General features: G+C 38.3%; 10 protein-coding genes, 6 long non-coding RNA genes and 4 other non-coding genes across 45 annotated transcripts; 6 read left to right on the forward strand and 14 right to left on the reverse strand.

Moving 5' to 3' along the window:
* Positions 1-9,944: 9,944 nt before the first annotated feature.
* CASP5 (casparian strip membrane protein 3) lies at positions 9,945-12,261 on the reverse strand. The gene is made up of 4 exons (XM_086593389.1): positions 12,161-12,261; positions 10,890-11,194; positions 10,668-10,791; positions 9,945-10,334 (listed from the first exon to the last, which is right to left on the reverse strand). The coding sequence occupies exons 2-4, from the start codon at positions 11,111-11,113 to the stop codon at positions 10,119-10,121; spliced, it is 564 nt and encodes a 187-aa protein (XP_086449515.1). The 5' UTR covers positions 11,114-11,194; positions 12,161-12,261; the 3' UTR covers positions 9,945-10,118.
* LOC147522425 (glycerol-3-phosphate acyltransferase 9-like) lies at positions 11,792-26,270 on the reverse strand. 8 transcript variants are annotated; one of them, XM_086593369.1, is made up of 14 exons: positions 25,570-25,829; positions 25,416-25,473; positions 24,153-24,271; positions 23,050-23,205; positions 22,597-22,696; positions 17,252-17,347; positions 17,052-17,148; positions 15,803-15,890; positions 15,629-15,725; positions 14,393-14,478; positions 13,593-13,712; positions 13,299-13,397; positions 12,505-12,573; positions 11,792-12,261 (listed from the first exon to the last, which is right to left on the reverse strand). In XM_086593369.1, exons 1-13 carry the CDS (start codon positions 25,743-25,745, stop codon positions 12,528-12,530), a joined length of 1,338 nt encoding a protein of 445 aa, XP_086449495.1. In that variant the 5' UTR covers positions 25,746-25,829; the 3' UTR covers positions 11,792-12,261; positions 12,505-12,527. The 8 variants fall into 8 exon arrangements, with proteins under 8 accessions (XP_086449495.1, XP_086449511.1, XP_086449492.1 ...); XM_086593373.1 differs by lacking the exons at positions 11,792-12,261; positions 12,505-12,573 and adding an exon at positions 12,585-13,080 and having other exon boundaries at positions 25,570-25,690; positions 25,765-26,270; XM_086593385.1 differs by lacking the exons at positions 11,792-12,261; positions 23,050-23,205 and having other exon boundaries at positions 12,348-12,573; positions 25,570-25,690; positions 25,765-26,212.
* Positions 26,271-45,711: 19,441 nt separating this feature from the next.
* On the forward strand, positions 45,712-47,607 carry LOC147522426 (thioredoxin-like 1-2, chloroplastic). The gene is made up of 4 exons (XM_086593395.1): positions 45,712-46,466; positions 46,553-46,735; positions 46,824-46,988; positions 47,091-47,607. Exons 1-4 carry the CDS (start codon positions 46,239-46,241, stop codon positions 47,349-47,351), a joined length of 837 nt encoding a protein of 278 aa, XP_086449521.1. The 5' UTR covers positions 45,712-46,238; the 3' UTR covers positions 47,352-47,607.
* Positions 47,608-49,178: 1,571 nt separating this feature from the next.
* LOC147522427 (uncharacterized) lies at positions 49,179-50,822 on the forward strand. Its single transcript, XR_015195255.1, has 3 exons — positions 49,179-49,722; positions 50,268-50,360; positions 50,499-50,822. It is a non-coding gene; the product is annotated as an uncharacterized LOC147522427 (long non-coding RNA).
* A 927-nt stretch (positions 50,823-51,749) lies between these two features.
* Positions 51,750-57,562, reverse strand: LOC147522428 (Pentatricopeptide repeat (PPR) superfamily protein). Its single transcript, XM_086567734.1, has 4 exons — positions 53,520-57,562; positions 53,031-53,313; positions 52,312-52,393; positions 51,750-52,162 (listed from the first exon to the last, which is right to left on the reverse strand). Exon 1 carries the CDS (start codon positions 57,560-57,562, stop codon positions 53,714-53,716), a length of 3,849 nt encoding a protein of 1,282 aa, XP_086423860.1. The 3' UTR covers positions 51,750-52,162; positions 52,312-52,393; positions 53,031-53,313; positions 53,520-53,713.
* A 246-nt stretch (positions 57,563-57,808) lies between these two features.
* Positions 57,809-58,242, forward strand: LOC147522429 (uncharacterized). Its single transcript, XM_086560140.1, has one exon. It carries the CDS (start codon positions 57,953-57,955, stop codon positions 58,112-58,114), a length of 162 nt encoding a protein of 53 aa, XP_086416266.1. The 5' UTR covers positions 57,809-57,952; the 3' UTR covers positions 58,115-58,242.
* A 5,258-nt stretch (positions 58,243-63,500) lies between these two features.
* LOC147522430 (uncharacterized) lies at positions 63,501-64,604 on the forward strand. The gene is made up of 2 exons (XM_086567740.1): positions 63,501-64,120; positions 64,247-64,604. Exons 1-2 carry the CDS (start codon positions 63,501-63,503, stop codon positions 64,602-64,604), a joined length of 978 nt encoding a protein of 325 aa, XP_086423866.1.
* Positions 64,605-72,997: 8,393 nt separating this feature from the next.
* On the forward strand, positions 72,998-76,675 carry LOC147522431 (uncharacterized). Its single transcript, XR_015213044.1, has 2 exons — positions 72,998-73,994; positions 74,067-76,675. It is a non-coding gene; the product is annotated as an uncharacterized LOC147522431 (long non-coding RNA).
* On the reverse strand, positions 75,546-75,700 carry LOC147522432 (small nucleolar RNA snoR145). Its single transcript, XR_015206431.1, has one exon. It is a non-coding gene; the product is annotated as a small nucleolar RNA snoR145 (small nucleolar RNA).
* Positions 76,248-76,323, reverse strand: LOC147522433 (small nucleolar RNA snoR122). The gene has a single exon (XR_015206426.1). It is a non-coding gene; the product is annotated as a small nucleolar RNA snoR122 (small nucleolar RNA).
* LOC147522434 (small nucleolar RNA Z267) lies at positions 76,387-76,458 on the reverse strand. Its single transcript, XR_015206300.1, has one exon. It is a non-coding gene; the product is annotated as a small nucleolar RNA Z267 (small nucleolar RNA).
* LOC147522435 (small nucleolar RNA R44/J54/Z268 family) lies at positions 76,511-76,595 on the reverse strand. Its single transcript, XR_015206393.1, has one exon. It is a non-coding gene; the product is annotated as a small nucleolar RNA R44/J54/Z268 family (small nucleolar RNA).
* A 4,444-nt stretch (positions 76,676-81,119) lies between the features above and the next one.
* LOC147522436 (uncharacterized) lies at positions 81,120-82,259 on the reverse strand. Its single transcript, XR_015195267.1, has 3 exons — positions 82,197-82,259; positions 81,309-82,079; positions 81,120-81,185 (listed from the first exon to the last, which is right to left on the reverse strand). It is a non-coding gene; the product is annotated as an uncharacterized LOC147522436 (long non-coding RNA).
* Positions 82,260-83,255: 996 nt separating this feature from the next.
* On the reverse strand, positions 83,256-85,735 carry LOC147522437 (uncharacterized). 3 transcript variants are annotated; one of them, XR_015195271.1, is made up of 5 exons: positions 85,607-85,735; positions 85,353-85,404; positions 84,845-84,940; positions 83,381-83,461; positions 83,256-83,299 (listed from the first exon to the last, which is right to left on the reverse strand). It is a non-coding gene; the product is annotated as an uncharacterized LOC147522437 (long non-coding RNA). The 3 variants fall into 3 exon arrangements; XR_015195270.1 differs by having other exon boundaries at positions 83,369-83,461; positions 85,607-85,734; XR_015195272.1 differs by lacking the exons at positions 83,256-83,299; positions 83,381-83,461 and adding an exon at positions 83,469-84,109 and having other exon boundaries at positions 85,607-85,731.
* Positions 85,736-87,218: 1,483 nt separating this feature from the next.
* Positions 87,219-89,110, reverse strand: LOC147522438 (uncharacterized). Its single transcript, XR_015195280.1, has 3 exons — positions 88,458-89,110; positions 88,278-88,364; positions 87,219-87,310 (listed from the first exon to the last, which is right to left on the reverse strand). It is a non-coding gene; the product is annotated as an uncharacterized LOC147522438 (long non-coding RNA).
* Positions 89,111-89,278: 168 nt separating this feature from the next.
* Positions 89,279-92,330, forward strand: LOC147522439 (uncharacterized). Its single transcript, XM_086593402.1, has 7 exons — positions 89,279-89,466; positions 90,721-90,877; positions 91,083-91,145; positions 91,228-91,275; positions 91,410-91,475; positions 91,922-91,985; positions 92,082-92,330. Exons 2-7 carry the CDS (start codon positions 90,728-90,730, stop codon positions 92,117-92,119), a joined length of 429 nt encoding a protein of 142 aa, XP_086449528.1. The 5' UTR covers positions 89,279-89,466; positions 90,721-90,727; the 3' UTR covers positions 92,120-92,330.
* Positions 92,331-114,768: 22,438 nt separating this feature from the next.
* On the reverse strand, positions 114,769-116,534 carry LOC147522440 (uncharacterized). The gene is made up of 4 exons (XR_015195283.1): positions 116,253-116,534; positions 116,041-116,174; positions 115,581-115,640; positions 114,769-114,900 (listed from the first exon to the last, which is right to left on the reverse strand). It is a non-coding gene; the product is annotated as an uncharacterized LOC147522440 (long non-coding RNA).
* A 3,755-nt stretch (positions 116,535-120,289) lies between these two features.
* Positions 120,290-120,897, reverse strand: LOC147522441 (uncharacterized). The gene is made up of 2 exons (XM_086567746.1): positions 120,607-120,897; positions 120,290-120,529 (listed from the first exon to the last, which is right to left on the reverse strand). The coding sequence occupies exons 1-2, from the start codon at positions 120,895-120,897 to the stop codon at positions 120,290-120,292; spliced, it is 531 nt and encodes a 176-aa protein (XP_086423872.1).
* An 86-nt stretch (positions 120,898-120,983) lies between these two features.
* Positions 120,984-122,595, reverse strand: LOC147522442 (uncharacterized). The gene is made up of 4 exons (XM_086567753.1): positions 122,008-122,595; positions 121,746-121,913; positions 121,581-121,657; positions 120,984-121,530 (listed from the first exon to the last, which is right to left on the reverse strand). Exons 1-4 carry the CDS (start codon positions 122,593-122,595, stop codon positions 120,984-120,986), a joined length of 1,380 nt encoding a protein of 459 aa, XP_086423879.1.
* Positions 122,596-125,428: 2,833 nt separating this feature from the next.
* Positions 125,429-130,810, reverse strand: LOC147522443 (RNA-binding KH domain-containing protein). Of its 17 annotated transcripts, none has more exons than XR_015213048.1 (10): positions 130,570-130,706; positions 129,805-130,395; positions 129,206-129,619; positions 128,854-129,111; positions 128,488-128,760; positions 128,255-128,313; positions 127,978-128,049; positions 126,601-126,711; positions 126,473-126,517; positions 125,429-125,903 (listed from the first exon to the last, which is right to left on the reverse strand). XR_015213048.1 is itself a non-coding variant. In XM_086593436.1 (8 exons), the coding sequence occupies exons 2-7, from the start codon at positions 130,384-130,386 to the stop codon at positions 126,693-126,695; spliced, it is 1,605 nt and encodes a 534-aa protein (XP_086449562.1). In that variant the 5' UTR covers positions 130,387-130,395; positions 130,570-130,706; the 3' UTR covers positions 125,865-125,903; positions 126,644-126,692. The 17 variants fall into 17 exon arrangements, 5 of the variants coding, with proteins under 5 accessions (XP_086449548.1, XP_086449562.1, XP_086449559.1 ...); XR_015213046.1 differs by having other exon boundaries at positions 126,469-126,517; XR_015213049.1 differs by having other exon boundaries at positions 125,865-125,903; positions 126,644-126,711.
* Positions 130,811-143,103: the final 12,293 nt, after the last annotated feature.

Raw genomic sequence — 143,103 nt, forward strand, 5'->3', positions numbered from 1 at the left:
AAAGATCTTGCGTAAGGGATACTCAGTATAAACTCTGACCAACCTCCCCTGGAAGTATGGTTTTAACCGACGAGCGGCATGAACCAATGCAAGTGCAATTTTTTCCATCTTTGAATAACGACTCAGCTCCGGGTTAACGCCTTACCGATAAAAAGACGGTCTACCATCATCGATGAAAAGAACGAAGACTAACGGACTTGAGTTGTAGCCGCTAGGTATATGCCAATAGGTTGACCCGTTGAAGGACTTGTCAATATAGGAGGATCGACCAAGTATTTCTTCGCTTGTTGCAATGTCATCTCACAATCAACGCTCCAAGTTGCTGCCCCTTTAAAGTCCGGAAGAAGGGATGACAACGATCGAATATTTAGAAATAAATCTATGAAGAGCGGCAAGCCGACCAGTAAGCCGTTGAATTTCCTTCTTATTTTTTGGTGATGGCATATCAATAACGGCACGTATCTGATCAGGATTAGCCTCAATACCTCTACGAGTCATGAGGTATCCCAGAAATTTTCCAAGAGAGGCCAAAAGAACATTTGGCGGATTGAGTCTCATGTTATACTTGTTAAGCCTATCAAAAACAAGTTGAAGATCGGAAAGATGATCACCAATAAGCTTCGATTTAACGACTATATCATCAATATAAGCCTCCATTATTATCCCCAGCAGATCGGAAAAATTGTATTGACAAGCTTTTGGTAGGTTGCACCGGCATTTTTCGACCAAAAGGCATAACAAAGATTGCAGCGTAAAATGCCTTGGTCGGTAATGAAAGCGGTGAACTCTTGGTCATCAACATTCAAAGAGATCCGGTAGTACCCCAAGAAGCATCCATGAAAGATAGGCATTGGAATCCCGGTGGCATCCACTAGTTCGAAATTCGTGGCAATGGATACGGATGAATCGGACAAGCCGCGTTAAGGTTTGTAAAGTCAATACAAATTCTGATTTGTCCGTTCTTTTTGGCAATCCGCTGGACGACATTAGCAAGCCATTTTGGGTAAGTAACTCGTCGGATAAAGTTAACCGCAAGTAGCTTATCAATCTCCTCTTTAACTTTGAGCTTCCGATCAGGTGCCATTCTTCTTGGTTTTGGCGAACCGGCCCTCGAACTTGATCAATGTCAAGTTTATGACAGCAAATGTATGGGTCTATTCCCGCATTTCCTCAATTTTCCAAGCGAAGATACGCTTTATTTATTTCGGGCCAGTAAAAAGGGAAACCAACTCTTGTTGTTCTATGCACGAAAGTTCAATGGAAATAAAAGTGGTTTCTTCTCAATGAATCTCCTACTTGTACTTCCAAAAGTCGATCCATCAGAAGCGCCCTTGCACATGAGCCTCAATATTATAGATGGAGGGCATGCCGCTTGGTAACTGTAACTTAGGCGGGCACTTGCAAGGATCGTATTACCTCGAACTTCAGATTTTTATAGTCATCCATTGCTTTGTCATGACAGAATGGGCGATACCGGTCACTACTTAACCTTGCAAATATGCCCGAGAAATGGGAACTTGACACACCGATGAAATGTGGAGACTACAGCCCCCATGGAATGTATCCAATCTCGCCCAAAATTGCGTTATAGTGGGATCGACAAATCCATCAATAAGAAATCGAGCTCAACTTCTTTGTTCATTAATTTGATTGGTAAGGTAATTCTTCCAACCAATAAGATGTTGTCCCATCAAAACCGATGATAGGATTGTCTTCGGCGATGATCATACCCTCGCCGTTGCATCCGAGAATAACATCCACTGAAAATGACACTGGAGGTGGCCCTTGTGTCGATCATTACCCATTGAACACGAGAAGCACCTATAGACACAAAAATTATAACTGCGTCATAGTGAGGGTGATATACACCAAGGAGATCATCATCAGTGAATCGGAGGGGCTCTTCTTCAGAAGTCTCGGTCTGGATTCCTTTGACAAAATTGACTTTGTTGATACGGTTAAATTCACCAACATAACTAACTTTCAAACGCTTTTGATTCTTACTCTGACTTTTGGAAAGAGACTCAACATGAGAATGGGAGACATTAATGACATGTTCATAAGTTGCAGCAACTGCCTGTTGAGAGTTTTTAATAATATATTCATTTAAAAGTCCTTTCTCCACTAATTTCTGAATCCGACCCCGAGAGAGCTTACAAAAGTTCTCGTCTCATGGCCATAGTCATTATGGAATTTACACCACAAAGCTTTGTCCCTTTGTCGCTTTGGTATCTTCCTCGAAAAGTGGATAAGGCGGGGAAAGAAGATTCCCACTTTTCAACTTCTCATATATAACAGAGTACTTGGCATTGAGCGGGGTCAGTTTTAGCTCAGGTAGAGTTTTTCCATCACGATTGAAATTGACTTGCTTCTGATTGTCATTCTTTCCATCGTTATGTTGTTGATCTGACTGTCCTTGCTTTGGCTTAAAATTCTTGCTATCAGAAAAATCTTTACTCCGAATATCTTTGTCCCTTGCTGCTTTCGCCGATAGGTTCTCCTCGATACGGATGTGTTGTTCAACCCTAACATACAGATCGTATCGAGTTTTAGGGACATCTTTAATTAGAGAGTGGTAAATATCCCTTACAATGAAGTTTGAACTTCTGTCTCTTTCATAATATAATGCTTCTTTAAAGGCAAAAAGAAGCATCCCATCGAAACTTCGAACATCTGGCCGCTGCCTTTCGAACCTAGTAACAAAAAGTACATAACTTCGCCACGTTGTTGCTTGATGTTCGTAGAAGTGAGTCGACATCCTTTGGCGCCTTGCAATTGTGGCGGAACGATTAACAAACTGATTTTCTAGTTCATTGAATTGGTGAATTGATCTTGAAGGCAACTCACTAAACCAACGTAGTGCTTCTCCCTTTAGAGTCGATGGAAAGAGCTTACATATGAGCGGATCATCTCCACCCCATAACACCAACTTATTTTTGAACGATAGAACATGCAAGCCAGGATCTCCTTCCAACTCATCATAAAGTTCAAAATCGGGTTGTTTGAAGTCGGGATGGTGGTAAGCTTCTTGAATGTCGACCGAAAACTTATCAAGTACGCCATCATTGACTGTCAAGTTTTTCATTCTTACATCCCTTGACTCTCTATCGTTAAGTTCTTTTGCAATCAACTCTTTCAGCTATTGTTCTGTTAGAGTTAAAGTATTGGCTCGAACAACTGGACACCCCCGGTCATGCCCATGTGGAGAAGGATACCTTCCATTATCTCTTATTGGAGTTAGAGATCTTTGGCGGTATGCACGATCAGCTCTCCGACCGGTGATTGTCTTTGTCTATCCCCTCAGAACCAGCCGTTTAGGCGCCTGTAGTCACCCTTGGCCGGGTGGTCGGAATAATTATACCACTTCTCCATATTTTGTTGCTCTTGTCTGGGATGCCCGCCTTCCTAGTCATGTCGGACATATTTCGGATGGCGGTCTTCCCTGAAATTGCTTCTCAGAGGTAAATCTTCCCTTTGAGATCGGACATGTCTAGGGTAGTAGTTATCCCTGCCAATCCGATTCTCCCCATAAGTACGGGTAATAGGGTCATTACTCCTAGAGCGTGCAATCGGTTGATTGTGGCGAGAAATAGCACGCTGTCGAGGACGACGAAGGCGATCATCAAGACGGTCCCATACACTGGAATGGCTTGCGTCCCTTCGTGGTCGCCTTGATGTTGTTGAATTTGCAACATCGTCCACCGGCCTTTGCCTCTTTGCCAGCTTCCTTCTCAAGTTCCTATTTAAATTTTTGACTCGTCGTAACTCCCGCTCAACCGTATTAGGGGTGAATTGGCTGTTACTATCACCTTTTCCGCTAGTTGGCGTGAGAGTAATGTCCACGTCCATATCCATGTCAACTGAAGGATCGACATGGACAGACGGCGGACCGCATGGAGGATTACTGACTTGTCGATTTTCTTGTTGCAAGGCTGTTAGGGTTGGTGCCGGCGGTTGTACGGCCTTTTGCGATGGCGGAGGCGATGGCGGTTGCGCTACTACAGTCGGATGTTGAGAATTGATCCTACCACTAGGATCAACTTGATTGTTCAATGGTTCTCGCATTGGCCGATTTGAATTTCGAGGGTTGCGAGTATTATTAGCAGGAGGAATATGTCGACTATTTGGTCCGATTCTTGTGCTTACCATCTTGATTGTTTCACGGATAATGAATTCTAAATTCCCCGACGGCGCCAATTATGTTTCGCAATAAACCGCTTCAACACAACGAGCAATGGTAAAGGACACACTAAGAAACAGAGGAATTTGATGTTGGGGAGATGAAACCAACCAAATAATGGCTGCCCTACGCACCCAAGATCTGTTCTCTAGGGATCAAGTTTCCACGTAGTTCCTTATGAAAAATAATGTGGTATTTATATAGGTAGAGTAGAGAGTCCTTGTAGCTCAAGTAATCTTGTTGCTTGAGTAATTGTGATAGAATATAACTCTTAACTGATAATTATCTATTTGATAAGAAATGAATCTGGACATAAATCAATGTACATTAGTGGCAAGCCATGTGGCTAAGGTTAAGTTCAGCCTTAGCCATATGAGTTAATGGGCATGTACATTGATCCATGATATTGCGAATTGGGCTTTAGCCATGTACATTAATTTTCTTGTTAGCTAGGGCTTCAATTGTATCATTCTCATGTATATATGAGATTTTTTAGATTGACTTTTTGTTTCATTATCATATGTATATATAGAGCACCAATGCAAATATATTTCTAATTAGTTTGTAATTCCAGTTGCCAAACGCAATCTAAAACAACTGTCAGCCTAAGGAATAATAATTAAACTAAATTCCAATCCCATCCCAGTATATTTTAGCAGTGAATCAAAGTCAAAACAAGGCAATCTTAGCGATATATATAGCTTGCAGTTGTTGGGAGATTTCATTAGGAAATCACATCTCAACCTAGTTACTTTCAATCCCAAATGACTTCAACTTGGAGATCACACCAGGAAAGTCGCTCACCCAAGACTTTGGTAGTTATCACAACAGACTCAACAAAGCAAAACCACTCATTTATCATCACAATTCATAGCAAACAATAAATATGGAAGTAAATGCAAAGAGATACAAAGATTTAAGGTGGTTTATTAAATGTTACCTATGTCCACACAAGAGCCGAGTTTCCTTTATAGTAAAGATTGGAGAGTTTACTTTATAATAAAGATTGGAGAGTTTGCAAGAGGTAACTAGAATCAAGAACAAGCAACCTTACTCAAACTCTAGCTCAATAGAGCTCCCACAATTCCCATGAAATGAATCTCTCAAAAGTTGTCTTAAAACCCTAATCTATTTCCTTTATATAGATACACATAAAAAAGGGTGAGAAAATGGGCTTTGGGCTGAAATATCGACAAACTGTCAAAATTCCAGAAAGGTGGAGCACGGGCGCGCCTTGGGCAAGGCAAAGGAAAGCATGTGCGTGCCTTCTTTGTTTCCAACTTCCAGTAATATGAGCACGTGCGCCCCTTGGGTCTAGCTGTAAAGAAGCGCGGGTGCGCCCTCTTCTCAAAATGAAAACATGCTAAAGATCGACAACATGGTCGGACACCGGAGCAAAGCTCGACGGTTCCATAACCTAACAATCTCCCACTTGGAACCTTCGAGATTCTACATGCCTATCACATCTTAATTGTAATAACTCAATCCAAATTCAATTTACTAATGAAACACTCGGCTCATCCATCATGGTCTTCAAGCAAGAAGACCCGACGAAGTTGAACACTTCAACTTCATCTTCACAACACCCCTACCATGACATAGACATGTCTCCGTGGTACTCCATGAATAACACAATATCCATTTCACCGCTTCCCAATGATGTTTGCCAAGGTTAGCCATAAACCTCCAAGCAACTCCTACTGCATGGGATATATCCGGGTGCGTGCAAACCATGTACCACCGCCTAGGAATTTGTTGGGAACCATGCAAGCTCTTTCTCAGTTTGCACACCATATTCTCTCTATCCTTCCATAGGAAACTCAACAATTGTCGCGTGTAAATCTCCTCAACATGGTCACAATGGAGGTGAGCAGTTTTCAAGTCTAACTGCTTAAGATTTAAACATTCCGCTACAACAATACTAAACACTGACTGAAAAGTATTTTGGGAGAATATCATTGCCAAATATTTCTTGGAACCATCATGTTCCTTCTTGACTCGATACACACATTTGCTTTGTAGAGTCATGTCCTTAGGTACTTTGGCCAACTCCCAAGTGACACTAAAGACAAGGGACTTCGTCTCATCATGCATAACAAGCTCCCACTCGCTAGCATCACCAACCTCCAATGCCGCATCATAGCAATGAGGTTCACCATCATCAGTAAATAAATAGGTGGAGGGAGGATACTTTATGCTCGGTACAATTTGCCTCGATAACCTTCTTAGTGTACGAGGTGGAGATGGACTTGGTGGCGTAGTCTCTTCACCCGAGTCACTACTATCATCATCTGACTGTGGAACTTCTACAACACCACGACTCATATCAGAGCCTTCCAACTCAACATACTCAGTGCCACTATCTGTAACCAACTCCACGGGTTGTGCTTTTTTTCTGTCCCTGTACAAAACTGTCTCTCTGAACAAGGCATCTTTGCTTCAAATAATTTTCCGGTTTTGGTCATCCCAAAAACGATAACCAAGATCATCAAGCTTACTCCTAGCTTGGTCACTAGTGTGCACATAGGACTCACACCCAAACACTCTCAAATGAGAAAGGTTCACATCCTTCCTGCTCCACATTTCCTCTGGAATCTTAAAATCCAAAGGTACTGATGGTCCTCGGTTGATCAGGTAAGTTGTTGTGCTAACACTCTCTGCCCAGAATTGCTCAGGCAAGCCTGCTAGTGTACGCATACACGTAGCCCTATATGTCAGTGTTATAATCATCCGCTTTGTGACCCCATTCTCCTAAAGTGTCCCTCGCAAAGTCTTTTCCATCTTGATGCCACTATTAGCACAATACTTCTCAAGACCTGGATCAACATACTCTCCACAATTATCGGATCTCAGCTTCTTCACTTTAAAGCATGTCTCATTCTCAACCATGGTCTTCCACGTCTTGAACACTTCCAATACCTCAGACTTGTGTCTCAAGAAATAGACTCACACCTTCCTAATATGGTCATCAATGAAAGTCACAAAATGTAACTTTCCGCCAAGTGAAGAGACATTAGCTGGCCCCCAGACATCTGTATGAATCAACTCAAGCTTCTTAGCTTTTAGAGTTCGACCCATCTCCTAAAAACTCACCCTTCTCTACTTTTCAAACATACAATTCTCGCAGAAGTCAAAGTCCGTCGACTCTAATGGGAGTTTACCAGTGGAGTGAAGGATTTGCATTCCTTTCCCACTCATGTGACCAAGTCTGTGATGCCAAACATTCGAATCCTCTTTGCCATTTGCCATAGCATTCCACACTCATGTGCGGTCATGTAGAGAGTACCATTCTTGTCGCCTTTAGCGACTATTAGAGAACCCTTAGAAACTTTCCAAGTATCCCTCGTGAAGATTATAACAAATCTTTCACTTGCCAATTGCCACACAAAAATCAAATTCTTACTCAAATCCGGAACGTCTCGAACATCCCTCAATAACCATGTCTTATCTGTCAACATGATACGGACATCACCTTTGCCAACAATGGCACAAGATTGGTCATCACCAAGAAAGACCTTTCTAAGGTCACCTTTGGTATAGTTCTCAAAGAACTCTCGATTTGAGGTCACATGGAATGATGCACCGGAATCTAAAACCCAAGACTCCTTATTATTCTCCATCGAACATATCAAAGCATCATCTTCCACTTCAACTACATTAGCTTCTTGATTCTTCTTGTAATTGTCATTCCTTGGTACTTGGCATTGGTTATTATAGTAGTCAGGAAAACCATAATTGTAACATATAATGATATTATCATCTCTAGGCTCATCTCTCGGGGCATGAGAGTTCATTCTCCCCCTTCTATTTCTCGGTCTACCACGACCCTTGTGCATATGCATCCCTTCGCTCTCGATACTCAAAGCCGAACCCAATGTCGAGGCTCCATCCGAACTCCTTCGAATTTCCTCCGCTAGTATCATACTAACCACATCATCGAATTTCAACTTATTTATTCCCGCCGAGCCACTAATAGCCACAACCGTATCCTTCCAACTTGGTGGCGTTTGTCCTATTATCGCCAACGCTCTCACTTCATCACTAAATGTAATCTCAACCGACTCCAATTGGTCTTTCGTTTGGTTGAATTTATTTAAGTGGTCCTTGAAGAAATCATTCTCCGACATTCTCATAGAGAAGAGCTTGGTAATCAAATTGATCTTGTTCGCGACCGAAGGTTGCTCATACATGCACATGAGAGACGTCGTCGTCTTCTCATTTTTAATATTGAAGGCAACCGACTTTGAGAGACTCAATCGAATTATCGTCAATGCTTTTCTATCTAGCAAATCCCATTTACTTTGATTGTAACTTGTTTGCTTCTCTTCCATCAAAGGTTCATACAAATCCTTTTGATAGAGTATACATTCAATTTGCATCTTCTAATAGCCGAAGTTTGTATCATCAAACTTCTCTATCTTGTAGTTTTCTTTATCAGTCGTCATGACTTCCAATAAACCAAAACAACGATGGAGAACCTCTCAAAAGAATTTCTACAAACACCTAGATTTCAATGCTAAAGGTGTAGTCTTTTCTTCAAACATCTTGTATCTATGATTCAACCTAACGCTCTGATACCACTTGTTGGGAGATTTCACTAAAAAGTCACACCTCAACCTAGTTACTTTCAATCCCAAATGACTTCAACTTGAAGATCACTCCAAGAAAGTCACTCACCCAAGACTTTGGTAGTTATCACAACAAACTCAATAAAGCAAAACCACTAATTTATCATTACAATTCATAGCAAACAATAAATATGGAAGTAAATGCAAACATACACAAAGATTTAAGGTGGTTCGGTAAATGTTACATACGTCCACACAAAAGCCAAGTTTTCTTTATAGTAAAGATTGAAGAGTTTACAAGAGATAACTAGAATCAAGAACAAGCAACCTCACTCAAACCCTAGCTCAATAAAGCTCCCACAATTCCCATGAAATTAGTCTCTCAAAAGTTGTCTCAAAACCCTAATCTATTTCCTTTATATAGATACACATAGAAAAGAGTGAGAAAATGGGCTTTGGGCCGAAATATCGACAAACTGTCAAAATTCCAAAAAGGTGGAGCCTTGGTTTGTAAGGCAAAGGAAAAGGAAAGCGGCGCGACCTTCTTCGCTTTCCAACTTCCAAGAAACATGAGCGTCGCCCGGAATTGGGTCCGTTTGAGAAGCGCTGCCTCTTCTTCGAAATGAAAACATGCTGAAGATCGACAACATGGTCGGACACCGGATCAAAACTCAACGGTTCCATAACCTAACAGCAGTAACAAATGTGCGAATATATACCTTGAGTCTCTCATTTTTGTTGATTATATATATAAGCATCGGCTTGAAACGCTGATGATGCTGTTCGAGTTGGAAGTCGTCGAGTAATTAGATGACGAGTAAGGGCTGTCCATGCCGCCATTGTTATAAGTAAGGCTTCGAGAGGAGACTTATAAATAAATTCATTCAGCATCCTAATCTTCTTTCCAATTATACCCTCAAGTCATATGTGAAACCAATTTTAACAAAAAAATTCCTAGAGGATGTTTTAGCCATTTCACTTATTATTATACTACCAAGTTTTTGGCGTCTTATTTATACCCCTAATTACTCTTCACCTTTAGCTTATAATCTCATTGATACTCGAGAAGTTTACTTTACACCCTAATCAATATCAGTAATTTTAACACAGAGGTCAACCAGAAGATCCATATATCTGCTTCTAGAACTGATCTTGAGTAGTAATTAAGATAATTTAACATATTGGATTGATGAGTAATAAAGATCGGAACAAATTCATTATGTAGAAGAATGGTCATAGAATATAGAATATTACAAAATATAAAGGTGCACACACGCAATAAAAATCACTAACACTTGCACACAAACACACAGATGCACTGCATCAACTTAAACACACATGATATGAAATACACAATCTGTCTCAGCAAATCAACGCCTAGAGATAGACACAGCTGATAACAAGACCAGGAGTATGATAATGACAATTCCAATAAAGGATCCAATCAATGAGCCAGAGATACGCTCGCAGAAGGAGTTGAACTGTTGGCAGATTGCAAACCAGTTAGCGCGAACATTCCCCTTGTGCGCTAGGTACACAATTGCGGCTGCTGCAGAAGCCCCAGCAGTGAGGAGAGCAAGCATTGCCTTCAACAGTAAATACACTTTGTAAGATCATTATTTAAATTTAACCAATTTTATTTTCGCCGTATCAACATAAAAGCTGTCCGTAAATACGACATGTAAGAGTGGAAAGTCCTTTGCAAAATCTCTTCTATATTCCAATCTGATAGATCCAAAGCAACTATAAACATTCAAAAGAATTTTCATACAGCATCTTTATTTGGAACTTAATATACATGAAGATATATGTATATTTTTTAGTCTGACTAGCCTAAACTCATATTCAAAATAACAAAATAAAGATGTTGAGAGCAAAATAGTTTGTCATTCATTGAATTACAAGTTAAACTACTCTACCGTGTCGAAGAAGATCAAGACCACCCTAGTGTTTCTTGATCCAGTCCTGACAATGTGATAGATGGATAAGAGAAGGGACAGAACAAGGTACGCGCTTACAACTGAATTTGCTACAACAAAGAACCTGTGAACAGAAAATAGAACAAATTAAATTGTTATAAAAATAGATAGCCTTGCATCTTATAATGATCGGATATACGAAGGGAAAATTAAACAACTTACGTGAAGGTAGGGAGGTCATTATATTCAGCCTTGAATCTAATGAACTGTGTGAAGAAGGGAAGGGTTTCATCAGTTGTTCCCATGGCAATAGCACTTCCTAACGTGCCCACAAGTGCACCCAGCCTTAGAATGAAGTCTAGTATAGATGCCCCTTTGTTCATGCCTCTTCTGTGGGATGAAACCTTTGAAGCCTCTCCAAGTTCCATTGCTCCTGCTGCCTTCATTTTCTTCTCGAAAAAATGGTATAGATGAACTTTGGAGCTTTTGGAGTTGTAAGTGAAGTATGTTTACGAAGAGCACTTGAGCTGATTGTGTGATTTAGAGTTCAGGTAAGACATGTATTTATACAAGTTCTGAATGAATAAGCAAATTTGGTTCTTATGAACATTGCATGTTCTTCGACAACCAATCACATTCCATATTAGGTTTGAAAATTGAAAGTCACTAGTAGGGTAGGACCCAAACCTATACATTAAGGCACTTATCATGATACATTGATACGTGCTGATCCTATGATAGTACTAACTACAGCTTGACTCCCGATGATATTTCTTTAGTTCCACCTGCTCTTACTTGCTCTTCTTCTTTTGTTTCTTTTAACCAAATATGCGCTTCCAACTCCAACTTGACTTTTCCGTAATTGGGTATAAGATTGTCTCTCTTCCCACTCCAACAGACTATAACTCCATTCCTACTACTAAAACTTCCATATTTAGAAACGATGGTCTTTAGTTGGCTAAGTACCTAAACTCAGTAATTGTAATAATGTTCTGGCCGGTTAACGCGGTTCCAGTTGGCACCTATCATATTTTATTACTGCGTTCGGGTTCTGGAATTCTATTGCCAAAGTAATAAGATAGGCTTGTATCCAAAGCCAGACCGTTATCAGTAAGACAATTATAGATAAACAAAACTTCCATCTACTTGAATCTGCTTCACTTCTACAGTTCTGCCACCAACCATCAGAGAAGATGGTTTTTCATGCCTTTGCTGAGACTTAAACAGAATATATATATTCAGTAATTAATACAAATATCATTTATTAGTTTGTTGCCTCTGAATTCCGGGCAAAATTACTTTTCAACGCAATTTCGTTTTCATTTTTGTGTAACCGGATTTCTGAAATTTTAGCCAGAATTTCATAGGTTTGGTCGGGGATTCTGACTTGTCAACGAATAAACCTACCCTGAAACTGGGGCAGACCAACTCACAACTCATTGGGGGTATCAACCAGTTAATATATTAGCAGTTCTAGAGTACGCAGGCTGCACCTGTATGCAAGTATGAGGGACCTTGATTGCAGTACTTCTTGGGGCAATACACACGCACCCCTGCCTGATGAGTAGCCTAGATTCTCGCGCACACCTCTCTCCTGTGCACAGTAAATTTTCTCTTAATTTAATACTTTTTTGGGATATTCATCATTACAGCCTACATTTTCCTAATACGTACACAGCATTGTACAAAAAAACAAAAACAAGAAGGAGACCAATTAAATAATACCTTGTCTCTTTTTTCTTAGTTTTGTATGTAATATACACTTTCGTATAGGGTGCTCTTCAAAAGTGATAAATTGAAATACACAAAAAATGAAAGAAAAATCTAAAGAACATACAAAGGCTAAAACCTATATATTCTTTAATCCTCCAGACGTCGAAGCACCAACTCAGCAAAGATCTGTTGCCTGAAAAGTACACAGCAAAACTGAATGTAGGGCTATGGTCCTAAATTAGGCAATTTTGAAGTTTCTAAATATGAAATAATACAAGGCTTTCATCACTCTGCCCCCCATCCTCCGAAAAACAAAAAATACTTTTCGTGACACAAATCACAAGCTGGATCAACTTGCATGGCTGAGACAGGCGAAGCAGGCAGAGTAATATAAAGATGTACAGCGTTATTTGCACATAACTAATTGGCATATAAGAACATCCTTGGTAAGCTTGACAAGAAATCAACCATTTATTAAATTAGTAAAACTAAGCATCACAAACTGACCAAGTGAACAAGAGTGTCCAAACAGAGAACAAGTTAGCAAAAAAAAAATGAAAAGGAATAAAGAAAAACCATGTTAAGATGCTAGAGTGAGACACAAGTACGTAACCCATACCCGCATTGCAAATTTCACTCTTTTAACAAGCAAAACGTCACACTCCTTGGTAAGCTTGACAAGAATATAAACCGTAATACCCTTAGGGAAAAGAAAAGGGAACTAATCAATAGGTGAGACCTCTCAAAAATTGCCCAAAAAGTCTAGACTCTAGAGGGGGACACATCTGATTCAAGCATTGCAAAACTCACTTTTTCACAAGTAAAAGATCACATGAAAGTAATCTACTGATCACTAGACAATAATGTTTTGGACGTGACCTAAATCAAAAACAAAAGTAGAGGTATTGTAGAGCTTACTTCTGCTCAGTATGCTTTGGACTAGGGCGGGAGTGTTTCAGATAACCGTCCCATGGAACCATCTTCAGACCTGCCCGAGCAGAAATCAAGCCCCTAACTCTGCAAAGCAAGCAGCCAATCATGTGTAAGCTCATCCCACTTATTTTCTTTCTATCAATATAAGACTCGTCCAGTTATTCATGTGTTGTCTCGATTTTTCTTTTCATTTTTTCTTTTAGCTTTTCCAGATATCCCCAAGTTATAAATACTAACAAAAAAAAATCAATAATTACATGCCAATAACACAAATCATACCTCTCTGCAAATTCTATAGGTGTTTCTCCAGGTGTCAGATTTTGTGGTTCCAAGTACCATACATCACAAACAACAGCCCATGATGTCATGAGGCGCAATAAATGCTTTGCAAATGATTGTCTGCAAAACAAGAAATTTTTTGTTAAAGGAGTGCACAAAAGAAAATAAAGTGTGACCTACACACAACAAAAGAGTACAAACAAAAACAACATAAGACAACATTACATCAGCAAATGTACTACAATTGCCCACCAACGTCCATCTGAATACAAAGGTCCCAAAATGTGTGTTCCTAAATTCCTCCCAAATCACCGCCCAATGAGAAACAAGTCCCTTATTTGAGGTTACTACCTCCTCAATGAACAAGTCTCTAATCTCAAAAATCCTCTAGTTTCTCCCCAACAACAAGCCCCATATGGAAATCAATACAATGCTCCATGGTTGCAACCCTTGGGAGAATGGACCCTGAACGCCCAGGATGCTAGAAGTTCTTTCACATACCAAATGACCGTAGACTGCTGGACAAAAGTAACACCAAACATACCAACAATACACACAGTGCCTATTTCCAAACTTTCTAACTTCAAAGTCACGTGAAAAGACTAAATCGATTTACATATAATGCAAAAAGTAAAAAGTGGTGACTAAATATAAGACACCCTCTTACTCAAATGTGTATGTAAGTACCACTCAAGCTAACAGAGAAGTGACAATAGGCTTATAGTAAATAAATTAAAATATAAACTTATAAAACAAATATAAAAAGATGGTGTCCTCCAACTCTTTAAGTAGATAATTACTGCCTACTGTTCCAGAAAGCATCCACGAAAATCTTGTTATACTTTATTGCAATTGGGCAAACTGGGCAGCCAAGTTCAAACGCTCCCTGAACAAAGAAAAGATAAAACAAAAGTTGAAGGATGGAAATAAGCAATTCATTTTATTGATAAAAAAAATAGAATAAAAACAGGGGTGGAAATATGCAATTACTGGGGGAGAATCAAAATAAATCGCATAATGAGCAGACATGATAAGTCCAGGAATTGTTCATGACCTAACAAATTTTACTATCTAAGACTTTTGACAGGCACGAGTAGTTATATGAAACTAAAATAATAAATTACGAAAATGAAAATGAAAAAGAAAAAATGAAAATTGTACTATTATACAGAGACAACTGATTTGGCTACAGAGCAACTTCGCTGATTTTTAATGATGATAGTTAAGTCTTCTTCTTTTTCCTTTTTTCTTATCGGAAAAATTCACTAAGTATTTATAATAGAAAAAAGAATACAAGATTACAATCGTTAAGGGTATAAGTAGCAAGAAACTACTCGGCCACACTCAAGCTCCTCAAAGACCCAAGTTACAATAGATCCCTCATCTTACAAGCTCACCCAATTGCACATAAAATCCCAACCTTTACACCCTTAAAGAACAGACTAGCACATGATGATAATGTCATTAAACTAAAGGTTTTAAAAATAGTCTCGGGCGGATGTTCAAAGGATAAGTAAACTATTTTCAACAATTTCTAACCACATTACCTATGCAGTTAAAGGCAAAGGTGATAACTAGGCGCTGGAGGTGAGCCTAGGCGATCGGCCTAGCCTCCCTAGGCACTTCTAGGAATGAGCCTAGAGCCCATCAATGGACCTAGACGGGGCTAGGCAAGCCTTTGACTGCACAGCACATTACAGAGTCAGTTTCAATAAATGGAGGTCCCAATATAAACTGATCTTTGTAGTGGCAATCACCCCCTCCCCCCTCATGCAGTGTGGTCACTAAAGGTGTTGAATGCTAAATGTTTCAAGTAGGAGATAGAGATAGCAGTCTCTCCTAACCATTAAGAACTTTGTAACACAGTATGACTAGGTAGGGAACAACACATTCAATCGAAGCCCAGTGTCGGGAAAGAATTGGAATTTCTTCTTCCATATAGAGATACGAATGGGAACAATTCCAAAGCTCAAGTGCCTACACGCTCTCTTCGAAAACAAAATTCTTAAACAAAGAAAAAGACAAAAGAGAGAAACCTTCTTGAACATGACTGTATAGTGGTTATTTACGCAAGTTCCTTCTGGGAATATAAGAAGGGGATTGTTGTCAGCTCCTTGAATGTGTTCTCTTAACCTGCAAAATATAAAGTTGATTTATTAACAACATGCAACTTAGTACATCATTGAATACTCAAAGAACACATTCCTCACTTTCTTGCTAAATTTTCGCGGTCCATTGCATCTGAGCGGTTGAACCAAAAACCACCAACACTCTCCAAAATTATATTTTGCAGTAGTCCTGCAGATTGTATTGACAAAAAAAAAAGACATAAAAAAAAAAAAAATGAATTGTTTCTTGTGTTTCATATGTCAATATCCTACTAAGCCTCAACCTAAGGTTTGTTATGGAGCCAAATCCATATGCAATCTTGGTGCTATGAGGCAACATGGAAAATTTGGTAAACATTGACCATAAATTATTATTTCTTTGATTCCCTTTTGGCCACAATCCTGTATACTTTGAGAAAAGATAGGTAGTGCATTATAGTGATAGGTGCCAAACCCCTTTGGTCCCCTTCAAAAACCCCTAATTTTGAGAATCCCCTAATTTTGGTTATCTATTGATGCTCGTCCGATGGAAGAAATGAACCACATATGTTGCACTCTTTAGGAGTCATCCAAGACATCTGATGTATTCGTCGGCAGAAGCAACAACGATAATAAACACCAATTAGATTTAATAAATCAAACACCTAAAACTAGGGCTTAAACCTTCAAATTGAAGAACAATTCTCTTAGAATAAATATTCAATAAAAACTATCTAACAATTAACAATGCAGCCTAGATTCCTTTAAGTAATAAATCATATTCCTAATTCTATTTGGATTCCAAAATAGAAACTACTAAATAACCTAGTTCTAAAACAAATAGGAAACTCTAATAACCTATTACTAACTTCATTAAAATACTAGTTAAATAATCTTCCATGCTCCTTCATCAAAATTATTGTTGCTTTAAGTGAACGATATTTATTTGGTCTTCAACTTCTTCGTCTAGGAGAGGAAGAACTTTATATATATACAGTCACTCTCTAAAAAGTAGCTACTTAAGTTAACTTAAAATAAGTATGTAAGTAAAACTTCACCTAGAAAATGAATTCAAATCTATTTTTTTGTGGATATAATATACTCAACATTAAGATCATCTCTACAAAATTTCAGCTCATTTGGAAACCTCTAATATTGGCAAAAAATAATTGCAAAAGCTCGACATTTTTAGACCGTTAGATTTCTTTTCAAAAATGATAACAATTTTTATCTATGTTAGAAATTTCTAAATGAGTTGAAATTTTGTAGAGATGATATATATAAAGTTGGGCTCCAAAGTTTTATCCCTCTTCGGTTTCCTTATTCATAATGGGGAGAAAAAAAACGTAGGCCATGACGTTGGATAGCTTACCAACCAATCCAGGATGCTTTTGCATTATAACAGCAAAAGCAGTCATTTGTTCCAAGACAATAAAATCAATCATAGACGTGTGATTGGCCACAAAAACCTGTTTAGATTTGGACAAAACAATTAAAAGAATAAGGAATGTCAAGAGTTTTGTGCTGATAGATAAATCTCATAAAAAAATAAATGAATTATGGTTTAGAGACCTGCTTGGGTCGCATGCTAGGGCGAGGTCCATGATATTTGACAACCCCAGTCCACGAGGCAACAAAGAAGCTGCATATTAACTCCCCCAAGTATCTCTAAAAAAAACATAACACAACAAAGAGGTTATACATTTCCTCAAAAAAGTGTTAAAGGTTAACAAAAGTAAGAAAGTAAATGTTATTTCATGCTTTCATGATGCGTAACCCACCAGGTATAGCGGTTTTGCTCGACGCTACTTTTCTTCACTTAATCTCAATGACGATAATTAAAAAGTTTACAAATACATTTTATGTAGTTCGACACACATGGTTTAGACTTTAGATACAGAGTAATATATTGAGACTATAGAATAACAAAAATATATCTTGCAAGCAGGGGCGGACCCAAGAGAGGGCTACACCAAGCTTTAGCCCGGGGTTTGTTTGGGTAAAAAAAAAATTAATATGTATCTAAATCTAAAGCCCAACCCAGTTGCCCAAAAGTTTCTCTTGAAGTCTAACAACTAAGCGATAAACAAAAGAACCCGGTGATCTATTGAACAAAAATACAGACGATAAACAAAAAAACAACCCGGCGATATCTCTTGAAGTCTTGATTCTTCATTCCTCACTAACAACTCTAATTGCCTAATTCTAATCCACGTTCTTCACTCATTCTACTATTCATTCTCCTCGGGTAATTTATTATATATGTTAGTTTTTTTTCTTTTCTTTTCCTTTGTTCTTTAAAATATGAAATGTTGATGGTTAATAGGTTTTTCTTTTCCTTTGTTTTTTATTTTAATGTTTCAGACGTCTAAAATGTCAAAAGGAGTGACGAAAGATAGATTCATTCTTTAAACCAAAAGAAACCGAGACATCCAATGTTACTAGAACTATTGAAAAGGATGATCAAGGCCGTTCAAAGCTCCAAAGAGTTGAGCCCATTGAACAATTTCATCCCAATCCTTAAGGGATTGAACCCATTAAACAAGTTTGTCCCAACTTTCAAGGGAATGAATCTAGCAAAACCGGTGTTACTAGTCCTTTGGTACGTGATCCGGGGTTACGCCGTCAAATAAGTGAATATCCTATTAATCAGGGTGACGAGATCCGACGAGCTTATGTCACATTGGGGCCAATTCATTCTAGACTCGACGAATATCCGCCCACCATTAATGGAAAACAAAACCGGTATTTTAATAGTCATTGGTTTAACGATTTTCCTTGGCTAGAATATTCTGAAGAAAAAGATGGTGTTTTCTGTTTTCCTTGCTTTGTCTTTAGTTCTAGACATTATAATTTTGTTGTTAATGGATTTCAAAGTTGGAAAAGAGTTCATTGTGGAGTTAAGTGTGCATTTTTGCAACATGTTGGAGGCCCTTGTTCCGCTCATATGTCTACTATAGCTGCTTGTGAGGATCTAGTGAATTCATCTCCGCATATTGGTAATCTTTTAAATGCCCAATACAAACAGGAGATAGTGAAGAATAGGTTTATGTTGAAAACTATTTTACGGACTCTCTGATGGCTTGTATTACAAGGTTGTGCACTTAGAGGACATGATGAATCAATCAAATCAAGTAATCATAGAAACTTTCTTCAATTTATTGAGTTCTTAGCTGAATTAGATCCTGATATTGATCGTGTTTTAGATAATGCTTCCAAAAACCACATATACTTCTCCGAATATTCAAAAAGAGCTTTTGAATATTATTAGTGATCATGTGAGGGGTAAGATTCGCGAGGTTAGAGATACTAAGTTTTGCATTCTTGTTGATGAATCACAAGATATTTCAAATAAAGAACAAATGGCTCTTGTATTAAGATTTGTCGACTATGATGGTTTTGTACGTGAACGGTTTTTAGATGTTGTCTGCATTGATGACACTTGTTTACAAATTCTCAAGAATGAAATATGTGATATTCTTGTTCGGAACAATCTCTTAATCTCTTTGTGGATGATATGAGGGGTCAAGGGTATGATGGTGCAAGCAACATGCGGGGTGTTTAGAATGGATTGCAAGCTTTATTTCTTAGGGAGTGCTCTAGTGCGTATTACGTGCATTGTTTCTCTCATCGTTTACAATTAGCATTGGTTGCAGCTGCTAAAGATATATAAGATATTTTGTTGTTTTTTTCAAAGTTGGCCACAATTGTCAATTATTTTAAGGCTTCTCCTAAGCGCCAAACTGAGTTATTAGTTGTTCAAGTCGAAGAAATTCAAAAATTAATTGATTGTGATGAACTGGAGACAGGAAGGGGGGAGAACCGATTACGACATTGCAGAGAGCTAGGTCTACTAGTTGGAGCTCCCGTTTTCAATCTGTAAAAAGTTTGATAGTTCATTTAGTGCACTTTCTCGTGTTCTTGAGAACAACACAAAAAACGGATCAACTAATTCTAATCGGGGGGGAGCTAAGGGTGCTCTTATTGCACTTAGATCGTTTGAGTTTATTTTCATGTTACATTTGCTACGTAAGACTATGGGAATCACTGACATATTTTGCAAAGCTTTGTAAGATTAATCTCAAAACATTATTAATATTATGCATCTAGTCTCCACCACAAAAGTACTCCTTCAAAACCTGAGAGACGATGGTTAAAGCACTTTTTTTTGTAAAGTTGACTTGTTTTGCAAGAAGAATAACATTGATATGCCTGATATGGATACACGCTATACGATGGGCACGGGTCGTTCTTGTCAGCAACATAATTGCATAACGTTTGAGCATCGGTATCGCGTTGATATATATAACAGTGTCATAGATTTTCAATTAATAGAGTTGAAAAGTAAATTCACAGAGGAAACAATAGAGTTTTTTACTCTTAGCTTTGCTTTGACCCCTAAAGATGCTTTCAAATCATTTAGGATTGATGATATTTGCAGTCTTGCTGAGAGATTTTACTTTCAAGATTTCAATGATCAAGAGATACTTATATTGATAACTCAACTGCAGCATTATGAGATTGATGTTTGTCGTAATTTGGTTTTCTATAATATGTCCACAATGTCTGAGCTATGTAGAAGATTAGTTGAAACTAGAAAGTCGAAGTCCTACCACTTGATTGATAGATTGGTTCATCTTGTACTTACTCTTCCCATATCTACAGCAACTACAAAAATGGCATTCTCAACCATGAAAATTATCAAAACACAGCTTCGAAACAAGATGGAGGATGAGTTTCTTGCAGATTCAATGGTCATCTACATTGAAAGAGATTTTGCTAATAATAATGATCTAGATTTGGTAATAGATGATTTTGATGCCCGCAAGACCCATAAAATACCGTTTAAGTAGTTTTGCTTTTTAAATAGATTTGTAGTCGAACTTGACCAGATATTTTGATCTATGATACACAGATACATCACTTTTGTCATAATACCGGATTGACACCGGTACGATACCGATGCGGGTACGGAATACAGCACTGATACGGCTAAGTTAACTGAAATCTTTAAAAAAAAAGGCGGAGGAAAGAAGAGGAAGAAGATTAGAAGATGTTCTCAAGAAGAGGAAGAAGATCTGCAAAGAAGAGATCTAGATCTAAGAAGTGACCTAGATCTGTTGCTTTTACTTACCTTTTTTGTTTCTGTCAATGGTGGAGAGATCTAGATCTAAGCCGATAATGGGAGAGAGACTATTGACTATTTCGTGGTCTACCAAAAGATCACGTGATCTAGATCTGTACATTTCGTGACTATTGACTATTTCGTGATCTAGATCTGTACATGCGTGTTGCACACATCATTCTTCTTAATAAACACGTGACTACATACATAATGGCATATGAGCCACTTGTTTTAGTCAACCCTTGAAGCCCATTACAAATAACTAAAGCCTGTACCACAAAACTAGCCCATTACAAAAAAGATCTAAGGCTTGTAACACATATGTTGCCCATTAATAATGTTTTTCACGCCCCATTTAAATGTCTTTCTATAAAAACAGATTGTCCATTATTAAAAAAGAACATATAATTGTTTTATTTTTTATTATAAAATAAAATTAATAACATAAAATAGTCGTACCCAATGTCGTCCCCGTATCCTAAAATTTTAAAAATCCCGTATCGTACCCCGTACCGGTGTCCCTGTATCAATATATGTACCCGTATCCGTGCATTATAGATTTTGATGAATTAGTATATATATTTGACTACTTGTGAATTCTGGTGTTTCAGTTGTTTCTTTGGAATGTGTCTATTATTTTTTTTGTTTAAGACTCTGACTATCGTTGTTTAGCCTGGGGAGAGTTGAAATGCTGGGTCCGCCCCTGCTTGCAAGTCTTGTTGCTTTCCTGGTGAGGTTGGATAATGTTCCTATTGTGAAACCAAGTTGAGATTGTGGACTCTGGGTTTTGAGGAGCATAGTTCCTTTTGTGATTAAGTGGAGCCTTTGGTTGGAGTGAAACCAGTGATAATGGAGAAAACAGGAACAATTTGTCACCTGTTGAGGAGGTAAATATTTCAATCAAAGACCCAATCTTTCTTTGGTCGAAGATAAAGGAGGAATGTAGAGATACACCATTTGAGAGTTTTGTATTCTGGGCATTTTGTTGGAGTTAATTGGACCAATTCAAGGCAAGGTGACACTGTGACAGAGTTTGATAAGATCTCCCTGTCAACCGAAGGATCTCTTTTTTGACTGGTCAAGTTGCGGGAAATGTTGCAACCTCCATGAATATTTTGTATTTCTTTTGGGTATCCATTGTGAATTCATATGTGGGGTGATTAACACCAGCAGTTCAACTGAGGGTTTTCCTTTTATATAATACTAATCTATGTCCATGCATTTGTAGGCCTTCTCGTCATACTTTATTTATTTGATTTTAATAAAGTGCCTACTTTCCTGTTCAAAAACATAATATATATAAGAAATATGTTGTCTTTGAAAATTACAACAAACTGAAAAGGAATTTTTTTTACCAAAAGTTGGACATATTTCAATTTTAATACTAGTTTTCATAGTTTGAAGTTTTTTGACATATTTCATGTCAGTTTCTTAGAAAAACAAACAAAAAAAAAAAAAAAAAAAATAAGAAAACAATAAAAAAAAATCTAGTCTATGCTAAGCACTATACTCTGATACTCATATCCAATACTTAAAACCCACATACAACATGAAACATGCCAATCTCATTCTAAGGAAAAAGAACAACATTATAGCTCGCAGACTTTTCGGGAGTTTTGGCATTTCAAGTACAAGCAGATCGGAAAATGTGTATCTGCATGCATGCACTCATACATTTCATCCAAATAAAGGTCCATACCAACCTACCTACCTAAACATATTGAAAGGAATCAAATAAATAAAAAATAGAAGGTGCCCAACTGGACAAATTAGAGAAATTAACAAATCATACCTCCAACTTTCTTCTCCACTTATCATTCCCTTTCAACAGGAATTGGACTAGAATAAAGAAGACAAAAAATACTATCCATCCTATTATCAGTACCAGCAACCTGCAAATTCAAAGGGCAATAAGCCAACAGTTTTAGGATCGGGTCGAAAATATCAGTATAGAATCTTCCCAGAAGCCAACATATTTCACCTATAAATATGTATCATGAAAAATATAGACAAAAATATCCAAAGTCAAGGCGAATCTAAACAAAAGGACATAATATCACTCGATATAAGGAGTATCAGTATAGAGTTCTCGATATATATACATACCACTATCAACTAACTGACCCAAACTCTAACTGATAAAAATCCACAGAAAAATTGAACAATCAACTTCACCTTCACTAGTCAGAAATTGCCAAGGGAGACTAACTACACAAGAATTTAAACAATCTAAACAATCAATTACCCTACAGCGATCAAGGAACTTTCATCAGTGGAAAATAACGAGAATATGACGAGTCCATGAACGCAACCACCAAACCAGGCACGCCACAATTTCCTGCTCACCGTTTCTAGCATACAACCCTCACCAACCAACAACTTCAGGTTACAACGTTCAGACCTGTGTATCAATTGTCATTCTTTATTTTAGGTGCCTATCTTTTCAGACAATAGATCAAAAGCCAATCCAAATAGAATGTTAATTGTGTTTTTACCTGAACCTTGTTATGTTACAAAAATGTCAGTATCATAGAACTTTATTCATGGATTTTCTTTCTCTTTTCCTTTAAGCTTCTTCTAGACTTTTCATTGAATAATCCATATAGAAGTCATCGACCCAGGATATTAATACAACAATAACAATGTTAGTCGAGTGAGTAGAGAGAACGTTTATGGGCCTAGCTTGGGTGGCCAGAATGTCACTTGAGACCAAATGTTCGTCTGACTGTCTTGGTTTTCCTCTTCACACTCTCGTCTCTTCGCCAAACTCAAAACAAACTCTCTTTCTCCTCAATAACGCCTCTCTCTCTTTCTCTCCGCTCACGCCACAGTGCTATGCAGTTATTCTCGTACTAACAACAGCATTGGTCAGGGTAGATAGCCAGCATACTCTAGTCCATTGCCTTTCTCTAAGTGGGTCTATTATTCTTTCTAACATAAGTCAGGGGCATCTTGGGAGTGTCTAGGCTCATTGAATGAGCTAAACGAGAGTTCACACCTCAAAGACAAGGAGATTGTGGAGCTTTTTTCTTTAAGTTGAATAAACTTCATTAATAAAGAAAAGTAGGATGAAGGGGTGCAAGTACAGAAATCGAAGAGAAATATAACCACACGAGCCCAATCAAGAAAGACTGACCACGTTATGTGGAGCCTTATTCCTTTTTCTATAATCTGGAAATTTAGGCTCAACAGAAAGAGGACGCTCAACAGAAAGAGGAGACCTTTTGAGGTGAAGACTTTGGATAAGGATATACAAAGTCCATAAACTTAAACAAGAATTATCTGTTTAAAAATACTCTATTCCAGGAGCGAGGCCAATTTTAGTTCCAAAAATAAATTTGATCTCACCTTGCAGGAAATAGGATTACATATCTAACCACCACGCCAAAACACCATAAGGGAAACAAGTACACATTCCAATTCCAACGTTCTGGAGGATTTGATTTGAAACAACGAGTAAAAGAATCCTGCATAATAGCAAAATAAGGATAAAGTAAAATATGAGTCTTTGGCCTTGAACAATGAACGGTTTAATAGATAACAAATTACAGAGCATGATAGAGAAACCAGGAAAATTAATTTAGAGGCAATGCATATAGTACAAATTAAGTAGGATGGATAATTGATGAAGGTGATATCTACAACAAGAAACTTCTAGGTGGCACGGAAACGGTGAAACAGAATAAGATAGTGTTAACAGGTGGATAAGGGCTTAAATGGTTTTCTGTTTTGGATCTTTCTGACTTGCATCACTATTTTCACCTTGTGCATGTCGTCATCGCCACTTCTTTTTGGAAGTTCAGTCACGAATTTTTCAAAACGTACTCATATAAAGCAATATAGGGGTGACACATAGTGATGCTAGTCAGTATTTTGTGAAGTTTCTAAACAACGAACTGTCAAAAATGGTTACTAAAACTAATTTTTCAGAAAGTGGTGATGAAACACAATCAAAGGTTAAAAGTATTATTGCTATTACAAGATCCCCTTTTTTTGGTTTAAAGAAGGATCACTTCCCAAGTATGATAGTTTTGATGTTTGTTGTGGTGATGCTGCTTCTTTATCCTCTTCTTTTCTTTCCAGATGTTATGTGGGGGGACGTCGGATAGTGTGGAACTTGGGATGAGATCTTATGTTTGGGTGAAAGGCCCCATTCTACTGAGACTTAGGTTGTGTTCCACTTTCTATTCTTCTGCTAGAAAAAGAGGTGAATGTCAGTAAGGGATGCTAGAAAGTTTCATAAGAGGTGTTTGGGAAAATGTCTAATCGGGAAAGGAACCAAGATCGAGGGGGCTATGGAAGAGGTAATGATTAATGACTACAAATTCTTAGACTTGTCTCTTTTACATACTGACACCATCTCAAAAGTCCTTCCCTTCCTTCTATCTCTATTGGAGCTTGAACCTTCTCGTTGTTCAATACATTCCATCAAAAGTGCTTGCTTACAACATTTCTCGTCATAGTATATCTCTAACGAACAAAAATATTCACTACAATGACGCAAAACCTTCAAGCAATAAACTACACTTGTTCCACAAATCAAATTCAACATCAATATTAATACTTCTAAACCCAAAAGAAGGAATAATAATGTAATTACTTCGTACTTACATCAATAATAGCACCAGCAGCCTCAGTTAATGCAGGTGAAATATCGAGCAAATCGCGCCTACACAAGTACACATGCATGCATGCATGCACACACACCTTTTTCATTATAAAAAAAATAATAATAATTTTAAAAAAAAAAAAGCTAGGAACTTACAAGAAAAGCTTCTGATGAGTCCTGTGGATAGAATCAGTAGCTAGATATTCTTCTATGTTTGGTTGATCTAATAAGTCCATATTCTCAATATTATTTTCCTGATCACTAGTCAACTTTATCACTTCACATAAATGAAAACAAATATTACTAAACATAAAACAACTTTCATCTTTCATCTTTCATCAATATATCTACCTTTTCGCGCTTCTTCTCACTTTTATTTATGCCTAAAATTGGACTTCTATTTGTTTTACAATTGGTTTCACACTTTGACTTTATGATTACCCGGAAAGGAAAAAACACGTGGCAACTTTACAGCGATATGCATTGACTTTTTGCTAATTCCAATGCCCGAAAATTACCGGCTTATTTACTAAACCGTTTTTGCTGCCAGGCGTATCGGAAACCAACAACTCTTCATCGTTGTTTATATTTCTTCTCACAAACACGTACTGGCTCGAATTGTATTGTCTATTTTATTTTTCGCACTGGTTTTGCGTTTGGGGATTATGGCTTCCTTCCATTTCAAAAACCCAATTTGGAGGAGGTCCAGTTCTTGTTGTTACGTCTTATCCAAAGGAACTCAGTATTAGACTCGTTATTTTTATTACAAACTTGAAATAAAACTAAATATGGCGAATCTAAGATTGTCACTCAAGGGACTGCAACAATTAACATACACTAGTATTTTTTTTTCGACCGAAAAATTAGGTGTGCTGCAGCACACCCGTGCCCCCTAGATTCTCCCCTGAATCCAAATAAGATTATGGCTTACTTGGTGAGCTTACTTGGTGAACCAAAATCGCCATTTAAGAAAAACAAAATGACTGTTCTAAACACTTTATATATTTTTAGTATGTGTAATATATATCTGCAACACATGTATGAAAGTATGTCCATTGTGAAGAGGAAACTAGAGATGCCATGTTGCATAATGAGTGATTTTCATGCTTTATATTTGGGGATTATGCACGTTCCATTTCAAAACCCAATTTGGAGGACTCCAGTTCTTGTGAGTCGTGAATACCAAAGGAACTCACATTACAGTTATTTTTATTACAAATCAACAGGCAACGATCAGGGATTGGCTCTGAGGGACTGCAACAATTAACATACACTAGTAGGGCCGACCGAAAAATTGGTTAAATTTTGCCCCTAGATTCTCCCCTGAATCCAAATATTATACTTGGTGATTTTATTGGTGAACCAAAATCGCCATTTAAAAAAAAACAAAATTGTTTAAACACTTCATATATTTTTTAGTATGTGTAATATATATCTGCAACATGTATGAAAGTATGTCCATTGTGAAGAAAACTAGAGATGCCATTTGCATTTTTTTTTTCATGCTAATATAGACTTATTTTAATAAATTTGCCTTGGGCCCCTCAAAGTTCAGAGCCGGCCCTGGCAACGATCTACGTTGGTCCTTACTACATATTTATTTGTCTATGTGCTCTGGCAAAAGTTATAAATTCGAAAAGGATAATAAGGGAGAAATTATATTTGAGCAAAAAAAATAATAATAATAAATTATATGAAGGGGGGACATGACTTTCCAAGGGAATAGTAGTGAAAAAATCTTATAGTGGAATGCTAATTAAGCCCAACCCATTCCATATAACGCTTGTATACTCAGTCTCCCTCTCCATCCTTGAATATGGTATCCAGATAGGGGTAGAAACATTTAAAAGCATAGTCTACACACTCTTGGGGACTCCATCCGAAATACCCCAGGTATACAGGGGTTGCATTCTCTATGCAATACTTAAACCTACCATTATAGCAGCAAAACGGTGGCAATTCATCTCTTCTGCAATGAATTGTGTAGGTGTGGCAAAATGACGTTGTTATTATAGACATAAACATCATTACTAATAACAAATTAACTGCAAATGTGTTTTCAGTCTTGACCATTTTTTTAAAAAAACCCCTTTTTTTTGTTTATTATTGTTGAGGTTTTTAATATAAGAAATCTGAGAGGCTAACAGATTTTTCTTGTTAATACATGAATCACTTCTTATTTAGGGAGATGATATCAAGACGTTTAACGCCTTCATTATTTAATTCTAAATAAATATTTATTAAATAGAATGTTATTAATATTAAAAACAATAAATAGTCTGTTTCTGTAAATAAAAAAGGGTCGTGTATTGTATTGTGCGCCACTAGAATTCAATCGGGTAGCCTCCAACCCAAGCCCAACAACAATAGCCCAATACACCCTCCCCCACCTCAACACATACCGCCTACCAATTTTTCGACCATTCTAGCCGGTATCATCTCTCTCACGAGTCTGAACCCAAAAAAGCAAAAAAAAAAAATTGCATCTTCTCGTTTTGATTGCATTCGCCCATTTTCCACTCGTGAAGCATTCCACACATAATTGCATTCGCCCGACAATTGTATTACAAATTACAATTGTGTTTGAAAAGGGATATGAAAGTGACAAAAAAAACAAAATGAATTTCTCAAATTTTTTAGTCCAAACAACTCGGCTATGTCGCCTAAGAAAATCCCCAAACGACTCAGCCATGTCGTCTTGGAGATTTTCCAAACGACCCCGCCATATCGTCTAGCTAAAAACCCAAAATTTTGTCTCAAACGACATGCGAAGACTGCTTGAGTGTATACTGAAACGACATGGTGAGACCGTTTGAGTGTACACTCAAATGATATGGCGAGACCATTTTAATATACACTCAAACGATATGGAGAAACCATTTGAATGTATACTCAAACGACATGGCGAGACCGTTTGAGTATACACTCAAAACGACCCGGGAGTTCAACATGGCAAGACCGGTTAAATTGGTTGTTGGGCTTGGGCTTTCATGGCAAACTTGTAATATTTTTTTTTTTTGGGGGTTGCCCAATGCAATTTGATGAGTGCCCAATTAAAAAATATGTGTGAATTTGATTGGATTTTGACAACCATTTATGGTATCATGATAAGAACATCTCTAGGTGGAGGCATCAAATGTAAATTTGCCCTCACCATTCAGAATAAACCACCTCTAGGTGGAGGCAAAGTTGGAGGCATCAAGTGTCTAGCCGCATCTATGGAGGTAAATTTGTAGTCTCGGATGCAAATGCGGCACGGCACTACCACTGTCGCGCAACAATGAGAGTGTCGCGCTATCACTTTTTTAGGCAAAAACACGACAATGAGAGTATTGCATGGGCTTTTTATTGCGCAACTCTCACACTTTTTTAGGCAAAACAAAAGTTTTATTAATTTAAAAAACTAACTTGGGATCTACTTTAACAAAAAATATATTCAAAATAAAAACGGATCCACTATTAACTAGATTTGCTTATACCACCTAGAGTTGGTCATTGTTTACGAAGGTTTGCTTCAAATTTAATCTCAAGCATGACACTTTTGGGCTATGTTTGATAGCAGCTGTGGCAAATGCAAATTTTGTCACCATTTGCCACTGGCAAATTTGCTATGTAACAATTACAAATAATTGTGGCAAATTTAAATTTACCACTGTTTGATGATATTGTGGTAAATATCATTTGCCCTGATTTGCAACCATTTGCTGCTGTTTGATTGTCCAAATTTGCCACGACAAATATTTCATTTTTTGTTCTTTTAAAATAATTATATAATTTTTAATATTTAAAAATTATAGCCTCTCCTTACTTCACCAAATTCAAATCTCATGTTTTGACACATGCAATCGAGACACAGCAGCGGGTGCCATGATACCAGAGGTTTGGGGCTCCAACCCCGCCAGCATCAAAGAGTTACTGATCTCATTTAAAACAGGTTTGCCAATAAATAAAAATTAAAAATAAAAATTTTAAAAAAAAAAAAAAAAATGACACAGCAGTATCACTTTCCTTCAAGTAAATACATTTGGGGTTAGTTGTTTGATAGGGAATGGAAAAGTAAACACATTTTTCTGTTGTTTGGTGGAGTGCAAAGTAAAACTTGAATTTGTGCGATATGTTCTCTGTAGAGAGAATCTGAAGATCATCAATACTTCAAGTCTTCAACGTATAAACAATCGACCTGAGTCCATTCGTAAGACTAGCAAATTGGGCACCCCCACTACGTTTCGAAATATTGCAAACCCTCTTATTATCATTTGAATATAATGAATGAAGGTGGTTATCGTGGGAAAAGAAAAAACAACAAACACACACACAAATTCGTGAACCAACTAATATTAACAATGCAAGGTACTCCAATGCACGTGACATCCCATACTCCAATAGCAAAATGACACAAGAATATAGCAAATTTGCAAACTCTCACTCAGGAAGACACAATGGCTACATACCAATACTGCTCATTGAGCCTCTATAACCATAGTACAAAATATCCCAATATATCCCGACTATCCATATTCCAGGAAAAAGAATATAAAATATCAAATGTTGATATATAAAATATCAACGATATTCTCATATTTGGGGATATTTTTGCGATATTTGGAGATATTTTGCGATATTTGGAGATATTTTGTGTATATAATAATTTTATTTAATATTTACCATTATATTTCAAATAAATATAAATAATGTATCATGATATATCATTATTTACGATATTTTTCGATATTTTAGATATATCCTATTTGCATAAACAATGTCAAATATCTATATCCACGATACATATCCAGAAATTGAATATCGATAAATACCCATATCCTGATATTTTGTACTATGTCTATAACAACTACCAGCAGGACCAAAGTACAAAACGCACTGTCATGACAATGACAAGTACAATTGTTGCAGATATAGGACACATACACAAATCCCTCCAAATGAGATTAACAAATTTTGTGTTGTATTGCCAACATACAGATCAAGCCCGCCCTTCAGGAGGTTTGGCCTTGCGAGATGATGTCCTATTAGGAACACTTGGTTGCTCTACAAAAGGAAGAGCCCAACCATGCCGCGATGCTATGGGAAGTTGCCTGCAGTAGTTGACCTTAACACTGTACCATCATGATCTCATAAAAGCATTGAGGCCTCTAGCCTGTTAACCTTTCATATTTTCAAACTGAATTTGGTGCGCTCTTATTCATACTAGTAAACTGGAATGCCACGTGTGTGGTCAGATTTTCTTTATTTCTTTTCTTTTTTTTTCGGGCAGCAAAATACAATTTTCGGTCAACTTTTTGGTCTGGACAGTACAAAAGTATAAAACCCAGGCAGTGGCAATTTTGCAAATATTTCCAAAACTGAGGACAGGTCAGTTGTTTTGGGCAGTGGCAAAACATTATAATTTTTTGCAAAATGGATGTCAATGTGCTAAAATTGAGGAGATGCGTCTGAAATTGACTGGTCAACTGCCCATTTTACCCTTCACTCAAACACGTTATTACGAACCTAACCTCTAACACACAACCGTCATTATCAAAACTTTATAGGGGTAGTATCGGAAAAAGCTACTATTCACCGAACCATTCTCTTTAAAGTAGTATAGTAAGATTCTACAATCGTACTACATCCTCATTGTCTTGTTCTTGGATCGATTTCACGTACCTAGAAATCTCATTCTCGACAATCTCCTTGTCTTAAATCCTTCTCCTAACCATGCCAACTGATTTTTCTGCAACTTTAACACACCAACGGCAACAAATAAACTTCTCACACTTTAGTGCAGTATGAATTGCATAAGAAAAACCTATAACTAGAGCATACATGGGTTGAATGGCATATGGTCCTCCACTGAACCCAAACTCATGATCAAATCTTTGCGCATACCTGAAAAAGCATTATACTGCTCATATTTCTAGCATATTTCAAGATGATAAGATAATATAGCTATGGGGAAGTCGACAAAGGCTGTTTTGAAATAAAGCCCACTATCTAAATGGTGTCAAATATGCAGTTTGCAACCTAGATAACAAAGTTCGAAAAGACTAACCCAAAAATTATTCAAAAAAAAAAAAAAAAAAAACAAAACAAAAAAAAAAACAAATAACAAACAAAGTTCGAAAATATTTACTAGGAAAGAGGCTTGGGCGTGCACTAGTATAAAACACCATGTATCATCTAGTTTCAACAACTGCCCCTAGTTAAATGTAACCCATTGCCTAGATTCACTTCCATACTAACCATCATATATGATCATTATACACTTCTATAGCTTTTAAGTTTTACTTACAATAGTTTTTGAGCTGTTGGATTTTATATTTATTTCAAGGAACAAGGATATCCAATAAATGCTACAATGGTATAGCCGTGTAGGGTCATAAGGAGATGGCTCACATGTATACGGGTAGATAGTCAAGCTCTCGCCGACTAACTATTAACTGTAATTGTATATAAGAAGCAATGTGTACCTGTCGTAACTCCAGTCATAGTCGGGATCCTTACGGTCCACGATCTCGAAAGATAGCCACCTTATTGTTTGTCTTGTACCTACCAACAGGATCATGTTCTGTCCTACCTCTACCTGATCTACTGCTACCTGTAGATGAATCATAACCCTTAGAAGTGTAGGAACCGTTATTTTCAAAACAAATATTTCTACAAACCGCGAGAACCACGCGCAGCGGAATTAATGGGTTCTCACGATTTTGGATTAGAGAACATATACCTTTTAGAATCGGCTAAAATGTAATCTCTGATAATCAAAGCTTTATCAAATCCGAAATCAACCCCTTGATCTTATGTTGTATTCCTTTAGAACAGATTGGACGTTGTGTGGGCAACGATCTACCAATCCCCTTCTTTCTCACAAAGCTAGATCCAATTTGGATCTAGCTTTCCTTACCTCTTTTTCTAATTCAGTGAATAGTGAATTTCGTCCAGAGAGAGAGTATTCTATTTATAGGTTACAACAGGGACCATGAGGAGAAATTAGGGTTGGGCCTCCTGACGGGCTTGGACTTCCCATGTTCGCCCAGAACACACGGCCGAAATCCATCAACAAATGGCTTATTCCACTAAAGGCCATTGTTGCACTACCGCCCTAATCCCAAATTACGTGTCAGTGTTTATGGGCTCCATATTATATGCTCGTTGATCTCCCCGTGTTTAAGATATCAAATGGTCATTGATTAAGTCAAGTTCGACAACTACATTAATCAACTTCTTATGTCCTTGAGTAGTACCACTCAACCTCATTGTCATGTCGGAATAAATCCACTGCGGGGTTTACATGACAATCTTTTGAGCTCCTCGAGGGGACATCATCAACCGACTTCTGGGGTCGCAGTTCCTTCTATAATCAACAACACACCTTACATACAATGTCATTACCCAATCCATCGAGTTTGTTGATTCACAAATGAATCTCACTCATTGATGATTTAAAGCAATGTACAATGCACGTAAGTGCCCGTTATTATATCCAGATTAAGAAGACAAGCATCCATAATAACAGAGGCGTTTGTTCTCTTATACAGTCAGTATAAAGAGAAATAACATCACTTGGTCCTATTCAATACACACAAAGTGTACTAGTGTAATCATATAGTCAAGATAGACTAATACCATATTATACTACAACCGTACTAATAGTTTGTCCAAATCCATCTAGGTTGTGAACGATTACTTAAACTTTATAAGGTACTGATGATATGATCTTTTGTGTGTTCACACCATATCATCTACAACATAAAGTATTATACACATGCATATAACTAATAACATATATAATATGCATAACATTTGCCCATATGATTCTCATTCAAAATATAAATAATTAGAGTTAATACAAAAGTAATGCTTTTAGTATATAACTCTATCAAGAAGGACTTTCAGGTCCTTGAACAATAAATCTCTCATCAACCCCTTTTGACCTTGGGGAGCAGGGCTGGACTACAGGCAGCACTGACACTTCATCTTTTGCTTTCACATTGGCACCTTTTGTACCATTTTCAGAGCTAAATATTCGTGCACGAGCTCTATTATATTCTTCCTTTCTTTCCTCTACACTTTTAGCATGGTTCGATTTAGAAGAACGGTTTGCATTGTTGGCTGACTCTGAAAAACTTCCAAGAAAAAAGACCATATCTCAATGTCTCTTTACAAGCCACAACAACAGCTCAGCTTTGCCATTTGAAAGCATTCCCACACTCTTCCTAAACACAAAAGCATCAAAATTACTTCAAAAATACAAACTTTATACCAAAACTAAATAAAATTCAAATGTCAAACATCAAATTACCTCACATAAGAAATATTCCTTCGACTTTTCAATCTAGCAAGAATAGAAAAAACAGCTAGACCACCTTTCAAACCAGCTCCAATTGCAAAACCTTTAGCAGAAGCATATTATGGATCAAAACAATACAAACAAGCCAAGATCTACAACAATTAAAGTAAATAGAATTCAATAGATATATTCAATATGATCAAACAAAGAAGTATCAACTAATCCATACGCCCGCAATCGAGTGCATAGACGTTCAAATATGAATATTCTCATTCTCAACTGTTCGTAGCATATACGGTCACTACACCTGAACATTCGTGTCACACCCCAAATTTCGACAGAATTCGGAAAAACAATATTTGTTCCCGACTCTTCAATCTTCGAGGTGTGACGCACTCTCAACTCCCAAAAACCCATAAATAGTTTAAATATGCGGATAATTAAAAACCAATAAAAATTTTAACTTAAACAAAAGTCTTCTTCATTACAAAAATTTACAAATAAAAATACAAATAATTTTGTCTCAACTGAAACTCTATATCACCTCGAGGGAAAACAAAACATATCCTGAAATGCAACGCTAACGCAAACCACAAGCAGCAACCAACCTTCTTCAACATGAAACCTGTCAAGACTTATCAACTGCGTTCATTTAATGAACACACCCATAAACAAATTAAACATGCAAATCGGTTGAGATTATAAAAATGCTTTGGTGTGAGTAGCCCTAAAATACAACATATACTTATACATATATTTACACAATCTATAAGGCGCTTAGTTCCTCCACACCGGTATGCCTTAACTTCCAACAACTAATACGACATTCTTAACTACAATAAATAAGGCAGGTAGTTCCTCCACTGAGGCGCCTTAACTTCCTATTAACCACACAACAAACCATACGCATAATAAAAAGGCATTTAGTTCCTCCACGAGGCGCCTTAGGTTCCAACTAAACTATAACCAGCCAAGCATATTATATCCGTACCGCATTTTATGCTCAATTACAGAGTGGGTCATCTCTACCCAAGTAATTAGTTTGACCCACCCTTCTGCAAAACTCTATCCAATCATATATTTAAAGATATATTATTAACCAACATATTACCCTAATTATATTATTTAAGTCTTTCATTGCGTGTCCCTAAAATCACGTCGTATCTATGTCTTACCTAGTTTCCCTGGCTACCACAATCGCTTCCCAACGCCGAACATGTACATCCACATGCCTCCCCTTACATAATGAACCACTCCGTGCGTAACTACCCTGAGCGGGATGCCGCACACCAGATAACCCTCACACAAAAGCCATTATGTAAGTACTATCACTATTCGGCATAAAATATCGCGTGTCTCGTTCTATTTTGCGAACGGAATAATCAAGCCACTATTCGGCTACGCCAGAAGGGTCATTCAACTTTACCGAAACGCCAGAAGGGCCAATCACATTACTTACGCCTGAAGGCCATTCAGATTCATCAAACGCCCGGAATGGCCAATTACATTACTTACCGAAGGCCATTCAAATTCAATTGAAACGCCGAAGGGCCAATCAAATTGCACACCCACGGGGGCAAATCACATGAGTTGTGGTAGCTAGGTTTTAGGATTTTTGTTACGTAATTTATTCAAATGTCATACATTTATGACCCATAAAAATTCCACTATATCACGTGCAGGTCAAATACCTTATTGCACTAAGCCATAATATTTGGAAATATCTCAATATATCTCATAACCATTTTCATTCTTTCACGTGCCAATATATTATTGCACTAAGCCACAATCCCGTAGGCAAATATTCACCAATACTATACTACCTCATAGTAGCATCTTACATATATAATAATGGAGTGTTTATACATTTATTTCTCCAAAACTATTGAATTTAATATATATATCCCAACATATTATATAACGTTACAATATCAACGTCAAATCTTAATTAGATAATGACAACCAAATCTATACAAGCTTCCACAACATTTTTGCATTTGATTTGTCCATACAATTTACAACATAAAAATGTAGTACAATTAAACAATCCACAGTCCACAATCAAATTCCAAAAATCTAAAGTCCATGAATCTAAGTCCGTATGTAGTTTAATACTCACAAAAATATATATATCAAATTCTTATTATCAGAATTCCCCCCTAGTTACGTGCCAATATTTATATATTTTACACACTACTTACGTCAAATCTTAATTAGATAATGACCAACCAAGTTAGACAATTCACGACAATATTTTATTACTACAGTACATTTGTCCATATAATCAAATATGTTAAAATCTGGAAAAAGTCAACATTCCACAATCAACGGTCAAGGTCAACACGTCAAAGTCAAAGTCAACATGTCATAGTCAAAGTCAAAATCAAACTGTCGTTTCCATGTTCAACAGGTTCATGGTCATAGCCATGGTTCGTGGCTAAGGTCAAAAGTGCATGGCTCATGGGCTCATGACTAAGGTAATGGTTTGGACCCAACTGGCCAAGCCCAAACCTTAGAACCCGAAAGTCTGAACATTTAAATACCCAATTAGATCTATTTTAAGTTATATGACCAGCCCAAAAACCAAAATTAGAAACTGGCTCAAAACACCAATGGGTTCGACCCGGAGAATTTAACTGAAACCGACCCAACACTTAAACTAAAACTGGTCCACAACTTAAACTAAACTGGTCCGAAACAAAGGATTAATCCGGCCCAATAACTAACTAGTGTTTAGGCCCAAAAACTTCAACTGAACTGGCCCGAAACACAAATGGGTTCGGCTTAAAAATTGAACTGAAACCGGCCCAAAGAAAACTAATTAGTTTTGGCCCAAACAACTTAAACTAAACCTGGGCCCAAACTAAACCAATAGAAAATGGCCCAACCCACTAACTAATATCAAAACCGGTCTGGCCCAACAATTTAAACCGGCCCAAGTAACTGATTGGTTCGGCCCAAGGCCCAAACCGATCATCTTCTCCATCAGCTCCTGCATCCTCCTCCACCACCAGCCACCAAATCGGCCACCGTCAAACCTCCACACAAACCCACCGAAAATGATTAGGGGAAAAACCCCAACCACTTTAACAAAAGCGACAATTTCCATTATTGAATTCCCAATCTTGACCAAAACTAGATCTGGGAAATATTACCGCCGCCATTAATGACTTCTCTAAGCTCCAGCAGCACCATTAACATCCCCACACACACACACTACACTACCCCATCAACCCATTATCAATCCACCAACCAAAATCAACCAAAAACAGTTAGAATTAATTTACTGGAGGAGGTCTGGGCGTGCCGCCATTAATGGAGCTTCGAAGCTTCAATGACCTTTTTCCAAAGACCCATTCAATGACCCTCATTCCAACCTCAATACCCAAACTCAAACCAACCAATTAAACATCACTACAACCATCATAGTTCAACATAAAAACGGACAAGCGACACCATTGACGCACCGTCAGAGCTTGAACAGCTCCTCACTACCGATTCTAAACCCGACATCAACCAACGAGATTTAATATCTAACAGTTTCCAATCGTATACAAACAGTCCAAATCGTATACAGGGCGTCTGTTGTTTTGGCTCGCCGCCATTAACGAAACTCCAAAGCTTGAACCGTTCCAATAGTTTAATAAAATTCCGATATTTAACAAAGTTTAATAAATACGACACGCACGACATCGAATAAAACAGGATAATGAACAGTATCAATAGGCAGAAATCTTAGGCAGTATACACCGATACTCGAAAAACTATAAATTCGGTGAAATAGCAAAAATAGCTACTCACCTATATTAACAACTCCTACGAATTCCTCCGAGTCCGAGTCGTTCGCGCTCCACCCTCCAGCAATCCAGCTTTTTTTCTCTGCCTCCATTTTTATTATTTTATTCTCTCCAAAACCCTATTCTCTAGAACAATGTGATTATATACTTGGGTTTGAAACCCAAACCCAACATAGACTCGAGCCCAGAAACCAGGCCCACATATCTCAAATCCAATCCAACCGATTTCTAAATAAATTAATTAATTAATCAATAATTAAATAAATACGTATTTTAAATACGGGTGTTACAATTCACGTGAACACAATATTTCTCTGAGCATCCCAATTTCTAATGAGGGCCCTAGGAACTATAACTCTTCGCTTATTTCTCATATACCATTGGTACCACATCATAGCTTGCATGATTGTTAGCATCATGGTAACCGCAGCAAACATACGCTCTTCGTCAGTCGGCATTCTACATAATTAAATGGACAGTCATGCATGAGACCGAATAAGACAAAGCAAAAACATGGAAAACCCTGATTGATAAAAAATTTAAACCCGTCAAGTGTGATTTAAAATATGCAATGGTTGTTAATCTTAAGAAAGTATAAAATAAACTATATGTTGTTAATCTCAAGAAAGTATAAAATAATCTTAGAAGGGACAAGATTCCCTTGGTTGTCAAGGGCCATGCTCAGGCTTGAGTAACATTCCAGAACAAATAACTTTTATCCTATTAGAAATACAGTAGTTTTTTTGGGGGGGGGTTCTTAACATCCTTGTCGTGCACTGGATGTAAGTCATAACAAATAATTAACCAAAATTCTCACACCCATTTCATAATTACACTTGAAATTAACTAAAGTGGCCAGACCCAAATAAAAAATACTTCAAAATTGACTAAAATAAAGAGATGGGTACCAAAATTGAACAAAAAGGAACAAGTTTTTATCTAAAAAGTTGCCAAAACATTCTCAATACAAAAAATATATATATTACCGAATAGAGAAAGAGAGGAGGAGGAATGAAAGAGAGGAAGAGAGAGGAACGAACCTGTTAAGGAGAGGAAGTGATTTCTTTCTTGAGAAAATCACAACTCACTAGTTGGATTTTGAAGAAATTGGGTTGGAGAGATGTTATCGGGTTTTTTTTTTTGGTGCGGCAATTTTTTTTTTTCGGTGGTAAATTCATGTGTTATTTTGGCGTGACAAAATTTATACAGCTCCTCCCCCTCATGTAAAATTTGTCACAAAAATGATGGTAAATCAAATAGTGTGGCAAATCTTTAAAAAATTTACCACCGAATTAAAAAGGTATCAAACAGTAGTAAATATGAGTTTTTTGTATATGCCATTATTTATCACGGCAAATAGGGCTATCACCACTTAGAGATGCTATAATGAAAATTTTAAATAAACTTTTGACATAATTTCCATGAGCAAGGAAACCCAATTCAGGGCTTGACAGTGGTATGAGCCAATATCAATGCTATGCATGGATGTAATTAAGCAGTGGGACCCTGGGCACCCATCTCATCAGTGACGAGTGACGAGTGACGACACCATAAACCATGGGCCTGTCTAGAACTGTAAAGTACTATAAGTCAAAACCACAGTCTTCTTCTGGTAATAAACGATGGGCTACCAGAACCTGAGTTCCAAACCATGGGCCATAGACAAAGAAGGAAGAAGTTAAAAACAAAAAAAATGACAAAACAAAATATTAAATGAACTCACATGTTGGAGCTTGGCCACGAGCCAGACCCAACACTTTCCTCTTAAGTCCTCAGCATCTAATATATGCCAAGATCTCTCAAACCATCACCATTCAAAAGCTATCTGGCAATAAATTATAAATGAGTTTGTCGCAAACAGCTATACATCATCTATAAGCTCATCACACCCACAAAAACTTGTTATCTGAAGCTCACAAGAAAGAAACAATAAGAATATTCTACATGCAAGATGCAACGACCTTTTAAGAGTAGCAATGTGCAATGCTAATATAGTAAGGATAATCTTAAATACACTCTCCATTTCTAAGAGGGCACTCTCCAACCCATAATTTGTTATTATATTTGTGTCCCAACTTAAAACCCATATTTTCTAAGAGGACACTCTCCATCAAAAATAATGGTAACCTCCTATTGTCCTTAACTAACTTCTTTTGCAGATTAACTCTATATACACTATCAAAATACACTCTCTTTTCTCCATTATCTACATCCAATTCAATTTTCCTTGACTCAACTCAATTCAATTTTCTTGACTCAACTCAACTCAATTTCCCTCTACTTCTCAACTCTCAATACCTCTATATTTTAACTCTAAAATGAAGTATGTCTCATTATCCAACTCTCAAATGAACGATTTATCGCACTACAAATACTCATATCTCAATGTCGAATAAATTGAAGATTATATGATATTAGAAGAATCAATTGAACATGAAAAATAAATAAATTGGAGATTAATGTAATTGAAATTGCCTAATGGAATTGAAACTAAATGAATTATGATAGTTTGAATCTTAGATTTCAAAATAAATTTTGTATAATCTTGATGTATGTGCTATTTTGATGAACGGTAACACATTGTCGTAAAATACTATAAACCACGGTAATGGGTTGTTGAAACATAACCATAAATTACAGTATCGGGTTACCATTTACCAAGTAAATATACAACAAATAGACACCGAAAATTCTTAAACCATTTGGTATCTTGTTGTTGTGTTGTCAAATTCTAATATTTAAATATTTCATCATTTATTTGATAATAATTTGATTAATAATTAGCATACCAACATTTTTCAGCAACTAAATACCAACATTTTGAGTATTTGTCAGCAACTAAATACCACTTTACTAAGCTTTGAACAGTAAATACAATGTCTTCAATTTAGAATCCCATATGGTGTGGTGGTGTATTTGCAAGTCATAGTTGCAATCTTACAGATAGTGCAAAACTCAAAGTAGCATTTTGGCGCATAAATAAACAGAGTTATATACATAGATCTTAAGCTTAAAACCTCCAAACGCAACAATATAAAATTAAATTACCAGTAAACAACCACACCATCCAAAAACCCAAAACTAGATCCATATTCCATACTCAAGAATCTTTGTTTTTTTTCTACCATTTAAAATTATCATAATCAACAACTTTTGAATACATAACAGATCTAGAATGTTGAACAATTGATCTACCAATAGAATTAATCCATTCTTCTTCCTCCTTCTCAGAATCAGCAATAAAATACATAGTCTTAGCATTAGTATGACAACTCAAAAGCAATAAGAGATTATCTGGTGATTACCTGAAAAAAAAAAACACACACACACACACACATAGGTACAAGTAAGTTGCCATACAAAAAAACAGCACCGGGTAGTTTGCTTTTGAGTCTAAAACACAAAATCATATAATATTTAATAATAAATCATATAATTGAATCTGATCACATATAAATGAACTAATAGTTGCAAATAGACTTCAAAACTTGCCTTCGTTAGCCTCCAAGTCTTTAGTTTGAGTTTTACCTTTTCTTTTTTTATTCACTTCGACCTCCTCCATTTCCTTAGACTGATCACCATCACTTTCATTTTCACCATCATTGTCGACATCTTCTTCTATACCCTCACCATCGACAGCTTCTTCCATACGGCCATACCCTCACCATCATTATTGTCACCACTACCATCCCTAGCCACAAGATGAGAACTATTACCACCATCTACATTTTCAGTTTCATTGACATCCATATGAATTTCACTATTTTCCGTTTCGACCTCGTCACAATGGGTTTTTTCAAAATCCATTGCTACTTTTTTGTTCTTCCTTCGGTTTGAAGTAGTCGGGGGCTTTCTTTTATTTTTTAAAAGCTCATCATTACTAACCAATTTTAATTTCATCCGATCATTATCCTATCTGCTGGTTATCTTTGTCCTTGCCATTGCTACCAATTCTATAAAATAACACTAAAAATTAGCAGCATAGTAAAAAAAACTATTCATATGACTTCAAAAGTCAGAACCACATTTCCACACATTGAGATTAACATAAGCGCTCTTATGCAAAATTGTAATTTAGCAGGACCAAATACAAAATTTAGCTCACACTATTAGTGGACTAAGAAGAAATGTGCATACCTTGACAGAGTTCCCTTTTCCTCGGCAAATAACTTCCCTGAAACGAAATGAAACAAGTGAGTGATCAAACACCCAAAAAAAAAAAGAATTGCAGAAAAAAAACAAAGTACTCTTCTTTCAGTACTTCTTACAACAAGTTAAAATAGTGAGCACCAACTCAAATTTTGAAATGTACAACTAACATATAGAAATGTATCCATCCCTCATTTTCTTTTGTCTATAATTAGCCAAGTCAAAATGTATCCAGCATATAGAAATGAAAAACATATGAGAATACACAAGCAATTAATTGTGCAAAGTTAGGATTCACGCAGAAACAAGTTAAACAACTGAAACCCTAAATTCCAAACCATTAATCAAGTTAATTAATTGGTTTTTTTTTATATCAAGTTCGAAATTTTAATGGGAATGAAGTTCAAACCATTAGCAAACAAATTACTTGAGAATACGGGTTTTGTGATTGGTGATGTGAAAGAGAATAAAGTAGCGCCTTTTTTTTTAGAGAGAGAGGTTACCTGTTTGCGAGTTTGTTTGCGAGTTACGACTGTTTTTTTTTTCTTCGCGTTGCTCTAGATGAGTTACAACTGTTGGTGACCGAGGAAAGAAGTCGCCCAGTTACAAGGAGCGTGCCCCTCTAATTTTTAGTGAACCGGATATATTTTCTGGTAACAGGAACCGGTTCCGGGTTGGAGAGTGCCCTCTTAGGAACCGGGCGTGTATTTAACAGGACCCTATAGTAAACTACATGTTTTTTTTTGCTTGAATGTGAACTACATGTTTGGACAATTGATCATGGCATCATGTTGATGGCTGATATGTTCCGACTTCCGAGGATCCCATCCCGGCCATAACAAAAATCAAAGCATTTTAAAGCCACTTGGTGCAATATTTATGATTTACCTGGGCTTAAGGCTACTATTTAGCTTACATGGGCGTGGATAATATTATTAGAATATGTCAGTATTATAATATGTCCAATATGGAAAGTCTTATGTTTCTATAAGAGTGGACATCCATATCATGTTTTAGTTTAGTATAAGTATGTAACTCTAGGTAGAAAACACTCTCTCAACCTAAGAACTATTTAACCCTAATCAATCTCTAGTCTCTATTGTTCTTCTTCTTGGTTTCTTAATATATCAATGTCACAACTCTCCTAGTATAACCACTAACATAGAATTCAACATGATATCAGAGCGAGATTCAGTGGTATGCTAGGAGAGGAATCCCTCACAAAAAAAAAAAAAATCAAGTTTCTTTAAGTTTTTCAGTATAGTATTCAAGTCAAGTTTCAAGAAGAATAAAGATTTCTCACAAGAAGAAGTTCTTATATCTCAATTCAAGTTTCAATATTTTTCTAGAAGGATTTACTGTTCAACGGTACTGTTCACCAACACTATTCACAAATATTGTTCACATGTACTGTTCACTGGTACTGTTCATCGTCATGTTAAAGTAAGTTTTCAAGATTCCGCTAGTGTTTAAAGTTTGTTTGAAGAATGCTAGGAGAGAGATCCGAAGTTTCTAAGTTTGGTTTTTTAGTATTGTTTTGCTTCTGCAATCTACGTCTTTTGCAATCTCTATCTTAGTATTGATAAGAGGGGCACAATTTCTCTGTATCTCGCAGTCTCTGAAGTTAGTATTGTACGAGACGCGCACGCGTGAAGTCTAAGCCTTCTGGTACACGGAGCGCGCACGCCCCTATTTTGCCTAAAGTTTGAGTGCGCCCGCCTTCAAAACATTGGAACTCCTGTCAAGCAAGAGCGCGACTGCGCCCTTCCACAAGCAAGTTTGAGCGCACCAGCGCCCATGCCTCCACACACCAGTTTTCGAGATTTTTGAAGTATCAAGTCTTTGGAAGTAAGGGTGGAATTCGAGCTAAACAAGCCGAGCTTTACCTTGCTCAAGCTCGGTTCTCTAATTACACGAGCTTTAAATTGAGCTCGAGCTCGGCTCATATATTAAACGAGTGAGCTCGAACTGAGCTTAAACGAGCAAGCCCCAAGCCGAAGCTCGAGCCCCGGTTATTTTACACTATAAATATGCTATTTGAGCTAAACGAGCCGAGCTTCATCAAACTCATTTGTTACATGAGCTTTAATTTGAGCTCGAGCTCGGCTTATCTAGTAAACGAGCGAGCTCGAGCTCGAGCCGAGCTTAAACGAGCCAAGCCCAAGCCGAGCTCCGAGCCCTCGGCTCAAATTCCACCCTTATTTGGAAGGTAGTTTGGACTCTCATCCAAGATTGAAGGGGTAGTATTGTTTGTATGCCGTTATGGATGTTTGGGTTTCTAGTTTCCGCGCAGTTGGTATTGATGTCGTATTCTGTCTTAGTTTCTAGAACATGATCAAGTTGTTTATTTGAAGTATTATAGGAGCACATGACCTCTATCCCACGAGGAATTATTCTTTCCATCTTCCACTGTTCCAGGAGTTTGCAGTCATAAAAAGGCGCGACCTACCCTCCACCCTCTATAGTGAGTATTGTTTGATGCATGTTCTGTTAGATTTTTTTTTTTTTTTTTATTGGAGTATGAAGTATTGTTTTTTGAAGTGGCCATTGGTTGGTTGTATAAGTTGGTATTTTGTTTTCTCAGTTTCAAGTTCAAGTTGGAATAGACAAGTCTTTGTATGTTCCTACTCAGCCTTGTATATTCCAACTTGAGAGGGGGAATAGGGAGATATAAATACATTTAGTAATATATAAGGGAAGGAGAATATGAAGACGTATGAGAAAGAGTACTCATGTCTCCATATTCCAGCAAGCCTTGACGAACTCTTCATGACAAGGCATATCCACTATTCAGTCTTCAGTATGTTTCAGGTAGCAGTCAGGTCTTAACTACAATTATGTTTCAGGTGGCAGTCAAGCCTTAACTGCAAATATGTTTCGTAGCTTGATCACAAAAAAAAAAGCAAGTATGTTTCGTGTAGCAAAGCTTAAACTACAAGTATATATTTCGTAGTGTAGATCCAAAAAAATCGCACTCATTAGGATTTAGGTAGCAATCAAGTCTAAACTGTACCAATATTTAGTATTCAGAAGTACCCATAATAGTATTTTGTTAACATTAACAGTGATATTGATAGTAGCAGCCAAGAAGCGCACATCAAGTCAGTGTTATTATTTTCAATTTATATTATGACAGCCATAACAGCGAATGGAGTGAGTAGTAGCCAAACATCGCGCCACTAAACTGGCGTTATGATTTCAGTTTGTGGCTGTGGTACACCTTTAGTATTCAGGTTAGGCCATTGCCTACACCGACAATTTTAGCTCCATAACATCTCAACAGTTGTTCGAGTTCTTCAACTAAAGATAGTTATATGCGAAAGGGAGAGCAACATTTTTATCTTTTGTTTTTTGTAATCCAAATTATAATTTGTATAGTTTGCGTAATTACAGTTTGAGGGAGAGTATTATAATATGTCAGTATTAGATTATGTCCAATATGAAAAGTCTCATGTTTCTATAAGTGTAGACATTCATATCTAGTAGTTACTATTATCATGTTTTAGTTTAGTATAAGTATGTAATTCGGGTAGAGAACACTCTCTCAACCTAAGAACTATTTAACCCTAATCAATCTCTAGTCTTTATTGTTCTTCTTCTTGATTTCTCAATATATCAATGTCACAACTCTCCTAGCATAACCACTAACATAGAATTCAACAAATATGAATCTATAAATTTAAAGGATGAGAATATAAGGCAACACAAATAATCGTGGAAGTTGGTCTTAGTCGTTGACATGCTGTGCACTGATGCACTCAATGGTATTGTCAGTTTGTCACTGATGCAGATGAACATCAAGAGTAGCATTTTTTATTCTCCTCTTAAAATGAGTTGCTTACTAGCATTTTTTCAGTAAATTCCAAAGTTATTTTTCTTGAAACAATCTTTAGTGGTCCTTCTTTTACCAACCCTAGAGCCCCAAAAATAGTCGACCCAGAATCCAGATAATATAATAACCTTTCTTTCCTAAAAATAAATTAATTTTTGCATTTTCCAAGGTGGTCTGGTCTTACTCTTATCCATAAAAACAACAACCAAGTCAGCTACGCGTTTTAGCCGTTTAACAAAAAAAACTGCCCTCCCTCCCTTTCAAAACCAAACAGTACTCCTGACTCTTTCATAAAAGAACACCTCATCCTCAAATCAAAGCCACCCATTTTCCTCGATATCCACAACAAACAGCTCCTACAACAAAACCAACGGTCAAGATCATATGTTAACAATAAAACCGAACCTAAAAATAAACAAAAGTCGACACCGAATAAATCTGCTGTCAGTGATTTACTAAAATTATCGAAATTGGATAATGTTTTTTTTTCTCTCCTCAAAACTCAATAAATTCCATCTCCATTTTTCTTTCAAACCATAACAAATCTTTCAAAATTTAAGTCTTTGGTTAGTTTTGAGCTCTGGGCTTCTTGTTAAAAGTCAAAGTACCTGAAACTACAAAGAACCATTTTGTTTTTCGATTTTTTCTTGTGTAATTTGAGTAAAGAAGTGTTTTTTATGCAAAAAAAAAAAAAAAAAAGTTGGGCAGTTGAAATTTGTTGTCTTTTGAAGTTTTTGGGCTAGTAGTATATTAAGAAGCCATGGCAGTTTCTTTGAAAACTGGGGTTTGTATGACTGAGAATGGATTGAAGACAAAGAAGATTGTTGGTGTTTGTTCTTCTGTTGGTTGTTTACAAGTTAAAGAGTCTAAAAAGACATTTGATATACCTGGTTTGAAGAATGAGTTTAAGGGGAGAGAAGTTATTGTTTCAGATCAAAGTGGTTTTGGTGATTGGAATTTTAAAGCATCTCCAAAGTTTACTATTCATGTATGTTATTAGAGACTTATATACTTTGAATTTGTTTTTATTTCATTTGAATTATTTGCTTATTATGTTCAATGTTTTATTTATAGGCACAAGCTTCTTTATGTGTAAGTAAGGCATTAAGATGGTGGGATAAAACACTTAAGCCCAACATGGTGGAGATTGAATCAGCTCAACAACTCGTTGATACGTTGGTGAATGCCGGTGATAAGCTTGTTATTATAGACTTTTACTCCCCTGGTTGTGGAGGCTGCAAAGCTTTGCATCCTAAGGTAAATCAAGAGGAGTATTTACTTATTGATTTGCTTAGAATGTGGATTTGTAGGAAGTGTATTGATATTGTGGTTTGTTTTCTTTCAGATATGTCAGTTTGCAGAAATGAATCCAAATGCATTGTTTCTGAAAGTGAATTATGAAGAACTCAAACCAATGTGTTATAGTCTCAACATTCATGTACTTCCATTTTTTCGGTTCTATAGAGGAGCCGAAGGGCGGGTATGTAGCTTTAGCTGCACTAATGCTACTGTAAGTTGCCAAATCCTTGATCTATTTTATTGTTGTTGGATTGGGAAATAAGCTATTTGGTTTGAGATACATGTTTCTAAATAAGCAAATGATGTTTTGCAGATCAAGAAATTCAAAGATGCATTGGCGAAACATGGAACTGAAAGGTGCAGTCTCGGACCAGCCAAAGGTCTAGAAGAATCTGAGTTATTGAAGTTAGCGTCAAGTGGGGATCTCCCATTAGACTTTCTGTCAAGATCTGCAAGTGAAGAAAGAAAACAAATGGAGGATATGGTCTTGACAAATGCAATTGTGCCTAGTCCTGCCACCATCCAAGCTGATAAGATTGGATTTGTTGAAGAGAATGCAGCGGTATTAGTATAATAGCACTATAGTACATGGAGTGAAGCTTAAGCAAAATTAAGCAAGGTCAAAAGCAGCTCTATTTTCTTTTCATGAATGTACATATTGATTCTTAGGGGCTAGGGCTTTCCATAAGCTGGCTTTCGGTTTTTCTAGTGTAAGCCTGTGGAGTTGCTTATTCGGTCTTTTATAATGTTCTCAATGAAGATCTTCAACATATAATCAGATATGTATCTGTTAAGTTTGTTATCAGATTGCCTATATAAGTTTGTTATCAGATTGCCTGATGTTATTTTATCTTAGTTCAAGTTAAGCCTAAAATTATTTTCATCAAGAACTTTGAACTTTGAGCTTATTGATTCTGACTTCATCAGTGACTTAACCAAAGATACAGTTTTATGAACATGCCTTTGATCCTTTGCTTCATGAAAACATGGTGTACTGTCTTTGTGTGCATTGGAAGTATTACCAGTAAGCTGTTGTTTTGGAGACCGTATCGAGGATTCTCAGATTATCAAGTGAAAGTAATGTATGCAGTGGTTTTGGTGAACGATTGATTCAGGCTTAAGCGGCGTGTAAGGGGTCAGAAGATAAAATTGTATCCATCCACTTCCATCTCAGTTAACAAAGTGGAGATTTGGTGCTATAGCATGCTGCCTCTCATATTTGCTTCAAGTGTATTAACAGTGCTAATGCAGGTGCTTCAGGCCCTTCTTTGATTAAATATGCGAAGGAAAATGTCGCAAAAGACAATCAGAACTAAGCCAGCTAAATAGATCATAGTGCAATTTTTATTTTATTTTTTATTTTCTGTAAATTTTTCTCTCAATTGAATCTAATCATTGTTAGTGTAATAACAGCTCCAAGAGCTCACAATCTACATGTGATGGCTTCTATTGCTATTTATTTTTATCAGGTAAACTTTGGTGCCAGCCAAGTTGCCAACCAAACACTTTGAAAATGTGGTGTACATCTCTTTTGATTTGAACTAAGTTACATGGACACACCATATTTTGAAAATAATCCGTGTCGGATATGTATATGTGTATCCGGATCGGACACATATTGTATGTGATATATCTCAAATTGTGAAAATATGGCGTGTCCGACTCTTCATATCCGTGGGTCACACGGACGCACCTATCCCTATCAATGTAATTTAGGATTTGAATGAGGTTCAATCACTTCATCTAATTCAGGCCCTCAGGGTTGATGGTGCAAAGGGTCCCGTACTTGTTTCATTTGGATAATTGGTTTGGCTTTTCACGAGTTCGAGTGAGAAGTAGTTGGCTGGATTTGAGGATTTCATGATTTGTCTTGGATAGGTCCCCATTGGTTAAGTCACCAAATGTTGGCTACCTGATTGATTCGACTCATTTCGAGTGTTCAACCTATTGATTCTCAAAGAAAATACTATTATAAGGTTTCACTATCCAGTTTTATTTTGGCTTTCAACAGTTTTAGGAGTTACGTAGACTCGAAGTAAAATGCTTGCCCCATTTTCAAAACTGTATAAAAAATATAGACAATGCTGAGATAGAGACCGCATTCAAATCGTTTTTCACAAAAATAGTGTAGATTTAGCCACCGCCCACCGACACTTTTTTCCCCTCACCAGTCATCACCAACCAAACCATTATGCTTTTCCAAGGGTTGGGGTTGTCAGCACCTAAACGTTGCATTATTTGTTTGAATTATGAACCACTGAATAAATACAAGAGTACGATTCCATGAGCAAGACACATCGGATCAACAGTTTGACAGAACTCTTTACCAAAAAATACTGTTGGACAAAACTAAAATATTTGCCATTTGCTGATATATAATAATGATTTGTCCAGTCATTTTTTCTGTTATTGACGTGGATGGCTCAGCTCTCCACGACATTGTTTCCATTTCAAATTGCACAAGATACAGTGACTTAGATTTAGTCATATTTGATAATTGGAGATTGTTTTAAGAGTTACAGATCCCATCAGGTCTACATTGGCGAGCTATTTCTTCTTTCTTTTACCATCGTAGCCAATTGCTTTCACTGTGGAACAATATACGCTAAGAGCAAACAGCTATGCATCTGAGAAAGGAGATCAAGATTTCTGAATGGACATCCCCAGAAGGCGAAAGCCTAGTATTGCCCAACAAAAACAGAACAGAATGTGGCAGCATTTGCAATCCAAAGGCATCGTAGTACCTAAAGTAATTCAACTTGATGTGATTACATTAAACTACATGCAAAATCTTTGGGAAAAAGGATATTCCAGGATGTAGTTAGACCTAGAACATGCTTGCTTGTCTTTAGACTTGATCTGCATGATCGTCTTTTCTGTAACAGTTCATCTAGATGAACCAATTCAGTACATCACATCTACAAGAATCTATATGGTATACACAGGTAAACAGTAAGAGGTGGTAGGGGGGTTAATCTACAACTAGCTACTGTGCACGTGGTACCCACGTGGGATCTACATACTTTTTTTTTTAAAACTTATAAATTTTAAATTACTATTTTACCTTGCAAAAGTTAAAAAAATAATAAAAATATGAAATGACCAAAATGCCCCTATGTCCACACACATTCACTATTCACTCGACCCCTCGTTTTTCTATATATATAATAAAACAGCTTGGTTTTTAATATAACAGCTTGGTTTTTTATGCTGTGGAGAAAGCAGTTTTGAAATGATCCTACGGTAATTAAATCGCTTTCTTCTAAGAATCCTACTAAATACCACCAAATAAAGTCCTCCTATGATGATAAATTGCTTTCTTCTAAGAGTCCTACTTAAAAACCCCTTCTTCTCCCTTTTTTTCGCACATTTTTTATTTGCTTTTAACTATCCCTTTTTTTCACGCATCTTTTATTTGCTTTTAACTACCCTACTATTCCTGGCCTCGTGATGTTATTCTCATTTAGTTACTTGAATTCTAAACATGCAGTGTGAATCATTTACAAGTGCGAACTAAAACGGATCTTCAACGTGCGTTATCGGAAGTTGAAAGCTGCATTGAGGACAACGCCACTTTCCACAGGTTTCATATATATTCATTACTTTCTTAATCAGTTTTATAGTTTCATTCAGTACATTGCTAACAATATTTGGTCGAATAACTATTTATTTGTTCATCTAGAACAAACAGCTGAATATTTGTTTGTTTTTTTATTAACAGATTACATTCAGAGTGGAGTAGCAACCCAGTAAAAATAGCAAAAGCTGACAAGAAACAATTTCGGAAGCAACGGGGTTGGAGGCAGTCTCTTCTCTGTTGTAGATTCTGATTTCTCCTATTTATCCACATTAGTCAGTTCAAACATGCAATCAGTCCAAATATTATACCTCAATGTGATAAGATATCTTAAATAATTCCCTTTTCTGCTCTATTAAAAAAATATTGATAGAGTAGTGCTTTGAATTTATTGATAGAAACATTCAGGGATATGTAACTCACATTCAGGGATATGTAACTTATTTAATGTAATTATTGCTTTCATCATGTGTATCTTCTATTCATTTTGTCAGCTAGAAAATTTTCGCAATTCTATTACTACTGTTCAATGCAAAAGTGAATGCCTTGACAGTCTCACGGTTTAGTTTGCTGAAAGCTCAAAGATTAGTCTGTCTAACATAAGTTTACTTTGACTAAACGTGAAATAATTTTGATTATGAAACCTAATTAACAAGTTCCTGTGCATCTTCATTTTGCTTATTCTCCAGTACTTCCATCTTTTTTGGTTATCTTGCTTTAGTTTCTGGTGAACATTACATGTGTGCAAAAGTGAAAAATCAAATGAACTTCCAAGCCTACTTCTATATGATCGAATCTGATGCCAACAACATTTGTAAATTGCTACAGCAAAATTAAGTTGGCCAACATGAGTGACATTTTTCCTATGAGGCATTCGAACGTCCATGTCTTATCTTCCAGCTATTGCCATGCAGAGACTACTCCTAACCCTTTATTCTACCAATGCCTAAATCAAACGAGTACGTATATCAAGAAAAAAATAATTTCATCAACATATCCTCCCACGAAAATACAAGTCCCTCGATGTCTACTAACTACTATAGTCTGGGGAATAATGTGCTCTTGGTCCACACTATGTATCCTAATATATTCAAGGAGAAAATTTCTTATATTTATATATGTCTAATATATTGTTGCATATTTCTTTTTTAGACCGTTGATAATGAAGTTGTACCTCTGAATTTCTCTCCAGCTTTTGATGAAAGGTACATGTGTGTATATATATTTTGAGATACTTAAAATAATTTTTTAATATGAAATTGAATAGTGTAAAAATAATGTTTAATGCATTTTTGTAAAAGCAGAGTGGCGTAGCCACGGGTTAAATTCTAGTATATATATATATGTTAAAGATATATGTATAAAAGAGATTTTAATAGTATCTAAAAAAAACAGTTAATCCAACTCAAGTGAGAAAATCATCATAATATTTGTTAATTATCTGCATAAGCACATGCAAATGCAAGTGGCCAACTAATTTAGTTCTACAAAATTATTCTGTTACAAACATCCAACCAAGAAAATCCATGGTGAGCCAAAGCAAATGTCAGTTACATAATACTGGTCATATGCCTGCCTGGCGGTTGAGTATCTATTGGTTTGTGGTGCGTTGGCCCCTGACACAAGCCCTTATTTGTCTCATCAGGTGTTGTGCGACCACAGGGGCCTTAACGGACCCAAATATATGTGAAACTAAACTACACTGTCTGGTTGAGCTGCCGAGCTGAAAATCATGGATCTCCAAGGCTTCTTGTCCCTCCATCATCGTCCTCGAAGACTTCCATCATATTAGAAACTTTACAGATGATCTGATATTTATACAAATAATAATATCATTAGCACTTCTACTCTCTATGAATCAAGCAGTAATAATTTATCTACAAATCAGAGTTCAGTTGTGAAATGATCAATACGAGTAAAGTGTGTATACATTTCTAAAAACATTTTTCTCCCTTACCATCCACAACAACTCATGTTAAGCTGAAAAGAGTGCCAAATATCTTTTTCTTCTAGACCTCTCCCTTGTTGCAACTTGCAACCTGTTCCAGAACATATAAGACTGATATTCTAGGAATATAGGAAACCTCTTCTATATATATTGCAGCCAAATTGTTTAGTCAATGTAAGCATCCTTGAAGGCTCACTTCCCAACAGGTCCTAACACACATTTAATTAAGTCAATCATCGCCTTTCCGTATTGTGGAGAAAACCTGACCCAGGAAAAGATTAATAATTTATAGTTTGATATTCAAGGAGGCCATAATAAGGGGAAGAGTGGGGGGAAGAGTTTTGCAAAAGCATCTTCCAGGCAATATACAGTAATTTGTGGTGCGGAACCTTCCGCAAAATGCCAGTCTCAGTTGGCTTTTGATACGCAGCAAACCTAAGAACCTCAAAGACTCAGTGAGTAATTTCTTTCCAGTTCTTGACAGCAAGGGCTTTTGAGATGTAGGATTTTGTATGAGGATGGTACTAAGCCATTGAATATTCATAGAACGTCAAGACTCAACTAAAAGTCAGTGTCAATAAAGTGGGCCTACAGGGTAATCTGACCCCATGAGGCTACACACACAGGCATGTCCACAAATATTCTGAATTCTTTGCCAACATGCATGCATGCTTGACTTCCAACATCAGGAATATATATATTTATTGATTCACAGCGTATTTATTTACCTGTTATTGGCTCCATTCATGGAGGGAGTGATCTGGCGATTTAAACTCTTGAGCCACTTATGAAATGCTACCAAAGTAATCTGCAGTGGTGAACTGCATAGCAGAAAAGACACAGCATGGCCAGAAGCACATCTTGGATGCCTGGTTAATTTAGCTGTTTTGGTGTGTGTGCAACTTTATATCACCCTTATGTTTAATCGAACTTAGTCATTCACATTTATTCTACTATCATTGTAGTTGGTCCTCGGTATCATTAGAACAGCAACTAGAGCAGAGTTTCCACCTGAAAAGAGTATTGACTTTCAGATTGTCAAAGAGTTGACTCTTGCTTAGAAAGACAGAACATGCATGAGATATAACAACAGTACACTGACAATACTCGATGAAAAAATTTGTGGGGATCAGAAAGATTTCATAGCATGCAAATTATCGGTTCAAAAGGAAAAGAAACAAATGTTCTATGAAATTCTAGTAATTAGAAGCACTTACCGAAACTCTACTGAAAGCAAGCTGATATAAGGACCTGTGTCAATGAACACATAAGGTACTTCATCATTAGTAGCTTACACAAGGTCATATACCACCAAATGTAATTCAATATCTTGAACACCCTTAGATATCGATCAGCCAATGCAGTACTTTGACAGAATGCCAGTTCATAAGAAGAGAGTATACAATTCTGGTTACCCCACTTTAGAATTTTTCGTCCTTGTAAAACCACTCAGTGAAAGAAGCTTTGACAAGAAACCCCCATTTTCAGTGTTTTCCTTGTTCGATTTGCTTAAATTGCTTATGAGTGACCAATGAGTCTTGAAGTCCGGCACATAACCATGCTTTTGCATCTTGTGTAAAAGTGCTGATGCCTTGTCGAGTCTATTCTCTGAGGAGTATTTATCAATCACAACCTGGTACAACTTCGGAGTTGGTGTTTGTCCTAACTGTACCATACAGTCCAGAAACCTTTCTGATTCAACAGTCTGCCCTTCGGCGCAAAGTCCTTGGATAATCATATCCCAGGACTTTATGCTAGGCTTGAAGCCCCGGGCCAGCATCTCCGCATGCAGATTGAGAGCATCATCCAGTGCTTTGCATATACCTAAACCCTGGATAACATAATCGAAACAAGTAGGACTTGGGAGGTTTCCCTTTTTCAGCATTATGTCAAGAAGATAAATGGCCATGTTTATTCTTCCATATTGACAAAACTTTTTAATCAGGCTGTCATAGCTGATGCTGAAGGGGAGCAGACACCTTTCTTCCATTCGACGTAGAAAGCTTTCTGCTTCTTGAACCCTACCACAAGAAAGAAGGCCTACCACAATTGCATGTTGAACAACTGAACCATGGATCCAGCCTCTTGACTCCATCACCCTACTCAACTCCAAGGCTTCATTGATGTTCTTGTGAATACACAGGTGCTTAATGACCATTCTCAAGCTGCGATTGCTTGGTCTTAGATCCTTATCAATCATAGTCTTCAGGACCTCCACTGATCTTGAGGCATCTTTACATTTATAGTAACCACAGATGAGAAAATTATAACTCACTTCATCAAGCACCAAACCCTTCCCGGTCATTTCCTCTAAGAGTACTGTAACGAGTGAACTATCCCCAGTTTGAAAATTTTGGAATATCAAAATGTTATACATAACAATAAACATAGAGTTGGTTTCTCTGGAAACAATCTCTTTCAAGCTCAACGCATCAGGCACCCTATCTTGAATGAACATCAGTTTCAATAAATCACGGTAACTTGAGATCGAGAGACTGAGATTATTTCTTACCATGAAAGCAAGTAGCTCCCCTACTCTTCTTGAGTTATTATCCGCACGATACACTTGAATCATTACATTCAGAGTATTTGAATCTGGTGACACCTCGCTTGCAATCATCTGATGAAATTGGAGGGTTGCCTGCCTGACCATCCCTCCTCTATACAAGCCACATATTAAAGCATAGTAGACAGAAAGACATGATGCTGGATCCTTTTTCGAAACAATCTCCTTCAAGACTACAGCTTTCTCCCATCTATGTAACCTGCATAGCTGAGGGATTAGTTGACAGCAAACATCAACACAAGGGGCGATGTTCTTCTCCAGCATAGCGTCAAGAACATCAAAAGCTTCCTGGAAACCTTTTTCCTTACACAGCCCACTAACGATGTGGCTGTAAGCTGAATCACTCAATAACTCCCTCTGTCTGACAACTTCGTCTAAGAAAACTACTGCAAAGTGTGCATGACCACTACCAGACAGCACTTCACTAAAGATGTTGCTAATATCAGAAAACGAGTGAAGAGAGGCTACTAGCATGTTCTCGAAAAGCTGTAATGCTTCTTGAAGCATCCCCTGCTGACATAGACAATCCCAAAGAGCCTTACAATCCTTCAAGCAGGGTAACCATTTATGAGTTAGTGCAAGTTCCCAGCATTTACGAATTTCTTTTTGGCAGCCTTTCTTGCATAAGCCCAGTAGTAGAACAGTAAATGTCTCATTGTCGATGGAGAAACTTCTATGAAGCATTCCCGCCAAGACTCGCATTCCCTTAAATGCGACTTCTCTCTTGCTAATTACACGGACGACTGAATTAAGAGTTTCTTGATCTAGCTGATAAGCCAGTTCAGGGAATTCCTCAAAAAGAAAGATAGCTTTCCTTGCATAAGAACGGGATAAACAAAGGCCTTTTATCAATGCTGAGTACGCTGGCAATGAGAGGTTCTGCCCTCGACATATCATTTTGTCTTTCACCATCAGTGCAGCCTTTATATTACCTTGATTGCATTCCTTCGACACAAGGGAGTTACAATCAGAAAACATGGCATCTTCTAAAACTCCCATTACTGTTTTTTCATATTCTTTGATATCTGTGTCCAAGTAAAATCCATTGCCAAGGGTATCGAAAAATTCTGCTTTGCTAAGTCCAGCATCGTTATCCCTCTTCACCTTGACCATCGATGGCTTGAAGCCCAAGATCCCAAATGCCTTGGAAAGTGGATCTTCTACTGGAGAAAGCTGAACCACACCATGATTCACCATCTCTAAGACAATGGCCTTTGCTTCATTAAAACGTCTGAACTTACAATAACCAGCTAAAAGAACTCTAAAGGTTGATAAATCGGGTGCTGGCCCGTTCTCAAGCATTTCATGAAAGATCTCACTTGCATGCTTCCACATTCCCTTAACGAAAACTCCACTTAATAGAGCATTATAACAATGTATGTCAGGTTTTAGGCATCTAGACAGAAGCTCCGATAAATAAATAAAAGCATCTTTTAGCTTCCCCTCTTTAGAACTTGAACTTATAAATATACCAAAGGTCATTTCATCAGGTGTGAAGCCTAGACTTTCCAATTCTAGCATAAACACATATGCTTGTTCCGAACCAAAATATTTACATTGAGAAAATAAAATCTTATGACAAACTGGAACATCTGGTGCGAATTTCCTTTCCTTCAAGAAATTCAACAGGTCATCAAAGTCTTTCTTCTCAGAGTACCCATTAGCAACCAAATTCAAAATTGCACGACTAGGCTCAATACCAGAAGCAACAAGCTTCCTAACAACATTTCTAGCTTCCTTAACCTTTCTTTTCTTGCATAGTAACTTCACTATAGATTCAACAGTAGGCATGTTCTCAATACCCAGGCCAAATCCATTCTCAATCATATCAATATAAACCCGAAACGCCAATAGGGTCTTGTTCTTTTCAATCAAAAGATTGAGAAGAACCTCAAAACATAGTTCCGAAGGGACAAAACGTCGACTCCTCAACCAAGTATACATTGAGATAGATTTCTCTAATTCTCTAGCTCTAGCATACCCTTCTACTATCTTCCCAAAAATGTCATGACCACCCAATAAAATTCCTCTATCTTCCATGATTCTAAGCAAGGATTCCGCTTCACCAAGCAATGCAACCCGAGTAAGCAACATAGCCATAATCTCATAAGACTGCGGTAAATGCTCAAAACCCTCACATTGTTTACCAGCCCAATTAAACAACTTCCATAACAGTCCCACCTTACTAGCCTCATTTTCAACATTCCCACTATCAAACTCAAAACCTAACAATATTTCAAGTACATCATCAGGTTTCAAAGTCGAAACACGCCAAAACGGACGTATTAATGCAGGTGATATATTAGATAGCTTCAAAAGTATATCCTTAAATCTTACTTCTTCATATGTTTCATCTTTCTTCTCCCAAAGGTATGAACACCTTAAAATAACTGATCTTGCAATGTTAACATGCTTAACTGAACTAAAATCTTCTAGGGGCTTGTTTATTTTGTCTCTAGAACAAGAAACCAAGTTTTGTTTTTCATTACAATGTGTAAATGTACAAAGGGCCTTGTTACTACTCTTAAACACATTAAGCTCAAAAAATGGAGTTACAACAATAAAAAAACTAAACTTACTGTAAAAATGCGTACAAACTTGATAATGAAGTAACTTTATTACTGACCTTTGTCGATTAAAAATTGAGAAAATTTGCGGAAGTTGATTTAGAGAAAATTTGAGCTCTCTTCTCATTTGCAGAAATGGAAAACCAGTTGTGCATCAGTCCTTCTTTTGTAACACTTGTGGGCCTTATTCACAATGTTAAGCCCGTTTAGGCCCATTCGATTGATTTGGTACCGGGCCTTTAAATGTCTGAATTGGGCCCAGGTAAATGCACGTTCATTATGTCATTCTTAGTACAGCAATGCATGCATTATTGAGGAAACTTTGGTGTTTAAAACTATAAATTATGTGGTATTTTTTTATTACCAAGTCAAAGTGTCTAGTGAAGCAATCAAGAGGCATTTCATGATTAATTATGCAAGAAAAATTTTAAAATTGGGCATTGCAGATTAGTTGACTTTTGGTTTGCGATATAAAACCTATAGACATGTTGATTCCTCTCGTTAAAGGGAAGTGAAAATGAATCAAAATTTGAGTGGTCTTCTAATTGGGATACTTGGTGCAGCGATAACATTATCTGCTTATACACAGACGATCATTTCCACCACCCCATGCATCGGAATTGGTCTTTTTGTTCTTATGTTTGGCTTGCTTGTAAAAGAAGGTCTTATATCTTTGTAACTTTTTTTACGCACTTGGGAGTTTTGATATAGATTTGGATCCTACGATTATTAGCATGTTTGAATTATAGTTTATGTACTTCAGGTTTTTCTGAATTTTACTGGTTAATATATATTTTAGTTATCATGTGTTTTGTTCTTTTTTTCTTCCTCGTTTGAATTTAATGTATATATATTGGATAATAAGGATGAATAGATTAATCAACGATAGACTGGATGTGGATGAATGGATCAGTTTAGGCAATGAACAAGAAAGGAAATGGATTATTGGAAAGTTTAAAATGAATGGACAAGCAACAGGAATATAGGAAGTAAAGATCGTTCAATGGAAAAAGTTAAAAAGAAGTGCAACTCTTCTATAGCGCAAGGGAAGAGGCTAGGAGTTTATCGAAAAAAAATAGGAAGAGGCTAGGAAGAATTAGAAGAATCAAGAGATAAAAAAGTGGTTTTACAAGTCTCTGGCGCACATAAATAGAACCTCATGTTTGTAATTATAATAATCCCTAAGATATATATGAGAGCGATTTTGAGAGCGATTTTGAGAGCGACTAGAGAGCGATTTTTCTCAGGGTTAATAGAGTTATTTCGTGAACTTTTATTTCTTCTTTTAGTATCTTTTATCTCTTCAAAACCGTACTTGGAGGGAAAAAGAGAGAAAAGCTTCCCCTTTTGGGGGGGTTTTCTGAGGAAGCTGGCTGGATTGAAGGATTTTCTCCGTCCAACATGGATCTTTCAGAGTTTGAACAAACCCCAGCACCAAGAATAGCCATCAGTCAAGGCGAACCATTGAAAGAACAGGCTACAAGCCAACAAGCTACACGAGTCTTGATTCCGAATAGTGAAGAAGCCGCAACGAAACCAAGCAACAACAATGAAAGAAAGATGTCTTATGCTGACAAAGCAAGGGACAAAATGACACAAACAGTGGAACTGGAATCTCTTCCCATTCCAAGCAAGAGGGGAAATACTGTAGCAATTAAATTGTCAGCCAAATCTGTGGAAAAAGGTTTAGAGGCATGCAAATATGCTTTAGTAGCAAGGCCGGACATGTTAAAACTGAACTTGGAGAGTGCTAGAGCTCAAACTAACACTAAATGGGGCATGACGGAAGCAGTTAAGATCTCACCACCGGGTAAGGGTTATTTAATGTTGAGATTTAAGAATGATATAGATTTCAAAAAGTGAGTTTCGGTGGTCCATGGTATCTTGGTTCGCAACTACTCGAGAATATCACCATGGACACCAAATTTCAATATTGAAACTCACAGACACTCAACCGCTCTAGTTTTGGTGAAATTTCCCGCTCGGTTTTGAATACTTGGGAGGTGGAGAGTCTCATGGCAATGGGAAGAACTATCGGAAATCCTATTCGAAAGTAGATAAGAACTCACCGGAAAGAGACAATGGGTATTATGCAAGTGTTCTAGTAGACGAGATCCGTCGAAAAGTCGCCCCCTCGATAAAATCTTAGTGGAAGTTGAAGGTACTAATATTGAATTCTCGCAAGAAGTCCGATTAGGCAAACGCCAAAATTTTGCAACCATTGCAAAATTGTGGGTCACTTGGTGGGAGATTGCAGGGCTCCTCAAGAAAGATCTGATAGCAAGCCTACAACTCCCACGATCTCTACGAAAAGAAGGAGGTGACAAGGAGAACCAAATGAGCAAAACCAAAAGAAAAGATGGAGACAGAAGAAGCAAACAAACCGCAATCAATGTTACTAAATCTAGTCCACCATCAAATGAAGTTGTGGAAGTAGTAATGGTGGATAAGGATCAAGAAGTTGGAGAGAATGTGGGAACAGATAATGACATGGACAATCGGCGGGGGAGGCAGATGACAATTCAGTTTTATGAAGAGGATGCCGACAAAGCAACAAACAAACAAGGTTTTGAGGATGCAGTTGATAATTGTTCAAGAATTTGTTATGAGGACAAACACCGAACAGGATATATGGGAACGGAAAGACAAAGAGCGTGAAAGTATGTCAAGGGCCTTAGTGGTTCATGACTCCCAAGAGGATGGTATAATGGTACACGAAGCTATAGAGACAAAACCGTGAGAAATCTAGTAGAAGAGGCAGGGAGGAGCAAAATTAATGAAGAGGTTGCACCGGTGGACAATGTAGGCTTGGTCCTAGCACTAGGTGTAGCGGATGTGGTTGTGGACCATATAGATATACAGAAGTCTCAACCAAGAAACCACCGGCCCTATAGTCGCATTACACAATGGCTTTCGAGTCTTGCTTCGATTCAAAGCTTATTGGAAGGTCAACTTCAGTCGCCAGATTGAGAAGGAGGTGATTGAAGTTGCTACAAAGATGGTTGGAAGCCCGGGGACCACGAAGCTTCAACTAAGAAAAAAAAAAAAACACTAAATATAAAGCTCAACTGTTTCTCCACCCGAACCCGTGTCATGCAGAGGCAAGAAAAAACCCTATTTCTAATTAATGAAGATCATTTACTTGAATGTGCGGGTATTGGTAAGAATAATGCTTTATCTAGAATCAAAGAGTTTTACCTTTAGTCCTCGAGATTCTATGTATTGCGGAGCCAAAGAGGAAGCCAAAGAGTGATTCGGTGTTGTCTCTGGGACTTTCTTATTTAGATTATCAATTTTGTCACAATGAAACAAGTGATAGAAAAGGCAATATTTGGATTTTGTGGAGGAGAGGAGTGAATGTTAGCCTTATCCATGCCTCTCTCAACATGTTACAATGCTTTCGTAAAGGATCTTCATGCACTTGTCTTATGGTGCGAGAAGACAACTTTGGGTTGAGCTTGAAAATCTTATGCCTAATCTACCTTGGGTAGTGTTAGGGGATTTCAATGTTGTCTTACATAATGATGAGAAAAAGGGGGGTCTGCCTCCTAGAAGGTCTTCGATGATAGAGTTTTTAAATTGGTACAATAACTGATTTGCAAAATAGTGATCATGTGGGTCTCAAGTATACTTGGTGTAATAACCAGCATGGCTCGGGGAGGATTCTTGCTAGGCTTGATAGAGTGTTCTATAATCAGCGTGGATTCAAAAATTTGGTGGTTGGAGGTATAAGGTGGGTTCTAGAGAGGGTTCCACCATGCCCCATTATCGGGCGATGGCTCACATTCCTAGACCGCACAATGTACCATTCAGATTCAACCAAGCATGGACTAGTCATAAAGAGTTCAAAAGATTTCATGAAGTGTTCCTGGCCGTCTTTTGTTGAGGGCTCCCCCATTTTCCGTATGAATAAGAAGCTTCGAATGTTAAAGGAGTCACTCAAAACCTGGAACATATCTGTTTTTGGTAACATTGAGCAAGCTGTGAATAAAGCCCAGGCAGGTTTTGCATTGGCACAAGCTGAGGCCGACAATGATCCTACAAATGATCGATGCAAAACTGAAATGGAAGAGAAGGAAGAGGCTCGCTCTGGCGGCCGAAAAGAACAAGTACTTTTTTGGAAGATGAAAAGCAAAGATTCTTGGTTGAATGGTAATGACAAGAATTCGCTTATTTTCACGAATCTGTCAAATAAAAGCGGACCAAGTCTCTAATAATGGAATTGCAAACCGAAGATAATGTCCTACTACATAGTCAAGCTGATATCTCCCATTACATTGTCCAATATTATACCGACAAGTTCCTCGTATAAGGAGGTGAATATGGATGAAGAGCTACTTGAATTTGATCCCACACAAAGTAATGTGATGCGAGCAATATGATGTTGTGCGCAATTCCTACGAGTGTGAAATTTGGACAAATGAATAACATGAAGGCTACCACTCTCCAGGCCCAATGGATACAATGGCCACTTCTATGTTCATTCTTTGGGATTTGATCAACCATAATGCGGTCAAATCTTTTTTCAGGGAAGGTATCATACCCAATGGTGGCAATGCGAAGTTTCATTACTTTAGTTCCAAAAGATAGGAGTGCTTCTAAGTTATCGCAATACAGACCTATATGTATGAGTAACTTTCTGATCAAGATCTTCTCCAAAATTATGCAACAAAGGCTCAATACTATCATCGATGAACTGGTTTCAAAGAACAAAAAGTGGATTTGTCAAAGGCGAGAAACTCTCAAGCTAGTATTGGTTTTGCATCGAAATGATAAATGAACCGGATAAGAAGAGATATGGTGGGAGTATAGCCATCAAGGTGGACATAACTTCGCATATGACACGTTGAGTTGGGATTTCTTGTTCGAGGTTTTGAAAAGATTTGGTTTTTCAAAAAATGGAATAGGCTAATCCCCGCTCTCCTTAGCACAACTAGGTTGTCTATTTTGTTGAATGGAGGTCCTATTGGGTTCATAAGCCAAAAAGAGGTTTAAAGGCGGGGGGATCCTCTTTCCCACCGTTGTTTGCACTAGCGAGAGGACTCTTTGAGCAGGGGGTCTCAACTCATTGAGGGCTTATTACGAGGTTTATCTAAACCTCTTACAAAGTGGTTAAAGGGACTGCTAGCCCTACTCACCTTTTGTATGCGATGATGTTGTTATTTTTTCAGCAAAGGGGATGCTAGAAGTGTGTCTAACATAGCCGATCTTATGGAGAGATATCAAGTTTAACCATGAACAAGAATAAGAGTAGGATGTTTGTTGGGGGTATGAATATGGAAAGAAGACATCACTTGCAACAACTCTTGAATATTCAAGTGGGAGCTCTACCCGAGAAATATCTGGGGGTGCCGTTGATCAAAGGTAAGGTTACTAGAGTTGTGTTAGCTCCCTTGATAGACAAGATAAAAAAGAGGATTACAGGTTGGAGAGGAAAATTACTATCCTTTCAAGGGAGGAGTGTTCTCATAAAGTCGGTCCTGTCTAGTATTCCGGTGTACAACATGGGAGTCTACAAGTGGCCTGTAAGCATCATAAAAGAAGTCAAGAACTGTTAAGGAATTTTCTCGGCGGGCAATCCAAATTCTGAAAAAACTAGTGACAACCTCATGGGAAAAAGTTTGCAAACCTCAGAAAGAGGGTGGTCTCGGTATCAGAAGATTGAAGGAGTTAAATCTGGCTTTGTTAATGAAATTAGCTTGGCATATAAGGTTTAATGATGATGATTATGCTGTTTTCATGAGAAAGAAGTTCTTTACTAGAGACGGAGAGTTGATAAACTATTATGCAAAGTCTACTATATGGCCAGGAATTAAGTGGGCTTTGCCTGAAGTTTCTTCTAGGGCTCATGGATTTTGGGCTCGGTGAGAAGGTAGATCTATGGAGAGACTGCTGGATTGGGGAGCAATCAATTCAACAGAGGCTACAATTACAACCAGAGGTTCTCAAGGGATGTAAAGCTAAGGTTAGCAGTATTATCTCTGATGGTGCATGGTCTATCCCTCGAGCTCTTCAAGTCATTCTTATGATTGCAGGGTTTAACTTAAATCACCGCCTATTTATCAATGGGGCACACCATGCGATTTGGAAGCCCCAAATTTTCGGTTCAATCTGCATTTGAGACAATTAGAAGGAGAGCACCAGGCTCTTGGTGGTGCAAACATTTGTGGCACAATTGGTTGCAACCAAAGATCTCGGCTACTGCTTGGAAGCTATTGAGGAACTGTGCTGCCACTGATGAGTCTCTCCAAAAAAGAGGTGTTAAACTAGTTTCTAGATGCTACATGGGATGTAATGCGGCTGATACACTCCAACATATTTTGTGGGATTGTACAGAGGCAAAGAAGTTATGGGAATGGGCTGGATTTCAGTTTGGATGTAACGACAATTTTACAAATTTTTCGGAGGCACTTAGGCTACATAGAAGAAGCGGTTCTCTCGTTAAGCAGTTGTGGGTGTCGACGGTATTAGCAGGCATGGTCATCAACTGGAGAAGTAGAAATCGATGCATCTTTGAAGGGGAACAACTGAGTCTATGTCAAAGAAAAGCACAATTGAGGACTAATATCCAATTCTCTTACCGCCTTGCTACAGTCAAAAGAGGGGGTAGTGAGTCTCAGATCTTGAAGAATTGGGGTTTGCAAAACAAGCTAAGGAGGGCACCTAGGATTAAGGATTGCAAATGGTACCCACCGAGGGTGATATCATAAAAAAGTTAATGTCGATGGGGCTTCTTGTGGTAATCCCGGTCCTTCAGGCTATGGTGTGTGCTTTAGAAATTATGAATGTGTGTTCCTAGCGCATTTTGCAGGAATATTGGTCATCAGACGAATTTCATAGCTGAATGTTTAGCAATTCTAGAGGCGGTGGAGTATGCTATTAAGAGAAATTGGAGGAAGGTATGGGTGGAGTCAGACTCGACATCTGCGGTTAATGCTTTTGGAACTTCAAGTGTACCTTGGTGTATGAAGCAGAGATGGCAGAGATGCATAAATCTTTTAGACTACTGCAAATTGACTCCAGTTTGGAGAGAAGCCAATTTCACAGCAGATCAATTGGCAAAGTACTCGGTCAGTTTGCAAGACAATGATCAAGTTGTTTTTATTGTAAAACCCCCATGGATAACCAAATGGGAGGTTCCAGAACATGTTTATTATAGGTTTTGTTAAGTTCTTATAGTGCTACTGTGTGAGTAGACTGTAAGTAACTCCTCATGTATTCTCCTTCTACCCCCCCTCCCCCCACAACCACCTTTATCAATACAAATTTTTGCTTACTGAGAAAAAAAAAAAATAATAATGCCCTGGTCTTGGAACAATTTTCTCAAGTGATGATTCTGCTTCATCTGCAGCTTTCCAACTTAACCTCTGTAGCATTCACCGTTCACTACTTATATTCATCTCTTCTTGGAAAGGCTTCTGGCACTCGTTGCACAATAGCTTGGGCAAGTGATACGTTGGCATACAGTGATGGATCTAGGGGGTGGCAAGGCGGTTTTACTAAGTCTCCTGCGCACATAACTATAGAACCTCATGTTTGTAATTAGTAATGATGCCCTGGTCTTGGAACAATTTTCTCCAGTGAATCTGTTTCATCTATAACTTTCCTCCCGTGTTCACCATTCACGTACTACTTAGTACTAGCATTTATTCTTCGTGGAAAGGCTTCCGCACTCGTTGCACAATACAGTGATACGCTGGTATACAGTGATGAATCTAGGACTCTAGGGAGTGGCAAGGGGCAGTGATTAATCTAGGCCTCTAGGGAGTGGCAAGGAGCCTAGTGATGAATCTAGGGGCCCTCAAACTCAGACTCCTGGCTCCGTCCACATCTCCCTAACGCCAAAATACAATGGACACCACATATTAAAAACCTCTAAAAACTAATAGAGTAAAATTTCGTATCCAATGGAAATACAGATCTATCGATACTAGGGCCATTCTAGGGGCTAGTCCATACTAGATCAAAATATCAAACATAAAACAGATCCCTTCGTGGTTGATGAGCCTTAGGGCAATGTAAGTTTTCGGACTAGAGTCTTTCGATGATACCGGATCTGCCTTAACCATCTAAATATTTCAAATAATAATAATAATAATATATATATTGCTTAAAACCAGAAACATTTCAATTTCTGTATTACAAATTTTCAATGTATCCAGACTTAATTAATAGTTTTCTTTTCTAAGAAATCGATAATTACTCCGAACTGTTCAGTTAGGGAGTCAGTTTTGAGAACTGGCAAACTAGCTAGCAAACTTCAAATGAACACATCAAATCCAAGTGTCATCGCCCGGCCTCTGAATAGAACATATCAAATCAACTTTATTCTACCAGATACGAGAACCGAAAATGTCAATATACATACAGCAAATTAACGTGTCAAACTGCCAATGTCCAAGAATTCAACAAATATATTGAAAACCATGATTATATACAGCATTTTCTATTCTGATTATATATTGAAAACAACTAACAGCCTCTCATCCTACCCATGCAAACAAGTTTAAAGCAAAGGTTGGTGTGTAAAAGACTTCACGTGAGGTAACATGCAAACAAAGGCTTCAACTACTTCATGACTTTCAGCAAAAATCTGCACAAAAGCTTTAGTAGATACGTGATGATATATATAAACAACTAGCTAATAATATGTCAAGGATATGTAGAGACAACTTACAATATTATCTCCAACATCATCTTCATCAAGACAACCAACTTTATCACCATTCCTATCACTTGTAATTGAAGCACAACCATATGTTGGAAATGAACATCATCAACAACCTTTATCTTATCCTCAAGAACCATTATCATCACAGATCTAGCATGAGAAGATGAGGCAGACGTATAGCCAAAGACCACTTGCCGATCACACATATCCACATGCATAGTCAAAAGGATCCACATTGCATATATATATGGTACATGGCTTGCAAAACTAAGCTTGGGGCTAAACTGAGGCATAATATATGGTACATGGCTTGCAAACTAACCTATTTTCCCAAATGAATATAGTTCTCTTTTAGTTTCTTTCTCAACTTTCTTTTTCTTTTTCTTTGTCTTAGTTCTAAACTGAAATATCAGTATGATGCAAGGAAGAACCCAAACACCAATTTTAAATAATAATATATACGAGTAGTTTAATGGGCAAGCCTAAGTACTAATAAAACTTTCGGTAATGTACTTATGTACCTTTGAATGAACAATCTGTTTATCTGTCGACACAAATGTTAAATGCACGTGTAAATCTAAATAAATCAAAAGACAAATACCCGCTAAAGCGAACCAAAATTATAACAATTTTTTTGGTAAAAGAGTACATCTAAAAAACAATATTAATCAAAATGATTCATGTGCAAGAAAAACAACTATTATTTAAATAATTAAATGATGTAACTGAAGACATGCTCAAAAAACAAAGTTATAACAATATTAACTTTTCTTACATTCATCACTGCAATGCAATGTAAAAAACAATTAAATGATGAAAACAGTTAAATGATACACTTTTCTTGCCTTTCTTCAAGAAGATACAATGTAAATGAACAAAGGCAAGAAAAGTGTACCAAAGTATATGAAGTTAATTAAGCTGGCAAGGAATGAGAGTTTTTCACAGTATATGATACAGACGTGGGCTATCTCCACAAATATATTAAGAAATCCCTATAAAAGGCAACTTAACCTAGCTAAGAGAAAGCATATTAACGAAATTAAGTTCACCGGCAAGTCATCCTTGGCTGTAAAACATAACCTTGTCCCCACATGCAAGACCTTAGATGAAAATATGAAATGACTTCCAAAGATCATGTAAACCCCAACATCATAATCATGTAAACCAACCATCAGTCTTTATTTATTCTTTCCTTCTTAAGGTAAAACAGATTCTCCAACCAATCCAATGCAACAGCACACACTACTAAATGAATTAAACTCACTCATTAAGCAAAAGAAGGAATGAAGGATGTCTGTTTTACTTAAAGGAGAAATGTTATATTCCCTACCAAAGCATAGAAATAAAACAACTCCTTTGCTCTAACACTTAAGGACATTGTCCTAAAGAAGAAGTCTGAAAGAACAGGAAGAGAAGAAGAACCCCATTGGGCGGAAAACCCCTTTGACAGGCCTTCAACGAATGAGGTTGTGAAGAAAGAAAGAGTGTTGGGGTTGCTTTAAAAGAAGGTACAGAGGTGCTATGAGAGTGCTATCGTAGCACAGAACAAGCTAAGATCCCTTGTTGTTTAGGCCGGCCTGAATTGGGTACTTGCGATATTGACTAGTGTGCATTTAACAGAAGAAACGGATGTGATTTGAAGACTAGAGCTGCTTGGATTTGACATTGCATGGGGTGTTGGAATCGAGAGAAATTAAGCCTAAGGAGCTGTTACTATCACCCTAAGCTTGCGTAGCTCAATCTATTAATAGAGCCCCAAAAGCTAAAGTGACCACCTTCTGTTTCCTTTTGTCCTAGGGGTGTTTACGTGTTAGTATTGTTGAATCTCAAAGATAAGTAGATGATGAGGATTGAGGAAAGAGAAGATAGTAATAGTCAGTATTTAAATAGCTCTACAGTCACTGACCACCAAAATTCAATAGGTAAATTTACATTTTGTACTGATGGATAAAACGTACTTCAGAAGAAGCAGATACGATCAGGAATTCAGGATTGAGATTTAAGATCAATTATTTCAATTTTCAAAAGGTATGATCTTGGACAAAGCATTCTATTAGTTCCTATCTTGCATACATGCCACCTCCCACTCTTGAATTCTAGATAGATATTGAGATTTCAAAACGGTTGATAATCAGAATTCCATGATAAAAGAAAATTAGAAAATGTACGTTAGTGGAGTCAGGGGTGGCATGTATCCAATCTAAAGTGTTTCCTGACTTTTTCTCCACTTAGCTAGACAGCTAGTCAGCGAACACTCGGCTAACAGCCTAAAACAAAGGAAATGAAGAAAAATACGGTAAAGATGAACGCTATCTAGGATTGGTCTCCATAACCAGTTTCCTGGCTTGACCACAATTCACAACTCATAGCCCCTGGTCTAGTGCAGGGATCGGGTCGGGTTCGGGTCGGATATGGCTATATCCGAATCCGAATAGTTTTATAATATCCGAACCCGATTATATTCGAAATTGAATATCCGAACCCGACCCGAACCCGATTATATCCGACTAACCCGATCGGATAACACTAAAAATTCAAAAAAAGCCCAAAAAATATATCCGAATCCGAATTCGAATCCGACAGACCCGAACCGAATAAATAAACGGATACAAAAATCGACCCGAACCCAAACTGTTCGGGTCGGGTTCGGGTCAAACCCGACCCGATTCCCTGCCCTACCCTGGTCACAATTCCTTACAATATCCTAAAAAAATTTGCAATTCAAAAAATAAAATATTAAAATAGATGTGATAGAAAACTATATATCATCATATAAATTAGAAAAAATCGCTAAAAAATCAGTAAATATTGAAAATTAAAAGACTTTGACCGTTTTTTTACTGTTTATTCATTTAGAAATTAAATTTAGAGACTTTTTACATTTGTTTTTGTAAAAATCCGGGATTTTTGTGACTATAGTCCAAACCAAACCAAGAAATACCTCAAATTAATAATTTCCGATTTGATCTCAAATTACAAAGGCTTACACTTTCTCACCACGCGTTCCCGTAGATTTTGGTCCCTTTTAAAACTCCAAGTTTGAATTTAATGACCCCATAGGTTACCAAGGCATTTTAACTAAAATCACTAAATAGAAGAGTCCATTTTTTGTGCATAACCATCGATGAGCCAAGTGATCTATTAGAGCAAGTCCAATGGAGGGCTATATGGGTTGCTAAAAGCAAATATAGCACCCCCAACTATAAAAATGTCATTCCAATGGGACTGCTAAAAGGGTTTTAAATTTGGAAAGAGTAAAAAACCGAATCAAAATTAAGACATTTGCTAGCAGCTGCCATAATAAGTTCTGAGAGACGGACGACATAGTTTATGCCGTCTGTTGGTTATTTATGTACAAATGGCAGAAACTATGTCGTTTGTCTCCCATCTTAATTAAATAGACAGACGGAAAACATTGTGACGTCCGCTTTCCAGACACTTAACACGGTTTTGACTTAGCCAAATTCAACCAATTTTTCATTCACATGCATTTACTTGTCATCAAAGCCTCAACCCTTAACTCCTCAACCATCAACTCCTTAACCACCAACCTCATTTCTTGTGTCAACTTTATAGACCATAAATTTCTCAACTTTGCCTTCACTCACACTTTTTGTATTACTATTCTCAACTTTGCAATATTTTTTCTCACATTCATTCTCAACTTTACAACTTTTCTTCTCACATTCAAAATGACTTATTCTTCTCACTATGTTGAATCAAGTTCCTCATCCGAAGATGAGAACATGTTCGTACCTATTTTCTCGTTGTTGCAAGACATGCACGAAGCTACTCGTGATTATCGAGGCTCGATCCCCGGTAAAAAATATATTTATCGTAATTGAATCGACGCTCATAATAGGATTATGAAGGATTACTTCGCGCAAAATCCGAAGTATCCCCTTGATATCTTTCGTATGAGGTTTAGGATGCATCGCTATCCTTTGAATCTTGAAAGTTGTCTTCGACCATGACAAATACTTCACATACAAAGTTGATGACATTGGAAAGCCATGTTTGACGGGTATGCAAAATGTGGTTGCTTGCTTGCATATGGTTGTGGTGCGGATGGATGCGTGGGATGAATACGTTCAAATAGCAAAGAACACCCTTTTTAAAAGCTCAAGACATTTTTGTGATGTCGTGTTGGCGGTTTTTGAAGAAGAATATTTGAGGGCTCCAAACGAAGAAGACATTCAACGTCTATTTGCACAAGGTGAAAATCGTGGCTTCCCGAGTATGTTTGGAAGTTTGGATTGTATGCATTGGCAATGGAAAATGTGTCCTACGGCATAGCAAGGTACACATGTAGGACATAAGAATAAACTTACAATCATTTTGGAAATCGTTGCCGATCAAGACTTATGAATTTAACACGTTTTTTTTTGTATGGCGGGTTCAAACAACGACGTCAACGTGCTTCAACGTTTTCACCTCTTTGACAATATTATGCGTGGTGATGCTCATCGTCGTAATTACGCCGTGAATGGTCGCCAATACAAAATGGGTTATTATCTAGTCGATGAGATTTATCTTAAATGGGCTATACTTGTACAAACAATCCCTCGCCCAATAACTCAAATAGAGGGATTATTTGCTAAGATGCAAGAAACGTGTTGCAAAGATGTGGAGCCTGCATTTGGTGTCTTACAAGCTAGATAGGGGATAATCAAGTGACTGGCGAAAATATGATTGTCAATGATGAACGAGAGATTGATATCGAAGATTGAAAAATTGATATAGATTAGGAGCCACCAGTCGCATTACATATTGTCGGAAATCGAAATGAGAAAATTACAAGAAGACTCAACACATTTCGTCACATTCAGAGCAGAGAAACTAATGTTCAACTAAGAGTTGACCTCATCAATCACCTTTGATAATTTCGTGCGGATCAAGAAATGTAGTATGAGTATTTCTATGTTTGTTCTATAGTTTGAGTATTACCTATGTTTGACTTTATGTTGTTTCAAGAAAATTCAAATTATAATATTGGAGATAAACTAACTAACAACAACAATGGAAATGAAATAACTAAAACAATATTGAAATTAATCAAAGTAATAAAAGCACCACCCCTACTATAAACACGACTTTGAGTTCTAAATATTCCATTCTCTCTCTTTTGGTGAATTATCTCCATTTTCATTGTCTTGAGTATTCGACAATTTCCGGCTCAAGAGTAGAAGTATCTTGTCCTAATATTTTGTTTTCTTTCCACTTCTTGAGCTTCATCATTTTCACCCTATCAGCGACGACATTCGTCATTTGTGCCAAATACTTCTCCAATAATCTTGTAATTCTCTCCTCCTTTCTTTCTCACCTCTTGTTTCCGGTAGTCATTTTTTCTTGGTTTCACTTCCACTTGCATTTCCACCTCCACCTTCACTTCCACTTCCATCCCCAACTTGTGTAGGAAATGGATTAATTGGAACGCCACTAAGAGTTACCGACAGCGTTGTGGGTGTTGAAGGCACGACTTCGTCATCTACATCGAGAATGACGTTGGCTCGTCTCCTCGATATAGTTGTTGACCAACTCTCCAATTCTTCATTCCATTTTAGGCTATCATTGAAGAGGTCCGAACAATATTCAAATTGAAAGTGTGTTATGAGCCAACATATATGTTGTTTTTGCCTCGGCCAACCGATCTTGGATCGTTGTGCCACTTCTTATGGTCATCTCCAAAGATGAGATAATTCCCGCCCACCGGTTGTAAACTTTTTGGATGTGTCCAAATCAAGTGGACACTAAATTTTTGCTTCTCTTGTTGTTTTCACTAACTCTCTCTCGAAATTTCTCTAATATTTTCTCTCAATAGTGTGTGACTCGTTGCCCTGCACCAACAATTAGATATTCATTTACATATATTCACGCTTTACAAAGAGTCTTGTCTTCTTGAATTGAAAAATTGGCACACCTTATAGATTTATTTCATTTTGATGTGGTTGCATATTCATTTAGATCTATTGTTGTACTCGGAGCATAGCTAGTAAATTTGCGAACAACAAAAATTTGATACGTTAATTATTCGTCAAAAATTCAAAATTTTGAATAGTGATACATTTAAAAAGTCAGCCAAAAAAGCGAAAAACATACAATTCGTCTTTTATACGCATATAATACAAAAAAAAAAACGAATATATTACAAATTTAAAATGTAATAATTTGTCAGAATTTCTCATTAACTTCACATACATAACTCAAATTTTCATTTATATTTACTTGCTAACACTTTAGTTCTTCGATATTCTTTAGGTATTGAAAGTTCCAACTTAAGTGAATTTTCAAAACCTTCCATTTTGAAATTGCATCATACCTTTTATAGTACGCTTTTTTTATTAAAAAAATATAAACCTTATTATTCGGCAATTATAAGCCTGGATCATAGAATTCGTATATTAATCCCTAAGTTTGAAACGTTCGCCTTATTATTCATATCATACGTAAAAATATATAAAACGTATATAAAATAGATATTAAACGCAAATTTAGTAGTAATTGTTGTAGTTTTGAGTAAGTAAAAATTTTATGAAAATTGAGAACAAATAGTGAGAGTTGTGTGAAGCCGTTTCTACCCGTTGGAATGTTTGGACTAGACAGATACCAAAGTTTCTGCCGTTCGTTACAACTTAACATATGGACGGCAAAATTTCAGCCGTTAACAGCTGCTAAAAATGGACAGCAAAATTTCAGCCGTTAACAGCTGCTAAAAAGTGCCGTTGGAATGGTTTTAGAAGCTTGGGCTGCCAAATTTGGTTGGGCTTGCTAAAAGCTCCATGGCCCCTTTTAGCAGCCCTCCATTGGACTGCTCTTAGAGAAAAATAATTTGGCGCACAACTCACATAACTGCTTGAAGCTTGCATAAACTGATAAAAGTCCACTACACAATTTTTTGGGAAAACTTGTTTACTAACAAAACTTGACCCTAGATAAAATTATTAAACGTTTGGCACAATGGCAGTAATACTCAGTTCTACTTTTATCACAAGGAGCATAGAAATTTACATCACTTTTTTATTTAGTGATTAGTTCGAATGACAAGTAATTTCACCACTCTGCAGCATTGTTCAGCCATATAGTCCAATACGTACTCAACTAATACAAAGAGATATGGTGCAGACAATTCAGCAAATAGCCACCAAAACAATTGAATCACAATAAAAAATAGAGTTCGTCTACCCCGAGGATACCCTCATAGGGACAAGATCCGAAACCGTTGGATGTGTGATCCAACTGTCTGAAAATAAAAATCATCCGTTGGATGTGTGATCCAACTGCACGGTCTTGGATCTCATCCCTATGAAGATATTCTCGTGGTAGCCCGGGCCTAAAAAATACTAACTGCTCTTTTTTGGTTCAGAGATCCACATCCAGTTTACAGAAACAAGGAGATCAGCAGAATAAAATATTCAAAGAGATCCACGAACTGACATACAAATATGCAATGCAAGGAAGCAAGGAAACTTCCAATATGGGCACCACTTAAAAATTGGCAGAGCATTGGCCACCAAGAGCACAACTAGTCTTGAAAGATTAGTGCCTTGAGGCACAAGAGAGGGACTTGAAAACAGTTGGTGCCACGGAAGAATCTTAAGAACTAGTTGTCAAGACGACCAACAACTCTCAAAAGGTTCCCCCATCCAACTTTAAAAGACACATTTCTCTGAGTCAGTTTAATTTCAAAATTAAGAAAACAAGTCCGAATGAAACTATCGAAGTAGACGAAGTAGAACCGCCAACAACTGCAACAAAGGGAAGTGCATTCCCTGATATAACTGGATCAGGGTTTTCCAGTCAAGCAACAAAAGGTGTCCTACTATTATCCCTCCCACAAGCGCATTCCCTGATATAACTGGATCAGGGTTTTCCAGTCAAGCAACAAAAGGTGTCCTACTATTATCCCTCCCACAGGGTTTTCCCTGATATAACAACAAATCAGGTTTTCCAGTCCTAAAAGGTGTCCTACTATTATCCCTCCCACAAGCGCATTCCCTGATATAACTGGATCAGGGTTTTCCAGTCAAGCAACAAAAGGTGTCCTACTGTCATCCCTCCCACAAGTGCATTCCCTGATCCAACTGGATTAGGGTGTCAAGTAAAGGAACTAAAGGTTCCTACTGTCATCCCTCCCACAAGTGCATTCTCTCATAAAATTGGATTAGGGTTGAACAAAACGTTGGTGTCCTAGTGTCATCTCTCCCACAAAAGCATTCCCTGCTCTAGGGATTATGCCTCAAAATGTCTGGAAGTTGAATCTCCACTACACTTTGGTTCCCTCAAATTTTAGGTCAACTGAAAGCATCTGACAGAGTGTAATCAAATAAATAAAATATCCAATGGCGGTAAATATACTCATTTTTTTCACTGAGAACTCCATTTAAAACCATCGGCACTAGAATTTTAGAGAAGCAACCCCAAATAATATTATGCAATCAATCAACAAGGTCTCAAAATCAAAATCAATTTCAAAGAAGCAAACAAACCATTTCAAATAAGCAGGCGGCACCATCAACTAACCGAAGCACGGGAAAAAGTGAACATTATTAAATACAATCAAATCAAAATGCATATAAAATCTTGAAGGAAAAATAGTCGGACTAAAAACTACTTCAAAAGGCTACAAAAACTTTGATAATTTTCAAAAAAGGAGAAAAACAAAATACATTTCAAGTATCTTTCCCAAAAACACCCAAAATATTTAAAAAAACAACAATACAGTGAGCCACTTCGAAAATGTGGATATACTTTGTTAAAACATCAAAGAGAAAATAAAACCAAATATAACGGGAAACTTGTATATAAAAGCCTTCAGTTTCGGATGTAGAACTGTTGATCACATAGATGTCTTCTGGAGCCCAACAATTGTTAGGCTTCAACAAAAAACACCATTCAAATTTCCATTCTTATAGCAATCATCAGGCCCCCACAAACTACTACAGGAAGATCAATTTCATAAATTATAACTAACACCATTCAAAAAAAAAAAAGATAAAAGTTCTTATAATGGAAGTACGGAACATATGTAACCCACGCCAAAGAGGAAATAAACAGCCCAGCGGCATGGTAAGAAAACCTAACTGGTCAAAAATTTAGATAACCCAAAATTCCAAATACAAAATTTAGAATACATAAAAATAGGTATAGTAGCGCATATCAAAAACATCAAGGACAACAACTCAAATAAAAGGGCAAACCAGAAGGTAAGACGCACATATGCCAAGACACAAGAATCTGTTATCAAGGGCCATAGGAACAGAAAACTACTTGACGCTATTAATTCCTTTTATCAAAAATCAAAACAGTAACCTAAGCCACTGCATGTGATTGCTGGGATACAAACCCAGGCATGAAAAACTATAACCCGAAAGGAAAGGTCAAACAGTAAACAGTAAAAGCAATAACACAGACAACATAACATACGTAGTAACTTTTCAAATGATATATAGCCGATTAATAAAGATGCCCCAAAAATAATAACAATTTTGTACACCGTACAAAACAGCCGATACTATCTTAGTCTATGAAGGTATGATTTGTTGTTAGAGAAGACTCAATTATAGAGGTCCTACCTCTCCGCTGGGACCTTCACCAAGCAACCACTAAATTAAGAGTTGTCAACACATTTTAGAAAGAAAAACACCAAACTGACATAGCCAAGACAAATAAACACACTCAAAAGCTCACATTCCATCACATACATATATCCAATAGCGAAAGGCCAATCCCCAGGGTTTGTTATTCCTCTCCTCATATCCTGGTTTCCTAAGGAATAGAATGATCGTGACCAATGCATAATGACTTAAATGTTATGATCAATTGAGAAAAATCTAACAAAGAATATCTATATTGACAGTATATGCATTCCAAGTCATACATTGGAAGACATTTTTCCCGTGAGTAAACGACCAAACCAATCCACCTTCCCCCCTTAATTGAAGGGCCAGGTATTTTTAAAATGTATCATTATAAGGACGCAACTATGCAAGGAATATCACCAAAACCTAGCCAACGCCCAAAAATGACAACACAATTCCCATTAGAAAGACAAAATTTTCAAACATATAGAACCCAATATGTTTTAAATATGGTTACCGAAATCAATAAGAAGCAAAGTTGAAAAAATACTTCTGTATATGTATGCCTCAGTGGTAGTGACAATTACTTAATCATCATCATTTATTCTGATAATACGTGCAATTGATGCATCATTGGCATCCATACACATCAGTAACAAAGTCATTAATCCATAAAACATAAAAGATTAGAAACTGCAAATGCATGTGCCTCAGATTAAATCTGTTTCATTATAAAAAAATTCAAAGTATATTTAAACCCATCACTGGCACTTGAGGAATGTTAAGCTTCAAAACAAATCATAACAAATAATATGTAAAAACAAACAATGCATCAGAGAGATTCCCAAAGACTGAGTCAACATTCTCCAGAGGAGTGCTGATGTCCCTGTCTTTTTATCATCACTTGCAATCTTTTTAAGACCAAATTAAAAAAAAAAAAAAAAAACTATTATAGAATTATAAACAATCTGACCTTAATACAATTGAGAGTGGCGACTAGGGTTTTTACGATATGATTATATAGAGAGGCTAGGGTTCGATCTGCCCCAATTTAGAGCATCATAATAATAAGATGGACCAGGGCTCAAATATTTATTGACTTAAACCTACTGGGCCTTAAGAGAATCGGGTCCAGGAGACTAGACCTTTTACATGTAATCCATTTCCATTTCTCTGTTGTGTTGCAAGAGCATGGGAAAATACCAACTTATCACCCTTTCTGAGCCAAAAACAATGGCCCAATGAAGAGTAGCACTTGCTATATATGGAGGTAGCTGGTGAGTTATGAACTTTTGGACAGAATGTTTTATTCCGTCTAAATTACAAAACTCATTAGACGGAATTAATCTAGAAGGAATAAAACATTCCGTCTCGATATATTTCTTTTTTCTCTAGACGGAATCAAATATCTCGTTTGGAGTCCTAACTGCTAGTTTGTATCCAACAATGGTCAGAAAATCAGAACAGTAAAAAATTGTCAAAATTAAAACTTTGATATATTGGTTATGGAGATGTCTCAACTGCGAAGTCTAGCCAATAATAAAGGTACGCCAAGATCGATTGGACCGAGTCATAATCCCACATCCTTTCTATGTCTAAGACAACGTCCATCCAACCGATACGTAAGAAACCATTAGAGTTTCCAAATAGTACCGTAACAACAAAGTAAAATAGGAAGGCACGTACATATTTTTCAATCGACTCAATGCCAATATGATAGTCTCTCAATTTTTCCTTTAGTCTATTTAAGTATCTCGAAGTAAACCAACTCGTATTTATACCTCATACCTTAAAGTGCTCAGCCAACAATCTAAATAACACGTCTTCCTCATCATCGTATATAATATCAAAACCTTTAGAGAAACTCATTGCATGCAGTAGTAAAAATCTCCAAATTTTCATCAAAAGGAGCGACATTTGCATAGCCAATAGGGATACCCATGAGCATGACGAAATCATGAGAGATAATCCTAAGCTCACTCTGTGGGAAATGGAACTAGTGGGTAGATTGCCACCACCGCTCAACTATCCCAAACAACAATGCATAATAATTCCCCCCCCCCCCCCCCTCTAATTTGAATATAACAAGTTCCCAAATGGTGTGGCGGCTATAATATTAGTACTATGACAAAGTTAGGGTCTGTCTTTGATCTCAAACAACGGCACCATGACACGACATTTGAAAGTGCGCAAATTTATTTTACACACAATACAACAAACTACACAAGTGTATTACCTACATTCATTTTACACACAATACCACAAACTATTCAACACGATATAATTTCAACCCTAACTCAAATTTTTTTAACGCAATGCAACAAATTCAAACTAATTACACAATAACAAACTTGATAAAAAAAATCTAAAACTTACTCGAGACGCCGTCACTCTATTTGCTACATATTGGACGGACGTTGACACTAATGGTGAGTGTTGGTTGACTTCACAACGTGGTGGAAAATTAAAACCAATCTCAATTTTGTCCTCCTTGTCTTTTCGAGTTGTTGAAGACAATTTTTTTTTTTTTTTTTTCAAAACATCTACTACTTTCTTGATGTGGTAAGACAGGTGGGGGATCATTAGGGTGGTTGAGAAGTCATTAGGTGCAAAGTTAAGTTTAATTTAAGAAATTGCAACAAAATCGTAATGGAGGTGGAGAAGATGAAGTAATCTCATATGTTTCGAGTCAGTTAAATTAGACCGATGGGATGTAAATTAATCTTATATGTTTCGAGTCAGTTAAATTAGATCGATGGGATGTAATGTTTTATTCCATCTAGTTATAAAATACAATACGAGATGTTTCATTCCGACTTTGTTTAAAATTCATTCATCCATTTGAAGTTTTAAAGTCACCTCTACATTGGGCAACCCCTAGTAGCTTTTCACTAGCAAGGTAGCTATAAGGGAAAATAATCATATTATGAGGAGAAATAATCATATGTGGAGGTAACAAGTTGTTGCTTGCATTGGGGATGCTCTAATGGGTTGTCATGTATGACTTGCCACGTAGGCGGGTTATATCCGATTACAACCCAAAAGCCCAACAACAAAAACCCCCAGACCCAACGATAAAAGTTGGGTTTTGGTTTGTGCATTTTGACCGGAATATATCTAGCATTAGTTGTATTTGAATGTATAGATACATTTATTTCAACAACCATAAAATCACTTAAGAGGTGTATTTCTCTTAGACTAAGTCCAATGGTGCACCATCCCACCAAATATAATGAAAATTGTAATCCAATATTACGTCAAAACGCGAACCCGCTAATTGTATCCACTATTCTATTGCGTATCAAACCATTGGACTCAACTTCACAACCTCTAACTTTCTTATTCTACAATCCAAAGTCTTTTATGAAAACTAGGGTATGCCCGTGCCGTACGGCACTGATAGAGTCGCCTGCGACGCTAACTTTGTAGAAGCAGCCTGAACTTGAACACACTCCCTCCCTCGTTTTGATTCTATTATACTGGCTATTGTTCCATTTATGGTCAAGAATGATTATTAGGCTGAGAAACTCGACATCACACTAACTTGAACCACCTGAGGGGTAATTTGGATAGAACCTCCCCATTATTTTATGACTTTCCAATGTTTTGGATCATGTTAAAAGGCTGCAAAGACAATTCTTATTCAATACATCCGGTAGTGATTTGCACAGATGCTCTAGGCTCATTCATCTAAATGGACTTAAACATAGAAGAACACCAATTAAACCAAATGAAATAAGAACAATATGAGAAACAGATACATAATCAGACTCCCACAAGTGGTTTGAATGAGGACATCAAAACAGTACCAAAAAGAGCACCCACAAAAGTACGCCAAATACAAAAAAAAGTAGCAAAAGTATAGATAACATTGTTGACAATCATAACTCTTCCAGAAACCCCATCCTCATTCGCCAATGTCAAGGTCATTATCATAAATCCCAAGCCTTAAGGAAACTTCATCGAAGAAATATGTAATTATATGTTTTAAATTCGTTAAATAGAGTGAGTAGGAAATACTATATATACTGAAGGGAAGAAGAAATTGACAATTTAGAAGTGATACAATGAACGATTGTATTCACCTCTAGATTATTTTCTAGTTTTGGAACAAGCAAATATGTAACGCCCCAAAACTCAAACAATTACAAACCTATGACACGTGGTTTTTATAGTAAAATTTCGGCAGCATCTCCTCTGTATTTTTAACATTTCATAAATATAAACCTGTCATAACCTGAAAATCACAATCATATATTTCTCATTGGTTAATCCAGTTACTTAACCGCCTCTCGACCAAAAATATCGCGAGATATCCGATATCTACGATATATCAAATATATTTCCGAGATATATCCACCTAATTTAAACCCCTTTTTTCCGAGATATATCGAATTTCCGATATGAAAGTTTATATCGCCGAAAATGAGACCCAATTTTTAATAATTCAACCGATATATCCGAGATATATCGACTCCGAGATATATCGGTTATCCGATATTTTAGAAACTTTGACCGGTCAAAAAACCGAGATATCCGATATATCCGATATATCTCGGTTTTTGGGTACACCGATATATTAAACGATATCGTATTTGAATGTTTCGACTAATGCCGATCATCAAAGCACCTCATATAAAAAAGTCATTACCGAAAACACAAGTAAAATACATACATTAGAGTCCCATAACTATCAAAAGGTCTACACCCTTAACAAATGATATTTACAGTGTATACATATACCATATTTCCTAAAGTTTCCATTGGGGTAGTTCCATAAACGCGACTTTCTATAACAACACTAATAAATCAAAGAACAAACAATAGCCACCGAAATGCTACTTGCACTAAAATACCTATAAAAGCAGCAGAACCAAATCAAAACTCAAATCAATCAAAATTAATACTTTTCGACAAACCCAAAATCAAAAAATTAAAACCCTTAATAAATAAGCAAATAAATACATGTAACAACACCAGAAGAAGCTCAGACTAAACCTTTACATAGAAGGAAACAAATAATTCATCTCTGGCTAAACGATTTTAAAATGAATTGAATCTTTACATGGAAAATCAAAGAGATTGAGTTATAAGAGAAGAGATGTTACCTGTTTCACTTGACCTGAGAATCAGCAGAGATCACTAAGTTATAGTGATTGGCCAAGGTCCCATCACCACGTTCATGGATGAAAAAAATTAAACAACACAATAAGTAGAGAAAGACCAAGGAAGGAAAAATGAAAAAAATTAAAAGGAACATACTTGAGAATCAGCAGAGATCACTAAGTTTGAAGATATGAGAATTGAAATTTCTTTAGCTAAATACCATATAAACAGACATCACCATTTAGTAGGAATTGAAATAGATTTGTATAGAACTATAAATTCAGGTGTTGTAAGATAAAAAAGAAGAAATTAGGGGGGGAAAAACTAACCAAGGTTCGCAAAAAGTTCTTCAACGCAATACTGACAAAATGTAATTACACACCAATTTGCAAAACCTACATAATTTGAATCAAGCAAATTAACCAATTAAGTAAGAGCAAATACAAATGTATCAATTTGATGACTATAAATTCAATGAGTAACTACTCAACACGTGACTATAAATGAAAAGAACTTACGGATTATAGTAAGACTTCTAGGTAAACAAAGTTTGGGGTGTGACTTTCCGAATTTGGAGGGAGGAGAATACTGATTCTGTCTGAAGAAATGCACCTTGATAGTGCGACATATAATTGACCGTGGCTGAAAACTTCAGTGCGAAGGTCAATCTCCACATACTTCACCAATTGTCCTTGTGACTTATTTATAGTCATTGCATAAGCAACACGCACAGGAAACTGTCTTTTTGTCATATGAAAAGGAAAATCAGAAGACGACGGTGACAAAGATATTCTTGGAATAAATGCATGATTACCCGCTTTTTCACCAGTCAAAATTCTTGTGAAAAGAACGTGAGGTCGACAGTGGACCACCATCAATCGGGTTCCATTGCATAATCCATCTTTGGGAGCAATATTTCGCAACAACATTATAGGACAACCGACTTTTAGGTTGAGACGAAACGGTGGTAGACCAGCTGGATCAAGTGAGTTTAGGTACTCATTTGGGTATTGATTAATATTGGCTGGATTCGTTGCATCCTCGTCTGCCATCTTGTCTGCAGCTAGAAAGAGAATACTTTCCCCTGGGAACATATTTAAAGCTGTTGCATTAATATCATTGACATCGTCATTGCGTGCAAATAGAATTGTGCGCTCAATTAAATATTCCGGTGTAACTGTGGTAGGTTGATTTAGCTGAGGATATGTAGTAGAAATGAGATCCTGAAGATTTGCACATCGATGAATTGTTGATGGTAGTTCAACTGTCTCACTTGGGTCACTTCCTATCTAATTAACCAGAAAATAGTAATGAATATTAGTACGAATAAAAATAGTACAAAGAATGATGCAAATGAATATCAATATTAAACAAAATAGTACAAAGAAAAATACACAATTTGGTACCTCCATTAAGAAATTTGCGAACGCAATATTTGCAGAGTTTCCATTTTCCAATCGCATATTTTGATCAAGAGTTAGAACATGAATGTGACTCCAGAGGAAGGAAGACCGTAAGGAAGCACGCACAATCTGTTATTGAACCCCTTTGGGTATAACTGGAAGCCATTGACGGAAGTCACCACCAAGTACAACTGTTATTCCACCAAAAGGTTTATTATTGTCGCGAGTATCCCGAAGTGTGCGATCAACTGCCTCCGACCCAATTTAAATTCCCATGCCATACGACACTGTTTCAAAACCCAGCCCATCCGACCCAATTTAAATTCCAGCCCAACAGAAGCCCAACTCATATAGCAGTTTTTGTTGACTTTTGTTGCTTTTTGATCAACTACTCTTGTTGCTTCTTAATAACCTGTCCACTCCCCACCATCTTTGGATTTGCCAAGTCATATTTTAGATCCAAAGATAAATAGATGGGTGTAGGGGGCCCACACTGTTATGTTTTATTAGATATAGTATATGCCTGTGCCGTACAACACTGATAAGCTCGACACACGCTACATACTACATAGTACGTACAATCTCTTCGTGCGGCGGCACTAACTCTCTTAAAGCCAAAAATTGAAAAATAACCACCCCACCCACCCCCACCAATTTTGATTGTTTTATTGGTTATTGGTTCCTGTCCCAAACTTTAGAATATAAAATGTTGCATAAAATTACCAACTTGATCTTCTCAATACCATGTATCATGTGAATATAACTTAGAGAAGAAAAACAAACTCGAATTGAACTGAAGTATTCAAAGTATTTTAAAATTTCAGCTGCAGTTTACCAACTAAAGAAATGGCTAAATATGCTATGATCCAATACCAGTTGGTCTAATTATACATCATATATATACATAATGGAAATTTCAAAATGAAAACAAAACTTATCCATGTGTTAGTTACCAGTTTCTACTGATAATTACATATCTGAAAAAAATATTAAAAATGTGAACAATTGAGGCCATCGCCACGGTCAACACCGGCTTTGGAGGAATGGATGATTGTGTCCTTCAAGGCTTTTATCAGCATTGTTCGGTCTTATGCAGATTATTAAACCTATATGCAACCAAGGTGTCAGATTTTTATCAAGTAATTCAATCCAGTTCTAGGATGCAGATATTTTACTTGTTCACGAACATGACATAACGCCGCCATGGGTCACCAACTCCAGTTAGCCATCTTTGCCTCGAACTTCCTCCATTGACATCCGCCAATAACCTGAAATCCATTACTTTGGATTATTTAGATAACAATAATAACATACACAAATGAATTATTACTTGCCACCGGTGCTTTATACGAAGCTCTAACGTTGATTTGAGCCCCCCTCATGGTGTGCATTCTATTGATACTATTACTAGCAGATTATTATGTGTGATAGCTATGTAGCTAATTGCTAGGTAGGAAGTGAATGGAAAACAATCAACATGTGGTCCTACACATGTGGTCCTAAACTCAGTAAATTGAGTACAACAAGGAATAAGGAAATAAAATGCTAATACAAAATATTCCAAAAGCAATCATTCATCATCATATGGAGGTTTCATACTGCATACAAAAATAGAATTAAACTTAAAGAAACAATACATCAATAATAACAGTGTAAATCAGAGTTTTCAAACTAATACAATGTATATGTGTAACTTATTAAAAAGAGTTCTAGTGGAGACTCAAGCCTTCCTTATGACAGCTTGATTTGCACCCTTTGCACCATTTCTACCTTGTGAGCCATGATCAAGGCTTTCTACCTATTAGCAGTGAGTTTGAGTGATCATAGTATCGAGCCAAAATGACCTCAAGGATGACTTTTCCAAAAATATCAAGAAACAGTCAATAATGAGAACCCAATCAAAGTAATGCATCCGTCTGTTTATAAAAATAACAACAAAAGACATTATTATTTTATTAGATCAGTACTCAACAAAAGACAACAATTTCTTTTATTCCTTAACGAATGGACCAAATAATTCATAGACATAGACCATGTACTTGGAAGAAGAATATCATCAAACCCTAGTGAAAGTCATTACATTCAATTAAATGCACAGAAAAATAAACTCGAAAGTCGAAACATCAATACTGCTGAGAATCTAAAATTGAATATTTAGAATTTGTTAAAATCTTTAGTAACCAACCCAACTTGATTTTTTTATCATTATCACCAAACGAAAAAAAATATCAAACTTGTATCCACAGTGTACAGTCTAAACCTATAGTGTACAGTCTAAACTTGAAGCCACAATTATAGTCTAAACCTGCAGCCTACAATCTAAACTTGAATCCAACGGAGACTCGCAAAGTGGTTTACTTGACACTTTTACATTGTCAAATGGTGATGTTAAATGATCACGACTTCTACTCTCCGGGGTCAGTGATGGCACATAAGTTTATTTTCTAATGTAAGCAGCAGGGCCTAAATCCATTAACTGTCTATGTACAACTAAAATTCCACCAACTTAGTGTCTTTTGTCTTGGAAGTTCCACAACATACCACCAATCAGTTAATAGGCCTTACATTTAAAGTGTAACCTACTTATCAAAGTTCTTGCTACTAAGCTCAGATTAGAAATATAAATTATATACAACCAAATTGTAATTTACCTCATTATGTAATTTATTTGGGTCACCAATTGCATCTGTAAAGTGTTGTAGGCTTTGCTCACTTCATGGTTCATTGGAGATTTGGAGCATGCAAAACTGACAGATGAATTATCAATGAAAAAAAATGTGTATTCTAAAAATCATTGGAAAAACAATTCCAACTAAAAGAGTACTTCATAATTTCAAATCATAAAAAGAAAAACTCAAATATAAACAACCAAACAAAGCTCAAATCAACGAAAACCTAATTATAAAACAAATGAAATTACATGTAGCAACATGAGACACAACATTTGCACCAACTGACATTTCTCAAGCAGATTGTAGGTGCATTCATACATATTAACGACTCAATTTCCATTTATCAATGCACAACCCACTAACAGATCTCCCAATGGTTTAACCAAATTGATAACTAAGCATCTTTAGAGTATATACCACACAAAGTACAAAGTAATATGAATATAACCTTTACAATTCAATTAGTGAGGATATACAACACAATTACCTTCAGGGAAGAACACGTAATAGTTGCCAAAATTCCAACCGGATTAAATCTTCTGCTACAAACGAAAAAACAAACACCAAAGAAGGAAAATAAAACTCAGGCACAAAACAATAAAAAACAATCATACCCTCTTACGGTATTAATGAAATAAAAAAAACAATCTTTATAGTGTTAAGAAAATGAAGACTGAGATGTTAGTGAAAAAGAAGAGAAAGATAACAGTAGGAGAAAGTAGCTATTAGAGAGAATCATACCTGATAGAGAGAGAGAGGCGGCAGATTTGATCTCGGTGGAGAATGAAGGAAATTTCTCTCTTTACCCTAAATTAGAGGAAAAAGATACAATGAAACCGTTTGCAACTTAGAGATGCATCACACTACTTGAGGTCACTTGAAAGTCCCCTGTCACAACTTGTAAAACACAATAATAGCCACTGGATGCAGGCCCTGCGGGCCCCACACCATTGCTTTTTATTAGATACTAGGGTATGCCCGTGCCTACGACCCGCGAGACCACGACGCGCCTGCAACATTATCCCGACAACTCATCGCTTCTTCGTCGCAAGGCGTACACGCATCTTAGGCGTAAAATATTCGGCACAAGACCAGCGAAACAACTCAATTTATAAATACAGCCGCAAGGCCATCCCAATTACCCATTATCTATAAGCCCAAATCAATTGGAGGCGCTAACAGTTTATGGGCTAGCCCAACAATTGTTGACTTTTGGTTGATTTTTGGATAGATTCTATAGTATTGATTACACTTAACAAAATTACACAAACTCTCCAAACATTTGGATCTACCATGTCACAACTTATAAAAGACAATAGCAACCATTGGATGGAGTCTATGTGGGCTCCACACCATTGCTTTTTATTAGATAGACTAGGGTTTGCCCGTGCCCTCCGGCACGTATGAACCGGCCTGTGGCACCACCTTTGAGCTTCTGATAGTAGGCTAATGTACCACATATCCAGTATAAATTTTTTTTGAAATCTTTTATCAGTTTCCAAAATTTTGGAGACACCTAGAAATTTATAAATTTGAAAGAGAATTTGTAAACAAAAAATTACTGATCAGCAGATCCTAAACATAAACAAAATTCAACAACCAGGTGTGGTTGGAACTTGATGTATGCAATGAACAAAGCATGTCAAACTACATACCAAATACAATGTCTTAAAATGATAGGTTTCATTTCCTCTTCATAAATAATGAAACAGTCCAACACACACGCACTTATCCAACTAATTCACATGTGAAGGTAATTTATCAAACGAGTTCTCAAGGCTTCAGAAGCAATTTAAATTACTCAAGATTAACCCGATTTCAAAAAGCAATAAAGATATATTAATGCCATACTATACCAAAATTTATTTATATGATAAACTACCCAAAACTAATGAACACAGATATAGAAGAAATGCATACACCACACACAAAAGGTAGAATTTATTCCAATTACAAATACGTATTATGGAATTAGTGATTCAAGTACAGTAAGTTCTAAAGTGGTCAAGAATCCACCGTGTTTTGTTATCTACTTGGATCAATGCAACAAATTTATTCTTTTCTAATGTTCGGTAAGTGGGTGCTAGTACAATTTAACTCAAAGGGAAATACAAAGGCGATATACAGGTCAATGCGGACATAAAAAGAGATTTACATTTGGTAGAACTGGTAGAAAGCTATAGAGGTTGAGTAAAAAAAATTGCAAATAGCCATTAAAGGACAATGATCCAGTTGAAATCAATAAGTTTAAGTGAAGCACATACCGGGCGTGATGATAATGGTATGGCGAGATAAAATATGTCTTTGATGGTAAATCTCAACAAAACAATTAGGGTTGTAACGTAGTACTTCACCTGCTACACGTCCCATCCCTTCGAATAGAATCCCCTTTGTAATAGTGAGGGTTTGCAGCTTTCTCGAGTGAATGGGATCAATAAGTGTTTTCTGCAAAATAAAGGACCTCGTATTGTCAATAAGGAACTAAAAAACTTATTACCAGCAAAAAATATTGTGAGATGGCTTTTTTAGTACACTTTCAAAAAGCGAGCTTCAAATAAAATATTGCTCTAGATTTTCTTCAAATCATTCAGTTGAATGTCATTACTTACATTGTTCAGGCCAACCTTATTGATATTGATAAAGCTCAACCTTTTACGAACTTGGAGATTTAACAAAGAAAGGATAGTTCTAATTTTATTGTGAGATTGGCTGAACAACAGTGTCGCGTGACAATCAGTTGGACGACTGGACCAGTGTTCATGAAAAACTTTTTCCAATTTCCTCTAGTATTTACTCGTGTAGTTTTTTTTTTTCATGTGACCAAATCTAAGCTGCATCAAATAATTTCTTGATCTAATAATTAACCTCCAGGGAGGTAGGAGTACTATCTTACGAAAAATGATGATTATTATGGAAGTCTAGGAGCTTTTAGGAAATCATCGTCTTTTGTGAGGTTGCGGATTAACATGTATGACCTTGGGTAAGTTTATGGGAACTTGTTCATTTGGATTAATTCTTGTTATTATATGTTACAATTCAGCCACCAGTATATTCAAAGTCGGAAAACTAAAACTTATCTCCTTATAACCATTAAACAGAACCAAGGACTCCCACCCTTAATAGAGAAGATACATTCTGCAATCATACTCTCTCCTCCCCCTCCCCCCATTCGCATTTCGTAACATTAGCTAACAACATTTGGTAACAATAATGTTCCCAGCAAAACAATGTGACAGTGTCAAATGTTAAAACATATGGTATTTTGTTTCACCCCATGTAATTATGAAACGAAACCAGAGTCTAGCACCTTGTCTATTCCTATATTCATGATTAGGCATCCCACCAACTATTTACTTACATGCATAACAAAATTCAAAGAATTACATCAAGACATGTTTCATGCATGTAGTACCTCAATTGCATATCCAATCTCTTGCAAAAAAACTGCCACATTGACCATCAACAGCTGCCCTGGCTCAACCGATAAATCAGCAAAAACCTGCACATACAGATCAACCATCACAATTAAACATAATCAACAAACCAAACACAAGAATGTAAAATAAGATGAACCAGAAAAAGCATTACTAACCAAAGCCAGCTGAGGTTTCCTAACTCCTGACCTCACAAAAGGTCTACTCAAGTTCAACTGAGTAATAGCCTCTTTCTGAAACTTATCCAACAATTTCGAAGTCTCGAATCGAATACCATCTCCAAAATCCAATCCACCAATCTCCTTAAAACTCACCAACTCCCCTCTATCCCTTACAACACCAAACTCATAACCAACTCCTGATTCCTTACAACACCAAACTCATAACCAACTCCTGATTTCTCCATTACTTAACCAGGTAAAAACATTTGAACTAAAACAACAATAAAGAAAAAAAATAGCCACAGTACATATCCACTGAAGATAATCCACCTTCTCAAACATCAAAAAACGTGAAAATCAAGATCCAAACTTTGGTAAAAGAGAAATAAAGGAAGAGGAAGATAAGAAGAGGAGAGAGTAGCATACCTGACATAGATCAAGAGTGGCGATTGTAGATTTGAGAAGAGAAGAAGAGAATCGAACCTAAAAGATTTTACCCTAAAGAAAATGATATTGTGGAACTGTACCTAAAGTTAGAGAATAGCACACCACTTAGGATAGCTTGAAACAGCCATGTCATAACTTGGTAAAAGACAATAACAACCATTGGATTAGGCTCTTTGAGCCCCACACCATTGTGTTTTATTAGATAGAGAAGATAACATTGTCTTATGAATCGGTCAACATGTCATCTAGCATCAAACTCAAGAATTTTCTGCCACCTCATTACAGTCAATGGCCCATTAATAGAAACTAGGCCCAAAGTTAAAAACATCTGGTCCGTCAAATCGCAATGATGCGTATCTCTATGTCGCTGAACGGTACATGTGAACAGTTTCAGAATATTGATCCGTGAACCCGAGTGCAGAGGAGCAGATCTTCCATATATTATTATTTTATTCGCGTCCTTCTTACAAAAAACGAAATCTCCTCTCCTCTCATCACTCCACAATCATTATAAAAAAAAAAAAAAAGTGGTTTCCAGTTTCCAGTTTTCAGCTCAAAGGTATACTTTTTCTCTCCCCATATTTTTAATTTGAATGTATTGATATTAATATGTTTAATTGGTATTGACTATTATTATTATTATTGTTTTAATGATGATTAGATCTGATTTAATGAGATTGTAGTAATTTTCCGTAAAATTAAATTGATTATTTATATGTCCGAGAGATGAGATGGAATGATTTGGGTCCGAGACAATGTATTAGTTAATCGATTAAGGAAATGAAGGATCATCTACCATTGAATTAATTATATTAGTTAAGAGTGGCTTCTTAAATATCCTATGGTGTGTATACCACTGAGATGGAGAACCGATTTACATAATTCACAGATTAGCGATTCCTACATTGGATAAACCTGCATCCAATTAGAACTTTTGTCCTTGTCTCTCATTTCCTCTCTATAAGGTTCGGGTTTCGTATGGTAAGTGTATTGTACTTGGAGTCTGGACAATATATTCCTCCTTTAACCAGAAACCCGACTGTGGAGAGCTCAATGCTGCGCTCTAAGACGATGAATAGCCTGAGATGGTACATGTTTAGCTGTTTGATGCTAATATAAGGTGTCTGATGTGCTGAGTTGAAAGTAATATGCAAATACGACAGTGTTGTCATGAATAGTATTGTTAGATTGGAAGCTGTTAGCATTGGTCATTTGGTGTTATTTAGTTCACATAGGGTATTATGCTCACTTGACCCAGTAGGATTTTTCATAAGTTTGTTTGCTTCCAGTTGGAACTATTTTGAACTGGCAATTAAAGTTCCACGAATGAGTCGTGGTACATGCTGCTAGTTTTTAGCTCTCTCTATTTCTTTTTAATAATTTTCCTGCTTAATAATCCTTTTAACCTCTGCTCGAAAGGGTCCTTCCAGATCGTCTTTCTGAAGAATATATCGTAGCCTTATCCAGCATCCTTTATTTTCCTATTTTGCTTCACAGCCTAAGCTATAAAATCATTCTAAGTCCCAATACGATTGCTACTCTTAAAGTCTGCTTCGACTCTACACTCGAAAAGATAAAAAAGAAAAAAAAAAAAACGGATAATTTTGTTGGAGATATTTATTGGTTCCCTGCAGACTTCTTCATGTGACAATAAACACCTTCAAATTGAGGGTCTTGGTTCTATGTTAAATTTTTTGAGACACTCTTTTTGTGTCTCATGTTTTAATTGGAAAAGAGTACATTCTGCGAAGTTGATTGGACATCAAAGTCTAATGATAACTGTTGTAACTGCTAATCTGTCTCTTATAATCAGGCAGAAAATGTTAGGCACAAATGCTGAGGATGCCAAGGAGCAAGAACTTGCAAAGACTAGTCCTGATGTCCAGGTTGATGGAGACTTCTCTAAGGATGACCAAAAAGATGTGGAGATAAAAGAAGAAAGTTCCATGCCCTCGGCAGCCCAGGAAGAGGTACTCTTACCTTCCTAACTTGCACTCAAACATTGCTTCTGAGTGTCCTTCATGTCGTTCATTAAATTGATAATGGAGCATATAATGGTCAATGTAATGGTAGGAGTAAGATATTGCATTGCTTGTAAGTTACTTAAATACTCAAATTTGATAAATCTCCACATTTACTTGTATAATAATATAAATTATATGTTATTGTTTGCAGGAGGCAATACTCAAGAAAAAATATGGAGGGATGTTACCAAAAAAGCCTCCACTAATATCTAAGGTAACAGCCATTTCTACTTGTACTAACTGTGTTGGTGCGGAATGATCAACTGTTCCTCAAGTAACAAAGGTTTTACTGTCAGGACCATGAACGGGCTTTCTTTGATTCTGCTGATTGGGCATTGGGCAAGGTACATAAATCTTTTGAGCTGTCTCCTGTTGACAACTAAGCATTCAATAAGTACATCACTTAGAAGATTGTGTCTGTTTGGCTGTGCTCTTTATTCCTAACAGTTTACCATTTCATTTGTGTTATATCATATAGCAAGGAGCAGGAGCACCGATTGAGAAGCCCAAGGGGCCGCTTGAAGCACTTCGGCCAAAATTGCAGGTACACAAAATATGCTTTTCCTATTACACATACCTGCAAAAAGAAGGATGCGGATGTGGAACTATCGAATAAAAATATGTATAGCACCAGTTCCAGAGCGAGGTAATTAGAGTGAAAACATGATTGAGATTGGTTAAGTAACATAAAAGATAGTGGTGGTTATTGATGAAGGCGTCTTTCTGCTATGACAAGATTGCACTGAATGCATTGCCCGATTGCACTGAGATTGGTTAAGTAACATAAAAGATAGTGGTAGTTTGAGATTCCATGTTGCCAACAATCAATGCTTAATCAATGTCACTTCACAGTTAACTAGACACAGACATGAAATTTGGTAAAAATTCTCATTGTATAATTGAAATTTGGCCCTCTAATCTGTAACTGTTTTTTTTTTATAACTCTTGTCTGATTTATAACTCTTTTGGTGTTTCTCTGTCTTTTATTAGCCAACACGAAATAATCAATCACGGTCGAGGCGATCAGCATATGCCCCTGCAGATAATGAAGATGGTAACACAGTTGTTTTTCTCATTTTTCTTAGAGTATTTGCTTTTGCTTTCTTGTTGCTGCAATTTATATTTTCTGATTAAAATCGTACTGATACAGATGTTGGCAATAACAACAATGGCGATTCTGAGGATTAGGGCTGCCTGAGCAACTTTTGGTGGGATTTGCTTATCTTGCAACGTCATGGCTATAGTAATATGGCGTTACTTCCTCAAAAGCTATAAACAATTGCTTCTGTATTTGTAATTGTAACAATGAGTTGATGATCTCTAACTCCACAACTTAGACCTGTTTGTACCTGTTTGTACTGTTTCAGTCATTTACAGTTTCGTCGTTCTTCTACTGAAATTTTGATTTCACTTGAGACCGCAAACACACAAGCACACACACAAAGGGTAACTGAATCTGGATGAAGTCCGGTTGAATGACTGTCAAGGCAAACCATTTTTGCCCCTGGGAAATGTAGTATGCAAGTTTCTTCAAAATGAGTTTGGTACTCAATGGTGGGGGTGCGTTGTGCATTGTATCTATAGTAAGGACATTGATTAAACGATGAACACAACCAACAAATGATGATGACAATCATCTCATATTATTATAACTTGTTTTCCTCTTCCTTTGTGTCCTTGTGAAAATGTCCACTATTTGCGTTCGCTCTCTGATGTCCAACCACTACAAAAATCTAAACTTCAAAAAGAACACAGAATCGCTATTAGAGACTCCTTATATTCCCACCATACCCACCTCGAATCCCCTACTTCGCTTGGGAGCACCTTATGGCCCCAGAGTGGAGAAAACATTGGTATCTATGGACATCAATGTGCACCGTCAGTACACTGTTCTAAAGTTTAAATGTATCAAGTACACTGTTCTAAAGTTTAAATGTATCGGTAAACCTAGTTTTCATTATTCCAATCATGGAAAAGTTGGAGAGAGAAGAAGAAGAAGATACCCAGGATTCAAATCGGGCTATTTCAAACCACTTGAGAAGTACATAAACCAATGCCTTTTTACTTTAGCATTGCCGAAGCCATTACACGTACCATCATATATCAAACAATATGTGAATCTTTAATTTTGTTCCTGATCAATAAGAAGCAATCACAGAAATAGATTAGATTCCATCGATTAATTCAAGTAGGCGGAGAATGCCTACAAATACAAGTCGAAGAAAACATAAAGAACCAACCAAAACTATACAACAACCAACAAGTCATCCCAAATCTGAAAACAAGAGACATTTTTTGTCATTTATCGGTAAAATCAGTATATATATAAATGAAAAAAATACACAGAGGACCGATATCCTACAAATACAAGAAACATAAATTACGACTGAAAAACAGAAAGGAACATTCCATAGGGGACACGTCTCCAAACCTACCATACCGTCAAGAAAAGGAAAAACAAAAACAAAGAAAGGTCGCTCCTCCCAAAACTCAAGATCAGAACATGAATGACTCCCATCTACACACAAAATGCTCAAAAGGGATGTCTTGAGACTCTTCAAAACATGAGGCATTGCCATCTTGCCACGAAAACTCAAATTGAACGCTCCTAAACGCCTTAAAGAACTTAAACCACTGGAAAAGGAAATAAGGTGACTGCCATCTTAGATGCTGTCCTTCATAATGTCGCCTATACCTCTCGATCCACATACCCCACAAAATAGTTTACAGTAACAAACTCCAAAGCTAATTACCAGATGAGGTGAAAAGGCGAAGACCAGACTCTGAAACAGATGAATCCCCCGATCACGACACACCCAAGAAACATGAGACTCTAAGAAAAAAATCCACCAATACTCCCAACACAAAGGACACCGCAACAAGACATGATGCACAGATTCCCCAGCCCTCCTAAACAACGGCCAGTAGTCAACAATAACTTTCTCATGCTTCTAACATGGTTAGTGGTAAGAATACACTCCAAAGAGGCAGACCACACAAAAAAGGAAATCCTAGAGGGAACTTTGGTTCTCCATATGAAAGGAGCAAAGAAGAAACAAACAGGAGAACAAGACTGGAGAGTACGCAGCCAGGACTAGTACTCATTACTCAATGAAAAAGACGTTTATTTTTTGATATGCAAAAGATAAAACATTAATGTAATAAAAGAAGATTACATTAACACTTGAATCATTAGCCACTAGCTAATTTTTCAAGAACAAAACCCCACCCGATCATCCCTATTACACCCTGATTACTGATTACAAAAGAAAGGAAAAAAGAGAGGAAATTATCATTATTAAGATTAATAACAAAGAAAACTAAACAAAACAGAAGACAAGAGACTGCAAGCAACAAGACACAAGCAGTTGCTATGCAAAACCAACTTACAAAACCCCAACACAAATCCTACGCCAGACTACTAAAACACCTTTCTTACCAGAGAACCATACTCACTTGTCCAAATTACGACAACAATAGATAACTAATCAAGCCTAGCCATAAAGGGAGCTAAAATGCCGACTTCCCAGTCATTCAAAGCTCTGCACATACCAAGATACACAACCCTCATTCCTAACTATGCAATCCATGATGGGGTTTACCTTTGAAGCCAGACATGCAGAACAACAAAGGGAAACAAGTAGCAAGGGAGTCACCATTTAACCATCTGTCCTCCCAGAAAAGGATCCTATCCCCACTCCCAAGTTTGTACTGAACCTCTCTCAAGAAAAGAGGGAGAACTCTACGAATGTCTTTCCAAACCCCACACGCAAAAGGACTGGAGACAGACCAACTTTCCCACCCAAAATGGTCTTCTCCGAAGCGAGAGACAATCACTCCTTCACAAACTCTGGAACTCCTCACCAAATCTCCAGAACGACGTGTCCAACAGGGTTTCATTAAAGAGGAACATGTCACACAGACTTTCCCACCCAATAAGTACATAGTACATGATTATCATTTTAATTTATATTTTGATTAGTGAAATACTGTTTTATTGATATATATCTAAACAATGATACAATAGGATGAAATATCCTACACTACAGTAGCATAAGATCGATGCGAGAAAGAAAAAAACGCAAAACAGGCTAGTCCAATTAACTCATAATGGAGTACCATCTAAAATTATCATGTGTACTTTCTTTATAATTTAGAACCAAAATACACCTTTTGTAGATAACTACATACTCTGTTTTTGGGCAAAAGAGATGGATGGTTACCGGGCTATTCTTGTTGTGATGGCAGATTTTGGTATAAAAAATGAAAATCCAAATCAATTAAACAACATACACCAACAGGAAAAGTATAATCAACCAATCATTCTGAATCATGCTAGTGAATTCAGAAAAATGGGAAAACCTTTGCTATTTATGTAGATGCGATTAGGAAGAAGCTCAATTTTTAACTTGAAATGGCTGGTCCTGATGCATAGAGGGCTACATTGTATATAAGAATTCAAGTTCTTATATTGTTGATTTGGTGCCCACATCTGCTTCTCAACCCAACATCCAAGATGTTATGGAGATTTTTGTCTGTTAATAAATATTGGAGAATTGCTAGCGTCCTGACCCTATATAGGGGTAGGACCATTCTCACCCACTAAAAGACAAAATGAAAGACATGTTGACCTATTCGATATGTTTTATAATTTTGGTCGTCTTCTCGGCACTTCAACCAAAAACAAAGCCTCAATTTTTATACTTTCTCGATCTCTTTCTTTTCTCTCCCTTTTTCATTGGTATACATTGTAGAAAGATTTATGTGGTAGTTTCACTTCGGATTGTCACGGCACAAGTGCGAATTGGTTGTCAAAGTGTCAAACTAAAGCAATCCCAACAAGCACCACTTAATGAAAAAATAGAGGAGAGAAATTGAACATTTTATATCCCAGCATGATGCTAAATCATATTCCAATTGGCAGCAAAGTAAACGCTTTTAACAAAGTCACAATAACCCAAAATGTTTCTTTACTAAAAAAAAAGTATCAAATTTGAGAATTTTTTTCTCTATAAGTACATAACAGACGTAATTAATTTTGGGGGGCTTTCAAAGCTATGAGGAGAAGAAATGAATATGATAGCTGCCAAGATTTATTTCGTCACAAATGGGTTTCCGACCCATTTTTGGATCGAGTCTTGGAGAAACTAAAAGAGGAATGAAGAAGATACTGAGAGAGCATAACTCTGTTTTCCCTCTATTCGATTTCTTTTCTTTTTTGTTTTAAGTTTGAAAAGATTGAACCTTGAACCATTACCCTCGTTTCCTTTCTCATCTTTTAGCGGGTGAGAATGGTCCTACCCCTATATAGGGTTAGGACGCTAGTAATTCTCTAAATATTGTGAATAAATCACATTTCCTTGCTTTTGTAGGTTTCGGAACTTAAATTGCAATATTTCAACAAAACCGGCATTTCATCATAGAAAAAGTTAAAAAGGTGATTGTAGTAGCCATATTCAGGGATGTATCACATAGGTACTGGGCCAAGAGATAAGGCCCAGACCACAGTATGTGTTGAACCCAGAGAAAGGCCCAAGACTAGACTAGGCCCCATGAGGTAAACCTAAGAGAGGGATATAAAAAGGAAGAGAGAGGAGAGTACAAGGGGGAGGCTAACAAGAGAGGCAGAGAGGGGTGAGGAGAGAGGTGAACTACGGCGGCTTGATCCCGAAATGGGTACGTAGGCAACCAAATTGGTGCAGCCGATCCAAAATATAGAGTGAATGTGAGTAAAGTTAGAGATTGACGAGATTAAGCGGTAAAGAGGTTGTAACAAATGGCGCCCGTCGTGGGGACGTCGGGACTTCGGCCGAACCGATAAATTGTTTTCAAAGTCAAATATTCGACTTGCATTAGGTGTGTGGAGATCGAGAAATCCATCCGACTTTGTCTATGAAAGCAAAGTGGATCCGGGCCGACTTTGTTGATGAAAGACAAAAGAGAACACAGAGTCAAGGATCGAACCAACCTAAAACAAATGGGTAGGGTTTCAAGGTTCAAATCTCAACTCTCAACAACCGATCGGTTCATGGTTTTAAAGCGGAAGTAGGGGAGAGCATTTTGGTATAATGGCAACGGTAAAGATGGAGTCTTTTAGAGTGGGAAGAACCGGTTCGGCACCATTTTTTGAAAACACCACACTTCTTCTTCTTCCCACTTGAAAAACAAACATTTCTCCTTACGGATCAAATACCCATATCCTCAAAACTCAAAAAAACAACCTCAGTATTCAGATTTGTTACTCTTGTGGAGTGAATTGAAATGCTGGAAGAAGAAAACGTGTTTGATTGATAGTGAAAGCTTGTTGGACAGTTTTTGGGGATGGAAGTTTGATTAATGGGGATAATGTTTCATTAAATCAGTGTAAAATGAGGAGGGTATCTGCGAAAAGAACTTTTCCTAGAGGTTGTGGACGAAATGTCGTGGTTGCTGATGAGGTAAGGAATGATGGTGGTGTTGATAACTTGAATGCTGGAGAGGGTGAAATGGTACAATCACTTGACTATGCTAATCAATTTCTAGAAGATCGTCGAGAATATGCCCCACGTGAATGTGCAAACCGAAAGTGATGCTAGTGTTGGTAATGGTTATGTCGAAAATCGATGTTGAAGAGGGTGAAACCGTAGAAGTTGACTCTTGTAATCGGTTCCGAAGGTTTCCGGGAAGTATTCCCCGACGCGTTTAATGCGGGCAAAGAAAGTGTTACTAATGGTTTGGATTATCGAATGAAGGATAAGGTCGAGAGTGCACTTGAAGAAGTTGATTACGCCATGCAATTCTCGGAAGGTTGTGAACAATTGGGCCCACGATTGTTGCAAAGCCAAAGCGGAGAAGGTGTTAGTGCTACCATTGGTTTAGATTGTGAAATGAAAGTTTTTGCTTGCACGCGGTTTGATGCAAAGGCGAGAGGAGAAGGTGTTTCCATTGGTTTGGTTTGTGAAATGATAGTTAAGAAAGAGGGTGAACCCGACTCGGCAAACAATCGAAGGTCACTATGGTGCGGAGTTCTTGAAATAGGTAGAAGTCCGGTTCCGGATGAATCACTAGAATTTCCTAGCACTTCAACATATGAAACCGTCAAGTCGATGAAGTCTTTGGGTCAACTGGTAGAACCGAAGCGTCCAAATAAAAGAAAACTTTGGAAAGTATGGTAAATCCTTCAGGGGACTTTGAACCTAAAATGTCGGACTTGTCTAAGAACTTGACCGATACCAAATTGCTTGAATCCATGAGGGGTTCTAATTTGCCCGACTCCAAAGGTTATCCTAATGTCGTCCCACGAAGAGAAAGAGCTGCCTAGTAGTCAGGGGATGCATTTGCGGTTCACTCGATCTTTCGGGCGCTTTTAAACAAAGCGATGTAAGGATTCAGAGCGACCTCAAACATCATTCCCTCGTGAAGATGCGAAACGAGCACGATAGAGAATATCCTCAACGAACCCGGATCAGCAATTCGAGATTTTCCCTGGCGGTGCGTGTGGGAGGAGAGCTCTCGCTTGATAATCGTGAATGAGTGTCAAAACCGGTTGAGTATTACCATGATATGAGGTCGGGTGAAACGCGTCTAGTGGAAATAACAGTCGAAACGGCTTGATGGCGATAAGTTGAAGCAAGATGATATGGAGAAATCTTTTCAAGCCTTCACTACACATTGTTGATACATACGCATCTAAATCGTGGCTTAAAGAATTAGCCATTATGGAAATTGTGTCAAAATAATCAGACTGTATATGCAGAATTCATTCAGTCCAGAATTAGTAAGTGTAAACGATATCGAGTTGAAGCAATGATTCTTAAAGAGGCCTAAGACTTGCCGGGGGATTGGAGAGAAAATAGAATTATTCAAACCATCGTTAAAGGCAATTTTGCTATTTGCTTTGGATGGACTCCACTCTACAGGGATTGTTCATAGAGACAGGGTGTTCTTCAGGAAGCAGAGCAAAATAACAGGGGGGGATAGTGGAGCAGTTCAAGAGAACGGCCATTAGATCTGCTGTTTCTCTGCATCCTATGTTAAAAGAAATCTCTGAGGGTCCAAATTGTTGGTGACAAGGGCTGCAGAGAGTTAATGACGAAGTTGGATAAGTTGTTAATGAAACTTGATGTTAGAGGCGGAGTGAAGGCCAAGTTTTTCGTTAACATATTGGGACTCTGTGAATCTTCCGGGGAAAAGCCGCTTGTGTTATGCAAGTAATCTCCTTCCAATGAAGTTCTTGGAACGGTTGGTCGTTCGCACCAAGGGTTGGAGGGTTGGCAAAGAGATCTTCATGATCAGTAGTTGTGTTTCACAGCCAAAGTAAGTGCATGAGGAATGTTTGGCGAAATGCGCGTAAAGATGTTGGTTCTGTGTACATGTGAAAAAGGGAATCCTTCATGAAGGTTGCATAGTGATATGAAGGCGAGTTGCATGCAACGAATAACTCGGAAATCCAGAGGAACAAAGAGATCTAGAGTTTGGGACCCAGATCAACAGATTGAGGCGTCCGAATACAAATGGTAAGAGGCGATTCTGTAAGAAATGCGAGACACATATCTGTTACGAGATTCTGAGAGAGAAGAAAGATTGCGCGATCGGGGAGCGAGTGGAGATTGAGCTGATATTTACTAGATGATGTTTGGTCTATTCTTATGTGGGAAGAGATAGAGATGAGCTGCCTTTAAGCCAGAGAGCGGGGGGGATGAGCCCTCCGCGGACCCTCGTGTCCGAATCAAACGTGGGGGAGGCTGAGCTGTTCCCGGATGGGCATTCCGAAGGAGAGCGGAGGGGTTCGAGAAGACCCTTCGTGGATATGTCGTGGGACTATCCGAAGGAGTGCGGGGGGGAGGAGCCCTCCGCGGACCCTTGTGTCCAAACAGCGCGTGTGGGGCAGGCAGAGCTGTCTCGAACCGGCGACAACCCGGTCGAGCCCGCGGAGTGGGATGAGCCCTCCACGGATCAGAGATGCTAGAGATACATGGGGCAATGAGAGAGCCCCAACAGCGAGAGTCCGAGCGAGCCCGCTGGAGGGGAGGAGCCCTCCACGGATCAGAGATGCTAGAGATACATGGGGCAATGAGAGAGCCCCAACCGGCGAGAGCCCGGTCGAGCCCGCGGAGTGGGATGAGCCCTCCACGGATCAGAGATGCTAGAGATATATGGGGCAATGAGAGAGCCCCAACAGGCGAGAGTCTGAGCGAGCCCGCGGAGTGGGAGGAGCCCTCCACGGGTCAGAGATGCTAGAGATACATGGGGCAATAAGAGAGCCCCAACCGGCGAGAGCCCGAGCGAGCCCGCGGAGTGGGATGAGTCCTCCGCAGATCAGAGATGCTAGAGAGACATGGGGCAATGAGAGAGCCCCAACAGGTGAGAGCTCGAGCGAGCCCGCGGAATGTGATGAGCCCTCCGCGGATCAGAGATGCTAGAGATACATGGGGCAATGAGAGAGCCCCAACCGGCGACAACCCGGTCAAGCCCGTGGAGTGGGATGAGCCCTCCGCGGACCAAAAATGCTAGGGACACATGAGGCAATGAGAGAGCCCCAACAGGCGAGAGCTCGAGCGAGCCCGCAGAGTGGGATGAGCCCTTCGCGGGACAGAAAGGCAAGAGACAGGCAGGTCAAAGAGAGTAGCCCCAGAGCTTGGTTGAGTCGCAAGTCGGAGATGCAAGAGATATGCGGACATGAGATCTGAACAACGGGGGGGATGAGCCCTCCGCGGACACGAGATCCGAGTCAAACCTGGGGGCAAGCAGGGTTACCCCTCATCAGACTCCACTCCAGAGCAGAGATAGTGGGGGGATAAGCCCTCTGCGGACATGAGATCTGAGTCAAACCTGGGAGCAAGTGGAGTTGCCCCTCATCCGACTCTCCACTCCAGAGCAGAGACAACGGGGGGATGAGCCCTCCGCGGACATGATAGAGATTTCTATGAAGGAGAGCTTATGCCTGGGCGGAGACCTTCCGCGGACATTGTAGTGAGTTATGAGAAGGAGAAATACAGGGGACGAGACACTCCGCGGACATAGTGGTGAGTTCCGAGAAGGAGAGCAGGTGGCTGGGGGAGGTGTACCGCTGATATGGAAGTGAGTTCTATGTGAGAGGTGTTGGTTGGGTTGAGACACATCGGGGGCATTGTATTGAGTTGAAGAGAGAGAGTGAAGGGGATGAGACAGTGGAGTGCTACGAAAGGGAAAGGAAAGGGTGAGACACTCTGCGGATATAGAAGTGAGTTATGTGAAGGAGAGATTATGACAGGGCTGAGACACTTCTCGGACATAGTGGCAAGTTTTCGGAAAGAGAGAGGTTGGCTGAGGTGAGACACTCCATGGACATAGTAGTGAGTTCTATGAAGGAGAGCTTATGGCTGGGTTGAGACACATTGTGGGCATTGTATCGAGTTGAAGGGAGAGAGCGAAGGGGATGAGATCCTTTGGGGATACGTTAATGGGGTATATGAACAAGAACTGATGGATTGAGTACTTCACAGACATACGGTCCAGTAGCAGAGTACATGGATACGAAATGTCCTAAGGAGGAAAAGACTACGTACAGTCACAAGATACGGTGGATATCTAGAGTTCAAAGAGAGAGACAAGAAAGTTTGAGGACTTCTCGGGTCCACCGTCGTCATCGCCGCCCCGAACCGAGGGGGGCAAATGTAGTAGCCATATTTAGGGATGTATCACATAGGTACTGGGCCAAGAGATAAGGCCCAGACCACAGTATGTGTTGAACCCAGAGAAAGGCCCAAGACTAGACTAGGCCCCATGAGGTAAACCTAAGAGAGGGATATAAAAAGGAAGAGAGAGGAGAGTACAAGGGGGAGGCTAACAAGAGAGGCAGAGAGGGGTGAGGAGAGAGGTGAACTACGACGGCTTGATCCCGAAATGGGTACGTAGGCAACCAAATTGGTGCAGCCGATCCAAAATATAGAGTGAATGTGAGTAAAGTTAGAGATTGACGAGATTCGCGGTAAAGAGGTTGTAACAGTGATACATATATAGTCATGAAATTTAATATTGCTACGACTCAGAAAAATACTAGAAAACACACTATTCTCAGAAAGGTAATCCAAGAGTTTAACCACTGGTATTCATCATTAAAAATTAATTAGCATTCGTGTTCAAATAGACATGATTCTTTATGTTGAAAAGTGTACCTCCGAACTCTTTGCTTCAAGCATAAGGCAGATCAATTATAGAAGATGCGAACCGTTGCTTACAGAAATAAATCGCTCTTCCAAGAGAGAATGACAATCATGACCAGGGGGAGCGATATCTTATTATGCACACGTGCAGCGTTTAACTTCGAACGCCGACCCCGAGACCGAAGCCGCGTGGCGCTCCCCGGAACACCCCCCGCAAAATGACCTCCAAGAGCGACCTACGAGAAAGGAGGACGAAGTTATGTCAGTACGAGCACATGGCAGAACGCCTCGTGTAATCATAACCATCAGGGGTAATCACTCCGACCTCCAAGAGCGACCTACGAGAAAGGAGGACGAAGTTATTTCAAGACTGGCGCATGGCGAGCGCCTGCGTGTAATGATAACCATCGGGGTAATCATTACCCATCCCCGGAAAATAGGGATAACCTCATCGCACCCAATGAGTGCATGACTTATAATATAACCAAATTTCGACACTCATACACGATCTCGACCTTACACGTATCATAAACACACGTGTCTCCTAGATTGATCCTTCCCTAGCCTATAAATACCACCGATTGAACTACGCTCGGGCCCGATTCCTCTCCCGAAAAGAAATAAAAAAAGGAGAAAAACTAAGAAGAGGATCGTGAGGCGGTTAAACTCGGGTTTAACTTCGGTCCCAACAAGAAATCCAAAACACCCCTTTACATTGGCGCCGTCGTGGTTTCGATTACTTGAGAGCCACTTTAGATCGGTTCATCCATCTCTAACTCTCAAGCCCACGAAGCATGGTTAGCATAGAAGATCAAGTCCAAAGACCTTGCCCACCGGTTAGAATAATCGAATGAGAGCATTTCCTTGCTCGGGGAAGAAAATGCTACTTTACGTGCGTTCTCGTGGATAGTTACCGGCAACAACAAATCGGCAACGGAGCGAGAACAAAGATCAATGACGTTAATCGCCAGATTAATGAGTTATCCCAAAGGATCGGCCGAACGCGCAAAGAAGGATTCGACCGCATTATTGCACAAGATGCTTAAGGCGTATCGCCAGATCTCCGTTCACCGAGAGGTCCTCAATAAAGCCTCTCCACAAGACTTTATCCAGCCACGCTTTCCCATGTAATGACGGCAAAGACGCCCCTCGGTCGACATGTGGCTCGCTATATTCGAGTTTGGCACTTTATACTCCACGAGTTTGATAATCTCCACCTGCAGATTATTTCCGGCCCGACCTCAAGGATGGCGCCTCGATTGGTTCTTTTTCATCGAATCGATTTATAAAAAACCTTGAACGACTTCTTCGATTTGTTCGCCACCCGATGCGTCCACAACAGGCGGAAGAAGTCAGATCTTGATTCTTTGTTTCAGTTATCATTCAAGGAGGACGAAACTATTCGTGAATTCCTAGGGCGGTTCAAGGCGAATCACAGTGCATGGAAAGTGGCTTGAAAGAATCTTTCGCCACACTGGCCTTTTCCAATGCTTGCCGAGTGCGAAACACCGACCTAGCTAGGTCGTTGATGAAGGAACGCCCAGAGACATTGTCCGAGCTCTCTACGCCACAAGTGGACAAGTACATCAAGTTGCGTGAAACTTTAAAACTCCACGGTCTAGCGAGAACCACGAGGTCGCGGCGGTTTCGGATCGTACACCACGGGCAAAGAAGCGCTAGGTCACTTGCACCAAAGGCAAAGACCCGGCTCGAAAAAGCGATGAGAGTTAAGCCATCCCGACGCTCCCCCAGCTACATTCAGGTAAAATTAAGCGAGCCCCATTTTTCCGGCCCGGAAGGGGGCCACCCGATGGATCGCCCTAACAAGCCATTTTTGGCATTTCACAACGCCAAATGCCATGAAACTGATGAGTGCTGGGGGCTTAAACACTATCTCCAGGATCTAGTGGAAGCCGGCCACATCAAACAGTACACTCGCATTCCTGACGGTGATTTGCGACACAAACTGATAGCTCGTCGAGTCCGTGAGTCGATCTCCATCTCGCCACTCCCAAGAGTTTCAAAGGTCGTCCACGCAGAAGGGGCGTCCACGAGATCGTTCGCGCCACGAACGCCGGCAGCACTCATCCGATCGTGACAATGATCGAACCATTCACGTGATTACTTTTCCGGATGATTCCATCACCTCATCCAGAGAGAAAAGACGTCGTGTCGGCGCTCTTCAGGAAGTCTATCATTTCACCTCCCAGGCAGCTCACGCCCCGCGTGGTTCAGGTCGCAGCGCAGGCGATATCACTTTTACGGAGGCCGATTTAAGCAAAGTCTGCCTCCCTCATAATGATGCATTGGTTGTCCATGTCAAAATTAGCGACCGGATCGATCAAGCGCGATTCGATCGACCGGCCGTTCTCGTGACATCTTGTTCTACCACACCATGCAAGAGATGAGCCTTCCCAAGTCCGTCCCTCGTCGACCCGATCGCCCCTTTATGGTTTCAATGGATCCGTAGGCGATCCCATCGGTGATATTATACTTCCAAAGGTCGATGGGCTCTAGAGAGGACAAGATCACCGCAATACATGATTCTGCGTTCTAGACGACAAAATTCGCCATCTGATTACATCCTCGGACGACGCTGGATTCATCGATGCAGCGATGCAGTCCACTTTACATCAAGTTCTCCGTTTCCGGGACCTCGAGGCATGATGGAACTTAGAAGCAATCAACTTGAAGCGTACCATTGCAACCCGTGTCAAATCAACGGATGATACCGCCGTGAATCGCTTCCCACCATACAGAACCCTCCAGCCTACAATGGCACGTGACTTAGTCGCGAAGTCCAACCCCGAACCGCCAAGCAAAAAACGGGGCTCTCTTTACAAGCGAAGTTCTCTCCATCGCCGATACCCTTTTCGCTCCCCGAGTCCTCAATGCCCAAAGAAAGATCTCTAGCATTGATCCAATGACGATAGCCGTCGGTTAAAGTTTCGAGATCGTCCCAGCTCATGTCGGGCCGCCCGCCATCAACAATAACAAAGAGCCGCGATCAATGTGCTTGCAGCCAGGTCCCACTCTCCAGGTCGTGGATACCCCCGGCGTGCAATAACAATTCGCTCCACCCTCGGTAGCCCGGTCGGTCGTCCCACCAGTGTTCGACCTTTTCCGATAGCGAAGTCGCCAAGCGGTGCTTCCATCGTCGGTTGTAAAACCCCAAATGCGTAAAAAAGAAAAAGTGAATCTTGGCACCGAAGACGACCCCAGTTGTTCAGATATGTAGGGGCTAACCTAGACCCCACACTCAGATCTCACCTTGTAAATTTCTTATCTATGAATAAAGATGTTTTTGCTTGGTCGTATATCGATATGCATGGGATAGATCCCGCAGTCGCATGCCATAAATTAAATGTTAATCCCCATGCTAGACCAGTACGCCAACGACCCAGCCGACTATCCCTGCGTTTTCAAAAAGCCATCAATGACGAGGTCGACAAACTCAAGCAAGTCGGTTTTATCCGAAAAGTAGATTATCCGGAGTGGATCGCTAACATCGTGGCCGCATCCCAAAAGAACGAACGGTTTGCCTATCGTCGATTTTACTTAATGTAAATCGGGCCACTCCAAAAGACGTTTTTCCCTACCTCGCGATTGACCGACTTGTCGACCGGACTGTGGTCATGAGCTTCTCTCCTTCATGGACGCGTCATGATGGGTACAACCAAATCCCTTTCGCAGGGAGGATCAAGAGAAGACCTCTTTCATAACAGAGCAAGGGATCTATTGCTACAACGTTCTCCCATTCGGCTTGAAAACGCCGGGCGACATATCAACGCCGGTCACCGACATGTTCCAAGACATGTTAGGCGACACCATGGAGGTCTACATCGATGATATGGTCGTCAAGAGTAAGAAAGCCGGTGATCACCTCGCCCGCCTTGAAAGCAAGCGTTCTCGATTCGATTGCGTGCGGGCATGAAACTCAATCCAGAAAATGCCTTTTTGGGCGTCCTCCGGCAAGTTTTTTAGGGTATCAAGTGTCTCAAATGAGGGATCGGCGAATCCGACCAGATCCGAAGCGTTCTTAGACATGCCCGATCCGCCGCGAAGAAACAAATACAGAAATTGTCGGGCATGGTCGCCGCGACTCAACCGATTCATATCAAGGGCATCCGATAAGTGTAGACCGTTCTTGCAACTCCTTAAAAAGCGGCAGTTCTCATGGAGCGTCGGTGTCATCAAGCATTAAGCCACTCTCAAAGAGTACCTCACCACGCCCGCCTTAGCTAAACCTCGTAGATGGAGAGACTCGGGGCTCTATCCGGCAATATCCGATTTCGCGAATCGAGTTCTCTTCAAAGAGGAAAATAATTCAAAAAACCGATCTACTTCACAAGCAAGACGCCACGACAATGGAAAAGAATTACTCCTTCTGGAAAGAGCGTTACTTGCTTTTTGTTATATTCGCACGGAAATTCAGGCCTTACTTTCAGTAGCATCAAATCAAAGTTCTTACCGACCTCCCATTGAAGAAAATTCTCCACAAAGAAAACAAAACTACTCGAATGGCGGTTTGGGGTTTGAAGAACTTCGGCGAACACCACTGAATTAAGTACCACGAATTTCCCGTGAAGGGGCAGTCGTTGCCAATTTTTAACGGATTTCCCCGTTGATGACCCCAATTGGGAACAAGAGACCGACCTCCCGTTTGAAGGAGCACATCAAATCCACCGGTCTCTCTTTGTAGATGGTTCTAGCAATCCCTGCGGCGGCGCATCGGGTTTCTTAGTTTCACTTTCGATGGAACGGTGATGGAAAAGTCCGTTAAGCATCGACTTTGCCACTTCGAACAATGAGGCGGAGTACGAGGCGCTGATCAGGGGACTTCGTATGGCGTTGCAGCTCGGCGTCGAAGAGATCCAAGTCTTTAGTGACTCACAACTGGTCGTTCACCAGGTTGCAAAAGAGTACACTACCCATGAAGGTAACCTTTCCAAGTATCTTCAGGTCGTTCATCAGTTATTGCCTTCTTTTAAGCAGGTACACATACATCATTTCTTGCGTGGGGAGAACCGCCACGCAGACAGTTTAGCTTACTTGGCTACCCAGACCCCGAGCTGCGTTCCCCGACAAATTCTCATAGAAGTCGTCGATCGACCTGCATACCAAGTCGACTACACCTTGATGATAAGCGACCTATTTCCTCTCTCCGCCACTCAGTTGAGTCAAGCATGGATGCAACCCATCATTGATTATATCTAGCCGCGACGCCCCCGAGGGAGCGTACCAAAACTAAGCGGATCCCCTACCAAGCCCGGCGTTATTGTTTGGTTCATAACAAATTGTTCGTAAAAATCCGGCTGGAGGCCCGCGACTTACGGTGCATTACCCCGAATCGGTCGGGTTGATTTTTTGCGAAATCCACGAAGGAGAATGTGGAAATCACGCAGGTGGTCGCTCGTTAGCCCACAAGGCCATCTCTCAAGGATATTTTTGGCCTCGGATGCAGATCGATGCCAAAGCATATGTCCTCAAATGTCTCAAATGCCAAACGTTTGGCCACAATATCATCCAACCTGCTCGCGAATCGACAAGATAGCGAGCCCGCGGGTAATATTCCATTACGTGGGGCATGGACATTATGGGCCCATTCATCCCACAGAAGAGTACTGGCTTTCGCTTTGTCCTAGCTGCAACCGACTACTTCACCAAGTGGGTCGAGGCTATTCCTTTAGCACACGTCAAAGAGTCACATGTCCGAAACTTCATTTGGACCCACATCATCACCAGATTTGGCTTGCCACACACACTAGTCATGGATAATGGGCCCCAGTTCAAAGGCAGAACGGTCAAAGAGTTTCTAGCCAAGTGGAAGATCATTCACGCATTTTCTACTCCACCGTACGCTCAGAGTAATGGTTAGGCAGAAGCCAGTAACAAAGCAATCTTGGAAAACTTGAAGAAAAAGATTGAAAAGAATAAGAGCCAATGGCCAAATCAATTAGAGAATATTCTCTGGGCTCACCGCACCACAGCTAGATCCAGTACCGGCGAATCACCATTCTCCTTATGCTATGGCACAGAAGCCGTAATTCCCACCGAGCTAACAGTTACTACGACTCGATCAGAACTGGTCGAGTCAGGACATAACGACTCCGTGTTAGCACGAGAAGTCGACCTGTTGGAAGAAAAGCGGGACTTAGCTGCCATCAGAGTCGCATCTTATCAGCAAACTCTGAAGAACTCCTACAACAAGCGAGTTCATCCTAGGTCTTTTCAACCTGGAGACTTAGTGCTCAAAAAGACGCAAGACGATTCCAAGTTATCACCCATATGGGAAGGCCCCTATATCGTGGAACGCGTCGTCGGCAATGGAGCATACTGGCTAAGAACCCAAGACGGGAAGATATTGCCTGGCCCTTGGAATACTTACCTACTGAAAAAGTTTTACCAGTAGCGATATTCACGTTGTATATCTTTATGTTCATATTAATGAAAATTACGTTTCTTGGGTTAGCTAGTAAGGTATAATCTACTTACTTGTAGTGACAAGTCAACCAGTTCACACAGCACAGATAAACAACACGCTTACTGGGTCCACCATTCTCAACCAAAGACCGGTATGCCGCACGAAACGCTCTCCAAATTTGAACATACAACTCTCTGGAGCTTACATGCTCTATAGCCTTTCCAAGTCTTGTTACGTCGAGGACCTATATTTCTAGGATCGACTACACGAGAACGCTCTCCGCGAGCATACAGCTCTCTGGAGCTTACAGGCTCTATAGCCTTTCCAAGTCTTGTTACGTCGAGGACCTATATTTCTAGGATCGACTACACGAGAACGCTCTCCGCGAGCATACAGCTCTCTGGAGCTTACAGGCTCTACAGCCTTTATAGGTCTTGTTATGCTGATGACTTATATGTCTACGATTGACTACACCAGAACGCTCCCCATGAGCAGATCGCTCCCTGGAGCCCGCATGATCCATTGACCCCTCCAATCCCTGTCACGTCGACGACCTATATTTCTAGGGTGTCCACAAGACAGGACGTATATTACTAGATTCCTAAGCAGAGCGCTAATTACACACCAGTCCACGGTAATATACATACGGAACATCTCCAATCAGATTATATAACCATGCATCATAATAGCTACATCCACCGATCTGCTGGGATTACCCAGGAAATCCAGATCGATGATCATTACAAAAATTAACCAAGTGTGGAACTGCCACTTTCGTGGAAACCAGTTCCTTGAATAAAAATGGCGAACTGCTCAGGCAAGCCTGAAAACACAGCTCTATTGTTGACTCTCGTATAAGAGAGAAACATGTGAACTAAACTTACAACTCAAGACCAACAGAGTCAAGTGAAGATCACCTTATCGATTCTCAGTGATGACATGCTTATCTTCCGGGGCTGCGCTAGTCGAAGCAATATGCCGAGCTGACCTCAGCATCACACGCATCTCATTCCCTCCTTCATCGCCAGCAACCGTTTTCCTCAGCGTGTCATACTTTTTTCGCCCAAATAGCGGCATAGGCGTCTACAGCTTCGATATCGCCTTCTTCTTTTCAGCCCACTTCCGACATTTTTTTTCGCATAAGCGGTCACCCGCGGCTAGTTCCCTCTCTAACTCTGTCCGCGTCGGTCACTAACGCGGCATTCTCCGCGGTGGCGTTATGATACTTGGTCGTCATCAAATCCAAATTTCTCTTGTATGCGCCCCACGCAGCGCGTACATCCTAGCTCGGCGTGAGGGTTGCCATTCATCTCCGCGTTTTTGTACAACATCTTTCGACTTTGTCATATCCTCGCAAAAACTGCATGAAGCAAGTTAACGAATCGGTTCACCCTAGTAATCCGACATAACAACTTCGATGGGGTGGAGTTTACCAAACAAGCGCCATATCCATCGTCCCCGATGAGTGTCCATGTCCTCATCCTTCACCTCTGCCTTTGTCACCATCCAAGACGATCCCGCCCGGGACACCGGTCGCTATGGGTGCCGAAAGTGGAAGCTTCTGATCGGCGTTTCACCATCACGCTTCTTCCCAGTCCTCCCCACGTAGTAGAACTCGCTCCCCACATCACCACAGTGCGGGGACGAGCTCTCACCAGCGACTGGGCGGCCTTACCCCAGGTCGCTACACTCGCGCGTGGACGACCCGATTAATAAGCCTACCGTTCGCGGCGACCTAAAGACAATGCCGCCGATTAGGACGCCCTGACCCTCCTAGAACGCGCTTATGACTCTTCGTCTCTACAGCATCAACTTTCCTCTTCCCGCGATCACCATGCACGTGCGGTTGAAACTCCATCTCTTCCATTATCAGCGGTGAAGTTTCCCTCATCTTTGTTCCTTCCCCTCGCGATCACGGACGACATCTCGCCATGATAACAACCTAGAGCACAAAACGTCTTTGTCACACGAGAGCTATAGTTTTTACCCCAACCTTTTATCAACAAGAGAATCCTCACGAAGAGAATAAACGCGTGCGGATAAGCGGCAATGGAGGAGAGCCGCGACAAATGAAGCCCGAGCAAAGTAAAGTGATGAAGCTTTGGGAAGAAGGCAAGCAAATACTTGTCTTGGTCTGAGATAAGCCGCTTTTATTCAAAAGAAAACGTCTTTTCCTAAGCGCCTCTTAATTACCTTGAGACGCCAAACGCCATCTGCCTGCCATCATTACGTTCCTTGAACCGCTCGTATCCCTCCACGTGTCAGGCACGCGAGGGAACACTGCTGTTAGCGGCACTGAACACGAAGCGTTTCGACTTGCATCACAGAGCTGAAGCCAGCGATCTGATCCCCACATTACGACGCTCATGCAAACATCTCAGCCAGACGTCGAGAAGTTGTCATTACAACATACCTACCATTCTTCGCCACATGCACCGTCACCACACACAATTATAGTTGAGCAATATATTAGCAAGATAGCAAAGCAATAAGCAATTATCATGGCATAACGACAAGCACCGATCTATATTAGCAAGATAGCAAAATAATACGTTAACCGGGTTCTTTGAGATTACTCAGAAATCCAACTCGGCTAAATAACCCATTCGTTACCACGAGTACCCAAAGAAAATAACGGAGCACCGTGTCGTTCTTCTTGATTTAAGCATACAGGTAACAAGATCGAACTGCCGAGGTTACCCTGAAAACCAGTTCTATTGTATCCACGCGGCTTATAAGGCGACAAAGACTAAAAAGCAAAATTACAAATCGCCACCTCTCACGGGCTCCATAATTAGTTCTCCGGGTCAGCGATTCATCAATCTCGACATCCGTACCGATCACTATCCGCGGATACTCCATCCAGCTCTAAACTCATCAATGCATCGTGCCGCGGTAGCATCGATTCGCGATATCACGATCGCGGGCAAAACCTCTGAAATAACAGAGCACTATTAATTCCTCCCGGCACCCGTTCTACCCCGGTAAGACTCGCGGCGTGCATGATCTGTCTTCAAAGCGTTGTAGTCGGCCTCGGTTCCACGAAATCTGCATCCGAACATCATAGGCTTTGGTAGCGTCACGAGCAACCTTCTTGCGATTAATAAGGCATAATCGTTCAACCTACCAATCTCCCGATTTCTGCCGGGGCGTTCTCTTGAAATCTGCTCCACATCATAGTTTTGCCTCGGCTCTTGCAAAGTTCATAATCCTTCAACATCTTGGCGGACTTCGGCTCTTGATGAGTTTTCTTGGACCTTCCAGTTCCTCGCGTTCCATCTTCGAGGCCTCACGGGCGTTCTTCACTCATCGATGGCTTCACCACCGCCTCTCTATCCGCTCTCCGAATCTGCGCGATCTCCTTCAATTTTTGAAACCCACTTACCGGTGCAAATACATACGTATGGTTAATAGCCACAACACAATAAGCGTCTATCACGGAGACGGTTACATCAAACAAAGATAGACACGCATACCAAACATTGGGCAATTTCCATTCGCCTCGGATTATCGGCCGACCCTTTATCATCCAAAATCCCTGCGATTGCCATCCGAGCTATCCGTTCTAGTAGGCAACCCGATATCTTACTTGATCTGAAGCTTCTGATCCGCCCTTCTTCCGCGATTCGTTGCACCCCATTCTCATCCGGGGAACACGAATCGCCCCTCTAAGTCGTCACTCACCATAACAGCTTTTCCACTTGCCTTTATGGAGCTTTTCGCCTTCGCCGGTGGGTGGATTCACGCCGTCGTCGGCGCACTAGACCCGGCCCCGAAAGTGGCCAAGTCCATGACCTGCTCAGGTCGTGCTCCACTCCGGCGAGAAACCATAGCCCCAGTTGGGCCACCATCAGAACCGCCCACGGCGCTAGAGCTCTCTCCAAGAGCGTGCCGCGCTACTTTAAATGTTCGGGCGTCTTGCTCCGTATCCGCGACCTCTTCTCCGACCTCTCCTCGCTCGAGGATTGAAAGCCACCGTTTCCAACTCCACAGGGGTATCGATCGAACCTCCTTCAGGGCGGAAGCTCGATCCTCCCGCTCCGGAGGGACCACCTCTAGCAGGTCGCCTCGCACCGCCATGCGCCCGATGCCTCTCTTCTCGCGTTACTAAGTCACTCGTTCGCGCCTCCATCGCTCTTCCCCTTATTTGACCTCGAGCTCGATCTTTTTGCCTTCCTTTTTTCCCCGGATCGCGGGCCCACCCTTTTCCAAAAAGTCGCAACTTCAGCGGCTTTCGCTTGCTTTTCTTCACGAGTCAACCCGCGAACCTCTCTATTTCCCCGCGATCGGTTAAACTTCTTCCGCGAAAAACTCTCTGGACAAAGTAAAACAAGGTCCCGTTAGAGTAACTATCAAACGTTCGACAAGAAACAACGGATAAATGTCCTACCCACGGATATGTTACAAATCCTAGTTTGCGGTATACACCCTTTCACACGGTGGTTGCCAACTAGCAACAACGACCTCTTAGTCCAGGCCTCATTGCTTACTCCATCGATCCACAGTGAACGCGTCGTCATGGTCCGCAAGCTAAAGTTCATGTTCCCCGATCGCCGCACCACATAGTGTTCCACTATGTCGGATACCATATGTCATATTCCCCACTCGCATTCAGCGGGTCGAACACCTTAAATAATCGCCGGTGTTACCTCTGAACCGGGGGGAGACTTCCAACAAAGCGCCAAGAAGTCGATACCGGTTCGAGAACGGTATATGCATATCGCTCTCGGTGGCCCTCACAGATTATTATTCCACCATTCGGGGGTGTACCCTCACTCTGAACATTTTCACTCAATCGTGGTTCAGTATATTTCCGTCGGGGACATTAATATCATATCCCTCGGTTCGGGGAACGAAGTTAGCAAAGACGACGGTTTACACTTCTAAGGGGGCACATCGCTTGATGGCGACATATCCCCTCGACTGGCGTCGACGGCTCGTCACCTCGACCTAGATCGGGCATTACCCTCACCTATCCTATCCTCTTCTTCCAAATCAACCTCCACGCCCGGACTCTTCCGCTTCTTCATCCTCGTTACTCTCCACAACTCAAGGATATCTCGGACCTCCTCCGATCGAGTGTCATCAGAGTCAGACATTATGGCAAGTTTTCTTTTTTCTACCAATTACTCGAGCTGAAACCCTATACCTTTATGGTGACCTACCTATTTAGCAAAACGCACTGACAAGGAGGAAAGCAAATTGAAAATGGAAAGATAACAGCAGCAGTAGCACTCACCTGAGGAACCCTAGCTTGCGTTTTTGTGGAAGAAGAAAACACGCAATGCCTTTTTAATGTCCCAAATTCGATTTTGTATAAACCGCCTGTTCAGTTACCAAAAAAGTTATGATTACAGCCTAGGCTATAGCCCACACACGTGTTCCAAGGTACTGTCTTTTCAACAGTTCCGAATAATGCGGCGACACGTTTCTCTCTCAACTACTACGATTCTGTCACGTGCATGCTACGACATAACTTCCCTTTCCCGCCAAAGCATCAGCATGCGTGAATTCGAAAGTCATGTCGTCCTAGTCGAGTCGTCCACCACAGCTCGCTCACGTTCCACACATTCTTTCTCTCAGCATAATGTTTCCTATGACATAAACACTATAATCGAGGGGCAATAGGAGGCGATATCTTATTATGCACCGCGTGCAACGTAAAGCGAACTTCGGGGCGCCGACCCTCGAGACCGAAACGTGGCGAGCTCCCTCGTGAACACCCCCGCAAATGACCTCCAAGAGCGACCTACGAGAAAGGAGGACGAAGTTATGTCAGTACGAGCACATGGCAGAACGCCTCGTGTAATCATAACCATCAGGGGTAATCACTCCGACCTCCAAGAGCGACCTACGAGAAAGGAGGACGAAGTTATTTCGATCTGGCGCATGGCGAGCGCCCTCATGTAATGATAACCATCGGGGGTAATCATTACCCATCCCCGGAAAATAGGGATAACCTCATCAGCACCCAATGAGTGCATGACTTATAATATAACCAGCTCGACACTCATACATGATCTCGACCTTACACGTGTATCATAAACACACGTGTCTCCTAGATTGATCATTCCCTAAGCCTATAAATACCACCTGATTGAACTACGTCGGGCCTGATTCCTCTCTCCCAGAAAAGAAATAAAATGAGAAAAACTAAGAAGAGGATACGTAGGCAGTTCGCTCAGAAGCGAACTCGGTCCCAACAAGAAATCCAAAACACCCTTTACAATGACTGTGATCATTATCTAAACCATTCCGAAGAAGTAAAAAAACAAGGGCAAGATAAGCATGAAAATAAAAAAATCAACCTTGAGTGGCATCCCATGATCAGAAAACCAAGACATTGTATCCATTGGGCCATGCGTACTAAAGAACGATCCTCGCAATTCCTTATAACCCCGAGGGTAATTGTCTGCCAGGACCTACATTAATCGGCGGATATAACATTTCAAGTCAATAGTCAACTTTTTAGTTTATAAAACTCTTACATTGGAGTATTGGACCAAACAATATAAACACTCTAGTGCAATGAAAATATCAAAATACTAGTAAAATATAATGTATAACTTTGTTTTAAATTAAAATAAGGTTGTGCATTATATTTTACTCATACTTTAGCACATTATGCTATTAAAACTTTTAATAGCATACTGTGCTAAAGTATGAGTAACTATCAAGATAGACAAATTGAGAAACAAATATGCCTGAGAAGAATCTGCTTTGTGTACAATCCAATTGTTCTGTTTTTTATGTACAAACTAGTTCAACATCTCTCTCCTGTGGTTGTGTGTACAATAATCAGAATCAAATTAAATTGCATTTGCGACTATTTTTAATACTAGGTAACATCGACTCTTCATATTTCGATTATTTTATTTTCATAATAGTCTGAACAGTAAGCACAGAGTATATTAACACAACTGTGTCAAGCATACAATTTTCCTCATATGCAGTCTAACTATGAAAAGCATCTATCAGTGTTCATAATTTCAGACACATTGACAGACTCACACAAAATGTTTATAACTCAGACAGACTAACTCTAGTTCCTACACTGCATTTCCTCTGGAAAAAAGGCAATTGAAAATCAGATATTCCTCACCGTTTCTTCCATATAATGCCCGTTGGTCACATTGCATCGCCCACCTCCAGAAATTTTAACCTGGGTATCAAAATTAAAAATGAGAACAATCAGAGAAAATACTAAAAATGATTCCCCCAAAGAGTGGATCTTACTCCCAACTGTTGAGTTGTAACACCTTCAAGATGCCAAATCTGTAATGTTTATTACTACTAAACTATTAACTTTTCGCTCTCCCAAGAGTGGGTATCTATCACACTCTCAGTTCCCCCAAGTCTCAAATCATAACTCCACAAAGATACCACATTTGCAATGTTTTTGCCATTTCAACTAACGGGTACAAATATTAATCTCAAGGCCCACGTCATAACCACATGCAGATGCCAAGTTCGTTGCATAAAACTGTACAAAACTTGACATATTTATAATAATTTTTCCATTTGAAGAAGGGTACTTTACAAAATGTGAATAAACAGTTTACCTTGGACAAACACTTCCCTAGTTCCCTTTCTCAATAACAAGAACACCCAAATGAGGTGCAACTGTTTTAGCTCTTATTGCTCCATACACTCCAGCTGCTCCACCTCCTATCACTACTAACAACTCTTCATTTCCCTACAAAACACAGTCATTCTTTAATCAAAACATAGAAATAGATAGTTAAAGAGTGTGTGTGTATATATGAAAGTGTACATGTTGTGCTTTGGGGAAGTTTTGGGTTGTAGTAAATCTTCTTGTTGTATTCAGTAAAGGCAAAGAAAGTGCCCCAAAGCGAAGGGAGTGAAAGAAATCGCTTCTTATCATCTTTGCTGCATTTTCTTTCGTCTGTAAAAACTAAAAACTAAAAAGACTCCTGGCCTCGAACCATTAAAAGTTGCAAGCCCATGGTTTGTTTTATGCCAAAATGCATTTCTCTCTCTTTAACAATCCCGGGCGAAAATAGGAATTGGATGCCGCGTAGGACACGGAGTCCAAAGGAGTTATGAAACCGAGTAGAACTTGTAATCCAAACTCTGTTCTTTTTCGTGATTATTGTTGTATGCAGATAAAAGAAAACATATAGAAGACAAGGACAGAATAGCAATTAATAACCAAAGTTAGTTTGTCCTTAAGGAAAGATTTTTGCGAAAAGGCAACGGTGGCGTTTCCTCCAGATTCAATCGTTAACAGCTTTGCACTAGAATAGACTACCCTCTAGAACAGCAATATAACTCTCTCTGGCGGCTGACAGGAAGAAGAGAATAAAGAAAGCAATGATAGACTTATCTGTTTCTCTGATTCGGGTATGATGAGATGAAGGGATAGTCTGCACGAGTTCTGTTTCTGTAGTAGCAGCAGCTTGCACAACTTATATCTTAGTCGATACAGCAGCAGCACACGAGTTCTATCTCTCTGCGTCCTCTCCCTCTCTCTGTTCTGTGATTGATTATGCTAGAGGTTCACCTCAAATACCTCACTTGCTAGTGGTGGTTCATCAATGTGGGACTAAACAACACACAAGTATTTGAAATACACATGAAGATTCCAACAATTATTATATTCCTTCTTTGTTAGTTTGTTATACTTTTTAATCTTCTTAAGAAAGATGGAAACGAAGAAAATGGAGAGGACTGAAATGTGTACTTTTCTTAAGAACGTTTTTAAGGATATAGTAGGTAATGGCAACGGCCACAATACCCTCACAGATCGCACTCTTCTCATCATTGCTGTTCATGCAGTCCTTTTGGAGTTCGGGTTCGTTTGTCACAGAGGAAGATAGACAGATTTCGTTCGAGATCTGGACATGTGCGATACACTGTTTCTGATCTTATAGGTGTTGGCGGTCAAGTGTTGGAAACAGTTGAATTCAGGGTTCAAACTTGGGGAAACAAGTTCGTGAATGTGATTGGGTCTGTAAGCAAGAACCCTGCATTCAGGTTGTGTTTGGATAAATTTTGCTTTCTTCCATCGTTAGAGTTTGTGTGTAAATCGATGACGAATGCTTCTTCTAAATCTTTTCGTAACCGATCTATGTGAGAAAACTGGACTTAAACCTCCGCCATGCTTCATGCGCCTTCCAGCTGAACTCAAACTGAAAATATTGGAATTCCTTCCTGCTAATGATCTCGCCATCGTTGGTTGTGTTTCTTCTGAGCTAAGTTCTCTCTCATCAGACAATGACCTGTGGAAGGAGGCTCCATTGCTGCTTCCAATGGAGTTTTTAGTGTTGGATTCCTTTTTGAGATTCCTGCCTTGTTGTAAAACGAAGTTTCTTGTATGTTGGGTGAAGAGGGGGATTGGGTTTCTCAATCGCGTTTGAGCACGGAGCACCTCTTTTCTTTTTTGTTCATATATGGTTGCTGTTGAATCTATAAGATATTAAGTTTTTAAGGAAGAGAAGAGTAAATTCGTCCAGTTTTTTAGATTTCCACCACAGCAACTTTGCATTACTGTTTTTTAAAATGTGACTGTGAAAGGGAAAGGGAAGGGTTAAGTTTGTATTTGGTTTTCAGTTTGGTATGTTTCGTTGTAGTTTGTTTTGTTTTATCACTACTGTTGTTTTGGATGTCTCGTTGTAATCCTGTCAAGTTTATTTAACAATAATAAAGTTTTAGTTTAAAATGTTTAGTTTGTTTTGTTTTATTATTACTGTTGTTTTGAATGTTTCGTTGTAATCCTGTCAAGTTTATTTAACAGTAACGAAGTTTTAGTTTTAAATGTTCAGTTTCAATCAATCAGTCAATTTTAAGTGGTTCTGCTCGAATATGTTTGAACTTTATGTAGTCTGAACTGTATGTTTGAATTAACAAACCAATACTTTTAACAAACTTTTGAATTGTTGATTTAGGCTACAACAAATGAACTTTGAAAACAGAGAACAGAAAACAGTACTGCAGAGAAAACTAGCACCGACTCTAAACATGAAAACTAACATAGGAACACTAAACTTTGAAAATAATAGGACAAAACATGCAAAACATTGGAACTAACATTAGACACTTGACACTGACTTAACTCTAAACATAGATCTTCAAACATAGAACATAGAATGCTTGAACTTCAAACATATAACACCATGAAACAAGACAAACTTGAGACTTGGACATTGAGATTACTTCTTTTTGTTGCTGGACTTCTTCTTGCTCATGCACACTTCAGCTGCTTCTAGTGCCAAGACAATTTCTTTAGCATGATGTGTAAGTGATTGTTATGGTCCTAGACCACCTACTCTTGGTGATCGCCTGAGAAGATGAAGATGTGCTTTTGTTGTTGGTGGTGTTGGTTGTGGTGGTGCTGGTTTTGGAGCAAATTTCAAATCAAAACCATTGGCTGGTGGAGGAGGAGCAAACCTTGGTTTTGGAGCAAAGCCAGGTGGAGGATATGATGCTAATTCATCTTCACATAAACCAAAATAATCATCCAACTATAAATAGCACATGCAATTGCAGCGCTTACAGACTTTGAGACTCAACCTGCCATTGTTCTCCATCATCTCCAAGAACACCCTTCGATCTTTCTTGTCTTTGAGCAAAGACTTGATTTGCTTAAAAGATTGTTCAATTTGTTTGCTATCTAACTGAAATTTTGACATTGTTTCTGCTTCCGCCATTGTTTGTTTTGTTTGCATTTTTTGTATGAGGAGATGAGAGATGTGATTGGTGATGTGAGTTGTGATTGGGGGCTAGTTATGCCTTTATAGAACCAAGATGAACAATGTTTTGATTATTCACGAGGCATTGACTAGTCAGCCTAGTAAACTGATGTCAAATTTTCTTAATATGCAAACATAATATCACAACTTTCTTTCTTAATATGCTAACTTAATTCTATAAATCCATAACTGCCAATTTTAAAAGCCAAGATACGCCATTAACATAATAAATTGACATAATAATCCAATCAGCCTGTAATCTAATAATCCATCAGTCTATAATCCATTACAGCAATTTGTTTCCAACTTATTTGTTTTTGTCCAAAATAACCAAAACAATATCAAACATACTAACTTACAAAAGTATCATTCATCCAACTATACATTGACTGCATTGTTCCAAGTTCATTCTTCCAAAAGTAATAAGTCTAAATTGTGGTCATGGATCAGCTACCCTAACCATCTTGAAATTTGTTCTAGGTTGTATGGGCTTCACAGATAGTTTCTCCACTGGCTTGACAGGTGGCTTCTCAACTATTGTAGCTCTAGACCTACTCACAACTGTTTGTGCCTTGAAAGGAGCCCTAACACTAGCACAAGATGCTCGTGGTGCCTTTACAGCTTTATGATCAGCATAAAAACACTTGCACTATTATTTTTCCCCTCTCCTTGCTTTATGATCAAGTCACCCATATATAGCAGCATGTAAAACATTTGCACTATTCTTTTTCCCCTCTCCTTGCTTCATGATCAAGTCACCCATAGTATTTATGTGCTATGGTGCGGAGGTCCACTGCTTTGGCTCTTCCTTGGGTGTTCATGTCTTGGTGGTGCCACTCTTACTAGTGTATTGCTTGGTGGTTCTGCTATGGGCTCACTTAGAGGAGCATCACTTGCAGGACTATCACTGCCATTTCTTAATGCCTTGTATTTTGCCTTTCTAATACCACTCTGAGTCTTCCGCACAATTATTTTGCAAAATAAGACAAAAAAAATTTAGTAACAATGAAGTACCTAGTACAATCAGATCGAACTTACTTTTCCCTGTCCATGCATGACAATGGACTCTCTTGTGACAGTTCTAGACCTTGTCTAAGGTTTAGGTTTCAGTCTTGGTGTTGTGCTTCTTTGCATTGCTTCCATTGCTTGTTACTTCTGATGCAGCAAAACCCTCACATGACCTTACATTATATCCTTCTCTTTTACATTTGCTGCAAGTCATTTTCCTCTTTTTTTGGACATGCCCATTTTCATTTTCATCCTCAACCCTCATTTTCTCCTTTCTATGCCTTCCAATACCCCTCACCAAAGGAGGTGATTTGACATGTTTGGTTGGATCCTAAGAAAATAGAACACTTTACAAATTTGTTTGAATAATGTAAATATATTAAACCAGGCAAATATATGAATATTTACAGGTTTAGACCAGTCTTTGACATCTTTCATGGGTTTCACATTACTTGTGTAAACTAGCTTGTACTCTGAGACCCGGAAGTAAGAGCTGCAATACTCAACCCACTCAACTCTCCTTTGTAAGAGCACTCTTACAACATGAACACACACAATCTCAGTCATTTGCCATACCCTACATTCACAATTATTGTGGTCCATAATATTGACAACCCACCTATCACCATGGTAATTTTTCACCACAAAAAGATGATCATCTGAACTTTCAAATGTGTAGTTTGGACATACTTCAATCATCTTGGCTATATGATTATTCACTCTAGGGACCAATCCAGTTTGATCTCATTCTTTACAAGCATGTTTCCTCGTGTACCTCAAACTCATCAACAAAATGTGATATTTGTCAAGTAAACTGGTAATTGAAAGACTGAGAAATTACTGCATACTAGTTCAACTTTAAGTTCCTCAGCAAAATGAGACATATCCCATGTTTCATATTCCTTCTTTTGCAACCACTTATGTGTTTCAATGTTTTTTTTTATCACTTCCATCCACCTCTCAAAGTCTTCCTTTTTATATGCCTTTGAGGCAACCCATGCAAGTTGTTCCATATACTTACCCTTGAACAACTTTTTGAAGTTCTTATACATGTGTCTGAAACATAACCTATGTTGTGCTCCAGAAAATATGCATTTAACAACTTGAATCAAACCCTTTTGCCTGTCAGAAATAAAGGTAACAGGCCAAGGGTGTAGTTCTAGCTTCTCAGCCATGATACTCAAAAAGTCACTCCATGATTGCTTACACTCAGATTTACAAATGTATATGGCCAACGAAAATAAACAATTATTTCCATCTAAAGCAACCAAGCTAAGCACCAAGCCTCCATATTTCCCTTTAAGGAAACAACCATCCAACCCCATTAATAGCCTACAACCAACTGAAAAACCCTGAATACAAGCATCAAATGAAATACACACTCCTTCAAACTAAAGTGTGCAGTGTCAACATCTCTTAAGTATTTTGCAATAGTAGATAGACAATTACTCTCATGAATCTACAAGCAAACAACAAACATGCAATTAATCAGTACAATCAATTTGACCTTCGAAATCACAAAGTGTAAACATTTATAAAGTGTATACCATGTTACATAGCACTAAGACCATGTTGTAGTTTTCCTCATAATCACCATAAATCTGTTGTAGAGACTTGAATCTTGCATTCCAAGCTGTCCAATAACTTATATTAACATGAAAAACTCTCATGATTTCTTCTTTTATGAAAACAGGAGACATGGTTTTGAAATGAACCTTGGACAAAACAATAGAAGAGTTACTACATTAGTACAATGTAAAACATACAAACAACAGATAATTAAACTCCACACACTTATAATTAACTAACCTTCATTTGATCTTGAATTTTTCTGACTACCCAATTTACATTGGCCATTCTGTTCAACATATCACAATCAGTCTGACAAGTATGTATTGGCTTCAGTGTATTCAGTCTCATTGTGAATCCATCATCATCTCTCCTGAAATAAGCTACCCATGGACATTGTACATTCTTTCTATCTTTCCCTAAACAAATCACTCTAATTCTTAATGGGTCATTCTTGATTAAGTCGCCATCAAACCTATTTGTTATACAAAAATCTTTTATATCATCTCTCAAAACATCAATGTTAGGCCACTCCATTCCTACCTCCCAAATTAATGGTTTGTTCCCAGACTGCTCACTTCCCTCATCTATATCAATAATATTGTTAGTCATTGCAATGAAGTCAACAAAGTCTACTTTGTTTGCAATGACATGGTCCTCCTCATCCTCAGAAAAATGTGCACTTATATACCCTTCATCATCCTCAATCTCATCTATGGGTCTTGGTGGTGGTGGTGGTGGAGGTAAAAAAGGTGTTGGTGCATGTGAAATGGGTGTTGTGGAATTAATAAAAGATGGACCTGAATTGTGTGGAGTTGATGTATGCATTGGTTGTATATGGTGGTGGAGGTGATATATCAGCTTGTGGAGCTAAATTGATAGGTGGTAGTGGGGGGTGAAATATTAGCTTATGGAGCTAAAGTAGTAGGTGGTGGTTGAGAGGTGCTATTTGTGGTAAATCATCATTCTAGTCATCCTCCACTACACCAAAACAGGATATCCTTAATGGTATAGAAACGTTACGAAAAATATTTGTAATGTTTTTTATGCTTAACGAATTTGGCGTTATTAATTTGTTAATTTTTTTACTTACGCTTTTTTACCATTACAAATTATTTATAGTAACGGTTATTTCGCATCACTGAAATTAATTACTAACAGCTTTTCAGCCTCAAATGCGTTAAGTATTTCCAACAATAGTAACAATTTTCTTTAGTTTCTAATGGGTTTTAAGCATAACTTCTTTAAAATATTAGAGCTCTTCGTCAGAATCATCTAATGTACCAAGACACTTCTTTGTGTAAAAATCATCAGTATCTTTAATGATAGACTTATTCTTAGTGATACTTCTTCTCTTTGCATTCTTTTTCTTTACATTCTTGGTAGGCTTTCTACACTTTGAAGTTGTAACTTGCATTGTGGAGTTGGCACAACCATAGTTTCAACTAGCTCTGTAAGTTCCCTTTCAAGTTCAACAAATACATGACTCCACCCCTTTATATTTTCCTCTATGTTAGCCCACATTTGCATCAAATCATTGTCATTCTTAACATACACCTTCTCACCATTCAAAGTGTACAATATTTCAAATCCTACATTAATATCAAACAAATAGTTCTCCTTCATATCATCTACCAAATTCATAAAATTTATCCTATCCTCGTCCACATTCCTCATTTTCTCCATAAGAGCAAGTCCAATGGAGAGCAGTTATAATGGGCTGCTAAAAGGTGCCACATAGGTCTTTTAGCAGCCCTGGCCAAATTTGACAGCCCAAACTCTAAAAACCAGTCCAATGGGACTTTTTAGCAGTTGTTAAAATCGGGAGACGGACGACATAAACTTTGCTGTCTGTTTGTTAAATTGCAACAGACGGCATGCCATCTGTATATGGCAGTTACAAATTTCTTTGAAGCCTATATAAAAACTTACACTTCAACTCATAACCATCACTCGCCAGTTTTAAGGAAACCTCCAAAACTTATTCGATTATTCTCCCGATTCCTCTACAAACCAAAACAATATAAATATAAATATAGTTATATAAATCAAAGTTTCATTTCTTTTCTTGTTTACTTTATGCCGAAAAAACATAATGAAAATGAGGATCAATGATAATGATAATGATGACCATCAACTTATTTCTACTCCACCAAAACATCTTGTTTTTGGTTACTACATAACCAGTCATGGTTTCAGTCATGCCACTCGTGTCGTCGAGGTAATATATCAATGAATGAATGAATGAATATTTCATTATTTTTGTTTATTTAATGATCAAGTAAGATTTGGTTATTAGGTGACTCGGCATTTGATATCAGCTGGACATGATGTACATGTTGTTACTGGTGCTCTTGATTTTGTTTTCACTTCTGAAATTCAATCTCCTAGGCTCTTCATTCGCAAGGTTTGATTTGTTTTGTTTTTATCACTTGTTAGAATTTGATATTTGATGAAAAAATGTGAGTTTTTAAGATAAAGTTATTGTGTGTAATAGGTTTTGTTGGATTGTAGAGCTGTTCAAGTAGATGCTTTGACTGTGGATAGACTTGCTTCTTTGGAGAAGGTATGTGGATATCGGAATCTTAGCTTTAGTTAAAGTGTGATGCTATTGAGTATTGGTTTTTCTGGTTTCTTTTAAAATGGGAGACAGACGACACAGTTTCTGCTGTCCGTCAAAATTTAATACATGGACGACAGAAACTGTGTCGTCTGTCTCCAGAAACTTATTATAACAGCTGCTAGCGAAGGTTTTAATTTTGGCTGGGTTTATAACTCCTTCCAAATTTAGGAGCCTCTTAGTATCCCCATTGGAATGACATTTGGGACATTTTTGTAGTTGGGGTACTAATTTGTCTTTAGCAGCCCATATAGCACTCCATTGGACTTGCTCTAACACCACCTCGATAATTATCTTAGGCATATAGTGAATCATCATGTGCCTCTTGAAATGTCTCATGATAATGAAGGATCAAGTTTCTTCTAGCCAAACAGTCCCTTTCCATCTGATTATTATTACAACCAAACAAACAAACTATCCAGCTTACAATACAAGCATGAATCAAACATATTTATAAAACATTCCACCATTATACACGTTGTTTTCAACTATACAAATAATAACTCATGTTACAATGACGAAAACTTAAATGGAATGTACTCAAACATAGATTTTTAACAATAACATTATCATGAAAGTTAAACATTGTCATAAAAATTTTACATTTCTCACTTGACACACTTTAAACTACCTAAAAACATGTTAAAACTGATTAAATGTGCGAAATTTAAGCAATTTATCTAGAGCTTTTTGTTCAATCACGTGTAAGTAAACCAGCTACCTCCTACTTAATTACTTGTTTCAGTGTACTTACTTTGAGTTTTGAAATAATTTGCACCATCATGTAGTTCTTTAAATAATTTGCTTTCATTACGTAATTCAAAACTTCAAATTATTGCAATATTAAACATGATTTTAAATCTCAAGTACGTCCCAAAACATTCAACTTCCAATTCTTTCAAATCCTCCACCAAGCCTACCATAGAGCGCCTCGGGCCTTTATCTACCTATTACAGGATACTGAAGGCAAGCATGTACTTCATGGTTGAGAGGGTTGATATAACTTTCCTAACAGATTGTCTACAATTTCTAAGAGATGAATGGATCAATTTAAAAAATCAATAACAAAAGTACAAAACATTCAAACAATCTTCACTATATCATCTTTGTTCAAACGGTAGTTTACAACATTGTTTTTGCTATTTTTGCTAGTACAACCCTTTCACACACTCGAGCATCAAGCCTAAATTAAACTGTAGGCATTGTGATTATTATTGCATGGACTGATGAAGATCTGTGAAAACGCCTTTAAGTCAATCTTCTGAAGCATACCAACATCCTTGGGATCCATTGGTCATGACAATGCTGTCCACCAGCATTTATCAATCTCACATAAGAGACCATCTTTTAACATAGATAAAAGCACTTTGAGGAAAGAAGGTTCCAAAACTGCAATAGTCAAATATTGCACATCTCTTCCTCCCCAATATAAATCACCTCGGAGCACAAGCACCACAGATGTCAAAAGAAATGCCAAGACATCTTAGACACAGTTTGGGATGCAGATAATAGTAATCTGTGAGTGTTAAAAAGAACCAAAAAGAACCTTAACAATTAAAAAGAACCTTAACAATTAAAAAGAAAAACCGAACATGAAAAATTGAAAGGTAATAAAAAACAAATAAATAAAATAAAGACCAGATCATTTAATCCCAATTAAATCCTGCCTCCAAACAAAACGGGGGCATGAAATATCAAATGAGCACCTCCAGGTATTACACGTTAATTGCTACACTTATAAAGACAGGTACCAAAAGTTAACTACAAGTATTTGACTATACATATGCAATAATGACTCGTATAATGTAGCAAATGATTCAAATAAACCTTGACACCAAACAATGGTTGAGAAATCAAGATGGATACCAAATTCATAAACAGTCTTCAATAAGATTCTTGAATTGTTTTTTTATCATTATTAATATTTTACTCAGTAATATTTGATATGTAATATGAAAATAAAATATAAAAGATTGTTCAATTAGGTGTTTTAAATGAGTTCACTGAGAAAGTAAATGCACAAGAGGAAACATAACGATAATAAATTAACAAATAAAATTTTGCAGCCTGTGACTATTTACCTACTTGATTGCACTGCTGACAGAACCAACAACCAATAATCCTAACATCCTGCAGATGGTATTGCATACAAACCTCAATCCACATTCATTCCGGGGATTGTAATCAATATCATAAGACAAGAACAAACTTACCCCTTCAACTGCTGAACATTTGCTAGAATTGTTTCCAACCTACCTCTCAAGTGGTTTATGGCCCCATCCACTGTCATGATTCAGCAATCAGGTCATGACTTCAAGGCATACCTGAACATGCAGCACAACGACAATATACATGCCTTTTAAGAAAGATGTGGTCTGTAACCAACTTGTTACAATAAACTTCATACACATTCACAAATAAGAGAACCACTGTTATCAAAAACTTGCTCAGCAATTTAATTTCATCTGTCAATGAAAAATTATCAGCACTATGTCAGATATATTAGCAATATACAACTTCAGAAAATCTGGGGGTCCATGCTGATATTATTTCTAATATACAACCATCCAAGTTTTTATGGATTTTTAAGCTAATTTATAAAGGAACTATGGAAACATGAATCTGTATACGGCCGATCTATTTCTAATATTACCTTGGTTTCTAATTATTAGTATTACCATTTGTTTATATATTTACGATGTAGAACGGATCTATCTCCAACCACCGATTCATAACACCAATACTTATAATCTTTTCCACTATACATGGGAACTTAAAGGGGCATATATCAGAAGATACACATATTTTGGGCCCTGTTAGAAAGTGAGTAGAGTAAAACTCTGCAAAGTACGTCCATACGGCCAAAATCACAATGACTAAGAAGAAACATAAAACGTACATGAGCTTCAAAGAGACAACACTAAAAACAAAGCCTCAAAAAGATAACGCATAAAAATCCTTCAGTCACAATACAAAAGATAAAGCCAAGCATCTGCTGACTGCACTCTGAATAAAGTGAAGCTTGCACTACAATTTTGTCTCGACTTCTACCTACTTAATGGCTCTACTAACTATACCACAATCTTCCACAACACAACCATAAACATCCAACATACAGCTGAGAAGTAGTATTATTCCTACTGCCTAACCACCTGCCCAAGAGGAGTCATGGCCACCCCACAATTTTACAGAAAGGTAAATACTATCACTGCGACTTATGGAGGCTTGATAAGATAGTGTCAAGGCTGCAAAAGGATTGAATGGGCAATAACGTCGCTGTGTAATATTGGTCCTCCTAAAAAAGCTGCAAAATGGGCCATAATTTGTCAAACCCTCCCATCTGGTCCACAGGACAAGGCTGGAGGCTTCATCAAAAACAGTAGGCAGGCTTCGGGTAGGCTGGCTTCAGGCTTCATGTCTCAGCTGTTTTTATAGGACAGGGAGGCAACAAAGGTAAAAGCTGCATTAGATATTTGAACATTGACGGTCTGTGGACAGGTTAAGATAGAAAATGTTGAAATCATAACATGACCAGTATATAGAAAGCATCTGGTTAGATGGGAAGGAAGTTAAGTAATACACAAGTCTACCTGTGGGCCCTAATCATCGGGACCTAATAACCGTGACGTTTTCCATGGGAAATTGGGTGGGAACCAGATAACCTGGTAACAGAAGCTAAGTATCAGGGCTCCATGTAGCATAAGAACAAATATATACATATTAATAACGAGTCACTAACTCCATCAAATAAAACCTTCTGACACATTAATTGTGGAGGAAAAAATATACTAGTCTGATGATTTTCAAAGAAAATAAAATAAAAATAAATCTACAGGAGTAAAACTGACTACATATTATAAACCTTACCCTGCACTACCGGAACGACCAGAGGAATAGCTACCATAAGCTCCATAAGCACCACCACTCTGCAAATAAGGGAAACATGTATATCTCAGAAAAGGTGACATCAAGAGAAATATAGGGAAGCGGTCGAAGGTAACAACAAAATACAAGATGTATAAAAACAACCAATCAACTCAAAGATCCAACTAAAACAGGGAGTGATGAAACAAAAGACAATAAGTATATGATAATATCACCTGTGAGCCACCATAGCTTCCGTAACTATCACTCAGATGCACATCACTTGAACCACCATATCCACCAGAATATGAAGAATATCCACCTCCATGTGATTTACTATCTCTGCTTCCATACTTTGAACCATCTGAAACATCCAATGGCATGGGATAGTAAGGAACAGCTGGAGCATAAGCAGCAGGCATTGCACCCTCTCTCTCAAAAAAATTGGCCTTCAGACGCGTAGTAACATGCACAAGAGCATTCCGAGCAACTTCAAGGTCGCCACTGATCTGTACAGCATGGCCATACAACAGCTAAGCATTGTTTTCTACACAAATGAAACAAGCTTTTATCAAGTAAACATGAAGGAAAGACATGTTTACCTGAACCATCTCATCATCTTCAGTTGCAACCTTTGGAAGGTTTTCCTTGGATAGTATGCGTATGCTTGCCCTCGTTTGCCTCCTCATTTCTGATATGATAGCCCCACCTTTACCAATGAGGCAGCCAATACGTGATGTTGGAACAAGTAAACGGGTGGTGTACGTGGGGTCATTTGATTCCTTTTCATTTTTATCACTGCATCTAGGCTGCAAACGGACGGCTGCATCGATGGTTGGAGATATTGGGTCCTCAAAATACTGGGAGGTAATAGTATGTCAGATTCTTTGTAATGTGTATATTCACATGCATGAGTTCTACAATAGTACAGCACAGATGAATTATGATGCTCACCTCTTTTGCTGAGATCGAGATTATGCACTCGTCACCTTCTGCAGCTGAACTATCGACTTTTATATATGCCCCAGATTCCTGTCTGATTTGCTTGATAATAGCACCACCCTTACCAATCACGCCTCCAATATTCCCAGTTGAGCAAACCATTCGCAGAGAGAATTCCTTTGTAGACCCTTCATCTCTTGAACTGGGGTAATAAGGAGCATCACCTTTGTATCCACCATAAGGACCCATCAGTGGGGCTAGACCCATTATGGGGGCACCTGCATTTGGGCCCATGAATGGGCCACCAGACTGGTACATGTTGGACATTGAAGCAGTGAGCAAGTGCTGAGATCGAGAAGGATTGTCATGAAGTTTGGCTGATACTAGATACAGGGCCCTCTTGGCAACTGCAGCTTCTCCTGTTATCTGATGATACATGAAAAATAGAGTCAATATGCGACCTTAAAAGTACTCATATATATAGTGCCTAGTTTACCTCAGCGCAAAGATTCCATTTATTTGTAAAGGTCACATAAAACAGTAAAACGAGCTTTGACAACAAAGGCAACACAACTTAGCGTAATATGAGACCAAAAAATACAATAAAGTACCTGGAGGAGCTCGTCACTGCTCAATGCACAAGCAGGTAGGTGTTCATTCTTCAGAATGCGTATCTGAGCACCAGTATCACTGCGAATGCCTTGAACTATCTGTCCACCCTTCCCAATAATACATCCAATCTGATCTGATGGAACAAGAAGCCTAATCGTAACTTGCTGAGCCTCTTCTGAGTCTTCATCAGGAGGTGCTTCGTCGGCAAGAAGTCTGTCATGGACCCTAAAGAGAGCATCTTGAGCCGGACACACCAAATCACCGGTCTCTTCATAAGTGTTTGTTTCCCGACTTGAACTGAAAATAGTAACAACACGTTCATCACATCCCGGAGTAGTCTCACCAATTCTTATCTTAGATTGACTTTCCGCCCTCAGTTGCTTTACAATATCACCTCCCCTTCCAATAATACTTCCAATCTTTCTCCCTGGGCACAAGTACCTATAAACTGTATCCTCTGGACCAGGAGCATACGACTCTCTATCATCTCCTCCAGCGTTTCTCCTCTTACTCCCTCCATTGTCAGAATAATCGGAATGAGAATGGGATCTCTTTCCATGACTGCTTCTCTGCCCAGCCATTATAGTAAACTGATAAACAACACATAATAGCTCAATTAAACTCATAAAAACAAACCCTAATTTTCTAACCAATCACAAACAGCTAAATCGAGCTAACAAACACTAACATACTCACATCAATCAAACAACATAAACCCACGAAATTGAAGTACATACAACAAGGAAAATATTACTTATTTATACCTTTGAGTACGTGTACAGAGCGCGCGAAGAAGAAGAAGAAATTTAGGAGAGTGGAACATAAATAAACGAGGAAGAGACTCTTTTTGGTGTTTAAATAATGCTGGGCTAGGGTTTTCGGTGAGATCTGTGGAGTTACGGAACTGTCCCTCTGAACTTTCTACATTTGGTTGTCGGTAGTTTGTAATTGTGACGTAAGCTTATTACTGTTTGTAGTAAAATGTATACTGCTATTTTTTGTTATTTTTTTAAATCACATTGGACTCCCTATGTTAAGAATCGTTTTCGTTTGGCTTAAAATGCCAAATTCGTTATTTCTCCAAAATGTTGGAGATGTTTGGATGGTCGTGAAAGTACTACATCATCTTTAACGGTGAGACCTCAAAAACACTCAATTTTTTTTTTACCAGACCAAACATTTTTATCCCATATGTTAAGGTTCGACACCAAATTACGCTGTTTTGGATAAACCGCACCAAATAAGTCCAAATACGACGTTGTGTTTGCAACACTGTGCCAAATAAGCCCAAAGCACAGGCCCAAACTCGTGCGGTGTTTCATAAACCACGGTAGACATACAAGTAATGTATTTTACACGTAATCCAAAACATGTGTCAAGTGTAGTGACTAATTCTCACGTAAGTAATTCATTTGGATTAAATAGTTTGAATATTATGTATTAGTTTAAATATTTATGACTATATTAATTGTTTATCTTATATGCATTATTATTATTTTTATAATACCAGAAAGTAGTAGACTACCAGATTAGATCAGTTTTACATGGTGTTAGAAAGTGGTGGAACCTTCTTAAGAACTTGGATGAGTTTGAACATATTAGAAATAGTATTTTGCAGACACTTTTGAGTCCCTTGGTATGAAAAGGCTGATTGGGCAATGGTAATTACTTTAGTAGAAAGATGGTGGAATACAACTCATATATTTTTTTTTTTTGTGAGGAGTTGGGGTTTATACCACTAGATTTCACTATGATTTTTGGATTGAGTATCGGTATCGGCCAACCGATACTTTTAAATACAAAGTATGAGAACATTTCGCAGATGATAACATGTTTTCTTCTTTTGCCTACAAATGCTTATGATTCTTCTGGGATTAAGTTTTATCATATTAAGACTGCATACATAGATCCTCTCTTGTGATGTGTATGTCAAGGATTTTTTTTATGTTTTTTATTGGCCATGTTCTGTTTCCAAATGGTCATTCTATTGTACGACTTAAGTATTATGCTTATGTGTCTGATTTGCATCATATGAGAGATTATGACCTTGGTAGCTCAGTATATACGACATTGATAGCGGTATTAGACAAATCTTCACAAAAATTTAGAAATAAAAGTCCTCAGATTGCAATATTCATAGGACTTTTAGAGGTTTGGTTTTACGAGTACTTCTGTTATCTTTGTCCTAACATAAACATGATTGCTGACACTCGCCCTAGATTTGCAAGTTAGTCAGAGCCTCACTTGACTCGTAATAAGGGGCATATTAAAAATAATGTGTATATGGCTTGTGGTCAGATTGATATTATATCGTTGTCATCTATTGAGTGGGGACCTTGATGAACGTCTACTGCTCTTAATGATCCAGTTGTGTGGCGTGTTTGTGTTTTGTCACGTTACAAAGTTGTTTTTGTCATACGTGACTGTAAGGTTTGGTATTGTGGCGAGAGATGTTGGAGACAGTTGACTAGATATTTTGGAGTTACATGTGCTCCCCTACCAGATGTTAGTGATGCTAAGTCGTGGAGTACAATGAAAGTTTGTGAAGTTCATGCTAGTGGTGGTCCTTGGCCAAATGTGTCTCAATTTGTTGTTGAGCAGACCGCTAATCAGTATTTTAGATAGTGGTAGTGTGTTTTCATGGGTCTGTTGTTGCCCCATGTTGGTCGGGGTAGCAACTTCGAGTTTGTGGCCCTACATGGGATGAGACTTGAGTTAACGTATTTCTCACTTGCCACAGCCTGTTTACAACCCATAATCTCTTAATGCATATCATCCAACTCCTGTGTATGCCAATGATCCAATAATGTATGCCATGTATGGACCTAATAAAGAGCCTACTTACATTCCCATTCTTGAGGTGCCAGATGATAAGCATCCAAAATTGTAGTTTAAATTCCTTAATAGTATTTAATTTATGCCAATTATGTTTATAATAATGTGAGTTTGTCACTAGTTACTTGTTTTTGTGTATTACATGTCTTGGAGTTGAATATGTGTGTAAAGACATTACTTTTACCTGGAAAAAGTGTTAAGATGGTTGCTAAATAAGTTATATGGTTTAAAACACATGTTTCAAAGATAAAAAATCTAAAAAAGTCTAGTCAAAACTGGAAAGTCAAAGTCAAATCGGGCATAAAATGACAGAAAATCAATAGAATTTCAACAGGTTGTATCTTTGGACTCATAACTCGGAATTGGGCCTATTTTATATCAAAATGACCGGCTCAAAGAGAGATTTCTAATGGTATGGGCCTCAATCCAATCAAAGTAGTAAAAGTGAACAAAAATGATAGTGCAGTAAATTCCAACAGTTTATACCCTTTTGGATTCAATTATTTGGGTTTTGGACTTGATTTAGTGGCCCAAAACTCAGCTCCCAAGCCTATGCACAAAAATTGTAACATAAATCTCTAGTTTATAAATATGATTAAGGTAAAACCCTAATCATCTTTTTCCTCATTAGTTTAATTAATAAGGGTTTGTATTGTAGCCTCCAAACTCCATTAAAATTCTTTCAAATATCAATTTAATTTGTTTTATTTCTATTATGTCTTATTTTTATTATATTTTTTTTTATGATAGTCCAATAAATCAAATATAAACTCTCATTAGGGAGAGTTTAAATGAAGTTTTAAGAGGACTTGATTTGTTAGTAGATAATTGTTGTTTAGAACTTACAATTTAGATTTTTCTTGACTTAGAGATAAGAATGGTTTAATCTAAACTAGAGAATTGTGAGTTTTGCCATGAGAATGGAAAAAAACATTTCTCTTACGTTAATTATTTTATGACTAGAGATATTATAATTTAATTAGGGATTTTAAAAGTCTAAGATTTATATTTTAACATTGCATGAAAATATAAAAATTAGGGTTTTTTTAACAATCAATTATATCATCTTAAGGAATCAAAAAGTGGATTTTATTCTCTATGTATATTTTTCCATATTTTATTATCATATTTATATTGTTTAAGTTAATTTAGTATAAGTCTTAATTCATAGTTTTATCAAATAGTTAAATTCTTATTAAAATATTATTCTCACCATTGTTTCCTTGTGTTCTATCTTGTTGAATTCATATTTGTCTTATTGCTTAAGTGTGAAACGAAATCCGTACTCTACTATATTGCATGATTATATTTGAGAGTAGAAAATTGATATAAACACAATATTTGATATATTAGGTATTGATGTATATCATTGATATTTAGTTTACACTTTTTGTGTTTATCACCAAATACTCGTGTATATAAGTTAGAGACGCAGATTGATAAGTTCACCCTAGTGAGTTTAGTTGTTTTATTTATCTTAATGGTTTTATGTATTTACTTCATTATATAATATGTACTCACATTGTATTTTTTTGGATTTTTAGGATGTATTGCGGCAAAAATATGAGTACAATCTTCGTATGCTTGATGGGATAGGATGAGGATTGGAGTGTATCATTACAGCCAAGAGAGAGAGGAGGCATATTCTTAGACATACCAACAATCTCAACGTGCATATTGATGTTAGCACTTTGGTGGTTTATATTTATGAAAAAATAATAATCATTTACGTACTAATATTCAATAATTCCTTACTCACGTGTTTTCGTTGGTATTTTTAGAGTAAGAGTTTTAGTCTAAATTTAAGACTATGATGGTGTCACAACTGAAATCCTAGCACCTTAGATAACTATGAAGTATGGTTTTATTTATTTTGAAGTTTTTATTTTTACTTCCTACGATAACTTATCATGCAAGACAAGGTAAAAAAACAAAACTTTTGTTGTTTAACAAGAAAACTAGATAGAGAAAGAAAAAAAATAGAAGATTAATCCTACTCATGCAAGGTCTAACTACGTATTTTTTTAGAAAAATGATCACTTCCATCTCTGATCCATTTTGGGTTCATAGACAAACCCAAAATGAACTCGAGTACTGATCCTTAGCAAAATGTACTCATCTCTAAGTCCATCTTACTAGCGTGAGGAGTTAAACTGATATTTCATCTCTGAAATACCATCTCAACTCCAGGATTCATCCTACATCAACCTGTCAAATAGAAATCAGAAATCACCAAGAGCTCCAGGCTTTCCAGCGAACTGCGATCCGTTGTCCATGACTAGGGTGTGAGGTAGTCCAAACCTTGTGATGAGATTGGTCCAAATGAAGTTGGTGATGTTGATTTCTTTGACTTGCATTAATAGGATCGCTTCGACCCACTTTGTGATGTAATCTGTTGCAGCTAGGACGTATTTCAAACCTGTCTTTTTTTGTGGGATGAATGGTCTCATGATATCCAAACCCCACATATGAAAAGGCCATGGGCTGGCTATATTGATCAGTTCTCGTGCTGGAAGAAGGTGGTTGTGGCCAAACTTCTGGCATTAGACACACTTGAGGACGTATTTCTTTGCTTTAATGTGCATTCCTGGCCAGTAGTATCCTTGGGCGATCGCTTTGTGGGCCAGCGACTTGGCATTAGTATGGTTTCCACATTCGCCTTTGTGAATTTCATCGAAGATTAGCATACCTTCTTTTGGAGTGATGCACCTTAAGTGTGGGCCTCTTGTTAATTTTCATAATAATCTTTCATTGATGACTGTATATATATGAGCTCAAATTGCACAACACGAGTTGCTTTTGTATCTTCTGGGATGTCGCTATGCAGAAAATGAATTTAAGGAATGGGCTTATCCATGATTGTGCAATCTTTTCGTTGGAGGTTGGTTAGAGATCTGAGAGGTTATTAACATTCTCCTGTTGGTAGGTGGGTTGCTCTATTACATCGATGTAGATTGTTTTGGGGCCCATGCATCTTTAGCTTTGGAGGCCAAAAAGGCTAAACTGTCTGCATGTCTGTTGTCATTCCTTGGGATATGTTCTAGTGAGAAGGGTTCGAACGATCTAACTAGGTCGTCTACGACTTGTAGGTATTTGGAGAGGTTGGCACCATTTGTCATATACTCTTTGGCCACTTGCTTGACGATCAATTGTGTGTGAGTCGCTGTGAGCCTTGAGCTTTCTTATTTGTAATTGCTTTTCCATACGGAGCCCCGTGATCAACGCCTTGTATTCCGCTTCGTTGTTGGATGTTGCAAAGTCGATTTTTATTGATTTTTATAACTGGGCTCCTTCGGGTGAGGTTAACACAGCCCCCAGTCCGCTGCCCTTGTTATTGCAAGCCCTATCAACATGTAATTTCCAAGTATTTGTCGTGGTAGGTTTATGGAGTGTGGTAGTTGGTTCGGGTTCTGATAAGAGCCTAAAACTGTAGGTTTAACCCCTTAACAATAATACTTTTAGACCAATTATACGAGTAATAAATAAGAGTTAATGTTAATTACGTACTTTTGTGTATTTCAGGCATTGAAGTTAATTATGTGCAAAAATGTGCCACTTCGGTGATATAAATGAGCAAGGGTTGGTTGCTAAGAAGTTCTGTGATTAAAGGCCAAGACGGGCAGAAACAACACACAAAAGTTAGCAGAACTTCCGAAGATTGTATATTTGGACTCAGGCCTTGGAATTGGGCGTACCTTATGTCAAAACGACCGGCTCGGAAAGAGATTTCCAATGGTCCAAACCTTGACCCAATCAGAGGAGCAGAAGTGGATGAAAAGCTTATTGAAGTCAAAGTCAATTGAAAAAGGCCCTGTGGACTGAAGAAATTGGGCTTTGGGCTCAATTTTCCGGCCCAAAACATGGACCCTCAGCCTATGCACGAAAATGTAGATCTGGTCTCCTCCATTTCCACACACAAGACTTAGCTGCTAAGTATCAATTAGGTTAGGATAGAGGGTAGCCATTAAAGCTTAGTTCTAGATCTAGTTTTGAGTTTTATTCAATTAATTAGTTTTTCAATTATTGTTTTAGATCTAGTTTTTACTTTGTAATAGATTAGTTAGAACAAGTAAATGATTAATTAGAATCACTTTTAGTTTTATAATAAAGTATTCATCTTTAATTCCGATTTAGTTTATTGATTCAATTCTTGTTTAGTTTTAGTATTGTTAAATTCATAAATTAGTTGTCTTCAATTGCTAATTAGTTAATCATAATGTAGTTTTAATTATTTAGTTATCAATTTCATTTCTTAGTTGTTAATTTAGATTTGAATCTATTGTTTAGTTAAATTAGTAAAGTTAGAATCTATATATGATGTCTAGTTATAATTCAATTGGAAATGATAGTTTGATGAATCAAGGCTAAACCTCCATTAGAGGGGGTTTGATGAAACTTTGATGAAAACTTGATTGTGTAGTGTAGAATCGTTGTAAGAGTTTATTCCACTCTAAAAGGTCGTGGATTCGCCATGAGAATGGGTTGGACTTCCTCACATGCTAGTTATGAATTGGTAGAGATACCATATATAATTAGGGATTAGAACGACCAATTCTTACCATAAGAACATAAGAATTGGATTACAACAATCTATACTAGTTTATTAAGTTGGATTCAAGGTGGATTCAATCCCCCCCTAATTCTTATTCTAGATTCAAACCTTAGTACTCCGTAGCATTTCGTAGTTGAATCATTATAGTTAGTATCTTGTTCTTAGAATTCACATCGTAGTATAATCCCTTCGTAAAACTCTCATTGACTTTGGTAGGATTGATAGTCGTAGGAAACATCGAATGCTAAAGAACTAGGAGTGGAACGAATCTTCTATTCCAACTCTACTTCAATAGTATCGAGAGTAGAAATCTTTGATAAAGAACTGTTATGATAAAGTTTTAGTTTTACTTGCGTTTGAATTTCATCGTTAATTCGTAAGTAGAGTTATATTCAATTTTATCGGGTTATCAAATGGCGCCGCTGCCATCTTAGTTCCCTTTAGTATTGTTTATTTGAAATTGTTAGTTTTCCAAAGTCCCATAACCCACCCACCCTTGTTTGATTCTCACTGTGGTTGTCCGTTTCAGCACTGAAAATTTTCCTCACAGAATTACACGGAGCGCAACCCGCGCCCTGGGCAAGCTAAATTGGAGCGCCACCCGCACCCAAACGCCTAGAACTCCACTTTTTGGTGAGTGCGACCCGTGCCTTGCCAAGGCAAAACACGAGGGCCCCCCGCGTTAAAGCGCCTGGACCTTGAGGTTTTCCCTGAGCACGACCCGTGCCCTACCAACGCGTTAACCGGTAGCGACCAGCTCAAACGCTGAAATCCAGCTTGACTGAGGAGCGACTGACACAAACCTCTGCTGAAACTGCCCGATTTCCACAGGTTTGTTTCAAACTTCTATTTCTTTCAAGGTTTTCAGTGTTCTAACTTGTTATACACACTGAGCACTCGTATACAAGACGTTATTCAAACACGTAGCAAGGAGGCATTCATGTACTCCTTCTTCCACTCCTCGCCTCTTCTATCAGAGGAGTTTAATTCTAGTATAATCAGACTTTTTTTTCGTAAATGTCAACGCACATGCCTATCTAAAAATTTATAGTTAGAGTTTCGTTTGCATATTAATTGTCTTAGAATATATTTTTAAAACCAATGTAGCATATTAATCTGTAGACGAACAATCATGTGATTATTATGTAAACCCTTCACCATGTTCATGCTGCGGTAGTCCTTACCATTAGGTTTCTCATTGCCCATCATACCAAGAGTTTGGACCTACTATAAGGTATAATAATATTATGAACCGAAATTTTCAAACATTCATAGTAATCCATACAATCAAGAGTTTTCTAGTCATCCAAACTATACATGGAGTCAACCTAACCCAGCACAGTATGAAATCAACCAGAGTTACTCAAACGCCAATAACTATGACTATCAAACACATTACCAACCAGAACCACACCACCAAGCTTCCCCTTCGCTAACAACATTTGATAAAATAATGGCCCAAAACAACATAATACTTCAGAACCTAGAATGGACAAGATTGATGCTAACCTCACCTACGCCAGACCTTTCCACCATGCCAGAAATCACCCACCCATCTAGCTCGCCACCCTTCCCATACCAAATTTCCCAACAAATAGCCAACAATGGAAAAACGTTTAGAGAACAAAATGTAGAAACCCAAACTATGCTTCAGAATCTAGCCAAAATGATTTCCATGATCCCCTCACCTAACACAGAACTTTCAACCTTGTCAGAGATCAACACACAAGATGAACCATTACCTTCCCATGACCCTCCCATTAACCATTATATTAACTCCACACACAACCTAGATGAGGAAATTCTTGAAGACGACTCTGTAGGACTTGTTTCGGATAACCATGATGCCATTGAGGAAACTTATATTGTTTTAAAAGACGAGAGTGAGGAAATAGAAATCAACAATTCTAATCTAAGGCATGAACAAGGTAATGTGCATGAATTAAAGGAAGTAACATCTTTAGAGCAATATAAATCTAAATTTAGTTTGGCAGTTGAGGAAATAACAATGGAAAACATAGATGAAATTCTTACAGATAAAGCCACGAACCACAACTTTATAGGTTCAGCTAAGCTAGATGAAGAATTCTATGATTTCTTAAGAGCATGTGAGGATCCACCAACTGATAAACCATCAACTGACCACCATCCACCTGAGTTACCACCTCCTACAATCCAACCATCTACCACTAGTAAGGCATCCATTCACCCACCATTTCAGAAGAACCTCGAATTTGCACTTGAGCCTATTGCCTCAGAGACCCTCTATAATTTTTTCAACCCTTACGGTGAAGAGTGTTTGCCTAGTACACAATCCCATGAGTACACCATTCCTGTAGTTGAGAGCCAAGTTTTGACCGAGTGTAGTGAGAAACCTAGTTTGTCTTATTTTTCCTCATCTAAGCTTCATGAAAGACATCAAAATCCATACTTCATTTCTTTCTCACCTAAAATATCACTAATTCATCTTTTGGGTCATTCTAACTCTTTAAAATAGCAACAACATGATGGTTTGCATATGTTCTTTGATGGGTTACATAAGTTTTCTTTCATTCTTCTACATAATTGTTTCAAATTATACAACTTCATTCTGTTTGGAGGTGCATTTAGTATCATATTTTTATGGCTAGATCCCCAACTCTTTCAACTATTAGTTTATAGTTGACCACGTATCATCTATTTTGTGCCACCCCAGTTTCTTGCTTGTTTAGGGGTGTGCACGCCTCTAGGAATCGACTTAAAAAGCGACCCCATATTAAGTCTAGGGAATCGGCTTTAAAAGACCCGTTTAAAACAAATTTTCTAAACTCTGTTCTATAAAATTTGTTTGGGGGTGGGGTGTTTGGTTTTTCCATTCTTGATCACTCAACTTCTAATTCTTATCCCTTCCTCATCTCGTAGCTAGATTTATTGTTGTTTGTTGTTTTGATGTTGTTTTTTTTTTTTTTTTAGTAGATTGGATGTTAAGTTGTTAAATTCAGTAGTTAAATTTGAATTTGGTAGTTAAATGTTGTTTGAATTTCAATTTTAATATAATGTGGTTCTTTTCAAATTATGCGTTGTTTTATTGTTAATCTCACCTTCCCGAATTGTTTGGGGGTGATATTATTTATTCTAGCATGATTTTTATATGATCCTCATTTTTCAAAGTTATTTTGGAGTGATTGTTGAGAATATTGCCGATATTGGCATGTCTATGATTAGATGTGGTGGTAGGATGAAATCTATAAGAGTTAGAAGTTATTATTCTAAATTCAGTCTAAGAGATATTATGTTTGTATTAGAATCAAGAATATGGGTTGTTTCCGTTTCTGGTTTTGGAAATTTTTGTTTACGGTAATTGCCTTAAAACTTTTTGGAAACTTCCCGATTCATTTTGGAAACTCAAACATATATAAACTTTATTCATTCTCTACACAAAACTCACATCTCTCACCTTTCCCTCCCAAGTTTTCCTTTTTTTTCCTTCTCACTTCAAAGATTTTGAAGACCTCGGGCGCTGCTGCTTCGGTGGAAGCGCCACTGCGCCCATAACACTACCGATCCGGTTTACCACCGAAGCGACCCCATACTACCAAGCCCGACCCGAGCGACCAGCCAAAACACTGTAAGTCCAAATTCTCCAGAGCGTGACCCGCGCCCATACAAGGCTTCAGTTGAGCACACCCCGTGCCCTGACTCCCATGGGCACGAAAAATTCCGATTTTTTGTGGGTTGTTCCAGGATCGTTTGAAGCTGTTCCAGAGGATAGTTTTGCAATGACATCCCCTCGTATTATACCAAAGCAGTCTTTTGAAGACTTGTTCCAAATTGACACCTATGGGGCGTGGTTTCGCGAGGTGATCATACATGCAAGCTGGGAACCGCTAATGGTAAGACCTGATGAACTTTATTCTCCTGCACTTACATCTTATTTTTATGATAATTGTAAGTTTTTTTATAAACCGGATGGTGTTTTCCATCACCATTGAGAATGAATCAATGGAAATTACCAGGTTCTTGCTAGCCTTTGTTCTTGGACTTGCTATTTCCGCTGAAATACAAGACTCATGGGCCTATTTGGTAGATAATATGTACCTCTATAACTATGAGGATTTGCACGAGCATTATAGGGCAGGAATCTTTAGGATAGAAGACCAAGGGGAATATAACGTCGCCCTTGGTAGCCTGTCCATGAACGTGAGCACTGTTATGTTTTGGATCATGCTAAATATTATAGGGGAATGGCGTTATTCTTCTGCGAATGACGAAACTTGTGATATTTTCCTTGCTGTAGTTGGGGGACGTATTCTCTATGATATTCCCCAGACCCTTATATCTAGTTTAGCACGAGCCCATTGCACGAGGCATAAGTACCTTCTTATGCATGTTTTAGTTTGTCGTATTATGTTATGTTTATTCACTATTTTTTTTTGTGCCCGTTTCACGGATTGGGTTGGGGTCGACATTGTGAGACCCACAAATTGTATTATTCGATCTTTCCGTGCAATGACTTGGCTGGGGTAGAGGATACAACCTCATCTAGTTGCGCCATACACCCCATCCGACCAAGTGGCGCTTAACAGGTTAGCGATTGTAGATGATAAATGACGTGAAGCCTGGCAAATTATCATGGCATGGTAGGATGCGAAAGAACCTCATTTTTTTAAAGCGGATAATGAGGAGGATGACGATTAAGTGGGAGAGGAGGTAAGTTTTTAGTTTCAGTTAGTGTCTGCTTATGTCCCAAGCAAATTATTTCTCATTAACCCCGTAACGGGTGGAACTCTTATAGAGTTGCGTCAGTTTTTCTTTTATATATTAGTATGTTTAACCTTATTTTGCAGATGCTCTAGAATTTCACGTGTTTCTATGGTATTTATCTATCCTATTTATTTAAATACTTTGAGGACAAAGCATGCTTCTTGTTTTGGGGGGGTAGAAACATTATAATTAAGACATCTGTTAGGATATAGATATGTATAATATGCACTGCTTGTTTTCTAGTTAAAAAAAAAAAAAAAAAAAAAAAAATATATATATATATATATATATATATATATATATATATATATATATATATATATATATATATATATATATATATATATATATATATATATTAGGATTAGGATAGGCATTTCATCAGTAGCCACATTAAAGCCACGATGAATGCACACCACCGATCTATCTCCAATCTAACGGACCATCTCGACCATCTCAATTCTCAGCTACCAAAACGAAATTAGCAAAATTTCGGAAAAAATATTTTGGCGAAATAAGAAAACACGAAATTTTGGAAATTAACACCGAGAATTTTATCTGAAACTCCTCCTCCTTCTCCTCCAAAATTAGATCGATCTTAGTGAAAAGTAAATCGACCATTTCTCATTCACCAAAATTTCTCAACCATTTCTCTTTCTAATCGACCATATCTAGTAAATCTTACAAGGATTCTGAGAGTGTTTCGTTGGGTTTGAGTATTGGTGGATGGAGATCCACGCGAGGAAGAGTGAGGGTTGAAGAAAATGAAAGTGATGAGTTAGTTTCTAATGTTAGAGATGCTGATGAGGTTGATAAAGAAACTAAGCCTAGTTTGTCTGGTGAAACTGGAGATGGTGATGCTTTGGAAACTAGTCTTGGGCTTGGCAGAAGGAAGTACAGTCGAGAGGAAAAGGGAAGGGGATTTTGGATTTGAACTTGCCACGGAAGAACAGACCGAACCTAAACTTCGGTGTAGATCCTGTAGAGTTGAACTTGTTTCCCGTGGAAGAAAATCCAAAGAAAAGATTTTTCAAACTCGACCACGGGATGCGACTACTAGTCTTATTCGATTCGTGAAGCCGCGAATCGAGAATCGCAAAGGCAAGCGCAAGGTTGAGTGTCGCGGTCAAAAGCACATAGAAGAAGGGGAGACAGGAATAGATTCCAA

The sequence above is a fragment of the Coptis chinensis genome, chromosome 1, assembly GCF_015680905.1.
Source record: "Coptis chinensis isolate HL-2020 chromosome 1, ASM1568090v1, whole genome shotgun sequence".
Lineage (NCBI taxonomy): Eukaryota > Viridiplantae > Streptophyta > Magnoliopsida > Ranunculales > Ranunculaceae > Coptis > Coptis chinensis.

Coding starts and splice junctions, on each gene's coding strand:
- LOC147522426 (XM_086593395.1), top strand. CDS start 46,239: ATGGCAGTTTCTTTGAAAACTGGGGTTTGTATGACTGAGAATGGATTG. Junction 46,467..46,552: donor CTCCAAAGTTTACTATTCAT/GTATGTTATTAG, acceptor TTTTATTTATAG/GCACAAGCTTCTTTATGTGT. Junction 46,736..46,823: donor GCAAAGCTTTGCATCCTAAG/GTAAATCAAGAG, acceptor GTTTTCTTTCAG/ATATGTCAGTTTGCAGAAAT.
- LOC147522430 (XM_086567740.1), top strand. CDS start 63,501: ATGGGGCACACCATGCGATTTGGAAGCCCCAAATTTTCGGTTCAATCT. Junction 64,121..64,246: donor AGGATTAAGGATTGCAAATG/GTACCCACCGAG, acceptor CGCATTTTGCAG/GAATATTGGTCATCAGACGA.
- LOC147522428 (XM_086567734.1), bottom strand. CDS start 57,562: ATGAGAAGAGAGCTCAAATTTTCTCTAAATCAACTTCCGCAAATTTTC.
- LOC147522441 (XM_086567746.1), bottom strand. CDS start 120,897: ATGATTGAAGTATGTCCAAACTACACATTTGAAAGTTCAGATGATCAT. Junction 120,530..120,606: donor TCAAAGACTGGTCTAAACCT/GTAAATATTCAT, acceptor CTATTTTCTTAG/GATCCAACCAAACATGTCAA.
- CASP5 (XM_086593389.1), bottom strand. CDS start 11,113: ATGAAGGCAGCAGGAGCAATGGAACTTGGAGAGGCTTCAAAGGTTTCA. Junction 10,792..10,889: donor AATGACCTCCCTACCTTCAC/GTAAGTTGTTTA, acceptor TTCTGTTCACAG/GTTCTTTGTTGTAGCAAATT. Junction 10,335..10,667: donor TCTTGATCTTCTTCGACACG/GTAGAGTAGTTT, acceptor TTACTGTTGAAG/GCAATGCTTGCTCTCCTCAC.
- LOC147522429 (XM_086560140.1), top strand. CDS start 57,953: ATGAATCAAAATTTGAGTGGTCTTCTAATTGGGATACTTGGTGCAGCG.
- LOC147522443 (XM_086593409.1), bottom strand. CDS start 130,386: ATGGCTGGGCAGAGAAGCAGTCATGGAAAGAGATCCCATTCTCATTCC. Junction 129,620..129,804: donor GCAGTGACGAGCTCCTCCAG/GTACTTTATTGT, acceptor ATGTATCATCAG/ATAACAGGAGAAGCTGCAGT. Junction 128,050..128,254: donor GGTCGTTCCGGTAGTGCAGG/GTAAGGTTTATA, acceptor TTCTGTTACCAG/GTTATCTGGTTCCCACCCAA.
- LOC147522439 (XM_086593402.1), top strand. CDS start 90,728: ATGTTAGGCACAAATGCTGAGGATGCCAAGGAGCAAGAACTTGCAAAG. Junction 90,878..91,082: donor CCTCGGCAGCCCAGGAAGAG/GTACTCTTACCT, acceptor TATTGTTTGCAG/GAGGCAATACTCAAGAAAAA. Junction 91,476..91,921: donor CACTTCGGCCAAAATTGCAG/GTACACAAAATA, acceptor GTCTTTTATTAG/CCAACACGAAATAATCAATC.
- LOC147522425 (XM_086593361.1), bottom strand. CDS start 25,745: ATGAAAGATGAAAGTTGTTTTATGTTTAGTAATATTTGTTTTCATTTA. Junction 17,348..22,596: donor AGTGGAGAAGAAAGTTGGAG/GTATGATTTGTT, acceptor TGTTTTTTTTAG/AGATACTTGGGGGAGTTAAT. Junction 15,891..17,051: donor AAAGCATCCTGGATTGGTTG/GTAAGCTATCCA, acceptor TACAATCTGCAG/GACTACTGCAAAATATAATT.
- LOC147522442 (XM_086567753.1), bottom strand. CDS start 122,595: ATGCATACATCAACTCCACACAATTCAGGTCCATCTTTTATTAATTCC. Junction 121,658..121,745: donor TCTTAGTGCTATGTAACATG/GTATACACTTTA, acceptor GTTTGCTTGTAG/ATTCATGAGAGTAATTGTCT. Junction 121,531..121,580: donor GCACACTTTAGTTTGAAGGA/GTGTGTATTTCA, acceptor AGTTGGTTGTAG/GCTATTAATGGGGTTGGATG.